The 144,179-nt window shown below is 32.9% G+C and overlaps 3 protein-coding genes and 1 long non-coding RNA gene across 7 annotated transcripts; 2 read left to right on the top strand and 2 right to left on the bottom strand.

Moving 5' to 3' along the window:
• Positions 1-2,937: 2,937 nt before the first annotated feature.
• On the top strand, positions 2,938-5,827 carry LOC140054373 (uncharacterized). 2 transcript variants are annotated; one of them, XM_072099346.1, is made up of 6 exons: positions 2,938-3,287; positions 3,621-3,780; positions 3,941-4,112; positions 4,243-4,311; positions 4,427-4,623; positions 4,868-5,827. In XM_072099346.1, the coding sequence occupies exons 1-4, from the start codon at positions 3,164-3,166 to the stop codon at positions 4,282-4,284; spliced, it is 498 nt and encodes a 165-aa protein (XP_071955447.1). In that variant the 5' UTR covers positions 2,938-3,163; the 3' UTR covers positions 4,285-4,311; positions 4,427-4,623; positions 4,868-5,827. The 2 variants fall into 2 exon arrangements, with proteins under 2 accessions (XP_071955447.1, XP_071955446.1); XM_072099345.1 differs by having other exon boundaries at positions 2,950-3,287; positions 3,580-3,780; positions 4,868-5,823.
• A 31,853-nt stretch (positions 5,828-37,680) lies between these two features.
• On the bottom strand, positions 37,681-41,148 carry LOC140054631 (uncharacterized). The gene is made up of 4 exons (XR_011846542.1): positions 41,109-41,148; positions 39,387-39,473; positions 39,031-39,154; positions 37,681-38,042 (listed from the first exon to the last, which is right to left on the bottom strand). It is a non-coding gene; the product is annotated as an uncharacterized lncRNA (long non-coding RNA).
• Positions 41,149-44,177: 3,029 nt separating this feature from the next.
• LOC140055767 (uncharacterized) lies at positions 44,178-97,130 on the bottom strand. Of its 2 annotated transcripts, XR_011846699.1 has the most exons (4): positions 96,994-97,130; positions 96,211-96,336; positions 49,053-49,122; positions 44,178-44,312 (listed from the first exon to the last, which is right to left on the bottom strand). XR_011846699.1 is itself a non-coding variant. In XM_072101168.1 (3 exons), the coding sequence occupies exon 3, from the start codon at positions 48,962-48,964 to the stop codon at positions 48,149-48,151; it is 816 nt and encodes a 271-aa protein (XP_071957269.1). In that variant the 5' UTR covers positions 48,965-49,122; positions 96,211-96,336; positions 96,994-97,130; the 3' UTR covers positions 44,651-48,148. The 2 variants fall into 2 exon arrangements, 1 of the variants encoding a protein (XP_071957269.1); XM_072101168.1 differs by lacking the exon at positions 44,178-44,312 and having other exon boundaries at positions 44,651-49,122.
• On the top strand, positions 57,054-141,276 carry LOC140055766 (amine oxidase [flavin-containing]-like). 2 transcript variants are annotated; one of them, XM_072101167.1, is made up of 15 exons: positions 57,054-57,188; positions 73,773-73,867; positions 87,822-87,962; positions 104,334-104,447; positions 104,595-104,686; positions 105,213-105,354; positions 114,207-114,359; positions 114,918-115,077; positions 115,389-115,485; positions 118,563-118,616; positions 120,432-120,489; positions 120,589-120,686; positions 121,128-121,239; positions 130,366-130,388; positions 140,856-141,276. In XM_072101167.1, the coding sequence occupies exons 1-15, from the start codon at positions 57,143-57,145 to the stop codon at positions 140,884-140,886; spliced, it is 1,416 nt and encodes a 471-aa protein (XP_071957268.1). In that variant the 5' UTR covers positions 57,054-57,142; the 3' UTR covers positions 140,887-141,276. The 2 variants fall into 2 exon arrangements, with proteins under 2 accessions (XP_071957268.1, XP_071957267.1); XM_072101166.1 differs by lacking the exon at positions 140,856-141,276 and adding an exon at positions 140,668-140,836 and having other exon boundaries at positions 130,366-130,428.
• The last annotated feature ends 2,903 nt before the right edge of the window (positions 141,277-144,179 follow it).

Raw genomic sequence — 144,179 nt, 5'->3', positions numbered from 1 at the left:
GTGCAACTCGACTAAAAGCTCGACTTCATTAATAGGCCTTACGGTGAAGATGAAAACATTTTTTCTTGTTCCTCATTAAGCATAATAAGTGAACTCTCTTGATTCATATACATAAAAATAAATTAATCACGTATTAAAAAGTTCCACGAAAATTTTCCTGACATTTTAAAGAAATCTTGATTTTAAAAGTATAAAAGAATATATTTTCGCAGTTGCCATTTTGTATCACATGACATCAGTTAAACCAATCATACGCGACGTTTAGGCAGCAGACGTCAAAATCAGCACGATGTAAACACGAAATGGCGTCCGACGAGGAAAGATCTTCTCGCTCAGACCATGGAGGTCTTTTTTATACCTCCATGCTCAGACAAAGTAAAGTTGAAATGTTTTTTCCAAATTTACAAGCATTCAATTAATTCAAATGAAATTATCAGTCCAATTACTGAGATTCGATGGAATAAAGTGTTGCTCTGTTCAAAGAGTTGGATAAAATTAGATGGAGACGGCAAGGAAATCGCCATACATTTGACGGAGCTTGGTATGTCTGATGAAGGTAAATCGTTTGACGATGTCGTACGCGAGCATCCAGGCTTAGGTTTTCATGCTACCTGTTACAGGCGATATACTGATACATCTCGACTAAAAAAGGTAATATTTGGTTTATTATTATCAGAATACTCTAAGAGTTAACTATATAGTTAAATGATACAGTATATAGGGTGCTACTGCACTTACTTATAGATCTATATTGTGCCCTTAGTTTCTGTGCTTGGTTGTTGATTGGGCTTTCTACTAGTACCAGTACTACTACGTAGGCCTAGGCCCTAGGCCTAGGGGATTACGGTCGAAGCGGCCGCCAACCAAAGCGGCCGCTAGTTCAATAACGGTAATTTGTATGGAACGCCGTGTGCGCTTTGATTGTCGTTGTTTTGTAATCTTTGATTGTCATTGTTTCGACAGGTTTTCTTTACCTCGGACGTAAATAACAATCTAAATTATTATGTAATTTATTCTCTTTTTTTACAGATTGAATGTGATACGTTCTTTTAAACGAAATGGCGAATCGATGATTACTTACTTTAACTGTTCTAAATGATATGTTTAATAAAGTCAATAAAATACATTGTGGTGTTTGTATTGTATATTAATATAATATATAATAAGCCAATTATTAAGAATAATGTATATATATTTTCAATAAATTATATCAAAATATATATATTTGTTATTGTATATTAATTAATTAGTAAAGTAACTACTGTAGTAGTGTTCGCAATCATAATAATTACAATAACATGATGACATCAATTCATTTATTTAATATCCTAAATTATTTTATACCTTCAGATATCTAAATATTGATCAATTTAAAATGAGTTTTAAATACTAAAATAAGATGCAAGTGTCTGTACGGTACGGTAATTAATTACGCGAATTTCTGCTAATAACTACACGGCCGGCTGTAGAAGGTCGCGTTTTCGTCCCCATGTTGCTTTATTGAAAACACAAACAATGTATTACAATGGAATAACACTTAATGTATAACACACCCTATTACTAATCAATAAAAAAACAAGATTCGATAGTACACATTGTAAATGAGATATAAAGATTCGGCAATACCGTACGTTAATTATTATTGCAATACTGTATGAAGATTCGATAGTATGTAGGCCTAAATGAGATATAAAGATTTGGCAATACCGTACGTAAATTGGTATTGCAATACTGTATAAAGATTCGATAGTAAAGTAAACGAGATATAAAGATTCGGCAATACCGTACGTAAATTTTTATTGCAATACTGTATGAAGATTCGATAGTAAAGTAAACGAGATATAAAGATTCGGCAATACCGTACGTAAATTAGTATTGCAATACTGTATAAAGATTCGATAGTAAAGTAAACGAGATTTAAAGATTCGGCAATACCGTACGTAAATTATTATTGCAATACTGTATGAAGATTCGATAGTAAAGTGAACGAGATATAAATATTCGGCAATACCGTACGTAAATTATTGCAATACTGTATGAAGATTCGATAGTAAAGTAAACGAGATATAAAGATTCGGCAATACCGTACGTAAATCATTATTGCAATACTGTATGAAGATTCGATAGTAAAGTAAACGAGATATAAAGATTCGGCAATACCGTACGTAAATTATTATTGCAATACTGTATGAAGATTCGATAGTATGTAAATGAGATATAAAGATTCGGCAATACCGTACGTAAATTATTGCAATACTGTATGAAGATTCGATAGTAAAGTAAACGAGATATAAAGATTCGGCAATACCGTACGTAAATTATTGCAATACTGTATGAAGATTCGATAGTATGTAAACGAGATATAAAGATTCGGCAATACCGTACGTAAATTATTGCAATACTGTACAGTATAAAGTTTCGATAGTATGTAAATGAGATATAAAGATTCGGCAATACCGTACGTAAATTATTAATGCAATACGTATGTATAAAGATTCGATAGGAGAGTGCCCGAGAAACGTCGGGTTAGTTCAACGTTATTTTTTCCCTTCACTGCCAATATTAAAAAAAAGAGATATAAATAAATAAATAGTAAATGAGATATAAAGGTTCAATAGTACGTAGATTATGATACAAACGTAAATTATTAATGATTCGATGGTATATGTAAATATATTTAGTTAGTTAACAGTATTAAAATACAAATAAAATATACATTAATTTTTATAGAAATATAAAGATTCGATAGTTCATGATTTGGCTTATATTTATTGGTTTGACCATACATACAGCTGCCATAGGCCATGGTGTTGACAACGACAATCAAAGATTAAAGCGCACATGGCGTTCCATATAAATGACGATATTAAACTGGCGGCCGCTTTGCTTGGCGGCCGCTTCGACCATACTCCGGCCTAGGCCATATTATATTATACAGTATATATTATTCAGTAGGCTACAAAATTAATTTTAGTTAAATACCAATATAGGCTCTATATAAGACAAAATAAAATGCTGTATAAATTAATTATACGTTGAAATTGATGTTTAGGCTGAAACAAGAGTTGCCAAAAAGAGATCCCAAGCAGGAGACAGTGAGAGCCCATATGAGCCACCAGTTAAGAGGGCCAAGCATTTTTTGAGAAGTAGTTCAGCCACAGCAATGGTTCAAAAAGCCACAATTTTGCCAAAGAAATGTATCATTTGTAAATTGCAAGACAAATTAGTGACGATCCAAGGCAAAAGAGGTCATGATAAATTAAGAAAGGCTTTAACAGATGATGCAGGTAATTATTTGAAGAAAAAAAATTCACTTGTTATTGTTGTTTCTCCTATCCTTGAAATTTGTAAACATATGGTTAATTAATCAATCTGCTTTCTAATCCCCATCCTATAATGAGTTTTGCAGGCTCAACTGATGTAATCCAATTAGAAAACCTTCCTACTGTACAGCATAATGAGGTGTTCCAGGACATTTCTTCCATGTGAACCTTTGCTATATAGTGTAATCATGGAGCTATACATTTTATATCTCCATGCTGTAGTTATGCATAACAAAATATCATTTCAATCATTTAGGAATTACACACTATTGCTTTTGTTGATTTGATTTATGACAGGAATGTTGCGAAAAGCTGCAGAAATGAGAGAGGACGAAAGTATTTTAAAAGACATTCGAGGCAAAAGCTGTGCTTGTATTGAAGTGCGATATCATGACCAATGTTACAAAAACTACACCAAAATAGTTGTTAATTCACGTAAACGACATGATTCTGGAAAGTGAGTAAAACGTAACTTTCTAAAACTCTGTTGGTTTTTTAAATTTACATTTTAAATTTTTTTTTTATTTGCTTCAGTCTAAATGTTGAATTTTTAAACACCAAAATCTATAAAATATTAAAATATATTTTAATAATACAGTATTTATTATTATTTACAGGGAATTGGAAAGTGTTTTTTTAACATATAAGCAAAGCTATAAGGTATTTTGCAGAGATGTAATTGATAAACGGTTACAGTATGGACAGGAGATACTAAGACTCGCAAAACTCCAAAAGCTTTTCATGAAATCAATTGAAAAAAACAGAAAAAGTTTACTTGTCAACTATAAGGTAGGCTGTCAATCCCTTCTTAAAAACGATGAAATAATTTTGTAATATTTTTGAGATCCAGTTACTGTAATAATTTCTTCATTTTATCTGTGTTACAATTAATTATAATCAATTAATGTGTTATTTATAGATCAGACGTGTTGAAGAAGAAGCTCAGGATGGATTATCCTAACCTAATTTTTCATTCACCCACAAGAAGGTTAGTTGCTTAGTGTGTTTATATTAAATGATTATTTCACCAGGGATAATTTAAAAAAAAAAATCTTTTTGTGGATTGGTCAAACTAAATATTTTATTTATTTTTTCTTAATTAGAAATGAATCAGTTCTGGTGTACTTTAGCAATGTATCCCCAGGATTTGTGGCTGATCCATTTTTGTCATCAGGAAAAAGTACAACGGAGACAGATGAATCATCAAAGTATGACATAGATATTCCAACTACTTCTACAACACACGAAATCTCCACTGATGGTGACAATAGAGACAAACTAAGGACTCTATATTTTGCAGGTACGGTTAAAATACAATAACTTGTATATATTGGTTTATTTTTAAATAACAACAATAAATGTTATTGCATAATTAAGGAAATGCTGTGGATCAAAGAGGTGAAAGCTGTATGCACTCAAAAAACAAAACTGTTATGATAGTAAGTGGTGTCGATCATAAATGCTGTACACAATACAGTATATGCTTTATATAAATTTATTATTACTATGTTTCATTCACCCAATGCTATAAAATGTACTTGCAGGTACGATAGTAAATAATGCCATCAAATCAAACAAAGGTATGCAGAGTGAATGGCCTCCAAGAGCAGCGGACATTAATGATGTTGACATATCTGAAATTGTGCCATATGAGTTGTTTAATCTAATCGCAAAGTGTGTTGGTGCTGCAGAAGATACTATACAAACCTCATTTTCAGATGTTACTGAAGAAACTCGAACGAAAATTTTATCGATATGCCAGGACATCCTGTACCTTGCTTGGAAAGGAAGAAGGCAGACTCCAAAGTCACTTGCTCTAGGATTAACTGTTCGAGTGTGAATGAGATGAGTGTGAAAACAGGACAAGAGAAGAAGAAGAAGAAAAAGAAGACACACCAGACTATGGCATTGAAGATGATGAATTAGACTATGGTGAATTAGACTATGAGGAAGATGAATATGAAATATAGTTTATACGGTTTTGAATGCAACAAAATCATCATAAAAAGTAACTGTAATGTAATAGGCCTACACTATAACCAATGTGAAACACTAACCATGGTTATGCAAACAGAAACTGTGAGCATGTGAATAAAAAAAAAGATTTAAAAAAAATGAAAACAAAATGGAAACCATGAGAATATAAATAAATAATATAACCATGAGAATATAATAATAAAAACTGTAACCATGAGAATGTAAATAAATAATGTAACCACGAGAATATAATAATAAAAACTGTAACCATGAGAATATAAATAAATAATTTAACCATGAGAATATAATAATAAAAACTGTAACCATGAGAATATAAAGAAAAATAGTAACTATGAGAATATAAAGAAATTGTGTAACCATTAAAAGAAATTGTGTAACCATGAGAATATAAAGAAAAATATTAACCATGAGAATAAATACAATTACATTGAAACAAAACAAATATTTGATGTTTGTATTTTATTTAATAATTTAAATTTACTATTGCATTGGTGTTTATTACTAGGAATATGTGTTCTATATGTTTCACAGTTAAATCATATCAGTCACTCTGTACAACCTACGGTATAAACTTCGCATAATATTGCTGCTGTATTTCTACTGCTATTACGGTAATAGCCTACCTGTCGGGAGAAACCATTATACGAACAGTTGAAGCCATTTGTAATTATAAATGTTTTAATGTCGGGGGATAATTATTAACTCTAAATTTTAATTTTAGAGTTAATATAAATTTGTATTCACCAAATTTATTTAAAAAAATAAAGAATAAATCTATTTTGATAATAAATAACTTGCCTATATATTTCTTATAAACCGTGATAATAATAGTACAGTCTAGTTATAGTGCGCCACCAGTTGTTTCAGCCTCGCTATTTCGTAAGAAATCGTTGGCATATTTACCAATTTTAACGGTAATTTTCCACCAAACGCCAGGTATTTTTTTGTGGAACTTTTACTTTTTGTACTATTAGTATTTATTTAGAACAGTATATGTGGTAAAAAAGTATTATGCTTGATGAGGAACGGGATTGCTTTTCCAGGCATCATTTCAGCTTCGCCGTAAGGCCTATAATAGTCCAGATCCCTATGTCAAAAAAAGTGCCTTCGTGTGCAGATCATGGGGAAAGTGTAAACATTGTGTTTTATGAATATTTGAATCATGCTGGTTATAAAAACCCATGTTGTCAAATTTCTAAAATTCATCTTTGACCTCTGACCTCAATTTGAATGTTTTGACCCATTGAAAACAAAATGATCATATCTTTGCAACGCTTAGATTAAATGAAATAATTTTAGTGTCAAATTATTTGGGAGATGCATATTAATATTCGTTTTAATGGAAAAGTTTGTCCAAAAATGGCTGGAAGTATGATTTTTGGCATATTTGACCTTTGACCTACATATCATATAACTCCGTAACTAATAGTTGGACAAACTTTAAATAGGGCTCAAATTAATCTAAAGGTATATGTTTCTATTCAGTCTAATAAGAACTTTTACAAGAAAATGACCCGAAATATTTTTATTGACCTTTGACCTGTACTGGTAGTACATATTTCTATAATCTCAAAAACTATTGGCCGTAAAATGGTTGTTTTTGTGAAATGGTTCGAACAATTTACATTATGTTGTATAATAACAATATTTTATAGAAATGTAAAAGAATTCTATTTATGATCACTAACTTTATAATTTATTAACATCACTCGCATTTGTTACAATATTAAAATGTGTTATATTTGCTGATTTTAAGCACTTCACATGAATTTATCAGAATTATGTGTATTTAATATAAAGTTTATTTTTTTTTATATAAAGAAAATTTAATTGTCTATCAAATAAGACTATTTTCAAATTATTATGGTTAAAACTTATTTAGATACAGGCAAAAAAGTGTATTTTTACTTGTGTGAACAGCGCCCTCAATCTTCATTTTTTCCCAAAAAATACCACATTTTTATGTGTTTTCCTGAACTAAACAGGTTATAACTTTGTTTTAAAGACTTTTTACAGTAACCTGTAATGTACATACCTCTTTTATAACGTACTAGGTCAGTTTCTGAAAAAATTGAGAAAAATATTCGATAGCTTGATATTTTTGTTGAGGTTATTACATGATACACACACAATTTTTTTTTTTATTTTGAGCTAAAAGTCCATCTTTTTGGTTTAATAAAAGCTATCTAGCAGATATTAATACACAAAATTCATATTTTATTGGATAGATATTGTGATTATCTTTCCAATAAAATATGCTGTTTGTGTAAGAATGGCTGTACAAGATTGTTTGTACTGGACCAAAAAGATGGATTTTTAGCACAAAATCAAAATATTTTTAGCATGCACCATGTGTAATAACCTCAGGAAAAATATCAAGCTATAAAAATATTGTTTTCATTTTATCTCAGAAACTTACTTAATATATGGTAGAAGGTGTATGTAAGTTACACGTCACTGACAACAAATCTTTTAAAAAGTTACAACCAGCTAAGTTTATGAAACCACATAAAAATGTGGTATTTTTTGAGAAAAAATGAAGATTGAGGGCGCTGTTCACATAAGTAAAAATACACTTTTTTGCCTGTATCTAATTAAGTTTTAGCCATAATAATTTGAAAATAGTCTTATTTGATAGATAATTAAATTTTCTTTATATAAAAAAAAAACAACTTTATATTAAATACACATATTTTCTGATAAATTCATGTGAAGTGCTTAAAATCAGCAAATATGACACATTTTAATATTATAACAAATGCTAGTGATGTTAATAAATTACAAAGTTAGTGATCATAAATAAAATTCTTTTACATTTCTATAAAATGTTGTTATTATAAAACATATAAATGTAAATTTTTCGAACCATTTCACAAAAACAACCATTTTACGGCCAATAGTTTTTGAGATTATAGAAATGTGTACTACCAGTACAGGTCAAAGGTCAATAAAAATATTTCGGGTCATTTTCTTGTAAAAGTTCTTATTAGACTGAATAGAAACATATACCTTCAGATTAATTTGAGCCCTATTTGAAGTTTGTCCAACTATTAGTTATGGAGTTATATGATATGTAGGTCAAAGGTCAAATATGCCAAAAATCATACTTCCAGCCATTTTTGGACAAACTTTTTCATTAGAACGAATATTAATATGCATCTCCCAAATAATTTGACAATAAAATTATTTCATTTAATGTAAGCGTTGCAAAGATATGATCATTTTGTTTTCAATGGGTCAAAACATTCAAATTGAGGTCAGAGGTCAAAGAAAAATTTTAGAAATTTGACAACATGGGTTTTTATAACCAACATGATTCAAATATTCATAAAACACAATGTTTACACTTTCCCCATGATCTGCACACGAAAATACATAGGGATCTGGACTATAAGTCGAACTGCAAACTTCGACTACTTCGTTTTTTAATCGAATTTGAAGTAATAGCTCGAACTACGACTTTTCCAAGTCGAACTTCGAACTACGACTAAAGTCCGGTTTAAGAATACGGGCGTACGTGTCCGGTCGTCTTTATTATTAAGGTGTGCCTTTTGCCTTACTGGTGTAGGCCTGTTAGTATTAGGCCTATGCGTTTTAGCCTAGCTAGGCCTAGGATTGTTTGGTCGTTTTTTGACAATTAACACTACAGTAGGTGTGTTTATAAAATCCATATGAATATAATATTTAATATTATTATTAAAAATCAAATGTTACTGTTTTAATAAATGTGAATGAAATTTAAGAGCCATTGTCTGTAAAAATCAAAGATTTGGTGGCAGATGTAAAAAAAATGGATTTCTCTCAAATTTTTACCATGAATAGACATTTCAATAAAAAGCATATCTACAACATTCACTTTAATTTTTAGCCTCCGTTGCCATGACAACGGTCAATTATCAAAATGTTGATGTTTTTGCCATTTTTCACAGATTTTCTATAGTGAAAAAGTACAAACTTGTATACTTATTTTAACCAAAATTACTTACAGTATACAGTTTTTTTTTATAGCAGTATAAACAACATGTATTGAGTTCCATTTAATGTAGAAAAAAAAAATTTACAAAATGGAGTTTGGTTGATACCATTATTTTAAAAAGGGGTGTTTTTAAAAAATATTTTTTTTTAAAAAGTATACCTCATAAACGTACCTATAACTTCCAAAGTGGTGTTTTTATATCAATGAGGTTTTATAATTTGATAGTCAATAGGTTTTTCAACAATAATCACGAAAAAAATACTGGGGCAAATTTCATACATAGGTTTTGTGTTGCCAGGAAAATACGAAAAATACAAAAAAATACACACAAAAAATCAACAAACAAAACACATGAAACACAATTTAAATATGGCTAATCCAATAATAAAATGTATATGTGGCTTGTCATAATGCTACTAGAGTCATAGGAATAGTTTAGATAAAACAGGAGAATGTGTTGCCAGGTTTATTTCAATTAATTGCCAGAAAAACAGTATTTGCATTGAAATATTTAGTTGATGGAAAATAATGTTAAACTTGAAATAATTGCGTCAATGGTTTTTATACATTTTTACATCTATTTTGAGATACAGAGGGACCTCCCAAAAAATCTGACCTTGTAAGTAGGTCATTTGAGGTCAAAAGGGGTCAGAATGCAAAACAGGACAGGTCCCCACTTTACTACAACTATTAATGTTTGATCAACATTTACAAGATAGTTCATAATAATTCTCAACAATTTTTATTTTTTACCTATAGTGTTACCTTAGCAACCATTTCTATGTGTAACTAAGGAAAGTATTTTTTTTTTAAAAACATTCTAATAATCTTAAAGTGATGAAAACTTGACCTTGTAAATTCATTCATTCTTAGGTCAAATGAGGTCAACATTTTACCATAGTAACTGTTTCTATGCGAAAATATTTAAAAAATAAGGGGTTTTTCATAAATACAAAACATTTTTTCTACATAGTTTTACATTTCTACTTTTTGTCAAATTTACTTTAAATACTGAATCCTAATAATCTCAGAAAGAAAGTCTTGACAAATCTGAATAAACGTAAAAAATTGACCTTTAGTGTTATCTTAAACCTGTTTATGTAACTAAGGATAATTTTTTTTAAATAAAATATGCAGTTTTCATGAAAAAAAAAATTATATTTTACACATTTTACCTATAGTGTATTGTAGCAACTGTTTCTATACGTAACTAAGTATATATAATATTTTTAATATTGGGTTTCATGACTATAAACAATTGATTACATAGCTTCACGACTTTTTCCCAAATTTACTTATCTAATGAATCCCAGAAAATGTCTGACCTTGTGAAAGGGTCATTTGTTGGGTCAAATTATGTCAAAATGTATTATTTATGTTATCTTAGAACCTGTTTCTATGCGTAACTAAGGATAATTGTTTTCTTAAATACAGTTGAACCTCCCGTAAGCGGCCACCCTCAGGACCTGGAAAAGTGGCCGCTTACGGGCGGTGACCACTTACGGGAGGTTCTGCCGATAAAGGGCCAAAATCACGTATTGTGGCTATACACGATATTCTTAACGAAACGAGCCTCTCAATTTTCCAGCTAATTGTATTATTATTTTTAATCAGGTGGTTTAGTATTTTTTAGCATTTTCAGACACATTTTAAAAGCTTTTATCATATGAAAAATGGTCGGTCAAAATCTGTGTAGTTTTCTCATCTCTTCACAGTAATGTTTTTAAAACCACTTCGAAATAAAGCTAATATATAAAGAAACATGGACCTCTAATTCATAGGTCCATGCAATAAGTATCATATTTTTCGGGTGGCCGCTTACGGGAGGTCATTTATCATACAAAAAATCTCATTTTTAGTATAAAGAGGTGCCCGAAGCTGCTTACGGGAGGTGGCCGCTTACGGTAGGTACCAAATGCACTAATAGGAAGAACAAACAGGCTTTTCAAAGTGCGTCCGTTAATTGAGGTGGCCGCTTACTGTAAATAAAATATGGGGTTTTCATGAATAAAAATAATCACAGAAGAGAGTCCTTATGAATATGACCTTGTAAAACTAAAATTTGTATAAGGTAAGTATGAAAAATCTAAAGAATATCTCAATTTTAGTTACCATAGTAACTGTTGCTATGCATAACTAAGGAAAATTAAATAATTATCAGATAATTATTAATTAATAAATAATACTGAATCCAACCATCACATGGTGGGTGGGTGTGGGTGGTAGTCGAAAGTGGTGGTGGATGGGCATGTGGGATCTGCTTAGGTTAGCAAATAAAAGAAGTAAAAAAATGAAAGAGGAGCTTCAAAATAAGAGAGGAGTAATCTGTTGCAAAGATTAAAATTCACAACGATCTGATAATTTATTCAAATTTCCAGAGGATATAACCTATAAAATGACATTAAAACTGGAAATTACAGAATCTATAATTAAAAATATTATTATTTTTTTCTCACAACACAACTAGAACTATATAAAACATTAAGAATTTTTCTGACCAATGAGTTTCAAATCAGATAATCAAAGAAAATAAAATGTTTTTACTAATATACCATTTTTTAAAAATAAAAATGCCTATGTTTCTGGCAACACTGCTTGTAGATTTTTAAATTACCCCAGTATTTTATTTTAGAAATCAATTATTAAACAATAGAACTACCTGTTTGTAATAAATCAGCTGAAAAATACACCTCTTTGGGCGTTATGGTGAAGTAAAGTTTAGTTGCATTTAACAATTTAAAAAAAGTGAAAAACACCCTTTTCTAAATAAATGGTATCTCCCAAAGTATGAAATAAAAAAAAAAAAAAAAATATGAAACAGGTACACAATACATTGTTATTATGCATACACTAATTATTTTTTATAATTAAATGAACAAAACAAAAATATCATTCATCAAAGTAGTACCAATATCCATTTTAAAAAACCTTAAAAAAGGACAAAATTTGTCAAAAACACAAATTTGGCCGTTGCCATGGAAATATATGTGTGAAATAAAAAATACTTCATATTTGATTTCTCTCAAGACATATATAGCCATGTGCAAAATTTGAAAGAAATCCATTTTTTTGAGTCTGCCACTCTTTTTGATATTTCTTTGATTCTTACAGACAATGGCTCTTAAGGGGTATTCACAAATGAGTTAAGGGATTCACTTACCTAAGGAAAACACTTAATGTAAGGGTAAGGGTCATTGCGTTCTTAACTTGAATTTTCATATAAGTAGTTGAACAAAAGGAAAACATGTAACAAGAATCATGAAAAAATTATTTTTTATGTAACAAATTTAATGACAAATACATTTTATAACAAATTTAATGATAAAATTAAATTTATGTAAAAAAGATTCTTGATAAATTATTTTTTATGTAACGAATTTCATGACAATTTTTGTTTCTTGTGTAACATGTTTCTGAATCTGAAATTAATCGACATACTAAATGAAGAAGAAATCTAAAATCACCATTAAATTTATAAACAAATAATAATATTTAAAATTAGTATAATTATTTCAATACAAAAAGTATAAATAAATTCAATTATTTACACCAAAAAAATGCATAAATGATATTTACAAAATAATTACAATTAAAATTACGGTTAAAAATAAATTCTTTTATTTACAAGAATATTACACAAACAAGACTTAACAACTTAAACAAACTACTGAGCAAATGGACTGAATTACAAAATATTTTTTATCAACAACATAATTTTTTATGTTACATACGTTTGATAAAATCAATTGATGCAACTAATTCTTTGCAAAATAATTTTCTGTTACAAACTTCTTGTAAAAAATAAATTTATGTAACGAATTTCTTTACAAAATTATTTTCATGTAACAAATTTATCTACACAAATATGTTTATGAAACAAGCTTCTTAACAAATTTATCTTATGTAACAAATTTCTTTACAAATTTATTTTTATGTAAAAAATGTCCTTGAAAATATATCTAACATGATATAAATTAAATTTAGAATATGTTTTATTAACATAATGACAGGTAAACAAAATTAAAACACTGAATCATTATTATTTTTTTTTTTATATATAGCTGTTTTATTCGTATGTATTTTTTTTTCACAATCATAAATGAACAACAAACCTAATTACGGCCTAAATTAAATAAATGTACAAAGTAAATTCAGTATAATATAATATATTTATTTTTGACAACTATCTCGACAAAATTTAATTATGTTATACGGTATTTACTCTATTCTGTGTCATCCTTTGTAAATGTCATTAGCTTCTGTCGAAACAATGGGTTTCTTTTCTTTGATCATGTGGATTTCTAATTTCAATCCATTTCTATATGTCTAATATGCAATCATTAATTTCCGTTCGCTCTTTTTTTGTTTATAAAATCTCTCACTATACTAAGGATTAAAAATTACAATCGGCTCCGTATATTCACATTTTTTGACCAAATTAAATGTTAATGTTGTAACTTTCTAAACACAAATAAATCACATAAATGATAAAAACACATTTCCTGACAAAATTAGTTTCTATGTTACAACTTCTTTTAAGTTGTAACTTTCTTGACCATTACATCCATTATCATTTGTTTGTCGAGCGTTATGGTTGATTTAGAGGAAGTGGTTTTAGCATACATTGAATATAAATTGACGGGGTTAGTTGTTTTGGATTCACCCATCCTCCAGAGTACTATTTGTGCTTGTAAAGAGTTGGAAAACAATTTTAATGTGTTAGAATTGTGTAAAGATATTTCTTCGGAAGCGCTGTATTATGTATTAGAACAAATGATGAGCGATAGAAAAATAAATGTCGGCATACTTGTGACAGGACTCGTTGTATGTACATGTGTTGCGACACAATTTGACACTGAATTGCAGTTAGAAAATGTAAAACGTGTCTCCTGTGGATTTTTTAAGGAAAAGTTTTCGTTATTTGAACTTCGTACTGACGACGAATCGGTTAGTATGTTTCGTTTTTTGTTCGTGGGTAGTTTAACAAATATTCTTAAATTATTCATTTTATTTATAATGCGCGTGTTTCGTTTACTAATTTTTTTTATTTTTTTATCTTTTATTTTCGTTCAGAATTTGTTTCTGTGTAGGAAGGGAGATGTTTTTTTCAGAGTAGTAGCATTCTTAGTGACTGGTATCTGGTGTTAACGCTTGTTTTTCGTTGAATGTCTTCAGATGTTTCCTCTAGTCATCAAAACAAATTATTATGAACACCATATTGTATTGATCTCTCTAATTAATTTTAGATGTGTTATCATTTATCTAAAATGTATATTTCTCAATAATAACCATTTACTTTATAAATTTGGTAAAAATACATTTATAATATGCCTTCTTATTGAAAGTGTCGTTATACATACCGTGCGTCTCAAATTTGTCTTCTTTTTTGTGCGTTTTTTTAGCAGTACGTATTGTGTCTTTCTTAAAAGATTTAAAATTGAAAACACGTAGAAAATGAAATTCATTTTGAAATAAAGAAATTGTATTTAAATTTAATAAGTCTATGCTTTATACATTTTGTATGTTTATTTTTGTAATATCACTTATTATATATAAAATATAACTACTGTTAAAAATACTACTGTTTAAAATAAAAAAAAAAGGAAACAGAATATTTTTTAATCACAATCATTTATTATGTGTTTTTGCAATTACATTTAACAAATTCAAAAACTTGTTTTCTTTTTGTATAAATAAATTAGAAAAAAATCATACAGGAGTTAAATAACACGCAAAGATCAAATTTCATTTTTATTGTTGCTGTTAAAAACAAAATTTATTTCAATACACATTCTATTGCACTACACTTTACAAAACATAATAAAAATACTTCAACAGAACAGAAAACAAATTGAATTAAGTCAAGAAATAAATTTACCATGAATTAAAATAGGAAAACTACTTTTACAAATTTACACTGCCATAAATTAAGTCAAAACATAATTAACTTATTTCATTAAACAAATCTATTGCAATACACTTCACAAACATAATAATAATAATTCAACAGAAAAGAAGAATTAAATTAAATTAGTTGTTGTTATTTTTTTCCGGGCCCATTCCTTGTACCATGTTACTAATTATTTCAAAATTGACTTCCTTTGAATTTTTGAAATTTAAAGTCAAACCTTTGACTTTGCAAACAGTTTTACCTGAATCTAATAATAATCACGTAATTTTTCGGCTCACCCGAGACGAAGCAAGAAATATATTATTTACTGTCTTTGGGATCTATTTCGTTTGTTAGTTAACCCAAATAATCACCAAACGATGGTTGCCACTCGTCAGGGTTAGTTTTATTAGTAATGAAATTTGTTCTAATAGTTCATACGTCAACCTAGCTGTAGCCGTGGTGAAGGCAGCAATTGCTACCTTTACTTTTTTTTTTGTTAACAGTATTTTCATTGTTTAAGACTGTCATTAATTAGGTTTATTTCGTTTACAACTACATCTGGGTTAGAGAGAAGATCGATACATCAATATGATTATTAGTATTAGTGTTTTTGTTTGATTTTCTGTTTGTCCGAAAAGTTAAAAACATAAAATTAAATCAAACACAACAATAAATTATTTACAATAAATAAAAAAGGAAGATACAAGAAACGAATTGTTAAAAATAGTTTTTGACAGCCGCCAATAATAATGTATGCTAGGTAACCATTACATTTTGATAAACATGGATACATGTAACTATTACATTTAGAACAATTGTTCATGAATTGTTGCTAATAAGATTTGCGTTCTAAAGTAATCCTGACCTTTTCTCATCTTTTAATATCTCTAAATGTCAGATTTATTCTTCGTAGTTTGATGGATGGTTTTTTAGGCAGTGAATGGTACCAATACTCGTTAGTTGGATAATCCATCAATAGTAAGCTACCGTGTTTAAGATCAACATTTACTGGTTCAATACTTCTTTTGTGTCTCTTTCCACGTGTAGCACCATGGCGAAATCTAAACAATCGTGTTTGACCTAATGAAATGGACGCGATTGAACTAAATTTGTTGATATCTTTCTCATCGTCTTTATGTTCTCCAATAGAATCATTACCGTCTGCATATCTAGTAAAGAAACAAAAATTAAAATAAAAAAATTGTACTGTAATTTAAGCTAGAAAATAAATATCCTTTTTGCACTTAACTTTTTAGCATAAAAACAATAAACCGTACAACATAATTAAACACAGTTTTGTGCGGTTAAAAAAAGTGAGAGATTCTAATAGTTGACGAAAAGACTGATTACTGATATTGTTCAATTATACAATCTTGAGAGTAAAATGGAGAATAAATCATTATCAATGTTAAACAATGTAACCATAAGGAAGCTTTGCATTATTCATTACAATTTGTTTTATGTACCCAAAAATCCGGGCGATTTCCGCTAAACGGCACGAAATCACCGAAAAACAGCTATTTTTTTAGGTTTTTTCAATGTAACTTTGTTATTAATTGACTGTCCGATTTTTGGGCTGTTTCGACATTATAATGCCTAATTAAGTACCTACGATGTCATGTTATTTTTAATTTAAAAAAAACTTAAAACGTCGTCGGCATTGATTTTTAAAGTTAGACGATTTGAAAATTGCCCTGTGTTAAAGAATAGGCTTGTTTTGCCAATTTGTTGAGATCTTTACAAAAACGTTCATAACGTTTGACCTAGTTATCCAATGATATTGGCTGTTTCACCATGCAAAAGCTAATCAATCAAGCTTTCTAATGACCTAAAGTAAAATGTGGTTGGTTCAGATACTTCGTTGGTACAGCCCCTTTTTTGAAGCAGTGTTTTGGTTGTCAGTATAAAATGCAATTTTTTTGAAGACATGCAGCTCTAGTTTTAAACATTTTCTTAGCTCAGCCCCAACAATAAAGCTGGTCATATTTCGAAGAACAAGAAGTACTATTTCCGGGACCTAACATCTCTATTTTTCAAACATTTCTTAGCTCAGTCACAACCATGATAGGGACTTATATATTTTGTTTCATGTTTTGAAGTATAATAAGTCCAATTTCCGGGACCTCCAACTCTATTTTTCTAAATTTTCTTTGAACTTTTATTTTTTAAATTGAAAAATATGGATTGAAACAGTCATCGCGCATCGTTTTTTTGCACGCAGTATTTTATTTATGCATTATAAAAAATGGAAAAAATGGCTACCCTAAATCTGATTAAAAAGACCTCAAATGACGCTAGAACGCGTTGCTTCCGGGGGCTTCTCCCCCTGGACCCCCACCGGGGGGCCCTTGGCGGCCCGCAGTCCCCCAGCCTAGTGATGCTCGCTTCGCTCGCATAGCCCCCTCGTCGGGGAATGTAGCACCCGCGTCGGGAAGATCCTGGCGCCACCCCTGAGATTGAGATCAACTGATAAGAGCCCAACGCACTAAAATTAAATAGGCCAAAAAAACAAAACAAATTGTAATGTAATTATAACAAATATAAACATATATAGATATATAATAAATATGTACCTGTTAACCAAAACAAAATTGAAGTAGAACCCTGTGACTTCTTTCAAATAATCTCGAAGATCGTTCAGGAACGGTGGCCATAGCAAGGCTGGCACTATATTGCCTAAATATTTGTATGTTAAACCCGTATCACCATAAGAAACCTGTCAGAGTTGAAACATACTATTAAAAATGTTTCTCTTATGTATATACAATTATAATCAGTTGGATTCTGGTTAACTGTTAATATTCTGTTGCATAAAACGAAAACAGTGCGGTAGGCCTGGTTAACTGTTATTCTGTTGCATAAAACGAAAACAGTGCGGTAGGCCGGTAATTAAAATGTAAAAATGCATCTTTTTAAACGTAATAGTATGTAGCCTACATTAACGTCATGAAACCATGAAGAAAAATAAAGATAAACTAACCTGTTTTCTAGGTATATTAAACCATCTACCAAACACTTTCACCTTTGCAAGATCATCTGTAAAATAATCAATCTCTTCTTCACATTGTTTATACAAAGTATCAGCTGAGCTTTTATCAAGAAGTTGAATGTAATCACAATCTAAATTTTCGTCACTTCCTCGAACACCCTCACCGGGCTGCGATTTTTTTTTTCGTACATAAGTTGGGGACCCCCTTATGAAACGTCACAAAATAAACATGAATAATTCATCAGTTAAATTTTCTTGTTCCGTGTGCACCCAAGCGTATGGCAACAAGAAGTGATTACACAAGTGCGGTACGATTCTAGGCCTATCTCCGCTGTTGTTGCGGCGTGCGATTTCATAGAAGAATAGCGGCGTTTTGTGTGGATTGTCGAAATAATCAGCCTTTAGTTTATGGTGTTTTTAATATAATTTATTACGTGTTAAAATTATAGTTTATTTTGTGACGTTTCATAAGGGGGTCCCCAACTTATGTACGAAAAAAAAAAATCGCCACCGGGCTAGACCGCGAAACTTTAAAAAAAACCGTCACTGTAAATTATACTAACACACCTTTTTTGTAAATCATTTGAAATTACCGCTACTGTAACTTATAGAATACACCTTTTGTTTATATTGCCGATGTTCCTATTTGTTAACATTTCTCGGAACAAATGCATATGTACTACAATAAGCATACTTACCCTCATTTAAATTACCTCCACTAATTCAAATATACATTGTCTAACTTCCTTACCATCGTTAACTATTGTATTTTTCAAATTAAATAACAACTGCATTGTCCGTTAAGTACATGTCGGTAAAGAATAATAAGAACACCTTCATTAGTTAATTTTACATATTTAAATAACCTTTATTTTAAAATCCTAAATATCCGGACCAAATTGACTTATGCCTTAGGTATATGTCGGCATAGATTAAACAAAAACACCATAACAACTTTATTAACTAGTTTTAATCAACCAGGTGCATCTTTATTTGTATCCATGACTAATTCAGTTCCCACAAAAACTATATTGTCTTACTTTCTCACCCAATGTCAACCATTGTATTATAATCCGAAACATAACACCTATTATCTTATACTTACCCATTGGGAACCATTTGTTCTCCTTACAGCGACTAAATCACCAAATACATTTTATTTATTATTTAATAATTTTATATTATATGTGTATTAATATATAACATCTCCATTGTCTTACATCCTTACTATTGTTTACCATTATAATAATTATAATAGGATTAACTAATGTCATCCCCTCAAATGCCCTCTACGGGGGCTAGGCCAGGATATTTTTACTAGGCCTACTCATGTTCACCTTGCAACTTCCTGGTTTCAACAACTAAGTTGGCCGTGGCCGGCTATAGCCATTTTATTTTTTTTTATTCGGATCGGACCGCGCGTGTGAAGGTACGGTAGTTAACAAATAAAAATTGTACTGCAAATTAATAAAGATCAAATTAAACATACGCCATAAAGCATCGGAATAGTATTATAAAATTACATAGGGAGATCTGATATGATATGTCCTTTTGCAGTCGGTGGACTGTGTCGTGGTACTTGCTCCACTCTTGATATATTTGGTCTCTGTGGGGGTTTTTTTCGGTTGAATTTGATGATGATCTAATGAACGATTTTCTTCCGTTTGTCGGCGATACAGGTTTTTACGAAAAAAAATCGACGACTGTGGCTTGTATATGTCGGGCACAGGTACAGGCAGAGGTTCGTCGTACGAATTACCATTTATGTGATTTATAACATTTCTGACAAAGTACCCTTTCTACATAGAAGTAAAATTTAGGCTGATGAATCGTCATAAAAGATGGAATTCATAGTTGTTTCAGGCTGTTTTTTTCCTATACAATTTTATACAACATTCACTTCTTGGTGGTTTATGGCACATGTTAATGTATTTGTTGTATTGCCCCTTGATATATTAATCCGCCGATATAGTCAATATTAAACCATTGGTAATCTAGACCACTCCTCTTCCCAACAACACAATGATTAAATATACTGTAGTTGATACTGAAATCTGAATGATGAGTTCAGATTCTTACTTAGGCCTACTTGTTTATTATATTCTTTGGCAATTCAATTTTCAACACGAACTATCAATACAATACGTACAATAATTACCTCAAATAAGTCACATAAATCTACTCTACTAATCGTTACTAAAAGAATTAACTATGATTCAAAATTCATAAATAAACATTGTTAAAAGATCCATTTTCAATTTCTATTGTTATCAACATAACATAAGTGGAGTCGGGCCGCGAAATTTGAGTTTGAATATAAAAAAGTGAGACCAAAATTGTGTTTGTAAATACATATGCATAAAACATTTATTCGTTATTTTTGTGAGTTAAACTAATATAGAATTTTTTCATACTAGGTCTACTGATAAGTACGAAATCTATATCAGGCCTACTGATCCATCGCATTGAAATTCTTATCTTCCAACTCCTGTTGCTGGTCCGGTACATTTCTTGCAAGGATCTGATCTCTCTACTAAATGATGCACACACTTGTCTTTGTCAAAAATATCAGCACAGTGGTCTGGGTAACTGGTGTATCTCATTCTGTGATGAAACAAATAATTCTTTATTCGGCCAGCTATATAATAATTATTAATTGAAGTAAATAATAAGTCTTTCAAAATTCGGGGGATTTCATGAAATACCCCGAAATTGTATTTTAATGTCACTATTTTCCACTGAATAAAAAAAAAATGTGCCAAAATATATTGTTATAAACAATTAAGTAAAATGGCTATCGCCAACAACGGCCAACTTAGTTGAAACCAGAAAGTTGAAAGGTGATGACTCTCACCGTGAACCCGGAAATTACTTCCGACTACGATTGAAAGTCTACCGATGAAATCAGAAATTTTGTTTTAAAACCCTTTATCTTCCTAAGATTTAAATATGGAACAATATCGTAATAGTGAGAACTAATGTTATCAAATCTACGTTTCACGGTACATCTGAGATATATGAGGTATGTGTCCAAGGCGGAGATTGTATCCGAGGTTTTTCCAATGTACTCGCCTATGTCAAAATTAAGCATAATTTATATATAGATGTGACGACACACTTTAACGGTGACGTCATTTTACGTTACCGTTTTTTAGTGTGATGGTATAAAATAAATAATTTCAAGGGATGAAAGATGAAATATGACCTTTCATCTTTCACCGAATGGCATTTGTACCATAGCAGAAAAATAAAATTATTTGTTTGATATAACATCTAAGTAGATTCTTGTGATTTAATTCAGATAGAATGAAAGGAAGGTAAGCCTTGTCTAGGCTACATTTTGATTCAGATTGAAACGTAGGCTAGCCTGGGCATAGTAGGATCAGCTACAGTAGAATACATTTAAACAAAAAAGTAGGTACTGTATTTACTTCTATAGCATTAACGACCGTATATTTAATTTGTTTTTGGTAGTTTTTAGTCTGCATCATTATCATTATATAATTGAGTAATTTCATCGTGTCACTCGCGACATAGCAAAATTGCAATCGGAGATCGGTTGTTATGAGAGTTCGCGCGTTGTTTGTTATTCCAGTTGGAATTATTTTTGTTCCTATTAGGTTAAGGTAGAAGCTATAGATGTCCTGAATCCATACATGAATATCCATGTAAAACCTTGGAAATAGTTTTCACACGGTAATCGAAAATGACCTCTAGTCGCGCTACTAGTGTAGCTGCTGCAAAACGCAAGAGTGTAAATGAAATTTGCAAAACGCAAGAGTGTAAATGAAATTGATTAATAATTTGACACTAAAATGACATACATTCATGCTTAGGCTCACATTGTACTTTCACAACATGAATTATTCCTATATGGGAAAACATTTGGAACTGCTAATGCAAAAACAAAAATAAACTAGAGGGTACTTCGAGAGTACAAACCTCCGCCTACTGTAAAATTCCCCTACATAAAATTCCCCGGAAAATAGGCCTATATATATTTTTTTATTTTTTTTTATTAGTTCTAAGTGTAAATAGGCCAACAGCTTAGAATCAATTGTGATTATAGATTTAATTATATCATATAGCTAGGCCTACATATTAACGGATTCTGCCGAAAAGGGAACAATTCAGCAAGGCGACAATGTCAGGCTAGGCCTATAGCTAGCGTACGATGTTCGTACGCTACCGCTCTTTACCAGCTAGGCTTACAAAACTAAGCCAAACTAAGATAGGCCTAGAAACGTCTCCGAGAGAACTTTCGACGCGAGTGCATTGTTTTTCTCTTTTTAGTCGCGTGCAAAACGCGACTCTATAGCTCACTATGTCGGGCGGTCGGTTGATAAACACTAACTCAAATTTGCGCACGCGACTGGGCCAGCCATAATCAACCTTAATATAACGAACATGTAAAACAAGAAATGACTTGGTTTAATGTTTTAAAGTTATATACTGCATATGCATTATTTTTACAAAACGACAAAAATTGCAGGTCTATCAAAAACATCGAGAGAAAAAGAATAGGCCTACAGTACTCCAATCTGCACTGCGATAGTGCGAACGTGCGCGATGCATCAGCAGGAAGTGTGTTTTGACGTATGACGTCATGAGCTCAGGCATGCATCTTGAATATTCATGATAAATGCACATCCTCTATAGTTTCTGCCTTAACCAAATAGGAAAACAAATAATGCAACCGGTTGATAGTAATTCAACGCGCTCTTAACGGAGCATGCGCAAAGCCGCTGGAGCATGCGCAAAGCATTGTTGTTACGCTGTCCAGGCTTCTTCCGGTTAAATTCTGGATTCACCGCGCTATGTGGAACGATTTATAGTTCACTTACTCTTTATCGTGTGACCCACAATCGTCCAATCAAATGACAGGAATCTATTTAGGTGTTAATAATACATTTTAAAGTTTGATTCGATTGATTTTGAAACGAAATTTTGTAGTAACTCATCCCATAACTACGTCTTAATGTATGCTTTGAGTAAACTAAAGAAATAATAAATGGTATGAATAATACTAACAAGAAAATTAAACAAGTTATTTTATACATGATACTGTCCATACTTATCTATGTATGGAGGATGTTAAACAGGTCTTCACTTTTCGTAAGACATGTTACTTTATACTAATATACCGTATTGATTTACTGTACAGTTATTTATTGCATAGCAATACAAGGAATATGAAGAAACCAACAAGCAATCATCAACCAGGATTAAACTTACGTTGAACAGCAAACAGCAACTTCGCCGTAACAAGTGCACGTTATGCAGTGATCATCATTTCTAGTTGTCCATTGCTCACCAGATTTATACAGATTTCCTTCGTTGTCTTTACATCCTGCTATAATGTACATACAAAAATAATACCATGACAGTTCATCTATTATGGTGATACTACCAGCATAATTTAACTTTGTATTACTACTACATGTAATTTCGTAAACTTTGAAGAAAGTAAAGTCTAGTCTGTTGTGATCCGAAGATAATGCTTTTTCAATAAAGATAATTGTATTACTGTACTGTAAAATGAAAACACAAGTGAACCCCCTGGAATTTTCCAAATGACACATGTCAAACGCGTTTTCACGTTATTTCTTTATTCATCAAAGTGTACAAAGTTTCACAGCATCTTTGAATTTAGTAATTTATTAGTAATATTATTAATATATTATAGCTATGTCATCTATAATCATCTAAGTTTCTATAAATTGATACATATATTTATAGGCCACGTAACCTTTTTTATTTTTTACCCTTATATTTTATCTCTAATTTTTAGTTTTATAATTAAATTATACAAAATTATTACTGTTTCTTTCATCGCTGATTGTGAATCTATGTTATTTTTACTCTTTACGACTCTACAGCTCACTATGTCGGTCGGTCGGTCGGTAAACACTAATTTTATATGGCCTTGTCTTGATATCAGTTTCATCTAGCTAAGTCAATTTTTTACAGTATATTCCTTATGGCCATGAATCGATGTGGTCATGTTTTCACGGTGCGCAATCAAAAATTACGCGGTCTACGCACGATTTAACGAAATCGCGTTTGTAATCATATCTTCAGAAGCATGAATCACAATTAAATAAAATTTGGTACTCATAAATTTCAGGTCATATTTCATCATATGGCAATACAATTACGTGCGCAGTGCATATAACGCATGCGTACGCGCGCTTAAAATTTTCAAATTTTATTTTCGATGAAATTAGAGTATGTTTCAGGAAATTTTAAGCGTTTAAAAAATTGCCTTGAATGCACAGATTTTCGCACGCGCACTGCTCGTTAAACCTTAATATGCACTTTTTTTGCCCGATTTCTGTTTTACAACATTTCTAATATCATCAAGAATCTCCATGTATGGCTTTCTCTTTCCAGCCCTTGGTTTTCTCCTCTTGCCACCTGATAATCTATAAGAGTTCCTTTTTCATCTAACACCTTCTCCTTTAATGCAAATTGCAGCATCCACTGTAGTATTTTTACTCTACTCAACAGCTCACTATGTCGGTCGGTTGGTCGGATGGTTGGTCGGTCGGTTGGTCGGTCGGTAAACACTAACTCAAATTAGATCACGCGACTGCAGCCATTTATATGGCCTTGTTTCGATAGATACCGGATTCTAGCTGGGACAAGCTAAATTTTATCTCTAATATTTAGTTCTAAATTAAATTATACAAAAGTATTACTGTTTCTTTCATCGCTGATTGTGAAGCAGTCATGCAGTAGGCCAGTCAGCCACTTCGTCTCAACCGGTCCTGCTCTTATAAGGTTTTATATTCATGGATAAATTAGGTTAACCATTAACATTCAATAGAAGCTTTAAGGTCAATTTACACAGACAAGTGACAACGGTAATCTATGAGGGTAAGCGGAATTAAAAAACATAGAATCTATGTTATTTTTTATGACTTTACACAAAACGCGGACGGGCGATTGAGCGGAAACTCCGTCTCGATAGGTACCGCTCGCCTGTGTAAATTGGCCTTTAGGCATACTCACGTTGTTGAATACACGCTGCATCAACCTTGAACATAACAACATATAGCACAGCTACAACAAGAAGTACATTCAACCGTTTCATCTTGGTATCAAATCTATCGAAAACATATCATGATGCAACCTTTTTGTAGAAACGTTCACCACATAATTGCAAACATGTTTATGACTAAAGAAAGATGACCACTACAGGGTTTAACATGACTGATTGTATTACAGAAGATAATAAATTAATAATTTTGATATTAACGTTTGATCATTAATAAGTGAGTGTTAATTGCAACAACACACACTAATTAATGAAAATCACAGAGTGATGATGAGAAGCCCTAAAAAGCACATTTTGTATTTAAGAAAAAGGTAACACAAAATGGTAACACAAATAGATAGAAAATGCAGAAAACCAATTTCAATTACAAAAATCAGAAGCTAGAGATATGATAGATTGGTTAAATAAATGAAAATTGATGATGATGATTTGGATAATTTAGAAATTGGTATAGGTTTTTAAGCCAGGAATATGCTGTTAATATGGATAATACTTTACTTATAGAAACAAACCACTGAGTAGGCCTATAACAATTAGATGCTGAAGATGATTTCAAAATATTGAAGACGGCTACAGTATAGTAATAAACAGTCAATTGTATGATATAGAAGGAGGTGAAGGAGACAATGATTGTTACAATGATGATATTAATTGACTGGTGTAAAACGAAATAATGAAAACGAGACGAAGAAAGAAAAAGATGGCCATGGATCAAAAAGATGATTATTAACACGTACATACTTACAATATGTTTTCTCAGAGGCAATCATATACAAACTGAGAAGATGTATGTAAGGAGCTCACCTTTATAGTTGCCATCGACTTGTATTCTTGCCATTATATTAATCTTTTATACATACAAAATATAGAAACACAGCTGGTAATTTCTCAACCTACATCCTTTACACGAAACCTTTTGCAAAGTATAAGATAATATCTTATATTGTTTATTTAATTTGGGTCTACGTTATGAAACCAGAGTGACCAGTGATATTTATTTATTTATTCAAGATACAGTGTATCAAAACACCAATAAAAGATTGCCATATAATATAACATTTTATTTACATAAAATTAATTATATTGAACATAAGAAACCAAACATATTTATATATTATTTAAATGATATTAAAGGCTAAAGTATTACAACTAAAAATGTCGATGTAAAGAAATATTTGAACCACATCGTTATAAGATTAGGCAACCCGACAAAATTACTGTTTTTACACACATTAACACGATAATAATGTAGACATTATTCCATTATAACAAATGTTGAAATATAATTAGTTGAACCGTTTTTAAGTGTACTGCCACTGATTCAAAAGCGTTATTAAAATGTATTTGTCTCCCTTAAATTTGTAACTATTAATGGATATGGCAAGGTATACTATTATTAACTATAAGTATTATTATAAGTATTAGTTCGAAATCGTGAGTAGGCTATTTATGTTACAGAATGTATCGTTTTAGTTTTTAATTAGAATTCTGTGAACTTTTTTTGTGATTTAAACCTGTTGGAGTGGTGCAATTTGACAGCCACAGGTGTCTAATGGTGTGGTGTTGTAAACAAATTTGAACTTTGAATTTTTAAACTGTATTTATTGTTGTTGTTGTTATTATTATTGTTATTGTTATTTATTTATTTAAAAATTGTTCCTCTTTGCACCCATCCTCTTCCCCATCCCCTAATTCTAATGTTACATACAAAACACGAATTTGGTTTATTTAAATTTGACTAAAAAATTTGGGGATTTTTTCGGAAGTAATTCCCAGGGTGCTAAATTTAGTTGACTACAAACGAATCACCGTGTCTATTTATTCGTTCCTGTGGTACGTACATTTGAAATCGCCATTGTTTTAACACATAAATTACTGTGTATTCGAGAACCATCTGTGGGTACGACCTATGGTACGCTTGCTTCGCTCGCGTACCATCTAGTTAACAAAATACACATTATTTGCCGGGCTGTGCTTGCAATATTTTACCAGTTCAGAAAACACTTTATTATTAATATTAATTATAATAAATAATTTTAATATTTTGACATAATGGTAATCGAAATTCATTACTGTTTCTAAAATTGTAAGATTTATGATTATGTACTCGTTTTGTTTAAGTCGAATTATATACTCTCATATTTCTTTCATACTGTATGTATTTTTAGGGTTAAATGACTTATTACTATCATATTTACAATATATTTTTTTTTTCCATAAATGACTTTAATATTTGTTTGATTATTAGATCAGTTTAAATATATATTGTTTTTAGTAATTTGAAAGATTCTATTCTAATTACATTATTATGCTACTATTTGTTTATCATTTTATTTATTTTCAGAAGAGTTTGTTTGTTTATATAATGGCATACCAAACTGAGGAACGTGTTAGTAATATGAACAGTTACGCACGATTTCCACTGATGTACATAATGAGATTAAAACTGAAGAACGTATTCAATTGTTAATAGCAAGTCCAATAATTCATATAGGCCTAATAGAATTGTTGTTTGATACACGATAGAAAATTAACACAGAAACAGCAAGCGGAACAATTAACAGTAACAAAAAAGTTTCATTGTTGCCATTATTTTCATAAATATGTTATTTTATTCATTCTAATAATAATTCATCAGGTAATTGACACCTCGCTGTTGGATATATGCTTAAGTAAAATACCAAGAGAGAAACGTTATTGATAACCAATCACAATCGTTTTATTATTGTTTACCTCCGCCAAGGAGGTATATGTAATCGATCGCGCGAGTCTGTTTGTCTGTTAGCAGGATTACTCAGTTAGTAAGTTATTGTTATACGTAAACAAAAATAGCATTTCCTCGAGAACTACTTGTCCAAACAACTTGGCTGGTTGCCCATTCTACAGTCCACAGAACGTCTCAGGACTGTTTTTCCGGAACCACCCATTATTGCATTTCGTAGACCTCCCAACCTTCGTGATATATTAGTCCGATCCAAATTTAAGAGTGAAATTAACTCTCATGACAGCAAAAAAAAATCAATGAATTATGTGTCTAAATATGGCATTATTAGGCTAATTTGCTTTGAGAAAAACATTAATGCCATTGGCCTATACAAAAATCCAATGCAATTAGACAAAATAGTTACATAAACAATTAATACTAATATTGGTAGGCATAAAATAATAGTGTATAATAAACTTTCCTTAAATATAAACAGTATAGGGCCTTAACAATTTATTTAATACATAATATATGAACTATATTACCACAAAATAAATAAAAATGAATTTATAAGGACATGATGATTATCAAAAATAGTCAATATAATTTAATATTATGTTCATATTTATATTATAATTATTATATCATAAAGATTTTCGAAAACATAGTTTGATAACATTTAGTTTATGTTAGATATCAGACCTTTAATATTTGGAAATAACCTATAACAACTATAAAACATTCTTCTTTTCAACGCAGTATGCATATGTAGATACAGTACACATATATTGTAAGAACACAATTTCAATAATTTCTTTGTTAGTTATCAACCTAGGGGTTAAGTTATCAGGAAAACATTGGTTTATTTTTTATATAAATTATATGTACAGAAATTCGTTCTTCTAGCCTTAGATCATTCCTGAAGTTAGACATAAATCACCCAAATTAGTATTAAGTAATGGATATTAGATGAAGTACAGTACAAACATGTTTCAGGAGGATACTTTATGTTAAAAGGTGATAATTAGTTTAAATTTTACCCCGATGAAATTTATTCAATTACCAGGTTGAAGTATGGTGGAAACACTACTATATGCCAGAATAAATGTACTCATGTAGAACACAGTCAGTTCTACCAAGGTTAGAGGTGTGCCACAATTTGAGATAAGTGGAAACATGACTTTTTCAATAGTAAACTCATTACCAGCATTATAAATACAATTTTAAAAAGATGAGAATGCAAGTAAATATTAGATTCATAGTCTTCATTATGCACAATGATTATCTACTATCACATATTAAAATATAAAGCAATCATATAGCCTTTAATGAATTTACATGGAGGTCTATCCAAAAAAAAAAATCTCTGTAATAATGTACTTTAATTACTGTAATAATCTAGGCGTAGATTATGTTTACCGGGCCAGTGACAGGACGATCGACTGTACTACCATAAGTCCTCTAGGTGGATACAATTTATTTCTTGTCTACAAAGTGTACAGTAGTATGCTAATTAGGTAGTTGGAGTAATTTGGAGAGATACATCTATTTATAAGAGAGTACTGTATATATCAAACTATCTGTGTTGGCCGCCTTTGTATTTTTATATAGGTACCATGTATTGGGATGCAATTTAACAGTTATGAATAAAAAATCTCTATATGATGCTTTAGTGCATTTTTCAGCTGTGAAATATAAAATTGTTAATTGAAAAAGAAAATTTAGGGTGATCATCCCAGTACTTACAGTCTAAATTTGATACTTTATGCAACAATAGGCATAAACGATTTTTAAATTAACAAGTATAAAAGCAAATTGAAAGCCCTACGTACTCTGTATTTGGAGGAAATAAGCATAAAAGCAAATAAAGCCTTGACCACAGGGTGTAATTCACTATTTTGAATCAGTAGTACGACTACTGTACTTATGTGTTGGACCATACTGTAATGTGGTCCAGGTTGACGGGCCAGGAATGATGGTAGTGCGCGCCAGTATATCGTTTAATGTAGTTTAGCCTCAAGGCAATACCATGTAGCTGGAGTACCTTGGAGAAATACAGTAGAGATTTATGAGACTTGGTGTGTGATGATTCAGTATGATAATTTCTCCTGTGAAAGAAAAAATTGTTGAACTATGAAGAAAATATTGTAAAATATAACAAGAAAATTATACTATAGTATAATTAAGGGGTAACCGTATAGTATATAATTATAATAAATGCAATGGCAATTACTAATATTATGTATACAATATTACATTTAAATTCATATATTATTTTATTATGATAAGAAAATCTGTTTTAGAATGAGAAAAAGCCGCCCCAACCCAGCTATCAATAAAGCTACAGTATAAACAGAATGAATAGACCATTATTGTAACCGGTCTGGGTATAACATAGACCTACTCTACTCTACTCTAGGCCTAGTAAGATTAGCTAGAAGGATACAGGTCAACACGTACCCATGCCAACAACGTACCCAAATTTTGGTTTACTCATACCCAAAATGTTGGCCCACTCCTGCACATCATGGGCTGGCTCGTACTCATCATGGGCTGGCGCGCCTGTACCCATGTTTAATGCTATTAAAAGTATATTTATATTACATATACGGGTTGGTTTGGGCTTTACTCCATGGTTTGGGTACGGGTTGACCAGGACACCCTAGCTAGAATACGGGTCAACTCGTACCAATGGCTGCCAACTCGTACCCATCAGGCATCATGGATGGGCTAGAATACTACTTATTTACAGGTTAGGTTAGCCTAGCTGGGCTAACCTACCTCACCTCTCACATGTCCTGAAAAGTAGGCCGAAAATGCGACCGAAATTACTGAAGCCCAGGCCTAACTAGAGCAACCAACCAACCAGGCCTACTTAATTTAAAATGAACTCTATATAGGCCTAGGCTAGCTAGCCCTAGATAGATTAATTAGTGATCCGTAGTAGTGGGCTAACACCTTTGGCTCTACTACGAGGCCTTTTTATGCTCATAGGATAGCTTTTTTGCGGCGTACCTAATCTAGGCCTATGCCTATCTAGGCCAGATTTCCCATTCTCGCAGGACTATAGCCTGTGCTCTAGTAGTAGGGCTAGTGGGTGGGATTACGGTCGAAGCGGCCGCCAACCAAAGCGGCCGCTAGTTCAATAACGGTAATTTGTATGGAACGCCGTGTGCGCTTTGATTGTCGTTGTTTTGTCATTTTTGATTGTCATTGTTTCGATCGTCAGGTTTTCTTTTCCTCGGACGTAAATAACAACTTACATTATTAATATTATGTAATATATTCTCTTTTTTGACAGATTGAATGTGATACCTTCTTTTAAACGAAATGGCGAATCGATGATTACTTACTTTAACTGTTCTAAATGATATATATGTTTAATAAAGTCAATAAAAAACATTGTGGTGTTTTTATTGTATAATATATAATATGCCAATTATTAAGAATAATATATATATTTTTTCAATAAAATATATCAAATCAAAATATATATATTTGTTATTGTATATTAATATATTAGTAAAGTAACTACTGTAAGTAGTACGTGTTCGCAAACATAATTTAATTACAATAACATGATGACATCAATTTATTTATTTAATATCCTAAATTGTTTTATACCTTCAGATATATAAATATTGATCAATTTAAAATTAGTTTTAAATACTAAAATAAGACGCAAGTGCCTGTACGGTATACGTAATTAATTACGTGAATTTCTGCTAATAACTCGACTGGCGGCCGGCCAGGAATAGTGCTGTAGAAGGTCGCGTTTTCGTCTTCACGTTGCTTCATTGAAAACACAAACAATGTATTACAATGGAATAACACTTAAATGTATAACACACCCTATTACTAATAATAAAAACCAAGATTCGATAGTACAGTGTAAACGAGATATAAAAATTCGGCAATACCGTACGTAACTTATTATTGCAATACTGTATAAAGATTCGATGTAAATGAGATATAAAGATTCGGCAATACCGTACGTAAATTATTAATGCAATACTGTAAAGATTCGATGTAAATTAATGAGATATAAATATTCGGCAATATACCGTACGTAACTTATTATTGCAATACTGTATAAAGATTCGATGTAAATGAGATATAAAGATTCGGCAATACCGTACGTAAATTATTAATGCAATACTGTAAAGATTCGATGTAAATTAATGAGATATAAATATTCGGCAATACCGTACGTACTTATTATTGCAATACTGTATAAAGATTCGATGTAAATGAGATATAAATATTCGGCAATACCGTACGTAAATTATTATTGCAATACTGTATAAAGATTCGATGTAAATGAGATATAAAGATTCGGCAATACCGTACATGAATTATTAATGCAATACTGTATAAAGATTTGATGTAAATGAGATATAAATATTCGGCAATACCGTACGTAAATTATTATTGCAATACAGTACTGTATAAAGATTTGATGTAAATGAGATATAAAGATTCGGCAATACCGTACGTAAATTATTAATGCAGTACTGTATAAAGATTCGATAGTATGTAAATGAGATATAAATATTCGGCAATACCGTACGTAAATTATTAATGCAATACTGTATAAAGACTCGATAGTATGTAAATGAGATATAAAGATTCGGCAATACCTTAATAGTACGTAAATTATTATTGCAATACTGTAAAAAGATTCTATGAGATACAAGGATTCAGCAATACCGTACGTAAATTATTAATGCAATACTGTATAAGGATTCGATAGTATGTAAATGAGATATAAATATTCGCCAATACCGTACGTAAATTATTATATTGCAATACTGTAAAAAGATTCGATAGTATGTAAATGAGATATAAAGATTCGGCAATACCGTACGTAAATTATTATTGCAATACTGTATGAAGATTCGATAGTATGTAAATGAGATATAAATATTCGCCAATACCGTACGTAAATTATTAATGCAATCTGTATAAAGATTCGATAGGAGAGTGCTCAAGAAACGTCGGGTCAAGAAGATAAAATAAACAAATAAATAAATAGTACGTAATAAATGAGACATAGAGGTTCAATAGTATGTAGATTATGATGCAAACGTAAATTATTAATGATTCGATAATATATAATGTAAATATATTTTTAGTTAGTTATTAATATTAAAATACAAATAAAATATACATTGATTTATCCGCAGGCAAACTTAATTATTATAGAAATATAAAGATTTGATAGTATAATTCAACCCAAAAGTTGCAATAAAAGTATTTTTATCAGTTATCAGTTTTATCAGTTACATGATTTGGCTTATATTTATTGGTTTGACCATACACACAGCTGTAACTCAACTCGCCATAGGCCATGGCGTTGACAACGACAATCAAAGATTAAAGCGCACATGGCGTTCCATACAAATGACGATATTAAACTGGCGGCCGCTTTGGTTGGCGGCCGCTTCGACCATACTCCAGTGGGTGTACCCTGGTCGACTCGTACCCATGCCAACTCGTACTTAACTTCCTACCCACCCCCTCATACCACCCAAATAATTGGTTGATTTCACGCTAGTAGGCCTAGCCTAGCTACGATATTCATTATGCCCTGCTAAAAAGGTAGATGAGCTACTAAACTAATTACGTAATTTGTACAATAATTGACTAGGCCTTCTTGCTACTATTCTGGTTGCCGAGTGGATTTTATATTGAATATAGCCTATAAGTATAACGTTACAAATTGTCTCCAGATAGGAACCTAATGACAGCGATATCGTGTATTAAAAGTACTTAATACAGTCAGATAGGTCTCTGGTAGACTGTCGACAGTCTTCCACGTTGAGTGTACTAACAGCTACAGAATTCACAAGATTCAATACATAGATCTTTTCTCTGCTTTATATCTATTTTAAGAAACAAAGATACCAACACCTCCTGCTTTATCCGATTCTGCTAATGCGAGGAAGTCACAGCTCTGTAAATATGGTCTGAACGATGTATTGTTTCCGATATACAGTACCTATTATTGTAAAGGAGTAGTTGATTAGGTTTAGGTATGTAGTTAGTTCATCAATGTGTTTATTGATACTTCGAATATTATAGTTAAGGAAAGAATAGCCAATATGTTTTAATTTCTGTAGGCCTACAGATTCATTCAAGTCATATGGACTCATATAAGATCTCAACAGCATTTAGCTTATTTCGTCATGGTAATTATAATTACCGTCGTTAGCAATATATTGGATTAAATAGTATATCCATTGGATTAGATATTTCGTTTTCATCATCGTTAGCTGTATTGTTATCCATGCTTTGATTCTGTATGTTTCTTGATTTTATTAGTATATTAAGAACTATCTATTTTATAAAATAATATAATATGTTTGCTTATGTCTACTGCTTAACTTCAGTTACAATAAGTTTCTGAATTTCAGTTACTTTGCAACAAGGTACACACTCGGATAGGTAAAGCTTCATTTTGCCATCGTTTGCTTAAGAATTGAAATAGTTTATATGATTTTTATTTAGAAAATTCATGGTAACACATTTAGGTCTAATGGCAACAGTAATTGTACAGTAGAATATTTTGCTTATAAATAAAATGTAGTACTGTACACCTACCAATAAAATGTATTTAAGCATAATTTTTCGTTAAAGTAGTTTCATTCAGTGTTACTACACAATAGCATGTTAAATCTTACCTTGATTCTACAAAACGTGTTACTTAAATAATGTGAACATTTACTTTGGCCGAGTAGCTCATGGAAAGTAGGCTGTCAATTACTCAAACAAATAATAATAATATTCATAATAATCATAATGATAATAATGTCATGGATCAGTTGTTGTTCGTATGCGTTCTGCGTATTTGCATATAAGTGTCTTGCTGCTAGTTGTTTCGCGAGCATTGTGTTTGGCGCATTTGCATATAGGTGATGTTTTGTTTAACTACCTGGTTTTTCTGTCTGCGCGTCAGAAAATCTTTTGTTGCAAACAGAGGAAGATGTGATTTTCGTTACTGTGTTGTATATATATTATTAAGCCGTTGTTGAAGTTACCATTGTAAGTAGTAAAACGAATTATATTACACGATAGACGGATCATTGCCTGTTAATTGATTATACGAAATTGCATGCATACAACTTAAATAAAGCAAATAATGTTCTCAAATCTTTACTTCAATTTATAGAGAAATGGTTGATTGCTGTACGATCTTTCGTTCTTAGTTAGTAAATACATCATTCAAGTTGATTCAGGTATTAATCGTTTGTAATGACGTTTATATTGTTATTAGATTGTATTGTTCTTAATGATAACCAGTTTGTACACAGTGAGGTTGTGTTTAATTATAGTGGTAATACAGTGGTAAAGTGAAGTTATAAACTGATTGTTATTGAAATTATGTAACTCTTGTTTGTATATTTTCAGGGTTTTCCTTCGTTCTCTTTATTTTCTGAGTAACGTTGATTCGTGCACAATAAATGGTATGGTAACGGCAATCAACAACTTGTTGTCTTTCTGTTGGTCTTGATATTGTATTCATTTGAGCCAAGCCTCGCACGCTTGATACCCGGGGAGCAAACTTCCAAATTAATCCGGGCATTGTCTCGCCTACCACGACAAATATCATAATAATCATGATGATAATCATGATGACGACGACGATGACGACGACGACAACAACAACAACAATGGTGTTGCAGCAACTTGGCTTTCACTTAACTTCTTTAGGATTGTGACGTACAATATCAGAACCACACACAAAACGAGCAAAGTATACATTTTCCTCTACAACAAACATATTCATCTACTCATTGGTTGTAGATTAAATTAAACGTTAATAGTGTAATTTTGGCTTATCCTTTTAGAGCCAATATCATAATTATCACAACTTTAGTTTAGTACTCAAGTACACAAATTGAATTAATTAGCTTTGCCGATGATACAACAGGATTCAAGTGTGGAAATAACCTGAACGCATTGTCAAACACTATGAATGTGGAACTAGATAGAATTAATATGTGGTTCAAAGCTAATAAACTTTTATTAAACACCAGCAAAACAAATTACGTATTCTTTAAAACTGCCCAAAGGCGTATTATTACAACCAACATTGAATTGAAAATGAATAACATTACTTTAAAACAACAAAAAAATGTAACATTTCTTGGGGTTGTAATAAATGAGAACCTTTGCTGGAAAAATCATATAAGGCTTATTAGTAAAAAAAACCGCTAGGTCTATTGGAATATTGATAAAAACTAGACATTTTTTTCCTAATTATATTTTAACAAATTTGTATAATACATTAATTCTACCGCACCTTCAGTATGGAAACATTATTTGGGGCAGTACATATGATAGTACACTAGAATCCCTTCTTAAACTCCAGAAAAAGGCTGCTAGAATAATTTTATTTAAAAAGCCATGGCAACATTCTGAGCTACTGTTTAAGCAATTAAATATACTTAACATACAAGATATCAACAGAGTTACCGTCCTAGGTTTCATGGCCCAGATTAAAAGCAATGTTTTACCCAGACGAATCCAAATGATATTCAAAAGAAACGAAAATACTACCCATAATCTTCGAAATATTTGTAGCGTAAAACAACCATACTCTAGGTTAACGTCTGGTCAACATTTTATCAGTATTCACGGACCGAAACTATGGAACGAGCTCTGTAGAAATCACTTAGATATTGTTAACAAAAATTATAAAATACTAAAAAAATATGTAAAAAGAGACATTTTATCGAATTACAGAACTTAAAATGCTTCACTCATAGAATATAGATGCATATATTATGCATTTGTGTTGGTGTGTGCGAGTATACACACATAGCCTGTTTTATATTATATGTATTCATACTTTTGCTATAATATATATAGAAAGAATCCACATGTACTGGAAGTAATAAACTGAATATCTTCTTTTTTAAGACAAAATGTATACAAAATCATGTTAGAAAAACAGTATCGCTTTTTGATGATGAACAACTCTAAAATGTATATAGGAAATGTTTTTTTTTTTATTTTGTATCTAATATGTTGTGTTTATTGTTTTATGTTTTTTATGTAAAAGGGTCCTGCGAAAACAGAAGTGTAAACTTCTCTATGCAGGATCCTTGCCATCATTTATGCTATGAAACTGTATTTATAAACGATGAGTAAATAAATGTGAATTGAATCCACATGAGACTTTGGTGCCTTGAGGATTTCAATTTCAAACATCGTACAACTATTGCTATTGATTTTAAGAGGTTGAAACACAAATTGCTCCCTTATTTGCACAAACTCGGAAGTGTTAAGCCGGAACTTCCCATCGCGTATTTCCTTAAGAACTACTTTAGTTTATCGGATTTCTTGGAAAAAAAATCATAATTTGGGTTTCGTTTTTTTTTAAATATGTACAGATATGTCCAATGTCAATTGTAGTAGTTCACGTCAACTTTTAATATAGTTTATTATAACATGTGGCTAAACATTCTCTATCCAATATAATAATGTTACAATCCTAATACTTACGGTATTTTCTAAATTTGTGAATTTTCTGGTTCAAGTAATTTATAACATTTTATGTTTATTATTAAGTAAACTTTTTTTTTTAAATGATTCAAAGAAACAAAATACTAATGTAATGTATAGATCGCAAGACAAGGTAATAACGACCTTTGTTGTGTTAGTTTTGAAAATTGGCTGATTGAGTCATATTTGTACATTGAATATTGCTAATTGATGAGAAACCACAGTAATAATAATAATCATTATAATTTTATTTCAATTTTTCCAATTACATTTTTATAACTGTTTTTACTTGCCTCAGATTAAAGGATAAATAATTAATTTGAAAATTGACATTTAGTTCCTTGATTTAAGCTCTTGAATAGCACATACAGTACATTTTGAATATTAAACATTTTTAATAACAATAACAGTTTAAAAAAAGAAGCTGGAGTTTCTTGAAATTTACAAGATTAGGCCTACTTATTTTCCAACAGCAGCTATTGGTCCAGAACATGGTTTGCATGGGTCTGACTTTTCGACGACGTGATGAACGCAATTCTGGTTATCAAATATGTCAACACAGTGCTCTGGGTAACTAGAAATATAACCTCTAAAAAGAACAATTTCAATATATCATTATAAACGTGTTATGACTACAAGGAAAAGAAATTGGCTTATAAGTAATTAAACTAATTAAACATTTTTCCAGTTTTTTAAAACGGAAAAATGATATTCATTTCCATCTTCCGTTGGTTACCAATTTACACTAGTAGTTATACATAATTTAATACAATTAACTATCATAATACACGCCCTATAACAATTATTTCCATTTATGTATTTCAATTTAATGACTGTTTTGATAATTGATTTAATAAACTCTAGGTGGAATTCGTCAATATATAGCCAGTTCATCAAACTATGGTGTCAGTGATGGCGCCATTCGTGTTGATGATCATCATGTCTGTTATAAATAATTCCGATAACATGAATTAATTATTAATTCACTAATGAAATTATAGAAAATAATGAATATTTGTGAGACTGTTTTTTCTGTAAATTGAAACTACTGAATGTATGACCTTAAATATATTGTATGAATTCCTAATCCTAATTGTGTAATAATCTATAACTTTACTTTTACAACAAACTGATAATTATTTTGATTGTTATGTGAAATTTTTGTGACATTACGTAATTTATTACGTGACGGCAATTTGTTTGTATACACATTAATATGGAACGAACCCACAGAAGACAGAAAAGTTCAATAATAACGTCTCCATTATATTGAAATGTATCATTAGACCTATGTTTTTTTTTTATGTTAGTGAATACAGTTACAGAAACTTCATATTCCCTTTACCAGGCTGTTGTAGTGATATATCTTTAGAAAAGGACAAAACAAACCTAAATAATATTTTACTTGGAACCCTACTCCACACTGAAATGTTTAGAGTAAGAAGTAGGCCTACGTACAGTTGTACTTTGTCTTTTAGACAAATATCACAAATGTACTAATAACCCGGATAACATTGTATATTTGGAGAGTTACAGATTTGTTAGTTCCAAAACAATGAGTTAAACTCAATACGTACGTGCTGCAGCATGATGCTCCCGCGCCAGATTTGGAACAATAACATTCTCTGCAATACTTCTCATACCTTTCAGTCCATCGTCTGCCCGGTTTGTAACGTTTGCCAAGGTTATCCACACATTTTGCTTTAAATGAATTGTAGTAGGTCTGAATTTGTTTATTATGACAACAATAATTATGTTCTTATTTTAATGACTTCAACCTCTTAGAAACGCCATATGTAACTAAATAAAAATACTAAAACAACTTATAATGTAATCGCTCCCATAAAAAGCAGTCATGTGACCAGTTATATTTAAAAGTTAATCCTTCAACTGACAGGTAGTTGTTATCTAGTTCCCCTGAAGAAACACTTACTTTGATAGCTGCAACTGGCATCGATGGCGTAAATCAATGCAAAGAACACAATCACGGCCAGCTTCATGTTTGTCTTCTCCGTTTAACCTACGTATTGAAATAGTGTTTTAAATAATCATAGGGGGTTCCAGAAAGTAGACATACCATAGATTTATACAAATAACATTTATTTATAGAACATCGTTATTAATGGAAATATGTTGAAGCTGAAAATGTTATCCTTTATTTATAAAATCTGTTTTTATTTATTTAATTTATTCGTCCAATAAAAAGAAAAATGCTAAAAATACAGATTTAAAAACATTCAAATGATAAATAAGACAATAGTAAAAGGCCTGTACAAGGTTAATGATGATGAGCAAAAACTTAATACAGAGTATATAGGCCTACAGTTCAATTTCATACATATTTTTAAAGAAGGTGGTTCGGCAGAAAATGAAACCATTGGAATTCAAGTTCTGTAATTAGGATTAATACAACTTATAAATGTTTTAATATTATAGAAATGGAATAAACATTTTTAATATAGTTATCCAAATTGTTTCAGACACAAGAAAATGGAAAAAGCAAAACTACCGTAGTCTGTGAAAAGTAGTAGTATTATATTTATTACTATATATTACCATCGGTAAACATTTTTAGTCGCGTGGAAGCGACTCTATAGTTCACTATGTCGGTCGGTCGGTCTGTCTGTCGGTCTGTCTGTCTGTCGGTCCGGAATCACTATGCGTTTTATCGCTTTATGACCTTATCTTGATATCAGTTTAATCTAGCTAAGTCAATTTTTCACAGAATATTCCTTATGGCCAGGAATCGATGTGGTTATGTTTTCACGGTGCGCAATAAAAAATTACGCGGTCTACGCACGATTTAACGAAATCACGTTTGTAATCATATCTTAACAACCATGAATCACAATTAAATAAAATTTGGTACTCATAAATTTCAGGGCATAAATCATCATATGGGAATACAATTACGTGCGTAGCGCATGTAACGCATGCGTACGCGCGCTTAAAATTTTCAAAATTTATTTTCGATGAAATAAGAGTAGGGGCCTACGTTTCAGGCAATTTTAAGCGTTTACAAAATTGCCATGCGTGCGCTGATTTTTGCGCGCGCACTGCGCGTTAAATGTTGTTGCGCACTCTTTTTGCCCGATTTCTGTTTTCTTGACTTACTTTTCAACTTGAAATTACGTTATACGAGCACGTCAAAAGTGACAGGCTACGCACGTGTAAATTAAAAAAATATAAATGTTTTTAAACATTTCAACATTTTTAAACATTACAGTAATTTCGGTCACTATAGTTCACTATGTCGGTCGGTCCGTCTGTCTGTCGGTCTGTCTGTCTGTCGGTCTGTTTGTCTGTCGGTCCGGTATCACTATGCATTGTAGCACGCGACTTAATGGCTGTTGGCCTTGTTTAAAGAGGGGATAAGTTTTTGCAATTAATTTATTCTATTTTGAATAGAAACCGAAACATGTTTACTAATAAAACTGTCTGTAGTTTTTAAACTATTCTTTGTGGACTCTCTGCCTTTGGTTCAATTATTAAAGCATTTAGTTCCAGGTTATATTTTTATATTTAATTTTATTACGTTCATTAAAAGCAGGATTAGACTTTATTTTCCACATAATAGAGACACCCGATGTTTGCCTGAAGTATATTAGTTTAAACATCGAAGACACAAAATACACAATAACAAATTCAAACTTACCTTTGTCCTCTGCGATACTGATCTCAAACTGGATATTACGCTCATCGAGTAGGCCATATATATGGAGAAGTAGGCTGTCGAGACATGTCTGTATCTAACAATGGCCGTTACCACTTGACAAACCATTAAGATTTGCTTAAGCAATTTAAGGTGGCGACAAGGGACATAATCACAAAAATACCACACCTCAATATTATGTGAATGATGCTACTTGTCATTGTTGGGTATTTGTCATCAATTTGTTAATTCGCTATACAGCTGTTTGGTGTAATTTAAATAAATGAAATAGAATAAATATTAAAATAAAAACCGAATGCGAAACCCGGAAAAAAAAAAACCAAACACAAGCAAAATGTAATTAATTATACATATTATTGTAGTATCTCAACTGTTCTTAATTTTTTCCAAATGAGATCAAATAGCGTCAATATATAGCTCATTCGTTTAACTGTCTGCTAGCTGAAACATGCTGTAATTTGTTTTTGAATTTTGTAACGTTTTAACAGTATTTTACAGGGCCTATGGCGTTTTTGCAATCTGCATTTTTAATAGTATTTTAAACATTATTTTAACATAGGCCTCTAAATAGTATTTTAGAATTGCCTTACAATGTGATGTATTTTATTATTTTATTAAATTGTGCAAAATTAATTTGCATTTTAAAGTGGACCAATAACATTTCTTGAATCTTGAAGCCTATTTTTCACTAGTCGAATTATGTTGGCGCGTATCCAAAGCGTTAACTTATGCGCATGCGCATTCATCACGAAAAATCGCAACACTCAGAGCTCAGTAATTAGCTGTGTTCATGAGAACTCAGCTCCTCAACAGACACGCGATGAACACGACAATCGCAGCTATTTGCTCTTTGTAGTGTAAAGGGTAGCACGATTTTTTAATCTGCAATAACGTCATAGTATAAGACCTGCCTGGGTGGACAGGAATAAAAGAAATACAACAAAAGGTGACAGGGTGGAGTCTGAATAAGAGTAGAAAACAAAGAAGGTAGCTTGGTAGAGATATAAACAATTTTGGAATGAAACTAAAAAAAAAACAGGTTAAATGGTGGTTAATATTGAAACTTAAAACTGTTGGGTCAATTTTACCGATCTGGGAGTGATTTATGTTGATGCATATATATTTTTTTTATTACAACTTAAAACCACAAAACCTTTTGGACTTAACATTAGGAACAATGTTAAGTCCAAAAGGTTTTGTGGTTTTAAGTTGTGTAGAATATCTGGGCTTGATGTAGTTTACGAATAATGAGGGCACCAACACAACAACGCAAACTATGTAAAATTCAGTACTTTTATTCTCTGACTCTGAAAATAGTCGGGTGACTAGAAAAATACAAATAATAATCACTTAATATCGTTTAACAAGTCTCAAATAAACGAACAATTTGAATAACTAACCAGAACGTGGTTCTATGAACAATGTTATACAGTATGTCTAACAAATGATCAAATAGATGGTTTTAATTAAATACTACATATGAGTTAATCCAATAATGTTCAAACCTTACATGAATTATGGCGCAAACTCATAAACCACAAGCCTTCAATTCAGTAATCGTTAAGTTACAAGTTGACTGTAAAACAAATATCAATAACATATAATAGGTACCTGCAACTTATGGTGACACGCCCTTTTTTGATGTCACCAAAAAAGTGTGACCTGATATTCAGTTCGCGCTGAAGGTTCTTTTTTAAAAAAATCTTTAAAATTACTTCTGGTTGGCTAATGATGACATTATTGGTACCAAAATGTCAACAGGAAGTTGTTCTACTGCTGGGAATTTTTTTCTTTTCTTTTCTGATGTTTATTTTATGAGTTACAACGATTCGAAAATATGCCTCATCAAAATACGTCTTTTTTTCATAAAAAGTGAGTTAGTCCATTATTTTCATGTTTCAGTCCATATACTACATGCTATTATGATTATTTTGACATAAGTTTTGTGTATATTGATAGATGTTACAATGGAATTTTTAGATGTTGAAATTTTGTATTTTTTCGACATGTTTACCTAGCATAGCATAGGATGTAGTGTTAACGGAGGGATGTATCTCCCTGGTTAAAGAATAGGCCTTTGGCGGTCTATGTCGACTCCTTTGTATACATAATATATTTCACTCTAAATCACTCTAAATATGTTTTAAAAAGTAGGAAATAAAATAAAACAATGTTTGATTTATAATCTTCAATTATGTTTTGGTACTAAAGTTGTTAGAATACAGCGATTTTAAAAGATTGCAAATAAATATTTTTCAATAATAACAATAACCCGTATGAATATTAGTACGCTAGGTTGTCAGTTTACAATGCGGCCAATCAGAGTGCGTGTTTTTACCCAAGCTGGTGTAGATTATGATTTTTATTGTCTATTGTCCATTTAAACTTTGACCCTTAATTTTTTGTTTTTTTCATCTGGTTGAATTCCTTGTATTTCGTTATCTTTCACTTATTTATAACAACACATTCTTTAACTAAAAAAAATAAATTTATTTGTTTAAAAAAAAATATATAGTTAAATATGCTAAATATATATTATTTTAATGTACAGTTGTTGTGACGATCCATAGTATGGAGGAACCACTGGGATTGACTCTGCTGCAATTTATCAGACCGCAGTATCTTGAGATACCAAGCGATGCAGGTTCGATTCGATACAAAACGGACACATTAGATATATATATTTTACCTAAGTAAAAAAAAGTCATATAAGAAGATATCTAAAATATTTTTTATTATACAATATTTCTGTAAATCCAAAATCTACTGTATTTAATTTGGTAAAGAATTCTGCTAAAAAGAAAGTAGCTAAATTTGATGTTTTTAAAGTCAAGAATTTCTCAAAGTTTGTCAAACTGGATCCACCATCTCAGAAACCTTTACAGACCAAATATATTTTAAAATTTGGTAAATTGTGATGGGATATGCAGGGATTAGGTATATTGATGTAATGAGGTACTTTGTAATAATGTATATTGACAATGTATAGAAAATAAATTTAAAGAAAACTATTTTGTAAAAATGCTTTATTTCATCATCGTTTTAAATTGTTGCAACTTTTTTTATGTCTGTTTTTTATTGTTGTTTTAATCTACCAAGCAAAGTGAATTTCCATTTTTATGGACAAATACAATTTCTTGAATCTTGAATCATACTATCAGTGACCACACATCACCATTAACAGGGCTGAAAGACAATATAATATAATAGATAATAAATTAGACAAACTTGGACATTATACAAAACCTTTTGACGGAAAAATGCAAGCAAATCAAGTAAAATATCAACAGAACCTTCGACTTTACACAGTGAGTGGTATTACACCAGTGAATGAGTCTGTCAACATCATTTTGTAACAACAACATATTATTTGATTGATTTGATTGATTGATTGATTGATTCTTTTATTTTTCACACAACATTCTTAAAAATATAAATAAAAGATTAAGTACAATAAAGTGTGAAAAACAGGATAACCACAAGCAAGCAAAGCTTTTAATCTGTGGCACCCTAACTTAAAATATAAATTTACAAATATATTACAAAAAATGTTTTCATGTAGTAAATAAATGAAGGAAAATACAACGTACTATAATATAACATATATATATACATCAGTCTCAGAATATATACAAAAATGTAATTAATTAAGTTAAAGTTAGACATATTTTACAAATGTTGTTTTCGCATAGATATATTGTTTCTTTATAACTATTAATGCACTTATTTAGTAATAGTTTTTTAAATATTGATATATTTTCACTCTCTCTTATATTTCTTATAAGTTGATTCCATAGCTTAGGTCCTCTATATGCTATACTTTGCTGACCCATATTAGTTGATTTTAATTTTATACAATAATTGTCTTTATTTCGAGTGTTATATGTATGATAATTATCAAATAAACTGAATAAAGAATTAAAACATTTTGGAAGTTGTCCTTTTTGGTATTTAAACATAAAATTTAAAACACTGTTTTTATACAAATCAAATATATTAAATGTGCCCGTTTTCACAAAGAGCTGAGAAGAGGGATGATGAAAGTCTACCTTACAAATGATCCTAAGAGCTTTTTTTTGAAGCAATAGAAGGCGATCCAAATTGTCTTTGTTCCCCGCACCCCATACAATAATACCATATGTCAACACTGGTAATATAAGTGTCTTGTATATGGTAAGTAACACTTCAGTAGATACTAATTTTTTTATATGACACATGGCACCAATTATTGAGGATGCTTTACAAGAAACTGCATTTGTATGGTGTCTAAAGTTCAGTTTCTCATCAATGACGACACCGAGAAATTTAGTATATGGTACTCTGTCTATTGAAACTCTATTTATTGAAAGTACAAATTGGGATGTGTCAATGTTGGTATTCTTTCCACTAAATAACATATACGTAGTCTTGGTTGTATTAATAGTTAATCTATTAGTTTTACACCATTTCTCAATTTTATTTAGTTCATTTGTCATTATTGTAAAGGCAGTGACGATATCATTGTGTTGTAAAAACATATTCGTATCATCTGCAAACATTATTAAATCAACGACATTACTTACAGAAAACATGTCATTTATGAAAATCAAAAACAGCAGGGGTCCAAGGATTGACCCTTGTGGAACGCCTTGTTTTATTATTTTGGTTACAGACTGACACTTCCCAATTTGTACGAGTTGTTGTCTTTCTCTAAGGTAGCTTCGGTACCAATCAAGAACCACGCCTCTTATTCCATAATGGGGCAATTTTGTGAGCAATAATTCATGATCTATCGAATCGAACGCCTTGGATAAATCCAAAAATACGCCAATCATAAATTGCTTGTTGTCAACGGCTGTTGTTATTTTATCAAGGACTTGTAGGAGGGCGTGGTTAGTTGAATGACCTGCCCTGAATCCATATTGAGATTCATGTAACATATCATATTTACACAAAAAAAGCGATTGTTTGGTCATATACGACCCTTTCAAATACCTTAGATATACATGGTAATATCGATATTGGTCTATAATTTTCTATGTTCTCCCTTGCTCCTTTTTTATACACAGGAATTGTTTTAGCAATTTTTAGTTGACAAGGAAATACACCCGATTGAAGGGATACATTGATTATATGAGATAACGGTTTAGCCAGTATATCTGAGTTATTTTTTATATAAATGGTACCTATGTCATCACAACCACTTGACTTATTTACATTTAAGTCATTAATGTATTTAATGATATCGGACTCGGATACAGCTCTAAAAAACATTGAATTCAAAATGTCATGTTGTATTTTATATTCGGTGTTACTATTACGGTTATCATCACCTGTCATTTGGTCACCTATATTTATAAAGTATGTGTTAAACGCATTCGCTATGGATGTTGGGTCATTAAGTTGATGGGAGTTGATTTTCATTTTTTGAGGCATGTCTTGATGTTTCATCCTACCTAATAATGAGTTTATGACACCCCATGTTTTCTTTATATTACTCTTGTGCTTTTCAAATTCATTTTGTAATAAGTAGTTTTCCTTTCTCTTATTATTGATGTTAACTTATTCTTATATTTCTTATATTTAGATTTATTTATATCTGTTGGTTTCTGTTTATATTTGATGTATAATTTATTTTTGGTACAAAGAGATTTTTGAATTCCATATGTTATCCACGGGGATTTAATTGTATCTACTTTTAACCTAACTCTTTTTAGTGGGAAATGCTTATCTATCATTGTTTTTAAAGAATCTGAGAAACATTTATATGATTCATTCGAATTTTCAATGCTAGTTACATATTGCCAATCATAGCCCTGTAATTCAAGTCTAAATTGCCGTTTTTGTTGATCAGTATAGCTTCTTTTTATTATAAATTTTTCTGATCGTGGTAATGAATAATTTTCTGAATCATCCATGCAGAAAACTGCAAAGTGGTCAGATATGTCGTTAACTAATATCCCTGTGTTAATATTTTGGAATTCCTGATAATTTGTATAAATATTGTCAATTACTGTTGCGGTATCTTTTGTGATTCGGGTGGGTTTATTAACTAGTGGAATGAAAGATTCTGTTAGCATGTTGTCTACGTGAGTTTGAACATTATTGTCACAGTTATATTTTTGTAGATCTAGGTTAAAGTCACCCATAAGGTATGCCTTTTTATTTTCATTGTTTATCATGTGCATTAATTCACTAAGTTGATTATTAAATGTTGGAATATGGGCTTTAGGGGGCCTGTAGATTATTCCACATATAATTGATTTATCATTATTTTTTAATTCAATTATAATGCACTCTCCCTCGTTTATCATAGCAGACAAGTCATTTCTTATTTGATATGATATATTTGAGTGTATGTACAATGCTACACATCCCCCTGTCTGGGTTTCTCTGTTTTTAAAGATAGGTGTATAGTTTGGAAGTGTATATAAACCAAGGTGATGTTTGCTTGAAAGCCAAGTTTCAGTAAGTCCTATTACATTAAATTCAAAATCGAGAGAGGATACATAATTTTTAAATTCTTCAAATTTGTTAACAATACTTCTACAGTTTAATGCAAACATAGAAAAACTATTAGTTGACGTTTGACTGAACGTGGATTTAAATGTATCAATACTAAAGTAATAGTTTTCCTTATAGTTAAATGCGGTTGTATTTTCGTCTTCATAATTAAAATTATCAATATTTAGAATTGAAAACATATAATTTCGTTAATATAAATAAATATCAGTTAATTATAGGGCCTAATGACAAAAGAAATATTTGATAATAAATATAACCTTATTTGCTATATCTGTACATTAGCTCCCCGTCATATTTTTTTTTTATTTTACCGTGACCCCTTATTAATGAATGTAGTAATACAAATTTATATACAATTTTATAAACAACCCCAACTTATATGAATGCACTGTATGCAACAGTTCACAGCAATGTGGGGCTGTGTATAATAACAAGACATGGATAGTATTTTGTCCAAATTACATAAATACCATCTCATGTTAAATAAGTGTGTTGCTTACTAACAGAGTGTGGTCTGGTCACTTTGTAGGTTCACGGTATAGTCTCCCATCTATATATAATGATCCATTTCTAAATACAGGATGTCTTCCTTCATTGTATGCTTTCAACATTATGTCTCGGTACTCACGTTTCTTCTTGGCATCTGATGCTGTAAGGTCCTCCATTGCATAAAAATCTTTATTTTTCAGTGACTTCACCTTCTTAAGAACCTCGTTTCGTTCTGGCCTATAGATAAATTTAGCAATTATTTGCCTAGGTTTTTGGTCTCCTCTGGTCTGTTTACCGGTTCTATGGGCGTTTTCAATGTTAATATCCTTCAGGTGTAGTTTATCGCTTATAAGTTTATTTAGTTTATCTAGTGTATTTTCGTTCTCATCTTCATTTATTCCTCCAAATCGTAAATTAAATCCTCTTGAATATCTTTCCATTCTATGAATATTCACTTCTAGGTTACTAATTTGCTTATTTTTCTCCTTCAGTTCTGTTTCAATGTTGTCAATACGTGTATTTAATCTACTTACACTCGCTTGGGTTTCCGTAGTGGATGTTGTGTAATATTCCAATGACTGGTCCATAATACGTTGTGTTTCTTCCACTTTTGTTATTCTTTCTATTAGTACTTGTTGATTGGATTTGATCGACGATATTCCATCTTCGATTCTTTTATTAATATCAACAAACATCTCTTTTAGATCTTTTCTCAGGGCCTTTATTTCAGAAGATGACGTGTCAGTCCTCAAGTCAGTAGTCGCGGGAACTTTAAGCTGACGTGGCATAGGCGTTGCCTCAGTAGTTTCAGATATTTGTTTAGATTTCGCTCTAGTAGCACTCATTTTTTACAATAGACTTCTTATTTTACTTTTATTTGATTGTAGAAGCTGTTTAAAACTTACGTTCAGTTTATTTCATCCTTTAACTTACTTTTGGGAGTTCGATAAGTTTTAGCTTTGACGGAGCTCAGTAACTGTACGTCTTCATTACATAGCGCCCTCTGTTGTAAAAAAAATTTAAGGTTTGTATAGACTTAAATAATTTAATATCTTCAGCAAACATAAGAACAAACATTACAAAACATTAGAATAATGAGGAACAATGGAAAAATCGTTGATAAACATAACAAAAAAAGAGGCCCCAAAATTGGTCCCCTTGCCATTTGAGTTGTCGGGAGCTTCACATTTAACTATTTATTAGCCTTTTTATCTCAGGTAGATTAAATTCTTCTAAAAGCATATGGTTGGTGTTGTCAGAGGGTAGGGAAAAAGTTGTTATAACGTAAATGGGTTTGGTTGTAGTTGAGAAGAGGTAGATTCATGTTTGGAAAAATAATAATTTTAAAACAATTTTTAAGAATATTGCACTTCATTGCCACACTTTTTTTTCTTATGCATTGAAATGCCTATACTGATTTTTTATGAAAAAAAAAACATTAAAAAAATTATAAAAAATTACCATGTTGACGAATTTTAATTATTTTTGTGTTATTAAATTTCTATTTTTTTCCTTCATTTTTTGATGCATGACTCGATCTGTTTCAATAAGTTTGAATTTTTATGTTAGGTACCTACATATAACAATCAATTAATGACTTTCTTTCAATAAATCAATAGTTATTAAATCGAAATAATGAAGGTTTATAATCAATTATCAATATCACAAGCAATAATATAAAAAATGTATTAGCTCCGATGGGCGCAGCCATCTTGGAATCTACTGTTTTGACACGTGACCGTAAAGTGATCCATCTTCGTCACTTGACCTTAAGATGCTCGAACATGCTCGAAGCATGAGAACACACACATCGTGTTAGATGAATGTCTAACTTTCCAACTAAGAAAACTACGTTAAATTAGCATCAAACATGCTGTAGTCTGGCAATTAATGATCTCAAACAATTACTTAAACTAATATTAACAAATTAAAGATAAAACATACCCAAAAACAAGCTTTTTTGATGCATAAGATTGAGTAGCAGCGACGAAGGATGCATCTCATTCGTACCTCTTATGCTACTGACGCGCCAAACCAAATAATCTGGGTTCCAGATGGAGTTTTGTCTTAATATTAGTAAAAAGATAAATATTTTGGCACATATGGCGTTTCATACGTATACTAATTGATTTGTATTTTCAGACAAAAATCGCGGTCGAAATAAAAACAAATAAATAAAAAAAAAAGATAATACAGACTTGGGGCAAGTCTAAACCAAATACTGTATAGCACCGCTACAGTTACAAAATGGCATTTATCTTAAAAGTTATTTACAAGTTGTAATAAAAAAATATATATACATCAACATAAATGTCATATCATCTACAAATATTAGTGTTATTTCACTTTTAAAAGTCGATTTATATCAATTTCTCATCAATATAATGTACGTGTCCACGTCATATTCATCTACAAATTTTAGTGTTATTTAAATTTTAAAAGTCGATGTATATCAATATACACATCAACATAATGTATACGTGTCCACTTCATATTCATCTACAAATATTAGTGTTATTTCATTTTTAAAAGCCGATTTATATCAATATCTCATCAACACATCGACATGTATATGTGTCCCGGTCCCGTCCCGGTGGAATCGTCAAATCCCACCGGGATGGCCCCATCCCGGTGGGATTCCACCGCATCCCGATCGGGATCTCGATCTCATTTTTTATGGGGTACTAGCATTAAACATAAAATGTATATAGAAAGAAACTAAATATTGTTATTCAAACATTAATTATACGGATAATTGATTATTTGAAATAAATAAATTAATATTGTAAATATTGTTATTAACTATAACAAACATCAATAATAATTGATTATTTGAAATAAATAAATTAATATTGTAAATATTGTTATTAACTATAACAAACATCAATAATAATTGATTATTTGAAATTAATTAATTAATACATATTGTTATTAACTATAATTAGTAAGTATGGGTATGGCAAGATAAAGTGTTATAAAAATAAGGTTTTTAACTAATTTTTAATGTTAATAAATGTAAAGCTATAAAATGTACATAGAAAGAAATTAAATATTATTATTCAAGCATTAATTAGACGGGTATTTGATTATTTGAAAGGAAAAAGTTAAGTTAAGTTTAGTTTGAAAGAAAAAGCAGTTCCAACTTCTTTGAATGTTATTGTTAATGAAAAAAGTAAAGTTGTTGCTAATAAATATTCAACTACCCTGTAGTTCCATTTAAATTCACCAAGAACAGTATAGAAAACGTAGATATGGGCGCTCCATACCAACGGTCCCTTTGCACAGGAAGTCGAATTGAATAGCGGCCGGAGTGCATAACATCGCGCTAAACTGATACGGCGGCCGGAGTGAAGCGCGGCCGGAGTGATCGGCTACCTTTTATAAAGATTCCAATAAAACAAATAAAATTATTAAACAGGATCATAATTATAAAATGACACGAAACTTTAAAAAATGTAATGAAGACAGTTTTTTAAACGATTTATTAATGGTAAATTGGAATGGTATTACCGCCAGTGGCGACGTAAGTCAGAGTGCCAAACTTCTCGAAACTACACTAACCAACATTTTAGATAAACATGCTCCTTGGAAAAAACACAGGGTACGTAAAAAAACAGCTTCTTGGCTCTCTGATGATGTAATTGAAAATATGAGAGAAAGAGATAAACTCAAAAGAGAATGTAAACATTCTAAAAATGAATCACTCTGGAAAAGGTACAGAAAGTATAGAAATATGTGCAATAAATTAATACGTAAAAGTAAAGCTAATTTTATTAAAGAAAGTGTAAAAGAAAATAAAAAGGATGTAAAAAAAACATGGGATACCATAAAATATATTATATCGTCAAAAAAGAAAACTCAAACTATTCAAACAATTTGCAATGATAATGGCGATGTCCTCTATAAAGCTAAGGACATCGCAAATGAAATTAATACATTTTTCTCAAATATAGGTTCAAATCTTGCATCACAAATACATGAGCCGATAAATGATATAAATTATGATGAAATCGATGCTTTCACCGAAAATAATTTTGAATTCGAACACATCACATGTGAATTTGTATATAAATACTTAAGTAATCTTTCAAAAAACAAAGCCACTGGTCATGATAACTTACCACCGGGCATTCTAAAACTGTCTGCCCCGATTATATCCCCAACAATTACAAGAATCATAAATCACTCTTTCACAACATGTAAATTCCCAAATACGTGGAAAATAGCAAAGGTCACGCCAATTTTTAAGAATGGTGAAAAAACTAACCCTAATAATTATCGTCCCATTTCCGTCCTACCTATACTTTCAAAAATAATTGAACGAGTCGTTTTTAATCAACTTTATGGTTTTTTGAATAATAATAATCTGTTATGTATAAATCAATCAGGTTTTCGACCATTATACTCAACATCTACTGCACTTACAAAAGTGACGGAAGACTGGTATAGTGCAATAGACGAGGGTAAGCTGGTCGGAATCTGTTTACTAGATTTTAAAAAGGCCTTTGATACGGTAAACCATAACATACTACAGTATTAAGCAAATTGAGACTTTATGGTTTAAGTAAATATGTTTTAAAATGGTTCGAGAGCTATCTGTCTGAGCGAAAGCAATTCACAAATGTAAATAATACATTGTCTGACTATACACACATCCAATGTGGAGTGCCTCAGGGGTCAATCGTGGGCCCACTTGCTTTCCTCTTATATATAAATGACCTATCGAAAGTTGCAAACAAATGTAAAATAAGTATGTATGCTGACGATACTATAACAGGGAATAATTTCGCCAGTGTAGCATAGCAAAAAGCTATACAAAACAACCTTCTTGCTACACATTTCTACAATTGTGTAGCAAAAAATACGATAGAAAACTATGATTCTCGACTAAAAAATCAGTTTGATTCGCAATATTGCTAAACAAAATTTTAAAATGAAATTTTTCCCTGTATAATTTATTATTCTTCAAAAAATGAAAATGAAATATACCAAAGTATAAATGAAGAACTTATACAAATCGACGATTGGCTAAAAAATAATAAATTGAGTCTAAATGTCTCTAAATCCGAGTTCATGTTGATCGGATCGACAAACCGATTGGCAACCACCAAAGAAAAAAATAGATCAGTTAATATAGATAACGATGTTGTACCACGCGTTCGATATTGCAAACATCTCGGTATCATAATAGACGAACATTTATCATGGAAAAATCAGATTGAATACATTCAAGGTAAAGCTCTAAATGAATTGGGTATGCTCAGACGATGTAGCTATTATTTTCCACAAAACATATTAAAACATATTGCAAACTCTATTGTAATACCTTACTTGAGCTATTGTAACATAATTTGGGGAAATAGTAGTCAAACTCTAATGAAAAGAGTTCAAACTATCCAAAACAGAACAGCTTGAATCGTATGTGGTCTAACATGGGACAAACCTAGTAGTGAGGCACTAAGACAAATTAATTGGTCACCTTTATTTTATCAAGATAGATATGAATGTTGTATGGTTATATATAAGGTTTTGACAGATAATGCCCCACCTTACCTAAATAATGTATTTACATACAATGATATAAATTATAATCTAAGGCACAGTGATACACATCTATTCATCCCGAAGCCAAAAACTGATTTAAAAAAACGAAGTCTGTCTTATCGTGGAGCAATTATATGGAATAGTCTCAATGTTGATACCCTTCCAAATTCAGTTAAGTTGTTTAAAAAGTATCTGAAAAATGCATTGTAAAACATAAGGGTATCTACGATGGTGTACATACAAATCAAAAAGATTTATTATGTATTACAGTAGAATTCCCATAAATTATACACTTCGATAAGGGTTTCCGTTTACACGGGAAGTACCGGTATGGTGTACCATAAATAGAGGTGTCAGATGAAGGAGATTCTGCTGTAATTTTGTTTCTTTTCAATTTCAATTTTTTTTGTTTCTGTCGCATTTATATGGTGTTGATTTTTTTTTTTTTGTAATACAGTATCACGAACTTGTGTAAAAACAATCAATATTGATTGAACGAATTGTACTGCACATCAGTTTCGTGTCTAAATAAGGTTTATATATATATATATATTCCTGGGAGTATGCGATTCTCGAGACGATTTGCGAGAAACACGTCTGTAAATTCATCAGTTTAAAGGATTTATTTTTTTTTTATTGAACACTTTTATATTTTAATTTAAAAAATAGCTTAAAATAATAACACTTTCTTATTAATAGTAATACACAATATGCATTTCTCTTAAGAACAAAATATAAATAATTTCATAATGTAATAAATATAAGTCTACTTTTTCTTTTCTCTTAAAAACAAAGTCTATAAATAATTTGTTGTCATTTTTTTTTTTTTTAGCATATTTCCACAAAAAAATTATTTAATTAAACATAAAACTTTCTTATTCAAATAAATAGTTATTACTTACTAAATAAACAGATGATAAAAGTTCTATAAATAATTCAAGATTAAAAAAACATTATATAAAAAACAGTACTAAGTCCTTTTTTATTTTTAATGCAAAGTTACCAGTCAATAAGTTCATGTTTTTCCAAGAAAGGACTCCATTTGTTTAAATAAGTATGATGCTCCCCTTTAGTTTTCAAAATAAATTCTTCTTGTTTAGGCCTAACGTGTAACTTAATCTCATTCACGAATCAAGCAATATTAGGCTTAATTTTTCTCATTTTACAGCTATATATGTAGTGTCTACAAATTAGTAAAATAGTATTTAGGGCTTTAAATGTTTTTTTTCTAACTCCAAAAAGGCATAATTCTGGGTTGATAATTACATTTATATTAAAATATGATTTCAACCATTGTTTAATCTTTCTCCAAAATATTTTAATTTTACAGCATTGTGCAAAAATATGTATTAAGGTTTCTGTTTCTGCTTTACATAAAGCACATAAAGGTGAGTCAATTTCCCAATTTTATACAAAAAGGAGTTATTACCTAAAATTCTATGCACAATTTTATATTGAAACCAGATTTGTGGTGTGGACATAGTAAGTGAGAAAAACATGGTATTAATAATTTCCCACTCTTTATCAACATATAAAGTATCCAATGCCTTCTCCCACTTAATTTTAGCTTTCGATTGTTTTTTTCTAGAGTTGATTATAAATTAGCTTTGATCCTTTTTTATTTTTTATTACTACGCTAAGGTTAAAAGGTAGTAGTGGGCTATTTATTTTTCCTTTTGGAGAAATTTGATATAAAGACGTATGTTGTCTGACCGCATGTATTAGGCCTTCATATTGAAGAAAGTTGATGATTATGATGTTTACTAAGTTGTTTTAATTGAGTTATTCCATGTCTATCAACTAAATCATTTATAAAATTCACCCCATGATTGCTCCAGTTTTTATAATACTGTAGATACTTTCTCCGCCGACTTTAATATTGTCATTCATCCAGACTGTTTGTCTACATATCGATTCGGTGCTCATAGGAGTGTTGTGTTTCACAAATACGCACCACGCCTTTATTACATTCAGCCAAAATGCATTGTAAGGCTTAACCTTCGCTAGTTTGATTAATTTCGATGATCCGCCTTCTATGAGCCAAGTTTTATGAATATTCAACACGAGTGGAACTAAAAGAGCCCATCCCGTCTCATTGGACGTTACTTACCGTCTAACCCACGTGATTTTTACCGATTGAATATATGCGTTTATATCGACCATTCGTAAGCCTCCAAATTTATTTTCTTGTATAAGTTGATCTCTGGATATTCTATTCACCCCTTTCCATATGAAACGATATAGTTCTGACTTAAGTGATTTTGTTACATTTTCAGGGGGATCGGGTAATGTCGAAAGGATATAGGTAAGTTTGGACAGTAATAAAGACTTAACTACCGTGATTCTTCCCAACAAAACAGTTAAGTTTCTTTTTGACCAATGTCTCATTGTATTTTTTATTGATTTATATACGTCTTCATAGTTCAAATCTATCATTTTATTTAAATTTGTACTGAAGCGAATACCCAATGATTCAAAAGGTTCTCCATGTTTGATCCATTTTATATTATAGTTTTCGCATCATTGAGTCACCTCGGTCTTTAAACGAGCCAACCCAGACAGCATTTGTTTTGTTCACATTCACTTTTAGCCCGGACATTTTGTAAAATACGTCGAGAGTCTTAAATGCTTCGTGCATTGACTTTTCTTTACCGTCAAGAAACAATACAGTGTCGTCCGCATACTGAGATAATCGATACTCATGATTTGCAATTGATATTCCTTTAATTTGTTTATTTTCAGATATCATTGAGGATAAAATTTCTGCGCAAAGAAGAAACAGGTAGGGACTGAACCTATCCCCTTGTCTACATCCTCTTTCGATTAAGAATGATTCGGAGAACTGAGGATTTTGCATCTTTATATAGTACGTTCACCCATTTTTTAATGGATTGTCCGAAGTTAAAATGTTTAAGAACGCAGTTAACAAATGTGTGAGAAATGCAGTCGAACGCTTTTTCAAAGTCTATCAGTAAAAGCAGACCAGGAATTTTCTTCTTTTTACAAATTTGAATAATATCATACATAAGTCTTGTATTTTCGCCTATATATCTCCCATTAATAAATCCTTTCTGTTGTTCACTAATTAATATATCAAGGACCGATTTTATTCGTTCTCTGCAATGCATGACGAAACAAGTTTATAAGTGACACTTAATGGTACTCACGAAAAAGTTACTTCACAAATGTTGAGTCAAAATAAATGACAGGTGCGAAACGGAACTAGTGCCAGAAGTTATAAGTTCTTTGGTTTTTATTTATTTAGCAAAGGTACTTTTTAGCCATGTCATACGCCAGTGCGCCCTCATGGACTGGCGTTGTTCGTTGTTGCTTTGATTTCCATGTTGTTGTATTGAGTTATTGACAGTTATTAAAAAATACATTCGCTTTGCATCGCTCTATGTGTGATCTGTAGAGTTGTGGAATATAAACAACCCTATTATATTGGCGATAAGTTGACCGATTAAGTTTGATTACTGATGGCTCATCACAAAGACATTGTAGTGGTCGGAGGAGGAATAAGCGGTAAGTATATTTGGGAAAATTTGATATTTTGCGGCAAACATACTACGCCGTGGTTAGGAATCCGGCACCGGAACTCAACTGCCCACCGTTAGGGAATCCGACACGCTATTGCGCATGCCCAGAGCTCTGGGAAGTGAATTATAGCTTGCGCTAATAGTGCCACACACACCACACCACCGCCGAGAGTCGGAGTGTTATAGGGATTTACTGTAGCCTAGATAGTCGTTGCGCGAGCGAGAGAGCGATGGATGAAACTTGGCCTATGCCATACATGAATGAATTAATAATTAAAATAATACTACGCCACGCGTTAAAATAATCATAATGATATTAATAAGTATCAGTATCTATCTAAGAATCGTAATGCTGTTTTTAGCGTTGCGACCCTGACTTCCCGAACAGTTTTTTCACATCCACGCGGTTGTTGCCGTCAACAAATCAACTTGTGATTGCATGTTGTTATGTACCGTACAGTATAATGCAGGCCCGTAGCCAGGGGGGTTTTTATGGTTCGGGCGAACCCCCCTTTACAGCGACACCCCCCCCCCCCCCTTAACCGACTGCGAACCCCTATCCCCGACATCCACAATACCTCACCACACCCTCATCTCTGAAAATCCTCCAAATACGTGCCCCACAATACAAAAGGTTGTTTGTAAATTGAAAAATTTGTAAACTCGTTCGTGAATAACTCATTGGTTGCCGATTTTCACCTGAAAAATAATACGAATTTTTGGTCCCAGGATGTAACATGATATTGACGCGAGCTTGGGCACGAACTAATCGTACAAAGAACACCGCTAGACAACCGCGTACCTATTAATTGTTTCGATCACTGGCAGTCAGCATGCATAAAGTATATAGCCTTCCGACGTACATCAAAAAATGGAACGCTGCGGTTACCTACAATATTTATGTGTGGCTATGAAGTATAGTGTATCATCATCATAGAGGATTATAGTGAATTTAATATATTACACTATAATATCTATGGTATCATGTACTGTAGTTTACATTAGGCCTATGGCATTCGATTATTTTTTTCTAGACCACCAGCCGATACGTAGGCCTACTCAACTGTATCAATACCACCTATTTACATTGATATATTTAGTTTCCTCAACAAATTGCTGTAAATAAATATAGATAGAGCTATCAGGGGCGGTCGCAGGACTATTTTAAGAGGGTTGCCCAAAGACTCCAGGGCTGTAGACACTGAGTATTTGAGCAAGCAAATTGTTAAATGACACCCCTAGATGGCCGCAAATAGTACTCTCGCACGTAAATTTATGATAAATTTTTTTTCGTTCAATGCAAACGTCGCGGGGAAGTCTCCGATTAAGGTACTTTTGGTACGGTAATACATTCTAATAACTGTACTCAATTAATGTAAATTAATTATCAATTAATAATTTTAAAAAGTTGTACAAAAAATATGAAGCAGTTGCTATAAATATATTGAGCAAAAGGTTAAATTGTATAATTTGGAATTTTAATTCATTTAAAAATGCTAAATAAAGTCAGATGTTAAAACCACATTTTCCAAAAATTCATTTTCATTTATCCACTATAAACTTTACAAAAGTATTGTTTTAAACCACACTCCAAATAAAACAAAGAAAATAATGGGGTAGGAAATTTGCAGAAAGAAGCAAACTTTGCTCTGTCACCGGTATAACACGGTTCAAATTTTGGAACGTCTATAAATTACTACGGAAACTCGGCCTATTTACGACGAACGTACGGAAATGAAGATAAATAGGGTACTACACGCATCGGAAATACAACACTATACGCACAATTATGATTTGGCCTAAAAATTGGCCTTAGATTATGGAAAACCCCCGGCAAAACGCAATAATTATGGACAAATCGATTATTAGCCTTGGCAATATGCCTAATATTTAAAAGGAATGAATATAGGCTATATTTCGTTTGTCGATGAATTTTTTAAATCATGTGTGAATGATTGATCCATTAGAGGTAATCTGTGATGGTTCTAGTAACACTGCTATGCGTGCGTAATTTGTGAATAATAGTATGCTACATACACGAGCCTAGATAGGGAGGATCTGTACTGTCGTTCATTGCGAGAGGAGGGGGAAGTCCGGTAATGTGTCATGAAAAATGTAACAAGCCAGAGATGAAATAAAATTACTAACATTTAGCTGATTGTCGTTGTTTTAGTCGTCGTCAGAAGTTTATCGACCGACATCTATTTCTCATGTGTAGTAGAGCGTTTCTTTGATTGAATAATTTTTTTTGTATTATAACACAAGTTCATTTTGGATTTTCAGTAAATTACCAATTGTTTACCAAAGTCAAACTGTAACTAATCCCTCACTATTCAATCAAAATGTTGTTATACTACTGTATTGTTGAAAAATGGATTGCGTGATATGAAAATAGATTGATAGTAAAGTGTAATAAAGACATGTTCTTGTCTGGTTATTAGGTATGCATGCTCTGATAAAGCAGTGGATTATTTTTGTAGCGTTCCATTTAAAATAGATTTTATTACAAAGAAATATTTTGGTTGTGAAGGTCGTTTTAACAATTAGGCTAATATCAAAACATTCAACAATGATAAAAGGCCCTGCAACTCTGTAACTACTTTATGACTAAGCCTATCAAGTTCCGTGTCCGGATGGTATACGATGAAATGGAACTCAATTTCAATTTAGTGGCAGAAACAACATTTAGTATGAAATTAAGGCTGTTGCCCGGGCCACAAGGGAAACACAGTGACAGTGGGACAGTGACCCAAATACTTAGTGTCCGAACCCCCCCTTGACAGATCCTGGCTACGGCCCTGTAATGCGTTATGAAAAATCATAAACTAGTCATGTAATTATATAATTCATAATGATATGAAGTTTATATATGAATGAAGCAACCACTTTTTAATTACAAAATAAATAGGCCCCACTGGTCACGTCTAACTGGTAGCCCTAGCCTAGATTAGTGAATCCCGTATTATAGGCATCTAGGCTAGTAGCTATGAAATGATCCATCGCTGTTGAAGTATAGAGTCGCCGATTACCTCGATCTGGGCATGCGCAATAGCGTGTCGGATTCCTTAACGCTGGGCAGTTGAGTTCCGGTGCCGGAATCCTAACCACGGCGAACATACGGCCTAGGCCTATAGACTATAGAAAGTGGAGCTCCACCCACCGGCGCACATGGGCCAGAATCAATTCAAAGTGTGCCAAAAGTCCAAAATGGTAAATGTGACAATCCAAACTTTTTAATATTGAATTAGGAGAAGACATCTTAAATTATACAAATCCACTAATAATTTTATATTTTTTAAATTTTAATAGTGTCTTGTAACCATGGAAACTTGAATAAACCATGACATAATTTCACTTAAAAAATGAGCAAAAACAACAGTTTTGATAAATTCGCTGTTATTTTTTCTAGAAAAAAGCAACGGATTTGATACTGCATGAAATTGTTGTCTGTTATTAATCATATTAGGCAGTAAATTTAAAATTTCCATTATTGCTTTATTTTGGGGTTAAAAGGCACCAAATATAGCCCAAAAATACCAAAAAATCGTATATTTTAAGTAAAACTACTAAAATAGTTTGGATTCGCGTCGATTCATGCGCTAATTTTGACATTAATATTTCGAGCAAAGCTTGAGCTTTACGTTAATACCAAATTTGGCTGCGACAATTTGCGACATTGCATATAGGAAGCGATTTAAATGTCCGTATACGTGCCGTTTTAAAATAAATGCATTCATTGACACATTAATGTACCGCAATCGCGCAAACTTGACGAAGAGAAAACCTTTCCATGACGCGTCTGTATTGGAAAAGGGAATGTTACCAGTGTGAGAATAAGTATTCATAAGTGTAGGTACACGTAACATGGACTCCATATCAAAATACAACTTTTGAAGCTGTTTATTCGGCTGGTTTAATTACCTACATTGAACTAGTCTGCGATGTATGTTAAGTTAAGTTATGTTAAGTGAAGAAGCCTACAGCTATAGGACTCTTGCCACTACACAAATGGAGTAGGTGCTTCGAAATGCTAATTCATATTGGGTACAGAATAAAAAAGTTGTGTATTTTGTCTGATAGTGAAAAAGCTATTGTTGCCGATATGGAGAAAAAAAAACCGATCGATTTAAAGAAGAAATATGACTGAAAGTAAATGAACCTAAATAGGGTTCAGGAAAACGATGGTAACACAGCTTGCATATCTTTCCAGGAAAAGGAGACTTTCGCTGAAATTTGCGGGTTGGATGTAAACCTAGTACACAGGATCCATATGATTTTAGTAGCAATATCATACAAATCGTGTTTAGACCCTTTACAATTTTGGGGGTATTGCTAAACTGCGCAAACTGCGCAAACACTGCGCAAACACTGCGCAAACACCAAAAAAAGCTGCGCAAACCTCCTTCAAAACAATTATTATTGATTAGAACACAACTAGAACTATATACCTGTAGGGAGACAATTTATGAGAAAAAAAATTTGAAATTCCTTTAAGTTTGCCTTTTTTTGGGTGAAAAACTTCAATTTTTGGGACAATTACTGATTTAACAGCGCAAAGAACAAAGAAAGCTGTGCAAACCTCCTTCAAAACAATTAATATTGATAGAACACAACTAGAACTATATAGGGAGACAATTTATGAGAAAAAAAATTTGAAATTCCTTTAAGTTTGCTCTTTTTTGGGTGAAAAACTTCAATTTTTGGGAAAATTACTGATTTCACAGCGCAAACAACAAAAAAAGCTGCGCAAACCTCCTTTAAATCAATTAATATTGATTAGATAACAAACTAGAACTATATAGGGAGACAATTTATGGGAAAACAAATTTGAAATTCCTTTAAGTTTGCCTTTTTTTGGGTGAAAAACTTCAATTTTTGGGGAAATTACTGATTTCACAGCGCAAACCCCCCAAAAAAGCTGCGCAAACCTCCTTTAAATCAATTAATATTGAACAACTAGAACTACAGTATATAGGGAGACAATTTATGGGAAAACAAATTTGAAATTCCTTTAAGTTTGCTTTTTTTTGGGTGAAAAACTTCAATTTTTGGAGAAATTACTGATTTCACAGCGCAAACCCCCCAAAAAAGCTGCGCAAACCTCTTTTAAATCTATTAATATTGATTAGATAACAACTAGAACTATATAAGGAAACAATTTATGGGAAAACAAATTTGAAATTCCTTTAAGTTTGCCTTTTTTTGGGTGAAAAACTTCAATTTTTGGGACAATTACTGATTTAACAGCGCAAAGAACAAAAAAAGCTGTGCAAACCTCCTTCAAAACAATTAATATTGATAGAACACAACTAGAACAATTGAGGGAGACAATTTATGGGGAAAAAATTTGAAATTCTTTTAAGTTTGCCTTTTTTTTTGGTTAAAAACTATTAATGTCCATTGCTATTATTCTAGGAAATGTGCCACCAATTACGAACGGAAAATTACTTACATTGATGACACAATAAATGGAAAATATGTAGCTGTTCACGAGTACAGAGGAGTGTTAAACGTAACTGCACCACATAGGAACTCTAAATACAATCAATCATATGTAAGGACAGACCCTGAAATTCTTAATAAAGTAAGGAATCAATGCCACGCAAACCTTGAAATCTGTGAAATCTGTAATTTAAATTTTTTAATTTAAAAAAAAAAGACAAACTTACAGCAATTTCAATCTTTTTTCCTCATAAATTGTCTCCCTATATAGTTCTAGTTGTTATCTAATCAATATTAATTGATTTGAAGGAGGTTTGCGCAGCTTTTTGGGGGGTATGCGCAAACCTTTAAATCTGTGAAATCTGTAATTTTTCAAAAAAAATTGAAGTGTTTAACCCAAAAAAAAAAAGAAACTTACAGCAATTTCAAATTTTTTTCCTCATAAATTGTCTCCCTATATAGGTCTAGTTGTGTTTTAATCAATATTAATTGTTTTGAAGGAGGTTTGCGCATCTTTTTTCGTTGTTTGCGCTGTGAAATCAGTAATTTTCCCAAAAATTGAAGTTTTTCACCCAAAAAAAGGCAAACTTAAAGGAATTTCAAATTCTTTTTCCCATAAATTGTCTCCCTATATAGTTCTAGTTGTTATCTAATCAATATTAATTGATTTAAAGGAGGTTTGCGCAGCTTTTTTTGTTGTTTGCGCTGTGAAATCAGTAATTTTCCCAAAAATTGAAGTTTTTCACCCAAAAAAAGGCAAACTTAAAGGAATTTCAAATTAGTTTTTCCATAAATTGCCTCCTTATATAGTTCTAATTGTTATCTAATCACTATTAATTGATTTAAAGGAGGTTTGCGCAGCTTTTTTGGGGGGTTTGCGCTATGAAATCAGTAATTTCCCCAAAAATTGAAGTTTTTCACCCAAAAAAAGGCAAACTTAAAGGAATTTCAAATTTGTTTTCCCATAAATTGCCTCCTTATATAGTTCTAGTTGTTATCTAATCACTATTAATTGATTTAAAGGAGGTTTGCGCAGCTTTTTTGGGGGGTTTGCGCTGTGAAATCAGTAATTTCCCCAAAAATTGAAGTTTTTCACCCAAAAAAAGGCAAACTTAAAGGAATTTTAAATTTTTTCCCCATAAATTGTCTCCCTATATAGGTCTAGTTGTGTTTTAATCAATATTAATTGATTTAAAGGAGGTTTGCGCAGCTTTTTTTGTTGTTTGCGCTGTGAAATCAGTAATTTTCCCAAAAATTGAAGTTTTTAACCCAAAAAAAGGCAAACTTAAAGGAATTTCAAATTTTTTTTCTCATAAATTGTCTCCCTATATAGTTCTAGTTGTGTTCTAATCAATAATAATTGTTTTGAAGGAGGTTTGCGCAGCTTTTTTTTGTTGTTTGCGCAGTGTTTGCGCAGTGTTTGCGCAGTTTAGCAATACCCCAATTTTGGGACTACTGCCGAGAAACAGCAGAGTTATATTTTATATTTACAACTCTATCCATGGTATAAAATGCCAGTGAGTGTACATGTTCTTCTAGTTGATGGTTCATCAATCATTTTGAGTCCTGTATTACCGATAGGTATGATGAGAGAAGAGGCTCAAGAAGCAAGGAACAAAGACAATAAAGTCTATAGACGAAAACATGCAAGGAAAACGTGTCGACAACATAAGTAATGTATTTCAGTCATTTAAACCCTAACTTGTAACATGCAATAAAAACCTATTTTCAATATTAATATTATTCACACAATCAGAAAACAGTATTTGTAATGACATAATACTGTACATTAAAAAGATGTTTTCATTGAACTTTAAGTGGACCTTAAAAAATTTAAGTACGTTTCAATCATGGATGCAAATTAATCACACATGATATTGCAATGAGAATTAAAGCCATCGTATCAAAGTTAGTATTTTATGACGTCTAATATATTAAGAAAATGTTCCAGTTGGATTTATTGGGTGTAGCAAGGAAGAGGGAAATGTTCATTCCACGCTTCTCTGGGTAATAGAAACCCTTACACTTCCAATAGTGAATGTAATATTAATCGACTTAAGAATTACAAGGACATTCGTCTCAACCTATCAGAAAACACCATTTGTATTACGTCATACCTATTTAAAAATACTTCCATTAAATTCTACGGGTCTGAAAACCCCTTAGATCCTTTAAAAATTAACGTAATCAGTATTTATTCATGCGTATAGACTTTTGGCACACTTTGAACCAATTCTGGCCCACTGTGCGGCGTGATGTTGGTTACTTATTCCTTATTCGATATTCAATTTTTTGTGTGAAGTTGGATCCTTATTCGACATTCACATTCACATGTATGGGGCGCAATATGTGTAATATATTAATTAAATGATTTTATACTTACGGCTTAGACTAACTAGGGCTATGATTTATAGGGCTATAACTTCGTTATAAACGGCATGGACCGGGATGACGATACATGGGTTGGGGCGAGTAGGGTCCAGTCATTTCATAAAAATACAACTTGTCCCGGTCAATGCCGTCTAACTGTAATTTTACGCCATTTTAAAACGTTACTACAATTTAACGTTTTTTAAAATAAGAAATGCAATATAACAGGATGATATATAGGGCTATAATTACGTTATAAACGGCATGGACCGGGATGACGATACGTGAGTTGAGGCGAGTAGGGTCTAGTCATTTCAGAAAAATACCACTTGTCCCGGTCCATGCCGTCTAGCTGTCATTTTACGCCATTTTAAAACGTTACTACAATTTAAGGTTTTTTTAAAAAAAAAAATGCAATATAACCGAATGATTTATAGGGCTATAATTACATTATAAACGGCATGGACCGGGATGACGATACATGGGTTGGGGCTAGTATGGTTCAATCGTTTCAGAAAAATACCACTTGCCCCGGTCCATGCCGTCTAGCTGTCATTTTACGCCATTTTAAAACGTTACTATAATTTACCGTTTTTTAAAATAAAAAATGCAATATAAACGCATGATATAATAGGGCTATAATTACGTTATAAACGGCATGGACCGGGATGACGATACATGGGTTGGGGCGAGTGGAAAAAAAAACACGCGTCCAGGCCAGGGTTCAGGCCGGGGTCCAGGGCAAGCCCTGAAATGAAAGGTCGCATTCAACTAAACTACTGTATTAATATTATACCAATATATTATGAAAGAAATCAGTAATTTTACACCACATGGTAATTTAGGTAATTTTACTCAGATCTGGTCAATTGCCTATAAATACGTATGAATTTGATAGGAGACTAAAAAAATAAGATTAAAAAGTAGGTTAGGCCTATTTTATTCTATTTTTTTGCTGCGGTCTGCTTGCGTGGTAATGAATAGGTAGTCCCACGTAAACATCTTAGATAGGGCCCTAACGATAATAATATAAGGTAAACAAATTATTCTGTTAAAAATGCAAATACAATCACAAATCAGATGCAAAATATAATTTATAGTAGCGTAACTGATATACAAACATCATTTTAACTTTTGTATTAAATAAAGCAAAAAATGTAATGGTTCATTTAATTAAATTTAATTATTAATGTATACATTATTTGATCTCTACATAAGGCAAGGCTATGTTAGATAGTTAGAATAAATATTTAATTCAATATTCCCTTGAAAAATAATTTAGACAGTCCATTGTACATACAGTATACAGCTTTTTCAGCATATTAGTAAATTAGGCCTATACAATCATTTAGCCATTCATGGCCAATAGTATTTATTAGATAACATTAAATGTGTTATCTGCCTTTTGTAATACAGTATCCGTATTAAAAGCCTAATTTAAATTATTTACTAATAATTTAATGTGACATTGTAACAATGTGGTTTTATTGTAGGGCATATCAGAGAATAATGTGCAGACTACCCTATATAGTATACGATATCATAGTCTTTAGTATAGCCATGCCCCCAAAGATATTTAGTGACGCTCTTAGACCGGATGCCCAGAAAGTTTATTTATGTGAAAAGCCACAAAAGGTTTGATGGGCTGATTATGTAGATATATAGCTAAGATTCAATAATCAATATTGCTGCAAGGTCATATCCTGTAAATTTTCCCTGGAGACACCAAATAGGAGGGGTAAATAATGGATTTATTCATGTGAAAGTCCACGTTGTTGGACATCGTCCCCATATTTGTATACAATGTTGAAACAATGACAGCAACTTTATCCTGCAAGTTGGCCGAGACAGTAGCCCAAAGTGACCACTCATAAATAGGGTTATTCATGTCAAGGGCCACATAACTAATTCCTTTTGCATTGTAACTGTCACACATTGGGGTGCACAAAATACTATTGACAGCAACGTTATCCTGTGAGTTGCCCCAGACAGTAGCCCAAAAATGCCCGTTGGGCCATACACAATTTAATCATGCAAAGAGCCACACGGCTAATTTATTTTGCATTGTAACTGTTAGTGTTACACATTGGGATGCACAAAAATACCATTGACAGCAACTTTATCCTGTAAGTTGCCCCAGACTGTAGCCCAAAAATGCCCATTGGGCCATACACAATTTAATCATGCAAAGAACCACACGGCTAATTTATTTTGCATTGTAACTGCTACACATTGGGATGCACAAAAATAACATTTGACAGCAACTTTATCTTGTAAGTTACTCCAGACAGTAGCCCAAAAATGCCCATTGGGCCATACACAATTTAATCATGTAAAGAACCACACGGCTAATTTATTTTGCATTGTAACTGTTACACATTGGGATGCACAAAAATACCATTGACATGACAGCAACTTTTTCTTGTAAGTTGCTCCAGACAGTAGCCCAAAAATGCTGTTGAAGTATAATGTACTGTATGGCGTTACAATGCTCCACATTATTATTATTATGTGCAATGTATTGTAAATAAACATTTGAACAGACGAAGAAATAAAAGTGGGTGAAACTTATAACACAAGAAAACAAAAAACATAGGATCTTCACCGAGACTCTGAACTTGTTTAATATATAATATATTGATATAAAATGTATGGTTACCTTTCTATTTTATCATCGAGATACCTACTGTACGTGTAGGCCTACACCAAAATATGGTCTCTGCTACTAGGCCTATAATTTTCACATTTTCTGTAAATTGATTCTTTGGCCGGAATCATTTGGTTTCTCATTATTGATCGATAGATTCCATTTCGCTTGAAAACGAATTGTTTTGTTAAATCATTTTCCTTCTTTTTGGTCTGTTATGGTATTTAGTTTGTTTGTTTCGGAATAAGCGAAAGCTGATTATTTTGGTCTTGTTTAACATTTTCAACAATATTGGTTGGTTGGTCGGTAAACACTAAATGTCGGTAAACACTAAATGTCGGTACACACTAACTCAAATTTATATTTATTCATCTTTGGGATATACGAACATACTCACGACAGCAACTTTATCTTGTAAGTTGCTCTAGACAGTAGCCCAAAAATGCCCGTTGGGCCCTACAAGATTCAAAATCATGCGAAAAACCACATGACATAATTCTTTTTTACATTGTAACTATTACCCTTTGGGAGTATACTGAAATTCCATTGACCGCAACTTTTTCATGATAGTATCTCCAAAATTTCCGATTCGCCCCCTACATGATTTAAAAACTTGAAGAGTCACACGGCTAGCTCCCTTTTGCATTTTTGCAACTATATACGAAAATACCATTGACAGCAATGCCACAAACTTCCGATTCCGGTCTCCTACAAGATTGAATAAATCGAAGACATCGGCTAATTCGTTTTTCATTACACATTGAGCTATACGAAATTATTATAATTACAGTAACTAGATGGCACGCTCGCTTCGCTCGCGTACCATCTAGGTCGTGCCCACAGATGGTTCTCGAATACACAGTATTTCCAGCGAGAAAAAAATGGAGATTTCAAATGTACGTACCGCAGGACTATAATACATTGTCGTTTACAGAAACGAATAAATATACACAATGATTTATGTAGTCAACCAAAATTAGCACCCTGGGAATTACTTCCGAGAGAGAAACAAAATGAGTCAAATTTTTTTATTTGGACTCATTTAAACAAACCCAATTTGTGTTTTGTATGTAACATTAAGGGTTGAGGGATGGGGGAAGAAGATAGGTACAAAGAGGAAACATTTTAAAATATATTCTTATCCACTCAGTAACGAAATATTGTTTTTAATGTTTTATAGGCCTATAAATAATATACCACTAAATACAGTAAAACATTTACGATTTAATACGGTACTTTGTTAAAACTCTCACTGTCATAGTCGATTGAAATAGTAAAGTACATGTAACGATACACCACTACGACGTTTATATATTTTTAAATTATTAATTAATACAAACGTTGAGAAGCAACTGTCAGTAATAACGTTTATTTATTTGTATATTATATGTTTATAATCTAACAGTAGGGCCTACCCACACTCACAGTAATAAAGTTTATTTGTATATATTTTTATATTACATCTAACAGTACCAACACTCACAGTAAGAAATTTGCGATTAAAATTGGGATCAAAAGTGGTTAATACCTTAACAGTATTGTACAGCATTGCAATACTATTTATGTTTATTCTCCAAGGGGGCCCATAAATCTAAATCTATACCTCTATGGTTAAACCAAATAATGTGGAATGTTTATTTGTATATTATATGTTTATAATCTAACAGTAGGGCCTACCCACACTCACAGTAATAAAGTTTATTGGTTATCCGCAACGAAGTTGCAGGATAACCTCTTGTGATTGTACGAAATCATCATCATCATCAACTTTTTATTCTTCTTCTTTCTTTCTGTATGATTTTTGTGTAACGCTTTTCTCTGAAACTTGCAAACATAACATTTTGTTAACTATGTTAACATTTTGACATTTATGTAACGTCGTCAAGCGAAGCTTTTCATGATGTTTACAATTGCGCAAAGTGACGTACGCGCGATTTAACGATTTTCTCGTATTGAACATATGTCGAAAACCAAATAACATTTCAACTTGAAACTTTGCAAAAGTTTAATTTATATCATGCGCTAACTTTCTGTTGAAAAAAAATTGCGTGTTTTACACAAAGTTACGCGCGCACGCGCATTTAAAATTTCAAAATGCGCGAAACTAATTTATAATCAACTTTCTACGCGTTTCATGTCGTTTTAAGCATGTAAAAAATTCCCACGCGTGCGCACATTTTTACGTGTGCGGTGCGCACGTAGCATTGAAAACGTATTTTTTTCGCGTGATTTATGTTTTTCCAGCCTTTTCATGTAATTTTACCAAATTTTTAACAATTTCGACTTAAAGATACGTCATACGAGCACGTCGAATTGGACAATTTGCGCGCGTTTTTTATGAAAAGGTTAAAAAATTCGTTTAAAATATGCCTTTTTTTAAACAGTCGTAATTTCTAAACTAAACGGTCAACTTTTTGTGGATGGCATATTCTGGAAGTAGATGAGTTGTAGATATCGGATCAGGTATTAATATGGCTAACCGGACATTGTGACGTCATCGTATGGCCACGCGAATATAAAATTTAGGATTTTTGTATCTTTCGTCATAGCTCATCACATTGAATAGAGCGCATCTCCACTTATCCGTTTTCCATTTTCACCCCGATTTTGATATTGTCTAGGTCAATCAACTATCTTTCGCATGAGTGAAAAATATTTTAATTTTTATGACGTCATCATGCCTAAAAATTGAAATCACGTGTGGCATCAATTTCATCTTTACAGTAAATTTTAATCTGTTATAGCTCGTAAGAATAAAATGTGATAATCACGATTAAAACTTTTTCTGGAAGCTATTGGATTGTAGATACGAAATTATGTTAAAATGTTGCCAATCGGATGTTGTGACGTCATCATATGGCCAGTTAAATAAAAAAGGTCGTATTTTCATCTTTTGCGTCATAATTCATTACATTTAAAAGAGCGCGCATCAATATTTCACGTATTCAAATTTCTTCTACACGCTAATACGTTGTTGCTGAGATAATTTACTTTCGGAATTGCTACCTTCGCGTTTCATTTTAAAACCGTCAACATGTTAAAAATTGCAATAAATAGCGGGTCCCGTAATTTCACCTATTCTACACTGTATGTGATATGGATACAGATTAGACTGTGTATACTATATATGAATTTAAATAATAAAATTCAGCAATAACAACATATCATATTCTTCAGTTCAGGTCATAATGCCAACGTGAACACTTCCTTTTGTCCTCAACCTATCCCCTTAATGTTAATGTTGCACCACTTGCGCGGCGGATAACCAAACTCGTCAAAGTGACGAGTTACATGTCTAGTTTGTATATATTTTTATAGTACATCTAACAGTACCAACACTCACAGTAAGAAATTTGCGATTCAAATTGCGATCAAAAGTGGTTAATACCTTAACAGTATTGTACAGCATTGCAATACTATTTATGTTCATTCTCCAAGGGGGCCCATAAATCTAAATCTATACCTGTATGGTTAAACCAAATAATTTGGAATGTTCCATTCATCACAAATCAATACATTTGTAAAAACGTATATTAAATGTATCAAAATAGTATTTTTTAAAGAAAATCGGCCTGTCTTCAACATTATGATGGTGTACTCTAGCTGTTCAACCGGTTTTCAGCCATTAAAAACAATTATCGTAGGAGGAGATAGGAAAATGCGAAGCCTCCTCGCATTTTTGTGGCGGGTATTTTTCAAGACGGACATCCATTATACAGTGTATACCACGGTCGGAAAACACCCCTATTTGGGGCAAATCTTGGAACCTAAATTCGTTTTAACCGTCAATAACTTATTATCTAACTTAATTTAATTAGTAAACAGGGTTACATCAGGTGGTTAAAATCAGTACCGAAAGTACGAACCAACTTTATATACCATCGAGTAAAAATTATAGAAGTAAGGCGCGATTTACCGATAACAGTATTGTACAGCATTGCAATACTATTTATGTTTATTCTCCAAGGGGGCCCATAAATCTAAATCTATACCTCTATGGTTAAACCAAATAATGTGGAATGTTTATTTGTATATTATATGTTTATAATCTAACAGTAGGGCCTACCCACACTCACAGTAATAAAGTTTATTTGTATATATTTTTATATTACATCTAACAGTACCAACACTCACAGTAAGAAATTTGCGATTCAAATTGCGATCAAAAGTGGTTAATACCTTAACAGTATTGTACAGCATTGCAATACTATTTATGTTCATTCTCCAAGGGGGCCCATAAATCTAAATCTATACCTGTATGGTTAAACCAAATAATTTGGAATGTTCCATTCATCACAAATCAATACATTTGTAAAAACGTATATTAAATGTATCAAAATAGTATTTTTTAAAGAAAATCGGCCTGTCTTCAACATTATGATGGTGTACTCTAGCTGTTCAACCGGTTTTCAGCCATTAAAAACAATTATCGTAGGAGGAGATAGGAAAATGCGAAGCCTCCTCGCATTTTTGTGGCGGGTATTTTTCAAGACGGACATCCATTATACAGTGTATACCACGGTCGGAAAACACCCCTATTTGGGGCAAATCTTGGAACCTAAATTCGTTTTAACCGTCAATAACTTATTATCTAACTTAATTTAATTAGTAAACAGGGTTACATCAGGTGGTTAAAATCAGTACCGAAAGTACGAACCAACTTTATATACCATCGAGTAAAAATTATAGAAGTAAGGCGCGATTTACCGAATTTTGCCCTTACGTAAATTTATATATAGATAATAATTACATAATAGATATATGGTAATTATGTGAAAAACATACGGCATTAGATCTGACCCTACGGGATATCTTGTATTATAACTGTTAGAGATTAACCCTAAAAATGGCCGTCCTCTCCCAAGATAAATTATTTAAAAACATAGATGCCTAAATAATTTAATGTGTTTAATAACTAAATTATCATCGTCTTTCTTTGTCCCATCATCTTACATAGTCTATGATTGTAACATGGTGGGACCAAACCCTATTAGTCACACAGGCTATATTCACCCCTTATTCTCCCCGATGTCTACTTAACTTGGAACACTACATTCCTGAGGTGGGTCTTCCAAGGAAAGTCAATCAGGATGTGGTACCATTTAATTAGTCATCCTTCCTGTACCCTTAATATAAATATATGTTTTGTAGTTAAGGAAGTTAGTTCGGGTATTGATTCTTGAGACTATAACATCAGTCAGAATCACTACATTTTCACATTGTTTTATAATATTACTTTTGATTGAATAAATATTATATTTTGTACATTGAATAATTTTGTGCCATCATTACTGTCTTGGCCCTCGACACGACTACCGTTACAATGATATACTTCATAACTATCTGTATCAGAACCAAAATTCGAAGACTAAGGCCACATTGTTCGCATTTGCTTCATAAGTTATAAGCATCACATCAAATATTTCAAAATAATTTAGGACTATAACATTGTTGTAGGCCTAATCGTTAGCATACCGTTTCGTGTATTGTCAGTGCCATAATTTAATTTAATGTTCTTGCTAGTGCTCGAGTGAACGTACAAAAGAACAAACATCGAAACAATGCATTAAATTTCCTGAAATGTATTTATATAATTAGCTTACTAAATAATTTATCAAATCAGTTTTTACTGGGTAAAATACTGTTCAATATTCTATAATCTATACTCAATTTAACTTCGCGGGACTGAAAATTGGCTAGCAAATAATGGAATGTTCCAGATATGCAATAAACCAATCAGATCACATATGAGTGACGAATTGCATATTCGCCGTATTGAGGCGCATAAACAGTATGCATGATGCACGTTTTACTCATGATATTCGGCACTTCATGTGACGAATGATTATATATCATAATTAATATATTCACCAAATTATACTTAAAATAATTAATTAATGAAATAAGATACGCAGTTGATATTTGCATCAATTGTTCTTTAGAATACAGTAAATACTTTCGAAATATACAAAAAATGACGATTTGCCGGTTCGTGTGACGAGTGACGATATTATTACATTTCTATTATGGTATATACTGTAGGAGGAGATATATCATTTACAGTACCATAGTAAATCTAGTGTACTGTATTTTATATTGTCTATTCTATAGGTTTATGTACAGCTAATCTTTTGGAAGAGAACGGATTTAATGTTGTAGTATTGGAAGCAACCAGATGTGTTGGTGGTCGAACTTACACAATACAAGTAAATGCAGATTTGTTATTATTATTGATTGATTTATTAACATAGAGAACATACATGATTACAGTGAGGAACATAATGATTGAATGCCTAGATAACTAATTTCTAGTCATAAACAATACATTTTTTTTTGTGGGACAATAAAGTTTTCCTTCTTGCTCCATGTTTTTCTGGCTGAAAATTGTAGTAAAACTTGTTATGAGACCTACTGTACTACTGTATTATACCAATATATTATGAAAGAAATCAGACATAATACATCGCATGATTTAATGTAAAACCGATTTTACTAGGCAAATTTATTGGCGCGAACCAAAAAGGCCAGCTTATACACATGCATATTTATGCTTCCATCTTCCAAATCCCTCTACGCATGTGTAAAACTATAAGGCTTTAGGGATCTTTGTTCATTGTTCATTGTGAGTATGTGGAGATATTGGGACGTGTTTCCTCTCACAGGTTTTGATGATTAAGGTGCAGTGCAGGTGAAAACCAACGACACCTTGCTTGACCATACAAAGGTTTATCGTCGGTCTTCACAAATTCGAATGCTCATTGTTTATGGATTTGAGACTAGAAAGCTCTTACCTATATGAGATATTAGGTTAAATCTTATAACCAATATCAAATCATTATTAAATTTTCAATGTTTTTACCACTATATTTGACAGTTACTTTTAATAATTGTTTCAAAAAATAACATTTGCATACAGCAATACTTTTCAGTTAATCGACGAAGATTTGTCATTTATGAAAATAAATAATAGCGACCCTCCCGTCACACCATATTTCACCTTAAAAGCGGTTCGATGAGAGCATTCGCCACATATACGGCCTTATAAGATCTATCTCAGATGTATGACCTGAACCATTCAATGCAGTAGATCCCATTCAGCCAAGCTTTAAATCAGTCATAGTCGACTGTGTCGTTTGAAGGCAAATAAATCAGGATCATAAAAAGTATGAAGGCCATTTGTGATGTTAGCTTAGTTTCAGGTTAACTGTACTGTATCTCAGAAATAAATTGAAAGAGAGAATTGAATCTGGAGAGGACGAGTTAACAATCAGGAACGATAGGATTGTTAAGCCCAGTTTTTGTCTCAACTAAAATGCAGAATTTGAATGCACCCAGACATGTTAGCACTGCGGAAGAAATTGCACCAGAATAATTGGGGAAGCACAAATGTATTTAATTTATGTATATTGGTACCAATTGTGATTCTTTAATAAAAGAGCCGAGTTTAATACAGTCAAGAATATTGAGCTGTAAACCAGCAGTTACTAGAAATATATCCTAAATGAAAGCCGAATAGGCTAAATATTTCTATTTCATGGCAAAAGCATTTTGATAAAGGTAGATATCAGAGGTGGCGCCAGGATCTTTTTGACGCGGGGGCTAAATTTGCCGACGAAGGGGCTATACGAGCGAAGCGAGCCTCGCTGGGCTGGGGGCCAGGAGGCAACGCGTTACAGCGTAATTTGAGGCCGTTTTAATCAGATTTAGGGTAGCCAACTTTTTCCATTTTCTTTTTTTCATTTATTTGGCATCTCAATACATAACATTAAAAATACATCAATAATATATATAATCACCTTAAATATTAAAATACATCAAAGAAGTAAATAAAAATGGCGGGATTAATGAAGTCTGACGATGCACGGGAAAACACATAAAGTCGTTTAAAGTAAAACAACTTAATTCCAATGTGGTCCCTAAAAAGACAGTAATTATAATTTTAACAAAACAAACATTATAAGACGGGGTTCATAAATATATAAGCATATAAGCAAAACATCTGATATAATGGCACAATAATAATTTATCTATGTTTAATTTTGTAATATTGTTTCAATTCAGTTTTAAATTTAGATGTGTTGGAAATTTGTTTAATATAGTCATGAAGGTTATTCCATTCTCTGATTGCATTAAAATAGAATGCATTGCATTCTATGCCTTGGACTTTAGGTACAACGAAATTGAGTTTACTACCACGAGTGAAGTGACCATGTAAGTTATTAACTCTACGAAAGTTTTCGTTTAGGTATGAGGCACTTCTGCCCATAAATATCTTATGAACTTGGCAAATTTGCAAGAACTTTACTCGATATTTTACATTTAACAATCCATAATCGTCTAATTGATCAGCACCTATATGTCTTCTGGGTTCAACTCCATTTATGAGTCTAACCATTTTGTTTTGAGCAATTTGTAGTTTTCTTTGGATAGCTTTACTGGTTCCACAGAACCAAGAAGATGCAGCATATACCATTTTGTATGGTATATAGATAAAATACTGTGCGAAAAACACATTGCACGAGATCCGATGCGATGACTGTGTAAATCCACTCTTTCAATTTTAAAAATGAAGTTCAATATGCCTATATCACAGAAAATATACACGAAGGTATTAAACTTCCCACGGGCCAAGAGGTACTGTATATCGTTATAATCGCAGAGGCGTAGGCAGGTTGCTGTCTGGTGGGGATGCGAAAATTGTAAATGCGTGAGACTAACACCCATGGGCTGATCTGTAAGAACATTTTGAAAAATAGAGCTGCTAGGTCCCCGGAAATTGCAATTATACATTGATATATGAAAAGAAATTACAAGTCTACCAGAGAACCAGCCCACCGAGGTTAAGATAGAGCTAAGAACATTTCAATTCAATTCAACTTTTATTTCAGACAATTGTCCATATGATATACGGTAATACATTACACAAAAAAAGATGAAGGAGAGAGGACCAAAACTTTTATCTACTGGTATATTATGCCTCTCTTCATTTGTACAGTAGTACATGTTTGAATCAATCAACAAATATTTATACAAATTAACATTCTGTTTTCGCTTTAAAAATGATTAGACCATAAATGAGAACAGTACATGTTATTGTTAATACAATATGATCTAAACAAAAAACATTCGGATTGATTTGGAGCAGTATGAAAATTTCCTACATAAAACATTACCTCTAATACATAGAGATCTATATTGGCGTTTTATATCTGCCTCATCTCTTAGATTCGAAGTTAAAATATGGCCTAAGTACGTAAAATTATCAACATACTCCAGCGCCTTATCACCCAATACTGTTTTAGGAGCCCCATAGATTCTACGAATAGTGGGACAAAACAGCATACAGTTAGACTTTTTATTATTATAAATAATATCGTGCTCAGATGCAAAACCCACACACGTGTTAACCAGTTTTTGAAGGCCTGAGGCAGAGGGAGCTAACACAACAAAATCATCAGCATACAGTAGCATAAATGATTAAAACATACATTGTTAAAATAACATCGATATCTACTTTAAGTTTTACCAAGAGACGTACTGAGAGTGTCAACTTATATATTGTATAATAGAGGAGACATTACACCCCCTTGCCTTTACATCATTTGTAACTGGGAAACTATCCGATAAACAGTTACCCCATCTGACTAGAAAACATTGTTGTTGATACCAGGACACAAGGAACCTAATCACAACAAGAGGCACATTTCTCTCAATAAGCCTTCTGAACAATGTCCAGTGGTTAACTCGATCAAAGGCTTTGCTTGAGTCGAGAAAACAGGCATATACCGGGCTACCATTGCAGTTATAAAAATCGATTATTTGTTTGAGAACAAAAATACATGTACAGTATCAGTTGAATGCTGGGATTTAAAGTCAAATTGATGGTCATTAGTACTGTGAATTATTACAAAAATTGATAAGAAGCATCTCAAAAACTTTTGATAATGTAGAAGCTAAGGCAATAGGCCTATAGTTATCTTTAGACGTGATGTCTCCATTCTTTAACTTTTAACAATATGCACAAGAATGACATTCACTAAGTCTTCCACGGCAAATCTGTGTGTAAGCATAGAATTATAACATATACTTAAGAGAACAAACAATCGTTTGTTAGCAAATTTAAGGTGTTTCGGCTACCAAACCATCAAGCCCATCGGCTTTTCCCTGAGAAAGCTTATTTTCACTATCAGATATATCATTTACTGTAATACAATTAACCATTACCATCAATACATTGATTTAGAGATTACTGACAAATTCTTTATGACCATCATTATTATATTAACACAGTTAAAAAGTGTTTCATAGTGATGAGCCCAGAGATTACAAATATTAGAATCTCCTCTAACATCATCAATAACATCAGAGTGTTTGGCGGAGCATTTATTAAGTCGTCTCACTTGATCCCAAAATTGATCATAATTATTATTATATTGCTAATGGAATTAGCCATAGAATTAGTCCTGAATTGCTGTTCGTTAGTCCTACAAACTTTCAAAGCTAATTTGAATCTTGATCGAGAAACCTGCATAGACTCATATAGGGGGCCGACTCTGGGTTGCCCATTGGACTTCCACATTAAAAAAGCTTCTCTAGCGATGTGATGTACATCAGCTACATGCTCATTCCAACCTAGAATAACATTGTAATTTTTACCCTTATCTTTGGCTAAGCAAGTACAGAAAAGTATTTCAGACACCCAGTGATATCATTATACAGACAAGTAATTGCATTTCTATGATTACAATTATCACAATTAAAATCGGTACACGATAGAAGTGAAGGACAAATTTTAATTCTACTCAACATGTTTTCTGTAAGAGAGTGGTAATAATCAATAAAAGATTGTTTTACATTAGACCAATTGACTGTCCTGTTGGAATTTAAATTATAGTGCCTCTTCTCCTGAACAGTAACACTTTCTCTATTAAGAATAATATCATAATTAAAAGTCAATGGAAAATGATCAGAAGTAATATAATCATATAAAATATTAATATCTCTAATACATTCATGAGCACTGTCTGACGATAGAATATGATCCAGCCAGCTCGTAAAACAATGCACATCACTGACACTTAAACAAGTAGAGTTGTTAGGTCCCCGGAAATTGGATTATAGTATCTCGAAAAAAAGAGAAACAAAATACGTCTCCAGGACCAGCTACCATTAGGGTTGAGCTGCTTAAAAAATTGTGAAAAATAGAACTGCTAGGTACCTAGAAATTGCACTTATAAGGCCCATATTGATAAATGAAACGAAATTACAGCCCCCCCCCCCCCCCCTCCCGCTGGCGCCAACACTGGCAGATATTATATATTTACATTTGGAAAATGGTCTATCAGGGTTTTTAGTTGAGAACAATGATGATTTCGAGGACCCGGTTTGGATTTACTTCGCTCTTGTAGGTTATGTACAGAAGCCTATCTATTTCAATGTCATGTCATGCCAATCAATGAATTCTAATACAAATCAAATTGTGTTGTAATATTATGTACTGTATATGAATGTGGCGGGGTGTTTATTCAATAAATACGGTACTATAGGCCTACTAATTACAACATTAGGAAGATTATTTTTCCTTCGCTCCATTATAATGTTTTGCAGGTAGTCATTAGTATTTATTGATTCAACTAACCTCTTTTCAGAGTTTATACTTTATGTCATTAATTCATGATAACACTCTATTAATCCGGGAGCCCATGAAGATTTGTTTAGCATTGCGAGTACAAAAGGTCTGAGGCATAGAATATGTCAAGTGGGGTTCTGGGACCATCAAACGGCCGTTCTTATTTTCCCGCCCCAGCTGTACCAACTAGGGAGGGGCGCTCAAAATACCCCAAAATTTGATTTAATTAGCATAATCGAGTACATAAATAAAACTAATGTTAAAATGTTTATTTTTAGGGTCTAATTTAAGATCCGTAATTCCTAAGTGTCAACTCCTGTACCTTGTCCACTTAAGAAAGCCATTTATTATAGCGCTAATTAACATTTTAATTAGCATAATCGAGTACATCAATATAACCTTCGGCAATACAATAAGTACGTTTAGCCAACCGAGAAAACGTAATTCTTAAGTGCCAAATCCTGTACCATGACCCCTTAAGAAAGGGTCAAAGGTCAATGTATGTCCCACCCGGACTTAATTAAAACATGTGAAACCAATGCTAAAATGTTTATTTTTAGAGTTTAATTGAAGATCTATCATTCTCAAGTATCAACTCCCCTGTACCTAATCTGCTTAAGAAAGTAATTAATTAGTGGTCATTAAAAGTAGCATGATCAAGTACATCGATGAAACCTTGGAAAGTACAATAAGTAAGTTTAACCAACTGAGAAAACGTAGTGCCAAATCCTGTACCATGACCCCTTTAAAAAGGGTCATAGGTCAATGTAGGTCCCACCTGAACTTTAATTAGCATAGTGAGTAGTACATAGGTTCCGGCCGGTTGCCATCTGGCCTTTTGCCAGCCGGCCTTTTGCCATCCGGCCTTTTGCCACCCGGCCTTTTGCCTCCTGATCTGAGAGTGTTATTTGCCCATAGCCTGCAATTAAATTAAAATAAACGCAAGATTAAAATGTGTAAATCATTTTAATTAATAAATTGCTTTTCTATGGTATAGACCCAGATGTTTAAAGTTTTCCGATAATTGTTAAAGTAGACCACCTTGTTTACCACTTAATTTGTATTTTATCCAAATAAATGTACACAATTTCATTACTGATTTTGTGAAGACAAAAGCCTATGATATACAGAATCTTCAATTGACTGTCACAAAACAATTCGTAAAAACAACTGTTTAATTAACATTGATCAGTAGCATATCCACTGCATGAGAATATAGGGCCTAATTATCTCTATATATCGTGATATTAGATTTTTTTTTAAATCCCACGATCTTGTATACCATCATTGGTCATGTAAAAGATGGATCTCAGATGGTTTAATGAATTGGCTCCCCCAGTCACAAATAATTGTACTGAGAGTGGGGAAAAGTATAGACCTATTATATATTTGCCCAGACGCTACGCGCCTTTGTAGCAAGCACGCCAGTATACAGCAAGCCGTGTGGCAACAGGCCAGTTGGAAACTAAGCGATGGCAACAGGCCTGGTGTCAAATGGCCGGGTGGCAGTTCCCATGTGTCAAAAGGCCTAAGGTGGCAATATGTCACATGCGGCCGGGTAGCAAAGGACTGGGTGGCTAATGGCCAAGTAGTAAAAGGCTGGGCGGCAAAGGGCCGGGTGGCAATGTGCCGGGTGGCAAAATGGCTAGACTGTGAGAACACAATGTAAAAATTAATTCTAAAATGTTTATATTTAGAGACAACTGACGATCCATCACATTTATGCCTACCCATTCCGCTTATTGAGAAAACCACTAATAATAATAATAAACATAATGTGTAAAATATTAATGGACGAAGACGGAATCCCAAAAAGGTGAAGATCTTGTGGCAGGATTGAATGGTGTTATTAGTAGCAAAAAGATACACCTTGTCCTTGCTGGTAAAAGAATTAATGTCCGTGATCATTTGAGTTTAAGAAGTAAAGGAAGGAAAAATAAATGGGAGTAATGCGAAAGTGGATGGGCGCCAGATATATAATTCGAAGCATTTTTGCAGAATATGAAATTACGGATGTTTGTTGGGTTGGCCAAGACAATATTACGATAGCTCGAATAAGGAAGGATGATTTAAGGAGAATAGGTTTTGAGAATACTAGAGGGGAGGAAGGAAGATAACTTAGATAGGATTCCAAGACACACTTTTTTCTTATTTTCTTAGAGAGTTTCCATCATGAGAGGCTGATTAATGATAACCCAATGAAATTTAATAGATTTAACTGATGGGATTTCATGGTTTTCAATAAAGGTTTAAGTATGGACACATCATTATTATAACTCCAAATAAGATGTTATGATTCGGTTGAGGGAGAATTTGTTAGGAGAAAAGTAGTGGGACAAGGAGATAACATTATTAAAGTATAATTAGTATTAAAGGTGTAAAAAGAGTTTGAATGTTTTCATACAGTGGTATGCATCCGCGTAACGAAAAATTAATTTTGAGGATCAAGCGCGTTGAACATCTCAGCGATGTGAAACGAGGCATCAGGTACTGATATTGCAGTCATCCTGATGTATCAGCGTGGTTAGATGTTGGAAGAAAAACCGTAGATACATCAGCAACACCAATATACGAGTTACTTTGACATCAGGGGTGGATTGCTATAAAACAATCTTAACTGATGGTCTTAACTCCCCGATTAAAGCCGGCTTTATCAGATAGACGGTCTTACTAAAGCCACCCCTGTTAGACCATTGCTATAAAACAGTCTTAGATAAGACCGCATAAAGCAACAAATTGAGGGCGTACTTTGCGCGTAGAATACCAAATAAGGTAATGTTCGTCACGCTTGTTCAATTCACAATCATAACAGTGCGTACATTTCTATTCTAGGCCTATATAAGAATAAAATCACCGTTATTATTTGATTTAACACTTAAAACTCGTTCAATAGAGAGAAATGGCGAACCGACGTCTAAAATCCGAGTAGGTATAAAATCATAACAAACCGTTGAGGGCGACACATTTCCTATGTTTACACGTGAATCATGGCGTCGTCTAACCAATGTTGTTGCTGTAACGCTCATAATTCTTGTTGTATTTGTGTATTTACACAATAAAACAATGAAATATGTATAAAAGTCATCCATCATTTACAATCATATTCCTAAAAATATCTCATATCTGTAGGTCTACATTAGACTATGCCTATATAGTATTATAGTAGAATGGTGTTATCTACTGGCGGTACCCCCCCCCCCCCCTGCAGGAAGCATCACTAGCCACATAACAAAATGGCAGTTGTCAAGCTGAAACTAATGCTAGGCCTACATCTACTAGAGATGCTCTATTTAGTTTTACAACCTAGCTAGGAGAGGCCAGCAGCACCTTAGCTAAAGTAGTAGTAGTAGTACAGTATGCAATAACGAATTTCCAATATTATTATTATTATAATAACCGATAATCCGTGCTAGACTCGAGGTACTACAGCATACAGGCCAACTATCTAGGGCCTAGAGCTGGGTACAGTATATAACAAAAACGCATCTTAATTCAATCCAAATTAAAATAAAATATGTTAAGATTTGCCCATATAACATCAAAATTGTTAAGGGTGTTGCAAAAAAAAAAGATACTGCTATTATGTTTGTTTTAAACGTTCTTTTCTACCTTCCTTTTTAACTCAACCCATCGGAATTTCCCATACAAAAACATGTGGCGAAATGGTTTGTTTACAATCTATACCCACTCGGTGAAATTTGAGTGACGTCATCGCGGTTCGCCATTTCTCTCTATTGGTTATCTTTGACGATAAATAATACGAAAAGCAACAAAAAGAGAAGTTTAAGACTGTTTTAAGACTCCTTCGAGTAGGCTTTAATTTTAAAGACCGTTTACAGGTTAGACCGCGGTATAGCAATAGTCTATAATATAAGACTACTTGCTACGTCACGAATTATAGCCGGCAAGCGCTAAGACCGGTTATAGACCGCTTATAGCAATCCGCCCCAGATGTGTGTGTGTGTCGCGCTACCATGATTTTACGGGTGTGACTATCCCAGTTCATTACTTCGTAAAGCGTGGTTTACTACTAGCGACGCAACACAAGGACATAACGCAACGCAAGTGAATTGACCAATCACAAGCGATGGCTTATTCGCTTGTGATTGCTAACTGTCTATAACTTCGCTTGTCATTGGTTTAAACGCTTGCGTTTACGTCTTTGCGTTACGTCCTAGTGGGAACCAAGCTTAAAGGAAAGGCCAGACCCAACAAGTTTTTGAAGAACTAACTAAAAATGTGTACAAAGTCAAAATAATCAGAAGATTCATAAAATATCGCTATCACTATAAATAAAAGATCCAAGAAGTAAAACACCAAGTTGACACTAAACAAACATAGATAGAAGATCTTTAAAAAATCTTACAGACCAAAATCATCATCAAACAATCCATTGGAAAAGCTGAAAACAATAAATAGCAGTTCCATTCCACTGTGTGAGGCAGAATCGAGCTGTTTTTGTTACACAAATCTGTGGAAATGCTGATGTTTGTGAACACCCATATCAAACGGCTGGGATCTGGAAAGTGGATATGACATGAAGGAACCCAGATGCCAGACCAGGAGAAAATGTGATGAATGATAACGACGTTGACAATGCAGTCTCTTCTGATTAGTTTGCATGTGATTTGTAGTATTAAAATTTTACTACAATTCATAATTTGAAACTATTTGGACATAATTATCATATTGTCATTTCTTTTGCCAGAATTGATACCGTACGTACTGGAATTTAATATTTTTTTTTATTTTATGTTTACTTAAATCTTAACAAAATACTACTACTAATTTTTAATAAACGTTTTCAAAATGCAAAGGTCTCTATCTACGTCTTTTAAAAGCATAACTTAGAATCTTTATCTTTATGGGGCGTTAATGCTAAATAAGTCTGTAAGTACCGGTATATATAAGTTTATAGCATATAGTCATGCTAATTAAAATGCTAATTAGCGGCTTTCTTAAGTGGACTAGGTAAAAGAGTTGACACTTACGAATTACGGATCTTCAATGAGACACTAAAAATAAACATTTTAACATTGGTTTCATTTATGTACTCGATTATGCTAATTAAATCAAATTTTGGGGTATTTTGAGCGCCCCTCCCGAGTTGGTACAGGTGCGGGAACTTAAGAACGGCCGTTTGATGGTCCCTGGACCCTACTTGACATATTCTATGCCTCAGACCTTTTGTACTCGCAATGCTAAACAAATCTTCATGGGCTCCCGGACTAATATTCCAGTGGCAGGAGGGGGGAATCACCACCCGAAAGGGGACAAATTGCCATCCAACTTTTCTAAACCAGAATTTTCTGTAGATTACGAATATGGAAGGTAATCGATCAGGATACGAAGCGTTTTCGAGATATAAGGGGTCAAAGTTCAAAATTGACCAATTACAACAATGTATTATGTACTGTATGTGTATAATAACAAATTTATTGAAGCACAATTTGGTCTTTTATTACATTTTTATGATTATAGGTGTCTATTCAATCACCTTATGAAAAAAAATCCTTTGTGATTAAGGGTCAAATTTCAATATTGACCAATCATAGAACGTACCTATAAAACCAAATAAACACTAATATTTAAAAAAATTGGATGTTTTCTCATCCTGTTAATCAATCATACGCAATGTAAAATAGCGAATACATCATTTCATCAGTTGACATACGGTCAATTTCATCAGTTGACATAAGGTCAAAGGTCAACATTTTAATACGCGTATTAAATAAATGCAAAGTTGTCCAAACTATGATATTGATGGTTTTACAAGTAATCAAATTATTTGATCAGTAAAGTTATGTTATTTTATTACAATTTTGATTAATATAATTATAATACTGTATTTAATCAAATTAGACCTTGATCAGGATAGGAAGCGAAAAGGAAGAGATAAGGGGTCAAAGTTCAAAATTGACCAATTATAACAACGTATACATATGTATTATAACCAATTTATTGAAATTCAATTTGGTCTTTTGATACATTTGTATGGTTAAGGTATCTATTCAGTCGCCTTATGAAACAAATACTTTTCAATTAAAGGTCAAATTTCAATATTGACCAATCACAAAATTTGCATATAAAACCAAATAAAAAATAACATTTACAACAAAATGTTATGTTTTATCATTCTGTTAAGACATCTATCACTCGTACACAATCAAAAGAGCACATTCATCATTACACCAGTTGACATAGGTCAAAGGTCAACATTTGAACAAGTGATATACTAAATAATGCAAAGTTATTTAAACTATGAGATCGATGTTCATAAATGTAATCACATTATTTGATCAGTGAAATTATGGTATTATGGTATCTAGTGCGCATTATTTTAAATGTAATACTGTAAAATAAATAATAAAATTATTATGACGATTAAAATGTTACTCTGACCTAGGGCTACAATATTCGTTTTTGGAAAATAAACTACTATTCATCAGAACCAGAGAATACCAATTCGTCCACAGGAGGGCATAGGCAGTTACAGGTGGCCAAACTCAATCCACAGCTCACTACAGAGACAGACCACAATTTTTATATAGCCACAGATAGTTTGGCCCATACAGGAAAGAATTGGCTGTACACAAAGGATTCTAAACCCATATGGATTTGCCCGAATGAATCTTCTAAAACCCTTTTGGGATCTCTATGTGGTGTGCTACATAAGGCCCTGTATTAGAAATTAATATGGGGCAAATACTTCATAGATGAAATATGGAATAAAACTAAATGTGCACCCTCAATCTTTAAATAACATTTATGGATTTGCCTAAATGAACCAAGGGCCGATCCTTCATGGACCTTTGGGGTTCTTTATGTGGGGTGAAAATGTGGGTTAATAGCGATAAATATCCCTGTGCACCATCGATCATCCATAAGGAACATTTATGGATTTGCCCAAATTAACCCCAGGGCCCGTCGTCCTCCATGGATGGACATTAAGCCCCAAATGGAAATATAAGGGGTGACACTGTGAGTTCATATAGACAGGCAGGGCCCATGGAATAATGCTGCCTGTGCACTCTCGATCCTTAAGGAACACTTATGGATTTGCCCAAATTAACCCAAGGGCCGGTCCTCCATGGACATTAAACCCCATAACGGAAATATAAGGGGTGACAATGTTGGTTTTTATAGACAGGCACATGGAATAAAGCTGCCTGTGCACTTTCGATCCTTAAGAAACTTATATGGGTTTTTCCTAAATGAAACAACGGCAGGTCATCTATTTAGATCCTTCTGTGGTTCTCTACTGTATGTTCAGTTCTACATTTGACCCCTGTATCGAATCAATGCATTTCGCTACATAAGTTACTGTGTTAGAAATATATCGGGTATATAGTAGTAGCAAGTATTCCTCCTCTTTGAATTAAATTCGCCCCGATAGGCTCGTATGTAAAGCAAATTAGATTGAATCAAAATATCTATTATAAACAATTTGCCGTCAGAAATCTCTATGCCATGTAGTTATTTAGATGAGAAAAACAGGTCAAAGTTTAAAATTACAGAAAAATAGGTGTCTAAGTCACTTTTTGAAAAGAACGTTGCATTATGGCAAGTATAAACATATATATTGTGAACAATTTGACACCAAAATTGGCTCCTTACGACAACTATTTATTAATTTATGTTTTTATAACCTTATTCAATTATGTCAAAGGTTAATAACCACACTTCCGGTCCTTTTCCAGCAATATCATCTGTTACACTGAATATAAATGTATATCTTGGAAACAATTTGCTCATATTTTTAATTCTCTCCGACCTGCCATTACTTACTGTAGATATAGCGAAAAGAGGTCAAAGTCAAAATTGCTAAAAATGGGGTTTCTGGTCAATTTTACAAAGAAAGTTCTGTTAGAGCTAATATAAATATATACATTGTGAACAATTTGACACCAAAATTATCTCACTACATCCAGTATTTCCAGAGATATACCATGTTTTATAAAAAAAATAGCGGTCATTTTGTTTGTTAATTATGCAAATGACAGCCGTCCTGTAAAAAAAAATCTTCATTCTTATGGTATCGAGAATCAAAATCCTTCAAAAAACATATACCTATAGAAAACATTGCAAGGTTAAACCCATTGCTACCGGACTATAGGTACGTTCTATGATTGGTCAATATTGACATTTGACCCTTAATCACAAAGGGATTTTTTTTCATAAGGTGATTGAATAGATACCTATAATCATAAAAATGTAATAAAAGACCAAATTGTGCTTCAATAAATTTGTTATAATACATATACATAATACATTGTTGTAATTGGTCAATTTTGAACTTTGACCCTTATATCTCGAAAACGTTTCCTATCCTGATTGTTTATCTTCCATATTCGTAATCTACGGAAAATTCTGGTCTAGAAAAGTTGGATGGCAATTTGTCCCCTTTCGGGTGGTGATATCCCCCTTGATCCAAATCCAAATTTGGGAATATTGTGTTTTAAGTGATCTTTGCTACTTAATTCATAGCCATTTCATTAATTTAAATTTTCAATTTATTATTAATTTGATAGGATAGTAACTGTGGTGACTATGTTGACCTTGGTGGATCGTATGTAGGGCCTACACAAGACCGAATACTTCGAGTTGCAAGACAATTTGGTATCAAGAATTATAAAATCATAGAAGATGCCAAGTTGGTTTGGGTTCAAAAGGTATAAATACATCATCTATTATTTATTTTATTGTATTGCTTGTGTGACATGAACCAACTTTATCTGCTTAAATTAAAGGTCAAATGTCCATTGTATGTATGTATGTTTGTCAAATGGATAATAATAAATAAGAGGCTCAGCTCTGATAAGAAAAATCTAGGTCGTCTCAGATAAGAGAGAATCTTTGTTTATACATGTCTGCATCAGATAAACAAGGTATATTATAATAGGCCCCGTTTCTGCTGCCCAAAATATACCGTATACGGTATATTGTATATATATTTTTTGGCAGCATAAACGGTCTCATAAAAAATATATTGTATATATATGCGGTATATATACCGCATTATCCCCATCGTTTGTCCCATATATGGTATATTTTGAGTGCAGCAGAAACGGGGTACGAAATATACGGTATATTTTGGAATATACCGTATATATACGGTATATTTTTGGCAGCAGAAACGGGGCTTCTGCTGCACTCAAAATATACCGTATATGTGACCCGGCCCATGACACGAGGTCAAAAACTAACAGAGCGTGACGCGTTTGTTTGGTTTTTCTGCTGCATTGACACACACGTGTGTATAAGCAAGCAACAGATCAAAATGTCACTGTAGACTGAAGAAATAACTATTTTTGCAATTCAATTGTGGGGAGAAGCGAAGGTTGGGGGGAGTGCATGGCAACAGAAGAGATACAAAAAAAATTAAAAGCAGAATTTGTGGTAGACTTAACGCCAAAGCAAGTTATTAACAGAAAACTTGGCAAAAGACAACAAGGTCAATCCATACTTCCGTCTCACGAAATGCATTTTGGGTAACGAAAGCCAACTTTTTTACAGCCCACCCACAAGTATGTGCAGCGGAAACGGTGCACGAATTTCATATACGGTATACGGTATATTTATACGGAATATTTATACGGTATATTTGTATGGTAGGCCTATATTTGGGATTAGCAGCAGAAGCGGGGGCCATAGATAAATAAACTAAAGGGCACTCCAAAGACCTGTTTCTGCTGAGCAGAAATAATCGATTATTAACCGATTATTTTTTTGATCGATTATTTTTAAGCAGCAGAAAATCGCAAAATGAAATAACCGATTAAAAAATAACCGATTAAAAAAACTCAATCCATTGCGTGTTTTAACCGATTATTTCTTGTTTTAACCGATTATTGCGGAGCAGTTTTGAGCTGCAACACAAATAGTGATTATTGACCACACTTTGACCTCTAGAGTATGGCAACCCTCACTCACAAAGCATGCTGTTTATTTGCGCGATCGACGACTATCAGCAAAACAACGATGTGGACCGATAATTATTATTATTGTGGGGGAGAATTATACTGAGAGACTCCTGCGTTACAAGTACACCGTTACATCCCTGCCAGTCCAGGCTAACAATTACGCGGACCAGGCTACTTTAGCGTTACGTTTGGCATCCACTGAGTCAGTGGATGACCTATCCCCTCAACATGTCAATTGTGGTATAAGTTGACAGGAATAATACTCTGTGGTGTAATAAAAATGCCAGCGTGTTTATTTAAGACTGCAAGTGTTAAGAATAACTTGCTGTCCATTTTCAACTTCCTCTTACCAATGACAACAGGCACTGCTTGTCAATCAGGTCCTCACTGACTGGGTATTAACCAATCAATTTACTATTAGATAGGTCACTGATTTTATACAATAGTTTGCGGGAAATTTGATTTCTGACCTTATACACGAATAAATACTTTACATATAATCTAAATATTTCTCAATGCTGCTTTATGCAAAGCAAAGTAATTTAACTAGAACTACAGACACATTAATTTAAATAAATACTTTTAAACATGAACAATAGTTTTGCTAGGGAATTGGGATGGCCGTGTGATATTCAATTTATTAAATTTAATGGGAAAGTATACATCTTTCACAAAATGACTTAAAATATCTTCGTATGTCATCAGGCAGCGTTTTAAAGGCTGGAAGCCCTTTGATTGATTTTGGGAACAAAATGGATTGATAGTCAATCATGAGTACTTCCGAACAGTGCTATAAATGTATCACGAAAGCATATTAGTGCTTCATGTTTTATTCACCTGTTGTTGGGTGGTGGACATCTTGTAGACAATATGTACAGCAGCAACAAACATGCATAATTGATACAAATGAACACAATTTAAATTTGATAACTCTACGCAATTTTATACGAGATAAATGCGTAGACTCGGTCATCAATGACCGTCTACTTGATAATAATTATAAACGACGAGCCCGTGGTTGAAATTAAAAGACCTGGAAGAAAATGTACAACAGAACTATTAGAAAGAATTAATCGCAAAAGGGTTAGGCCTAAGCCAGATATACCATGGAGTTCAAATATCCCCAGCCATTCCTCTTGATGGATTGAGGCGGCAGGCCTCAAAGCGATTTTAAAATTGAATGGAAGCGCATCGAAAATCAATAAAAGATCTTTCTCGGAAGATTCATTGTGGAGGAAAATCTGACTTGCTGCATGCGTTTGCATGGTAGGTAGAAATCAACAGTGCCGATAAAAATAAAATAATTAACAAATTCTTATCAGATAGATCTACGTAAACGTGTGAAGTAGGACTAAAGAGGTCTTATTTACAGTATATCAGTAGGCCTAATATATATTCGTATAAAATATCCTAATTTCCACAACTCAGGATTATGTCCATAATGATATCAATAGTAAGAATCTGTTATAGGCCTATGCGTAATTTTTTTTAATTAAGCCACTAATTTTTCATTATCATACATCTATATTTGAAATCGCCAGTTTTGTTACGCTGAAATTACTGTGTATTCGAGAACCATCTGTGGGCACGACCTAGATGGTACGCGAGCGAAGCGAGCGTACCATCTAGTTAAATTCAATTATACCATACACAATCAGTGATTATTTTACAGTTATTTTCTCATTTTCCCAATTGTCTTTTCTCTTACAGGTAATAACATGGTACGTGCTTCATGATTGATGGTAAAATTAATTTATACCTGTAACAATAGATTATGGAAAGGCGTTTCGGACCGGACGGAGTACTCCTTTAAAGTTGTCATCGGAGGAGAAGATTAGGTGGAAGAAATGCTTTCCATGGACTGCACCAGAAGTAATTTCTGGTGTCGAAGCACCATCTGAGCACAGCGATATTTACGCGTTTGGATACATGTGCAGCCGCATATTTACCAAAACGAACAACATAAGAATACGGGAAACTGGCGAGATATGCATGCGGCGGCCGTCACCCGCAGAGCTAGCTTGGCCACCACCTTTATGTAATAACGTTAGATCATGAATAATTAAAAGTCATCCGTTTTTCAGAATGGATTTAAAAAAAAGGAGAGCAATAAATTATAGCTTTGTTTTCTTTCATTTATTATTAGTTTATGTATTTATATTTTCTTATTTTTCGTATTCGTATTTAATGTTATATTTCGGGGTGGGTCAAACTTACTGACTGACTTATTATGACTCTCTCCCCACATGATTACTTCATTGCATTTATTATCCTGTATGTATGTTATTATATTGTGGAAATAAAATTAAATTTAAATTGAAATCATATTTATTTGCAATTATCACGTATTTTTTTCTATTTTACATTGTATAAAATTGTTATAAAACGATGACAACATACAATGACAGGAAAAACAGTGGCAGGATACAAAAACGGTGGCAGGGTACAAAAACGGTTGCAGGCTATAAAAACAGCAGGGTACAAAACATTTGTCAAAAAAAAATTGTTTTGTACAAAAACATTGACTGGGTACAAAAACGGTGGCAGGGTATAAAAACAGTGGCAGGGTACAAAAACAGTGGCAGAGTACACAAACAGTGACAGGGTACAAAAACGGTAGCAGGGTGGTACAAAAACAGTGGCAGGGTACAAAATCGGTGGCAGAGTACAAAATCGATGGCAGCTGGGTACAAAAACAGTAGCAGGGTACAAAAATAGTAGCAGGGTACAAAAACAGTGGCAGGGTACAAAAACGGTGACAGGGTACAAAATAGATGGCAGCTGGGTACAAAAACAGTAGCAGGGTACAAAAACAGTGGCAGGGTACAAAAACGGTGGCAGGGTACAAAAACGGTGGCAGGGTACAAAAACGATGGCAGATGGGTACAAAATCAGTGGCAGGGTACAAAAACGATGGCAGTTGGGTACAAAAAAATGAGCAGGCCACAAAAACAGTGGAGGGTACAAAAACGGTGGCAGGGTACAAAAACGATAGCAGCTGGGTACAAAAGCAGTGGCAGGGTACAAAAACGGTAGCAGGATACAAAAACTGTGGCAGGCTACAAAAACAGTGGCAGGGTACAAAAACGGTGGCAGGCTACAAAAACGGTGGCAGGGTACAAAGACGATGGCAGCTGGGTACAAAAACGGTGGCAGGGTACAAAAACGGTGGCAGTGTACAAAAACAGCGTTACTGATTTTATACAATAGTTCGCGGGAAATCTGATTGCTGACCTTATACAGGAATAAATACTTAGTGGTTGTGATATTCCATTCATTAAATTTAATGGGAAAGTATATCTTTCACAAAATGACTGGCGGAAGGGTACAAAAACGATGGCAGCTGGGTAAAAAAACAGTGGCAGGGTACAAAAACGGTGGCAGGGTACAAAAACGATGGCAGGGTACAAAAACGATGGCAGCTGGGTACAAAAATAGTCACAGGGTACATAAACAGTGGCAAGGTACACAAACAGTGGCAGGGTACAAAAACAGTGGCAGGGTACAAAAACAGTGGCAGGGTACAAAAACGGTGGCAGGGTACAAAAACGATGGCAGATGGGTACAAAAACAGTGGCAAGGTACAAAAATAGTGGCAGGGTACAAAAACGGTGACATGGTACAAAAACGGTATCAGGGTACAAAAACAGAGACAGGGTATGACAAGCAGTGGTCTAGGGTATGACAAGCAGTGGTCTAGGGTATAAAAACTTTTGTTGTATACAAAGTGTCTGGGAAAAAAGACGATGACTGGTACAAAAACGGTGGCAGGGATACAAAAACGGTGGCAGGGTACAAAAACGGTTGCAGGCTATAAAAACAGCAGGGTACAAAACAGTGGCAGGGTACAAAAACAGTGGCAGGGTACAAACACGATGGCAGCTCTGGGTGGTACAAAAACTGGGGCATGGTACGAAAACAGTAGCAGGGTACAAAAACGGTGACAGGGTACAAAAACGGTGTCAGGGTACAAAAACAGAGACAGGGTACAAAAACAGTGGCAGGGTACAAACACGATGGCAGCTGGGTACAAAAACTGGGGCATGGTACAAAAACAGTAGCAGGGTACAAAAACGGTGGCAGGGTACAAAAACAGAGACGGTACGACCAAGCAGTGGTCTAGGATACAAAAACTTGTGTTGTATACAAAGTTTCTGGGAAAAAAGAAGATTGCAGGGATACAAAAACGGTGGCAGGGTACAAAACAGTGGCAGGGTACACAAAATTGTGTTGTACTAAAACAGTGGCAGGGGAAAAAACATACACATTTATTTGTAGCATTTTACCAAAAAAGTATCGGTCCGGAGTATTCATCAACAGAGCTAAACAAATGAAGGAAAGGGTCAGAACATGTGACTCTGGCAGATAACAGATAACATTATTTTTCAAGAGTGATAAGAAAAAAGGAAACATATTATATTCAATTTGTTAACCTAAATATATCTTTCATTTTTAATTTAAGATAATTATTTACATGATGATCACACTTTTTAATGTGTATTAATTTAAATTGGTTATTTAAATTAATAACATATTGTTATGTTTACTTTAGGGTTCTTTCATAAGTCAATCATTTTTTTCCGTTAAAACTTAAAAATTGGCTATTTGTAGTTTATTGTATTAATCTTTATGGTTTATTTTACATCATTTATATCTCAATGTATATTGCATTATTGTTCTTATCTTTGATTAAATATTAATATTATGTACTGTAGTAGGCCTATACACATTTCGAAAAATGCTTAACAAAGTCTCAAACCACATAAAATCTAAAAGTTGAAACTGAATATTTAATGGCCCTTGAGAATTCTAGGTAGCCTGCACAAAGGTCATCAAGGCCAAACTTAAGAGGATGACTCAAGCTCTTCCATGTGAATCATCTCAGGTTAGACCAACCTCCAGTGGGCAGGACTTGTAGTTAGAACAACGTCGCCTGGTCCGCGTAATGTTTGCATGTCCTTAGGCCTGTTGTTTTTGGTAGAAATTATAGCCCAGCTAGGCCCTAGCTAGTGTAGAAGAACCAACGACGGCGAAACGAACTTTCTCGCCGACGTGCCCTTACAATACATAATTACTCTGTTGTATGTGGCACGGAGGCCTAGATGTTTATTTTACAATTAATAATATAGCTTTACGTTCAATTTTTAATCCTACATGTGAGAGTTTTAGGCAGCAATAGGATGTAAACAAACCAACTCTCATCGGCCTTCCATAACTTGAAATTCATTGTGGATATGGATGTCGTGATTTTTTTTAAACGATTACCATATAAACGATTAACGTCCGAGAAAATGTTCAATTGCATTGCGGTCAGTTCTGTGGTTTGTGGTACTGATCTTATCATTATTTGATATTTTACTAGCATTATAGTACCCGTCTTCGACGGGTATGAGCCCCGCGGATTAACAGATTTTTCAACAGCGCCGAGGAAACTTGTCAAACGTATGCAAACTTATGATATATGCAAGAGTTACAATTGAAGTCTCACGCCCGTATTTTTAAACCGGAATTTAGTCGTAGTTCGAGCTAAAACTAAAAAAATGACGTCATTTTAATTCATAAACCGAACTTCAACTAAATCACCGACTAAATCAGGCCAACCTCGACTAAATCGAGACGGATTTTGATCGATTTTTTTAGTCCTGGAGGGGGCAGGCTAAATGGTCGATTAAATGGTTTTTAAGCGATGTTTATAAAAAACGTAACAGTCATTGAGTTGTTATTGGCCAGATATTAAAGAATGAAATATCTATATTTATATTAGCTTAATTAAATATACATTGGTATAAGTTATAATAATGAAAATCATCTTTATTTACAACTGTATACAAATTACATTATTTTCTTCGCGCAAGTCCGACTTGAGCTACAGTACGTCACGCCATAGCGACAATGGGAGATGCGGCAATTCACCACGCGATGGAATGTTTAGGGGGCCTAGCGCTTTCTTGTCACGCTATGAAGTGCGTGGTTCGTGGCGATCATACTTTGTTGGGGGCCTAGAAAATATAAAAGTTACCGTACCGCCATGGTTCCTAAATATATTTTGAAGATTTTATTTGTTGTTAATCAAATATACTTCACTGTTAAATTAATACTGATCTTGTTCTAATAATTAACGATTAAAATTATTTTTCATGTATATATAGTCCTGATGCGTCAAAAGTGTTGTAAGAAATGGAAAGTGATATCAATGCGCAAAATTTTGTCTGCTCCTCAAATACTCTCTTGTCATTGGTCAATGTTTAGCCTTTGTTACCCAGACGTGTGCAACTCGACTAAAAGCTCGACTTCATTAAGTCGAACTGCAAACTTCGACTACTGTACTTCGTTTTTGAATCGAATTTGAAGTAATAGCTCGAACTACGACTTTTTCAAGTCGAACTTCGAACTACGACTAAAGTCCGGTTTAAGAATACGGGCGTTAGTCTCATGCAGGGAGTTAATTGAAATTAAGTTTAACATTACATTATGTATGCAGTCAGTAACATTCATTGCAACACAAATAAATACAGAATATTTTACACTATATTTTAAATTCTTGCAAGTTTGTATACCATCCGTAATCTGAAGTTCAAAAGGCAAGTCCACTGTTATTAATTTACGAATTTGAAAGTATTGCTAGAACATTTTGAATTTTGAAAACGGTGGTACGTCTGTAATATGCAAATAATTAAATATTAATATTATTTCAATTAATTACTTCACAGTAAAAAAATGTTTCCTTTTACAGTAGTAGCGTTTTTTTTACTGAAATACAATGCAAATACACAAAACAAATAAGATATAAAATGTGACGCTTTTACGTACCTAGACTGTGTACATACATGAAATAAGGAAGCTTATGGAAGAATTATAAATTACTTCTTGGGCTTTACATTAACACGTATTTAATTGTAGGATTTTTATTAAAACATACCGTAAACAAAAATCAAAAACTAATATAAAGCTATACGGGGACAAACGTTTAAGGCTTGTAACATTTTATAACAATTACTTTACTACTATACTGATCAATAAACTGGAAATAGACTCATGTGGTCCAACGTTGACAATCCCGAATACGATGATAAAATGTGACTTGTACAAGGTACAGTATCCTTCATGTACACTGATGTAAGCACTGCAAAGTAAAATTAAAATGCATAACATACTTTTTGATTACAAATTAGGAAATCCATATTAAACAAAATCAAATCAAGTCAAACAGTAGCCGTAATTATAATTAAGATTCTGTACCAACGATAAGCTGGTAATTATTCGGCGGATTAGTATATTACATTCAAACCTACAACATGGGATTGTGTAGGGACTTCAGTCGTAGTTCGACCTAAATTTTTAAAAATGACGTCATTTTAATTCATAAACCGAACTTCAACATATCGCCAACTAAATCAGGCCAACCTCGACTAAATCGAGACGGATTTTGATCGATTTTTTTAGTCCTCGAGGAAGCAGACTAATGGTCGACTAAATGGTATTTAAACGAGGTTTATAAAAAATGTAACAGTCATTGAGTTGTTATATTGGTCAGATATTGAAGAATGGAATTTCTATTTTTATATTAGCTTAATTAAATATACATTGGTATATGTTATAATAATGAAAATCATCTTTATTTACAACCGTATACAATACAATAGTGACAATCGGAGATGCGAAAATTTACCACGCGATGGTATGTTTAGGGGGCCTAGCGCTTTCTTGTCACGCTATGAAGTGCGTGGTTCGTTGCGATCATACTTTGTTGGAGGCCTAGAAAAAATGAAAGTTAACGTACCTCCATGGTTCCTAAATATATTTTAAAGATTTAGTTTTTTGTTAATCAAACGTACTTCACTGTTAATTAATACTGATCTTGTTCTAATAATTAACAATTACAATTAGGCCCTGTTCAGACCCATGGCGTTAGACCGTTTTAGCGTACAACGTTAGGAGTATGGTCGAAGCGGCCGCCAACCAAAGCGGCCGCCAGTTTAATATCGTCATTTGTATGGAACGCCATGTGCGCTTTAATCTTTGATTGTCGTTGTCAACGCCATGGCCTATGGCGAGTTGAGTTACAGCTGTGTGTATGGTCAAACCAATAAATATAAGCCAAATCATGTAACTGATAAAACTGATAACTGATAAAAATACTTTTATTGCAACTTTTGGGTTGAATTATACTATCAAATCTTTATATTTCTATAATAATTAAGTTTGCCTGCGGATAAATCAATGTATATTTTATTTGTATTTTAATATTAATAACTAACTAAAAATATATTTACATTATATATTATCGAATCATTAATAATTTACGTTTGCATCATAATCTACATACTATTGAACCTCTATGTCTCATTTATTACGTACTATTTATTTATTTGTTTATTTTATCTTCTTGACCCGACGTTTCTTGAGCACTCTCCTATCGAATCTTTATACAGATTGCATTAATAATTTACGTACGGTATTGGCGAATATTTATATCTCATTTACATACTATCGAATCTTCATACAGTATTGCAATAATAATTTACGTACGGTATTGCCGAATCTTTATATCTCATTTACATACTATCGAATCTTTTTACAGTATTGCAATATAATAATTTACGTACGGTATTGGCGAAGAAGGTATCACATTCAATCTGTCAAAAAAGAGAATATATTACATAATATTAATAATGTAAGTTGTTATTTACGTCCAAAGAAAAGAAAACCTGACGATCGAAACAATGACAATCAAAAATGACAAAACAACGACAATCAAAGCGCACACGGCGCTCCATACAAATTACCGTTATTGAACTAGCGGCCGCTTTGGTTGGCGGCCGCTTCGACCGTAATCCCAACGTTACTAGCAAGGTCACGTTACAAACCGCAGAGAAAAAAACGAGGTGTTCAGACCCATAGCGTACGATTATCGTTACAACGGAAGTACGTCATTCAGGTTGTTTCTAGTTGCATATTCATGTGCTCTTACCGTACCCACGTGTTTTCATCATTATTTCCACTGTATATAGGCCTAGATCTCAGCCCTACAATTATGACAAAATTTGCCGTAAATAAAACATACCTCAGCATTTATTTAAGAAAAATATAGTAAAGCCAAATTTCTGTTTCTATTGTTTTTATTTTGTATTAAAAAACATTTTCCCCAGGTTCTTGAGTTACGAAAATAAAGCAGGCCTTCTAATGATGAAGAAAAAATTGATTGTGATTAGTCTATTCAGTCCAGTCAAAGATAAATATTCTTTGTTCCAGTCGGTTGAAAATAACCCTTAACTTGCTAATAAAAGGGACACAGCTCCCCTTGTTTGTTTACTGAATTTTTTAGGAGTTAGGGGGTTTTCAGCATTAAACTTGTCCAGTCTAGTCTGCCTTGTATGAATGAGTGACTTGATGTCCCACGCTAGTTTTTAGCTTGAATGAAATGCGTGAAAGACTCTAGGCCTAGCTAGGCATCGTAGTCAAATACAAGGTGCATGTATTTATGTCATTTGTTAGAAAATATAATAGTAATCAGTTGATAATAGTTTAGCCTTTGTAACAGTTGTATTTGTAGTGTAGTTAGGCCTTATTTATTCTGGCCTTTTTGTTATTGAAATCCATCTCACACATTAACGATACAAGATGTCAGCCTAGGTCAAACCTTATATCGCGTCATAACAGCAAACGTTCTGATTGGATACAACGTTGACTTACAGTAGCGTCGTACGCTAAAACGGTACTATCAACAGTTTTCCACTACAACGCTACAACCGTTGTACGACGCGTTGTACGCTAATCCCCAACTGTTCAGACACACATTCTTTTAGCGTCGTACGCTAAAACGGTCTAACGCCATGGGTCTGAACAGGGCCTTAGTTTTCATGTATATAGTCCTGATGCGTAAAAAGGTTTGTAAGAAAATGGAAAGTGATATCAATGCGCAAAATTTTGTCTGCTCCTCAAATACTCTCTTCTCATTGGTCAATGTATAGTCTTTGTTACAGTACCCAGACGTGTGCAAGTTGACTACATTAAGTCGAACTGAAAACTTCGACTACTTTGTTTATGAATCGAATTTGAAGTAATAGCTCGAACTACGACTTTTTTAAGTCGAACTTCGAACTACGACTAAAGTCCGGTTTAAGAATATAGGCGTTAATGACACCCTCTGCAAATTCCACATTTCATAGCCTTTTGATACAGTGGTAATTTTTAAAATATTTAATAAGTCATAATTTAATAAATATTTGGATTACAAACTTTTTATATAAACCATGACCATCTCCGTTGCAAGATTGATGTTGAGAGTAAAATTCACAGCATGCATAGAGGACAAACATTTTGTGTTTGCATTTTATATATCTATTATTTATTGTACAGTTTATAGTGGAAATTGTGGTTTTAATTAATCTGGCCAAGTTAAAAAAATAGATTTTCTTTAAAATTTGCACAATAAAACAGGTCGAAACATGCACAGATAAAATTATTTTGGATATCTGTATCTTGTTGCCATAGTAATAGCCATTTTTAAAATTACAGCATTTTCTTGTAATTTTTCCTATTATTTCACTGTCAAATATGGGAAACGTTGATTTGAAAGACAATTTGCAGAAAGAAGCAAACTTTGCTCTGCTACAGGTATAACATGGTTCAAAGTTTAGAAATTCTATAAATTACTACGAAAATTCGTAGAAGGTTTCTTTGATTGAATACTTTTGTTTGTATTATAACAGTTCATTTTGGATTTTCAGTAAATTGAAAAAATGGTTTATTCAAATTCAACACTTATCCCTTACTATTCATTAGCTTAGTATACAGCTTAACCTCATTCACAACTTCAATTAATTTTGTATGTACTTTGTATTAATCTGAGATTGTGAATTGTAAAAGAGTTTTCGACCTTTAGGTGGCCAAGTCAAAAAAAAAAATTTTGGTTGAATTTAACCATTTTTTTTTTCATTTTTATTTCTACGCATGTGATTAACTTGATTAAAACTACAAAATAACCTATTCAAAAATCTGAGTAATTAATCTTCATTTTTCATGTTTTTGGGACGTCATTAATCTAATCTAATATCTAATTACAATCAACTTACATTAAAATAAAGAGACATTGCTTTATACAATTATCAGCAAGGAAAACTGCACTTACAGATATTTGTGTTCCCTATCCCAAAATCATCCAAAACTGATTGGTATAATTAGAAATGTGTTAGGGATGAGAATATTTAATTAATTCATCGATTTTTGTGTTTACTGGATATAAGTAGGGATATATAAAGATACCATAAAATGTTGTAAGTGTAGACCTCTCATATCCCATGTACTGTATTTTGTTGCATACCTGTAACCTGTTTTCCTTTCACTACTTCAATCCTTAAACTTGTGGCCATGTCAATGTTGTATTGAGGTGTCTCCTGATTTTGTTAATCTTCTTCTGGCCAACAAATTAGACCACTTTATAGTCTAGTGTGCAAGGCTTGCAAACAGTTTGATAGCCTTGATCTGTGACAAGGTGACATTTTCCTTGAAGTTGTCTTTTCTATAAAGATATTGGGTTGATGAAACAACTCGGTCACCATGAATGGAGTGAAAAAAACTATAAAGAATATTACGTTTATAATTTACAGTCGTCTTTTTTATGCAAAAAATAAAGAAAACTAAAATCAAATATTGAAAAGGTTATTTAAAAATAATGATTTAGCTTATAAAAAATAAAAAACAGTAAATCAAATACAAACCCATTATATAACTACTATTTTTTAAAATTATGATTTTATTAGGTTAAATAATTTTTTGTTTCCATAGAATAACTATTGTGACATTAAAATGGCTTATTAATAATTTAAAAAAAGTGTGGGGGTCATAAATCTTTAATTTTTAACCTTGTGTCTCTAGAAGAAAGCACAGATTAAATGTTACTTTATATTTGTACCTTCACATTCTTATTAAAAATAATCAAGTTTATATTAAATCTATAAGTGAGAGAGTGTGTACGTTTGTTTGTGTTTGATTGTTTGTTTGTTACACAAATTTTTGTTACTGCACGTAACAATACATATGGGGTATCAAAATGACCGCAATTGTACCGGGAAGGTTTTAAACTACATTTGAACATCATCCGCCATCTAGGATCTAAGTTAGGGGCCAATATGGTCCACTTTTCACCACTTTCGATGTTTGTTCGGTAATAAAAATTTCTGTTTCTGAACGTAACAATACATATGGGGTATCAAAATTACCCCAAATGTACCGGGAAGGTTTTAAACTACATTTGAACATCATCCGCCATCTAGGATCCAAGTTAGGGGCCAATATGGCCCACTTTTCACCACTTTCGATGTATGTTCGGTAACACAAATTTCTGTTTCTGCACGTAACAATACATATGGGGTATCAAAATGACCGCAATTGTACCGAGAAGGTTTTAAACTACATTTGAACATCATCCGCCATCTAGGATCCAAGTTAGGGGCCAATATGGCCCACTTTTCACCACTTTCGATGTATGTTCGGTAATACAAATTTCTGTTTCTGCACGTAACAATACATATGGGGTATCAAAATGACCGCAATTGTAACTGGAAGGTTATAAACTACATTTTAAAAAGTCTGGGGATTTGGTGGAAGAGGGGGTTGGGAGATAGGGTTTGGGAGTTGGGGTTCAAGGGATAGTGGGGATTTTGCTTAGGCTAAAGGTAGGCTATCAAATTGACCAGAATTGTGGTAAGAAATTGTAAAATATTTAAATTATCCCTGGGAAAGGGCTGGGAGTTCGGGGTGGGGATGTAGGCCTATCACCATGACCGAAACTATATTTGAAAACTGCCACTGAGGGATTATGGGTTGGGAGTGATGGCTAACATAATTTGTACATGAACCGTCTTAAAGTGGAGCTCCACCCAGAAAATTACTATATTTCATACATTTCAACTATTATTTAAAAATATCATCCCTTATACTTCATATTTTTTTGAAATTTTTTTCAATGAGTACGATTTTCTTGAAAATCACGCCTTTTTGCGTTTTGGGGGGATACCTTGTAATTTCCTATTCTTTTACATGCAAAAGGGGGTATATTTGAATAATCCTAAAAAATTCATTTCTTCACCAAAAAAAAAATGTAAAATGTATATTTATGTAATTTTTCCAGATCTTTCTATTTCTGGTATTTTTATCACGTATACATTGCGCAATTTTGCGTAAATAGACACTTTCCCCCGTTCGGGTCCAATTGGGTTTTTTATTTTGCTAGGGAGTACGATCACGTGACATTTTTCACAATCACGCTACTGCAGCTGGCGATCTGTTATTTTGTCGCGATGTTATTTTTGACGGGCGAAAAGTATATTAAAACATTCTGAATGTGACCCTATTATGTTTCACAGTGTAATAATGTGATTATGAGACTATTACTAAAATGTCAAATTTAACGAGATTTGAGAAAGATGTGGCTATATATTCAATAAAGCTAGGCCTAGGCCTACTAGAGTGTAGGTATGTACCGATGCTGCTTAGAGTGGCTTGGCCTCAGGCTCTAGCTAGGCTAGGCTGACAGCAGTGAAGTTTGTTTTGCTGTTACCCGACCTTGGCCTACCCATGGGTCATGATAGGGTGCCTGAATAGTTGCTTTTCAGTCAGGTCTAAGCTTGCACATCGCTTTACTATTCTTTACTACTCTTGTTCTGTATAGGATTTTGTGTTTCACAATTCTTAATATACGAGAAAACCCAGGAACGATAAATGGGGCGAAACGACCATGCCTATGAATACATAGGCCTCTAGACAAAAATTCAAGGCTAGCTAGGCTGAGCAGACGGTTTAGCTAGGCCTAGACCTAGCTTAAAGTTAAAAGCAATCTGATATTATAATGCTGTTGTTGTACAGTGAAAATCATGAGGTTACATGTAAATTATACTGACATTCTTATCGGAAATATTACTTAGGCCTAAACAAATCGTATTAATTGTGTGTATAAAATTTATTCCCCATTTTTCGACACATAATTTACCAAAGGGAAGAAATTTCCACAATGCGTTGACCAGCGACTAAAACGCGTCAGTCGCTAAGTGTAACGCGTTTCGCGACGTATTGTAAACTAATAACCCCTAAGTTACTGAAAAACTGTAATTTGTTAAAAAACACTATTTTCTGACCGATTTTTTAGAAATGAGTTTTTGGAAAATATTTCCGTATTTTTCCTGTTTTTTTTTATGTAATCACTTTCAATTAAACATACTTAAACATAATATAAGCTGAGAAAGTCTGAGTGTAGCTCCACTTTAAACACCTATCCAGTATCTGGAGTACAGTATGTTGGGAGGGAGGAGGAGGAGCAAAAATACTGGCATAATGAGGTAGCCTATATGATTGGAATTGTACTAGGAAAAGTTAATACATTTGAACTGTCCAGGGAAGGAGTTAAGGTTTGTTGATTGTGGCTGGGATGGTGAGAGGAGAAAGAAGGCTGGGGGACCACAGTATCAAAATTAGATATTTCAATTATCAGCCAATATAACACCTTTACACAGTTTACAACGTACTTAAACCATAGGCCTGTCATAGCTATGTATACCTCTCTCAGTTGAATTGAATTTTTCCATCACTCTGGGAAGAATATGTTTTTAAAAAAAAAGAGTGTGGGATGGAGGTTGGTGAATATAGGTTGTTAAAAATTATGGTAGCTGAGCTGATATATTTTCGAACAGATAGGTACCAACACAAAAGCTCCGTAAAGTTGATTTTTGAGTGTACAAAAATACAATTTCCTAATGATTTTCAATGAAAACAATTTAAATAATTGCAAAATACACATACTTAAATTTTTTTATGAACAAGAGTTTGTTAAAGATAAGTGTTTATAGTATCGTTTTTTATTAACATTTTAAAATGGATAGGTTAGGCCGTTTTCACATTCTGAACTTCAAGGCTAAATATCTCAACTCTGTGCCACTTTTATGATTAAAATAACAAATTCTGTACCAAAATATAAAGAGGACTCACATTTGAGAGCCATATTCTAAAAATGTTGGAATAAAACTTGTTTTGATTTTCAAATATTTTAGAGTTTTACATATAGAAATCATTTACCATAAGGCAACACAAATCTCCATTTAAATTGTGTACCCATGGCACTTTCAGGGCAAATTCTATCCATATATACCTGCTGAAGGATACTATCCAAGATTCTGGAATCCGTTTGTATGGTTAGACATCAATAATATTGGAAGACAATGGGATTTCATTGGGTCAACAGTAAGTATCATAGTTTAGTAGTTCCGAATACCATTATTTTCATAATTAGTGTGCTACTAAAATATGTTTGTGATTCAATATTTATGGCTAAAATTGTTTAAACTGCAGTTTGAATGAAATAATTGAATATCTAATTATTTCAATCAGATTCCGTCCTCTGCACCATGGGAATGTCCAAATGCTGAAGAACTAGATAAAATGACAATGCAACAGTGGATAGATGAGAATACATGGACTAAGTAAGATAATGAATGCTTTAATTTTACTTTATGAAGTGTACAGGTATGTCTTCATCTACTGTCCAGTTGTGCATGCCTATAAATTAATAAACAATATCAGTGATAAACAAGATTTGTAGGGAGAATGCATGGACTAAGTAAGATAATGAATGCCTTAATGTTACTTTATGAAGTTTACAGGTATGTCTTCATCAGTTGTGCATGCCTATAAATCAATAAACAATATCAGTAATAAACAAGATTTGTTAGGTACTTAAGACAGTTTCTTTTTGTATAACAATGTTTAAACGCACAGTTAGCCTTCTGTACCAACAATCTGGTAAATCATGATAGATTCTATACTAGTGATTTATTCATGTATAAATTCATAATGTATATTTACTGGATTCATGTTGGGCTATAGGCCTAGTATAATAATGAGTGCCTGATTTGTCACAATGATACAATGCTACATGACATACTGTTTTTCAGGAAAGCAGTATCAAGACAAGATTTATATGGTTTTATGTAATCTATTCTTTTACAGGACTGGTAATCGTTTCTGTACACACATGATTAGTCAAATTTTAACAGCTGAGCCTCATGAGATGTCTGTTCTATTTTTTATGTGGTATATCAAGCAATGCGATGGGTTTCTACGAACATTTTCAGCAGAAAATGGAGGTCAGGTGAGTTTCTGTTTCATCTAGATGCTGGTTTATGTAATTACTCTGTCCTGGCAAAATAGTGCACAAATTAATTATTTTAATTTATTTATTTTCAGAAACAAAAGTATGAATCAATATAAATATACAATTATTATCCTTTTTGAAAATTTTGCAATTTTTTATATCAGATACTGCTTTTACGGACTTACATTTATAAAAGCAGCAGCTGATATAAACTACTTAAACAATTATCAATATTAATTAAGCATAATACCGTGGCTCATTACATTATTACCTTACCTATCCTCTTCAGGCCAAGTGTCCCATAAGGCTACAAGATGCTCTCTCCAGTCAGTTTCTAGCTTTAACTCTAGCTTCATTCCATGATCTTTAGCCTAATTTATCTCTTTCCTTCTCCACTGTGCGCCTCCAGGTTGTTTTGGGGCGACCCACACGATGTTTCCCTTCTGGCATCGATGTTAATGCAGTTATACAATGGCATTCAGGATTCATCCTCAGAACATTTCTTCTTTTTTTAACGTTAGTTTTGGTAAATTTATTTCTGCGTTAGACATAACATATGGCCATCTGATTTTTGAGATTCGTCTTTAGCATTTAAATTGAAAGATATCCAATTTCTTCTTGCCTCCCTCATTGATTTTCCATGTTTCATAGCCACAAACAGGTAGTACAGACTTTACTAGTGAATTAAATATTTTTTTTTTTGGTTTTCAGTAAGTATTTGTTGGACTTCCATATCTGAGCTAGTTTCATAAATGACGTCATTGCTTTCCGTATTCTACTATTGATGTCTTCACCACCGCCCCCTTGACTACTAATAATGGCACCTAGTTTATTGACCTTATGGTCATCGATTTCAATTCTATTCTTGCTGTTTTCTTTTTATTTATTTTAAGCCCTGTTTTTGCAGCAAATATTAAGTTTTGTTGCCTTTGACTGCATATTCTGAACATTAGATAAAAGGAGCACAGCGTTATCCGCAAAGTCTAAGTCCTCAAGTTTGGTAAATTTCCATCGTATCCTGGTGTTACTTCCATCAGTTGTTTTCCTTATAATCCAGTCAACTATAATCAAGAATAAACATCCAAACATCACATCAATCCATGAAAGTGATATAAAAGGCAGAGTGCTATTTTACAGCTTGTTCAACAATATTTTGTATGACAAATATTTGGTTCACCGTGCTTCTGCCTTTTAAACCTGCTTTCTCATCTCTTAGCATGTTGTTCAGCCCATTGCTTATTCTGTTAATTAACACTCTACCAAACACTTTGCTAGGAACAGAGATACAGTAACTGTTATCCCTTTCCAATTTCCAATTCGGTAAAGTCACCCTTCTTTGGTAATTTTATGATGAACCCCTGTTTCCATGTTTTTGGATTACTTTTTTTCCCCATATTTTCTTAAATAAATGTTCAAGACATTCAATTGTTATGTTAATGTCAGCTTTTAGCAATTCAGCTGTAATTTCATCTAAGCTACCAGGTTTACCATTTTCAATTTTCTGAACTGCAGTTCTGATCTCTGTTTTAGAAATATATTCAGTTGAGATTTCATCTATGGTTGAATAGATAATATATTCTGTATCATCTGCAACTGTGTGTTCTGGAGTAGGCCTGTTAAGAATCTCTTCAAAGTGCTCTTGCCACCTCTCTCTCTCTCTTCTCTGCTTCAGTTATCAAATTTCCAGACCTGTCCTTTACTACATTGGTTGCTTTCCTTTTGTCATTGCTTAATGTCTTTGTAATTTCGTACAATTCTCTCATTCTTTCATTACCGGCTGCTTTCTCTGCTTTCGTTGCCAGGTCATCTGCCTATTTCCTCTTATCTTTTCTCATGCTTTTCTTAACTTTCTTATCTGTATCTCTGTATCTTTCCATGATATTTTGTTTAATTCTCTGTGACTTTGCTTGTTCAATATTGCTCTTTAATTATCTTCTTTGGCTGTTGTCTTTTTTCTTGTAGCCAAGTACTTCTTTTGCAGTTTCCTTGTGATACAGTTATAATGCTACTCTATTTTTTCTCCACATCTTCTCTTTCGCCGACATCTTTCAACACTTCAAATCTGTTATTTAGTTTGATTGAAAATTGCTTTCTCGCATCTGGATGTTCAAGTTTAGTGTCAAACTTAATCCTGCTACTTCTGTGATGGTGTTTTCTATTCAGTTTCAGTTTGATTTTTGTGCGAATTTGGTGATGGTCACTTGTGCAGGCACCTCTCATAACACGAGTGTTCCTTTTGGATGATCTGTCTTGCCTTCTAACTAGTATATTGTCTATTTGGTTGTGTGTCGTTCCTCCTGGAGATGTCCAGATGTATGTGTGTATATTTCGGTGTTGAAAGATTGTACCGAATTGTTTAGACCGCAATAGTCAGGTCAGACATCTGGACTGCTATTGGTTAAGCTGTATTTCGATACAACCTGTATCAGCTACAATATTACCAAAGGTCTAGTTGTCATCAAGTCTGAAAGCTATCCTGGCAGGGACACTTGTCCCTAGTAGGTTTAATCAAGTCAGGCAGGTTTCAGGCTCTTCAGGCCTATGGTAGTATAAGTTAGTCGGTTCCTCGGCGACTAATCTGAGTCCCCACACTGGAATTTTTAGTGTGAGGATGGGGGTTGGACCTCCTGTCAGAATAAGATCAAGATGACTTAAAGGACTTCTTTAGATCGGGCTGGAGCCCAAGAAATCTATTTCAACCTCCACTAACATATGCCTTGCCAGCGTGGTGCGAGTAGACAAATTACCTTAACCAATTATGAAGGGAAGTAACACACGAGCCCTTCTCTACGCATGGAGTTAGGAAACAGAGCATGAGGGATTCTTTTGGCAACATACCAAGCAAATGACGGGCTGGTTTCAAATCCGCAGGGAAGTTCCAGTTCTGATCAGGGAATTCAAAATACTCACAGCACCGAACTGCATATTTGCACTTACAACGTTAGAACTTTACATACTGATGAGGATTTAGAAGCTCTATTAAATGAGCTTGATGAAATTAAATGGGATGTGATAGGCCCTGCAGAAGCTAGAAGACCAGAAAATACCATCAAACTAAACTGTGGTCACACTTTATACACATCAGCAGCATGCAGCAGCAAAACGCTTGAACTGGGCTTCCTTGTTGAGAAGACAATCACAAACAATGTGCTCAAATTTAAAGCATATTCCGACAGAATTGCTGTACTGAAGCTAAATCAACAAAAGACACACACTAAGACTAGTGCAAGTCTACGCTCCAACCACTAGCCACGATGACGAAACCATAAAATCATCTATATATAAATTTACCTAGGGGCAAAATTCGGTAAATCGCGCGTTATTTCTAGAATGTTTACTCGATGGTATATAAAGTTGGTTCGTACTTTCGGTACTGATTTTAACCGCCTGATGTAACCCTGTTTACTAATTAAATTGAGTTCGATAATTAGTTATTGACGATTAAAACGAATTTAGGTTCAACGATTTGCCCCAAATAGGGGTGTTTTTCGATCGTGGTATACACTGTCTAATGGATGTCCGTCTTGAAAAATACCCGCAGGCGATAATACGAGGATGCTTCGCATTTTCCTATCTCCTCCTACAATAATTGTTTTTAATGGCTGAAAACCGGTTGAACAGCTCGAGTACAGCATCATAATGTTGAAAACAGGCCGATTTTCTTTAAAAAATACTATTTTGATAGATTTAATATACGTTTATACAAATGTATTGATTTGCGATGAATGGAACATTCCAATCTCTGTTCCACAAGTGTCTATTCCCTCAGGCGTCGTAAAGGCAAGTACTGTATACTCATAACAGAAATTCGATCCATTTTTTTTTCAATCTGTGCTGCAGAGGTTGGATATAATTTTTTTTTAAACGGATAAAGAGCTAGCGTTTTCACTCGCCGTATATTATGTATAAATCTTTATTATTGCAGTTAAACCACCCACATCATCACCCTTCCCTCACTGGCATGAGTAGCGTTGTAAAACCAGTAGAGGATAGGCCTACGGTACATCACATGCCCTAAACGCAGAACAACTTTGGTGGGTAGGGTAGGAACCAACTTAAGTATGAATTTGCTCTAGGAAACAATTGAAAACCATTAGGCCTATTAATTAAGTTGAGTTAGATAATTTAATATTTATTGACGATTAATGAATTTATGATTTTCCCCGAATAGAGGTGGTTTTCACAAATTGTTTTACATTATATAAACATATACACGTCGTAGTGATGTATCGTTACATGTAGGGGCTACTGTACTATTTCAATCGACTAGGACGGTGATAGTTTCAACAAAGTATTACATCGCAATGTTTTACTGTGTTTAGTGGTATATTATTTGTAAAACATTAAAACAATAATAATAATAATAATAATAATAACTGGTACTTGTGATAGCGCATTATGCTGAAAGCCTCAATGTGCTTTACAAAGACAGAACAATTTAGAAATTTACAAATTAAAAAATGGGTTTTGAGGAGAGATTTGAAGACACTGGTGGAAGTAGCCTGACGGATTTCAATAGGCAACGTATTCCATAGAGAAACGGATGCCGAAGAAAATGAACGATTTCCAGAAAACTTAGTGGAAGGATGAAATATATGGGCAAGAAGAGACTCAGATCTAGATCTCAGAGACTGCTTAGGAACATAAGGTTGAATAAGTTCAATTAATATTTCGTTACTAAATGGATAAAGAATAATATTTAAAAATTGTTCCTCTTTGCACCCATCCTCTTCCCCATCCCTCAACCCTAATGTTACATACAAAACACAAATCAAGTTTGTTTAAATTTGACTTAAACAATTGGTCTCAAGTTTCTCTTTCGGAAGTAATTCCCATGGTGCTAATTTTAGTTGAGTACATAAATTATAGTGTCTATTTATTCGTTCCTGTAGGCTGTAAACGACATGTATTATTGTCCTGCGGTACGTACATTTGAAATCGCCAGTTTTTTAACGCTGAAATTATTATGTATTCGAGAACCATCTGTGGGCACAACCTAGATGGTACGCGAGCGAAGCGAGCGTACCATCTAGTTTTACAAAGAACTAGACTAGGCACTAGGGGAGGATAAAACAACATACACACTTATTATGGGCGACTTCAACGCTAAAGTTGGACTAAGAAAGACCAGGAAAGAAAAAGGCATATAGGTCCTTTTGGCATTGGTGAAAGAAATGAGAGAAATGAGAGACTGCTGGAATATGTTGCCAGCAGAAACCTTGTTATTGGAAATACATTATTCCAAAAATCTATCGACAGGTATTGGACATGGGAGAGCCCAATGCCTCTACACATAACCTCATTGACTATATTGTAACTTAAAAGATATACTGATGGATGTATTTCTACAGTCCCTAAAGTTGATATTGGAAGCGACCACCGACTTGTGAGATCAAAAGTTAAGATGGATACGAGATTGGAGGGCCTTAGAATGTTGAAAAGACTTAGGAGAGATCAACATCAATAAACTACCAGAACAAAGCATGAAATTCATATTAGCATTGAAAAACAGATTTGCATCATTACGCCGCGATCAGATGGATTACCAAACAGTAACCAAAAGTTACAACCAAATCGTCCAGACTACACTTGCAGCTGCTGAGAAACTAGCAAAAGAAGAAGCAACACATGTTAAAATAGATAATAATAGATAGATGGCAGAAATCAAACAAATGAATCAGAAAAGGAAAGCACTGAAACCAAAGAGGTTCTTGAAAAGCACAAAGGCCCAAAGTTTATCAACAGAAAAATGCCAGCTGGAAACAAAAATTATAACTTGTTTGAAGGACTCAGATGGAATTGAAACAAAAGACAAACAGCAACTCAATAAGGTGTTAAGGGACTTCTATAAGACCCTTTATAATAGCAACCAATCGGACTGGAGAGAGAATGAAAATTGGTCTAACAGAGCTGATGTGGTTCCCCCTATCCAACCGGGTAAAATACGCCATGCCCTTATAGAAAATGAAAAATGGAAAGGCACCAGGTGAAGACCAGCTAACATCTGACATAATCAGCCTGGGGAATGAAGAGGCAATTTAATTACAATAATCACGGATCTATTCAACAAGATCAGACTAGAAGAGGAAATCCTTCACCAGTGGTATGAAACCAAAGTCATTCTTATATTCAAGAAAGGAGACAAAAATGTTAAAATTACAGACCACAGCTTGCTTCCGCACCTGTATAAAATCTTTACTAGGGTGATACTTGCTCGTATGGAGTCACAGCTGGATGATAGCCAACCAAGAGAGAAGGCGGGTTTTAGAGCAGGGTTTGGTACATCAGACCACCTACACACACTCAGCCTAGTTATTGAGAAATCAATGGAATATAATTTCAACTTGTTCTTGGGTTCCATGGACTACGAAAAGGCTTTTGATATCCTTGAACATCAGTCACTTCCGAGAGCTTTGAAGGACCAAAACATTGACGAGAAATAAATCAAACTTATCAAAGCTATCTATAAGAACCCCACTTTCAGGATTCACCTTGATGATACCATCACAGAGTCATTCGAAATTCTCAGAAGAGTTAGGCAAGGGGATCCAATATCTCCTAAATTGTTCACAGCTGCTCTAGAGGAGGTCTTTAAGAACACAGACTGGAGCGACAAAGGTATCCTAGTAGATAGTGAACTATTAACACATCTTCGCTTTGCAAACGATATTCTTATCCTAAGCCACACATGTCAAGAACTTCAAGAAATGATGCAGGACCTTGACAAAGAAAGTAGGAAGGCAGGTCTTAAAATGAACGTAAAGAAAACCAAAGTCATGTAAAATACCAAACACAAAACTTCAAAGTAACTGTACTTGGAAGTAGTTGACCACTACATATATCTTGGAACGAAAATAACTTTCATAAATAGCTCAGGAGAGGAGATCAAAAGAAGAATTCAGCTAGGTTGGGCAAAGTTTGGTTCCTTGGGGGATACATATTCCACGACACATCATTACCTATCTCTTTGAAAAGACAGGTCTTCAACCAATGCATCATACCAACCTTTATCTACAGTTCGGAAATATGGACCATTACTAAACGTCTCGAAAAAGGCTTAGAGTAACATAAAGGGCAATGGAAAGAGTACTAATAGGTGTCACAAAGAAAGATAAAAACAAATCTTAATTTAGGACTTAATAAGCTGCATAAAATTAAAGAAATAGAGGTGGGCAGGACATCTGGGAAGGACTCCTGGCCAGGAGATATGACAACAGATGGACAGTCAGACTGACAAATTGGACTCCAAGAACCTACAAAATAGGCAGAGGGAGACAAAAAAATGAGACGGAGGTATGAACTAACAACACATGGTGGCATTGCATGGCAAAGAGTAGCTAGAGACAGAAGTGAATTGTCAATTGGTGAAGAGGCCTTCATCCTGCAGTGGAAAGAAATAGGTTAAGAAGAAGAAGAGTCATCGAGTCTTTCTCCGTTATTGTTTTTTTCCAATGTCGTGTTTCCCCATTATACTTCTGTATCCTTCATTTCCTTTCCCACTTTTGAATAAAAATCTCCCATCGCAATAAGTAGATTGTGTTTGTGCATGCTGTCCGTGACTGATTATAACTGCTCGTAAAAGTTGTCTTTCTCATTTGTTGGTGCATACGTTTGAATGATTGACAATGTCATGAATTTTTAGAAAAATCTTGCATATATAATTCTGCTATTTATTGGTTTCCATTCGAGTAGTGATTACTCTGCTTTTATTGACATCATCAGTGCCACACCGTGATGATGTAGGTTGTCTTCTGTCTCTGGAAATATTATGCTCTTTCCTGTGTTAAGTCTGACTTTTTTAAATCCTAGCCATCTGCATTCACTGACTCCCAGTATATCGATTTTGATTCCAACATTTGTAATTTCTTGTGGCTTGGTTATCAATGTCTTCAACCGCTGAACGTCCTTTCGCCTTTGGTCCAACAGTCTTATACTGTCCACAAACGTGATGTTGTCATCAGCTGGTATTTGGACCGTCACATCGCCAAAGCCTTCCTCAGTAATAATAACTGGTATCTGAGTTTCTCTTGTACAGTAGTTTCCGTAACAAAAATTTTAACTTACCGCAGTAGGTTTATTTTCGGGATTTTCCTTCCCCTAGCCATCGCATCGTTAGCCTGACACAGGATGGTGTCAGTTTCCAGGGAGCACCACAGGGTGGTGATGTTGAATTGAGTGTTCTACGATTCACCGATAGACTACTAATTTTCGCTTTTCACCCAAGGCTTAAGCTAATTGGTCCTGACACGTGATGTTACAAATGTCAGGCGTCAGAACACCCCATGCTCGACCCATTACATTATTAACAACATTAAATTGTTGAAATTTACTCACCTTCAAAGAAATCTTTAATATCTCTGGTTGGTAGGAATACAGTTATACTTTGCTACCAGTTTTGTATACAAGAAAAAAAAAGTTCAATTCCAAATACTTATAATTGATAATCATATTTAAAGTAAAACTATTCTGTATGGTAATAATTATAACATGTTAGTGACAAAAATATGAGTAAAGTTATTTCGGTTTGCCATCAAATCCAATCTACATAATTGGTCAGATTAATATGGAGATGATTTCACACTATAGTTTGCGCCTTATGTACATTGGGACTATGTATGTTTAGGAATTCCAATGGTTATGAAAACTACATAGTGCCAGTGTAGGCCTAATGGATTATTTTATATACTGTACGCATATGTATATATATATTTTATTATTTTTTGGGACCTGTACAGTTCGACGGAAACTCAGTGAAAAAGAATGTGAACAACCTACCTTTATGTAATACTACTTTACAGTAAGATAATGATGAATTATTATAACTTTAGCAACATATTATTGATCTTCAGGAAAGAAAATTCATTGGTGGGTCACAACAGATTAGTCTTCGTCTCCAAGACAAATTAGGAAAAGATAAAGTGATCTTGAATAGTGTTGTGATTACTATCGAGCAGAACGATGATGAGGCTGTTGTTAAAACGCTTGGAGGAGAAATATACAAGGTATAGAATAAGATGTAGTCTACAAAATTTCATTAAAACAATGAATTTAGGTTATTTTGTTGTATTGTCATCTGACAAGTAACCATGAGTGAGAGCAAGTCAAGCTTCTGCACTCACTACTGTTATTCTAAAGATGATTTCTTTTCTTGAGAACTCTATATTAGATGGCTTTTATGAGGGGTGTTGTATTTTATTGGACAAATAATAAATATGTTAAACACCACTTTTGTGTATCGTTTACAGTATACACAAAGGCTAGTCTAAGTTTGGTATTTAGTTACAGAAATGACTGTAAAATAGCATTATTATTTATTTTTTTATTCTGTCTTTAAATTCTTTGTTTATTATTCTTAAAGTTATTTACCTGATAAAATATTAAATATTTAAAGAAAAAAATAGTCATCAGCCAGAAGGACATTTTCTGGAAGAAATCACATTTTTTGTTCCATTTGTTTTGTTTTCTATAAGCGTTTTTGTTTTGACAAAAGTGGATAACTTTATTAAACCTACAAAATGCCTATTCATAGTTTAGTATTTTAAAATTCTATTCTAATTCAGTCTAGATATGTAGTGATGGCCATTCCTCCTGGCATGATACAAAGGATTAACTTTATGCCACCATTACCTCCATTAAGAAACCAACTCATCGCCCGTGCCCCAATGGGATCTGTTCTAAAATGTATTGTGTACTATAAAACACAATTTTGGAGGAAAAAAGGTAACCTTTAGAAGTGTTTACGTCTATAAGATGAATTCATTAAAGAGATAATGTCAATACAAATGATGGGTGATGCGTTGAGACGAGGTAATAAACTGCCAAGTGACTTGCAACACTAGTTTATATGTTCTTAATAAATTAGTAAGATGATAAAATGATGGACATTGAATTGAATAAGCAATATCTGCAGTGACTATTAGTATTAAATGATGTTGCTCTAAGAATAATTTTTTTTAATCACATGTGTTATATCTTTGCTTTACTGACATTAATGTGGTTTACTAAATTCTCTCATTTCTAATAATCATAAGGTTTTTGTGGCTCAACTTGGAGTATTGATCCAGAGTTTCCAATTAAATGGTCGTTTGATGATACAAAACCAGACGGAACTGCACCAGCCCTAATCACGTAAGTCTTGTTTTCTTTAAATTCAATTTCAATCACTTTCTTTATTATTATTAAGACACTCAATCAAATTAGACACGATTAAGGGGTGAAACCATAGATATAGATTTATTGGTCCATTATAAAATATGCACATATATACATACAAATATGTCATATACAAGGCTGCAGTCGCGTGCTCAAATTTGAGTTAGTGTTACCGACCAACCGACTGACCAACCGACCGACAAAGTGAGCTGTAGAGTTGCGTTGCACGTGACTAAAAATGTTTAATAAATATAAAATAATGACAATTAGGCATGGCTACAGTAGGTTATTATACCATTTTTATTTCATCTTAGTCTATATTGTTCCGTGGCAGCCTCAACGCTGTGAAAGTCATTGATACTGTTGAGTTCCTTGACATTTCGATCAATATACTTTGATTGTGAGAATACAGGAAGTCCAGGAAACTGGGAATATAAGTAAAATTAGGTGGGACTGGTGTGAAAGCTAAAACATAGCAAGGTTCACAGGAATTGAATCTAGCGCATTGTTTCTCATGAACAATGATGAATTTAGAAACTAGTTATAAAAGAGCCTAGTTTCAGGTATAAACAACAAAGCTAAATAGCATTGTCTCGAAGTGGGGTGTAGACTAGCCAAACAAAAACCATTAGAAAGGGTTGTGAAATGTAAACTGGCCAAATACTATGACTTTTTGGTGCGTCTGGAATGCCAAGAAGGAACAGTAGCAATTATTTTAGCATCTTATGACTATGAATGCTTTGTCTCGCTCTCCTCTTCTGAACTTCTTTAAGCATGATTGGAAGGTCACATCCAGTCTCTCCAATGTATACCTTTCCACATTCGCATGGGATACACACCAGGTTGGCGATGATGGTTTGTCCTTGTGTGTTTGAAGAGACAATTTGTTGAGTGTACTATCAAATATTTTTATGTCGCTGGGTACGATGAGAAAGCTGTCCTACATATGGTAAAAATACAGAGACTTTACTTTCAGACATTCTAAACTCTGCAGGATCCGCTGCTGGTTGATGATATAATTATGTTGTAACCATTCGAGTTCCAACGCTTTGGTGACATTGTTGTATTTTTTATCTTTTTGTTGCTGACGATGTGCGATAATTTAATGAGAGTCCTACTAACCGATTTTTTCGTCGATGGATGGTGGAAAGATCGATTATGTAAATATCTGTCCATGTGACTATATTTGCGATAAACTTTGTAAAACAGAGTTCCCTCCGGTTGTTTTTTTTGTAACAAACACGTCAAGAAATAGTAAAATATGGTTGTTTTTCTCTTCCACAGTGAATGTTATAATTTTGATGTTGAGAGTAAAGGTATTTAGAAAACAATCTAGGTCCACTTTGTTGTACTGCCAGATGATGAATGTATCATCGCCATATTGAAGCCAGCGTTTTTGTTGCTTGTTGAAGTTCTAAAAAGATATTAGCAATGACTGGGATAAATGAGATCTCATAACCATGCCTTCGGTTTGTTTAAAGTAGTGATCTCGCCATTTGAAGTTATATAGTAGATAATATACATAGTAGAAGTAAGTCATAGATTTCTTCTGCAGTAAGTGCGGTCCTCTGTTGGAGTTTAGGGTCAGCATGCAGTCGATGTTTGACTATAGTGCAGGCTTCTCTGACTGGAACATTTGTGTATAAAGACTTGATGTCGAAGCTAATCAGCTTGTCCTGTAAACGTCCTTGATGATGATTTCCACAAAATGCTGAGAATTCTAGTTAGTCTAAGTTAGAGTCCTACCAGTGGGTATACTATTTTGGCTAGATATTTTGCCAGGTTGTAAGTTGGTAAGCTTCTGTAAGAGACGTGTTTTAGGTTGCCTAAAGAGTCTGGGAAGTTTTGATAAAAGTTGGTGGTAGACAGACTTGGATAAAGCATTTAGCGATGCAGTTCTAGAAGTTTAGGAATTTTCCAACAAGCTTTTTTTTTATGTTATGTACCGTACCACCGTTTATTTCTCAATACGTTAGCATGACGTTAGGAGAGTGTTTATTCACAGGTAATTTATAGACTATGTACAGTACCATGCACCATTTCTGGTTTGTATAGTCTATTCTGTGCCTAGCTTACCTGATTAAACCAAAATTAGCCAGTGTAACAACGGACCATGTACTACTAGTCAGCGGTGATATTGGTGCCATATTAGTGAAAATGGTAGTGTGTTGTATGGACTGTTATCCTAGGCAAGGATGTCATCAAACAACGCCCATGAAGTACATTAGCGACCATACACACAGGTTGTGATATTTAAAGATGTCTTGTAATAATTTACAATGTCACCACCTTTTCCTGATTCAAATTTTGTATCTTTTATAATTGTATGATACTTTTTAATTGTTATTTCGCCATCAGTAATTTTTTTATTCTACCAGGTTTCAACAATTGCAATTATGACATGAGGTTTTTTTTTTTTTTTATTTCTGGGAGCAATTCATTTCTTTTATTGGTTAGATAAATTTCAAACCACAGTCTAAACTTATCATTTTTTGCAGTGTTAGTCTGACACATCTGTGTTTCACAATGTCAAATTAACATATCATGAATTTCTATAGTTGGAATATAAAATAAATAAAAATCAAAAATGTATTTCTTCTTCTTTGTTCTTTAGATGTATTTTTAATTAATCTTGAGATCTATTACGGAGGGTGGCAAAAATTGGATTTAACAATTTGGTCATTGTTACTAAATCCGTTTCTCCCTAAGTATCCCCTCTTTTAACTTCTTGCCAAGTTCTCTATGTTCAAAATGCATTCATATTAATACATTTAAACTTCCAATATACAGTAAGTCGCAGACTTTGCTATCTGCACTAAGTTAAAAGAAGACTGGTTTATATTTACGATGACCTTTTTTTTTACACAATTATTAATGGCTATGCTGTTTTTATTAATACTAACTGTTCTCGTAAGAATACACCCAGATGTTTGGAGTATCACAAATTATGTTTCTATTATCCCTCTTGAAATATATCTCAGTGTAATATATATAACATCCATAATTGTTATCTACTGTACTTGGAAAATATTAATTTAATTTTTTTCTGGTAGGTTCATAACTGCTAACAAAGCTAGAGAATTCTGTGCACTAACTAAGGATCAAAGGTAAGCTTAGTTATACCTCATCTTTGCTTACATACATAAATCAAATAGATATTGGACCATTTGATCCATCACACAGCTTGCTAACTAGTTTTCGCGCTGCGGCTTTATTCAGCTATATTCCCAGAGGACTACTCATCGAGCGGAAGCTATAATTCTAGAGGCTGACAGTTTTGGAATTTTGTAAACTTGGACGGGTCATGCTCAAATTACAAACCCCAAAGTACGTCTGGGAGAAGAGAGTCTATGAAAACATTTGCTGATATACAGTATAGATGCAAGTAGACCGTAATCTGTAAAATCTTTTTTTCAATAAATAATGACTTCGTTCTTGCTGTCAACCTAGGCCGCTTATTATAATAATTCACTGTCAAATAATCAAAACTTTATTTTGGCTGTCAACCTACTGTATAGGCCGGTATTTTTACAATTCCCTTTGCAAAAAAGCATTATACGATCCGTATTCGTTTAAAGATTATACTAAGAATACAGATCATATACGATTTCACTGTTTACATTATTTCCACTCTGTTGCTTCACAAAGAGTTGGCGTCGTATATGTTTATCATACGGACGTATACTTTGTTTATTCATGATAAAAATACTGTATACGGAAAGTATACGAATCATATATAAACTATATCCCATTTATAAATTATTTAAAAATTGGCACTGATGCTTCCCAAATGTTTACAGACAGTTATATCTCATATAAACCAATAATTATAGCTTACATAAAATAAAATCATATTATTTGTGGAATAAAAGTAAAGTCCATAAACTGAATTATTTAGTTAACACAGCAAAATGTCCATGCCAAGTTTACTCATTGCAGCTCATGTTACACACCACTCGTGCAAGCTTTGGACGGTCATATAACATCGTTTATGTTAAGTGATATTATTCCGCGAAGTGTGAGTATGTTGGATCGTTACCGAAGTGGGGTTTTTGGGGTTTTACTCCTGCTATTAAAATGTTAACGTGTGCTCTAACCAAGAAATACAGTGTGAGTGGTGTAAAAAGTGTATGGTGGTTGTTAAAACCGGTTCACATTATAAACAATGAGAAATGTTCCTACAGCTCAGTTTCCGCTCAGTCTTGAAAATTAACAGCGTTGTTTTACTTCAAAGAGATCCTGCAAATGTCTAATAGAGTATAATAATCTATTTGATCACAGAGGTGATTGTAGGCCTTAGAAGACTACAGTCTTGCACTACAATACATACAAGCAAGCATTACATATACAGTATTCAGATTACCAATTAGTAACTTTACTTTTAAAAAAAGAAGAAAAGTTTCAGCAGAGCTTTCGGCCAACACTAGCCCTTCATCAGTAAAAAATATATATAGTATATTTAAAACTGTTAGTCAACAAGCGAGCTGCGTTTTTTTGTTAAACAAAGTTTGATGGTATTTTTTTGGTTTTGTTATTTTAATCCTTCCAATTCCAAACCTGCTACCTGCTACCTGATTAATGTTTTACTTTATATTTCATTGCAGGTTGCTATTATTTGATGCCATTATTTTTTTTAATATTGCGTATGCAAAATAATAATTACAAAGATCTCGATATCTCACAAAGATACCTGCAATATCTTACAAAGATCTCCTTAAAAAAATCTCCATATCTTACAAAGATCTTAAGATTTAACAAAGATCTCAAAATCTAAAAAAGATCTTTATTTTATAAATAAATAAATAAATAATAAACTTTCAATAAAAGTTTTTGACTTGATACAATTAGTAGGGCCTAATATTTGCTTTGTAGTTTTAAGTATTTTTTTGTAAATGAAATATTAAAATACTTTTATTTTACAGAATAAACAAAATCTGCCAGTATTTTGCAAAGGCATTTGACTCTAGCGAGGCCCTATATGTAAGTGTACAATTGACAATGAAACATGAAGAAAATATAAGCATTTTATGTTCTAATAATTAGAAGATTCTAAATATATTTTTCCCCATTTCTTCAAAGCCTGTATACTATGTTGAAAAGAATTGGATGGAAGAGCCTTATGTTGGCGGTTGCTACACAACTGTGTTCCACCCGGGAACTTTGTACAGATATGGACGGTGGGATTAAAAAAAGAATTTAAATTTATTTTTGTTGATTATTAAATATATAACTTAACTAGATTTAAAAAAAACTATTGGTGTAGACATACATTATTAGAGCCATAAAATTCATAAAAGTTGTGATACCATATTTGAAACATCTTAAAATACATCTACATGCAGGTTAATGAACCATCATGACTAGGACTTGAAAGCCTTTGTCGCTTTCTAAAATCTATTTTAGTATTTTGCAATGATGTGTTCAAATAAGGTTGTCTGTGTGATAAACAGAAACAAAGGTCATCACCTGGACATAGAATTGACAAAAAAAAAAACACTAAACAATAATTGCAAAACTAAACTCAGTGTATGTGAATGTAGTTTTTGCAGATGGCATCATACTGTATAGTTATCTGCCAGTGTATTTATAATATATGCATGATTCGAAAATCTCAACAGGGAGCTTCGTAAACCAGTTGGTTGCATTCATTTTGGGGGAACAGAAACTGCTAGTAAGTGGGCAGGTTATATGGATGGTGCTGTGGAGTCTGGTGAGAGAGCAGCTAGAGAAGTAAGTTAATTGTTAATACAAATAAATCATTTCATCTAATTGAAAGTAATAAAACAAATAAAAAATGGTAATAGTAAGCCAGCATTTGTATTTTTCTTTATGAAATTTCGACAAGTTTGATTTTTCACTTTCATGTGGTCAATGACATCATAAGAAACTAATTTCAACTTGGTGCCCAACGTTTAGATGCGTTTTTTACTGAATGGAGGCGCTTTTTCAAAATGGCTGCCTATATCAAATATCTCGACAATCACTTACTCTAGAAACTCAAATATGCTCTCAAATTGATCATAATATACATATTTATATTTACTCAAATGACAAGTTTCATCAAACGAGAAGTACCAATTTTGACCTTTTAACCATGACCGTGATCATAATATCTTGATAACTACTCGTCATAGAATTTTCATTTTGGTCTCAAATTGTTCATAATATGCATTTTTATATGTCTTAATAGAGAATTTTCTTCTAAAATGACTAATATATTTCTGACACTGCATTGTGGTTGTTTGGCATTTAAAGACTTTATTTTATACATTTCAACAAATTCGAACATACAATCTAAATTTTTAAATTGTATACTGTTTCAATATTTTTAATTATCAATAATAATAATAATTTTTTATATTCAGTGTTTGGTTTAGGAACTTCAAGAATGTCAGTACACCTAGTATTGTAATTTATATTTCGTTCTTTGAATAAGTTTCTTAAATAAGCTGTGGCATTTGTGAATTCATAATTTTATACATGGATAGAGCTTCATTTTGATATAATTTATAGTATTGAGATTGATCCAGTTTAGTGTATATATTATATATCATATTACATTTCAATAATGGGGAGCAATTTTTGATTTATACATGTATGCTTTGTGGTAAAAAATAATTGCTTTTCTTCAGGTAAAAGAGACCATGAGCAAGAACTCTGTTTATTACAATCAATTTTTGTTTATTCTAAGTTTGGGTTTTGTCTATGACTACACCCAAGTGTTTACAGTGATCAACACAGTTTATTTGTGTGCTATTTGTTGACATTTAATTTAGAACGATTTATTTTAGCTAATTTTGTGTGCGTTCCTATATAACCATATATTCTGTTTTGTTAACGTTCATTTAACTTTAAAGTTAATTTATTTGTTATGAGCCAGTTTTGAACATTTATTAGGTCAGAATTTAGGTTATCTTTTACATCAGTAATAATGTAGAATGTTATTTGCTGAGCAATGGATAGCTGTGTCATCAGCATTGTTTTACAAAGATTGACACAGTTTGGGTGGTTATTAATGTAGAGTATGAAAAGTAGCGGTCCAAGAATTGATTCTTGTCACCACAAATACTAGTAATCACGTCTATTAATCATAGTCACATACTAAAATTTGAACGAAAATCAGGCACAAATAACAGAGATGCGTTTTATTGAATGTGATAAAATATGACGAAAGAGAAAAAAACCTAATTTTAAATTCAAGTGGCCATTTGATGACCTCACGACATTTTGTACGTAAAATGTGTACATGAATTCATAATTCATGAAATTGTGGGTAATCGTGCACTGCTTTTTAACTTCAACTGGCCATATGTTAACGTCACAACATCCGATATAGGCTTGATTTTTATATGAATTTATATCTACATTTCATCAGCTTTCATAATAAATTAAAATCATCAAGATAACCTTCAATTCTGAAGAGTTGTAATTATATTCAAAACGGCGAAGGTAAAATTACACGACCTACGTTACTTACAAAATAAAAATAGTGACAGTCATGAGAAAGTCAATTAATAGAGCAATCACATACTAAAATTTGAGCGAAAATCGGGCACAAAATAACAGAGATGCGTTCTATTGAATGTGATAAAATATGACAAAAGAAAAAAAAACCTAATTTTAAATTCAAGTGGCCATTTGATGACCTCACAACATTTTGTACGTAAAATGTGTATATGAATTCATATCTACAACTCAATGGCTTCCAGAATACGTTAAAAAGAATTGTGGGTCATCGTGCATTCTGAAGAATTATTTTCATTTTAAAAATGCCTTATTTTTCACCATTTTCAGCACTTTAATGCAATTAATTTGCGCATTTTGTCATTTTTAACCTGCTCGTATAGCATTATTTTAAGTCGGAACTGACTCAAATGTAGTGAATGTACTAAGAGTGAGTAGAATGCGATTTTAAAAAACAAATCGTATTTTTTTACGCTTTTTAAGTATCGCACGCGCAAAATTTTTTTATTTTTTGAAATACGCAAATGGCCTAATTCATGCTCTAAATTGATTAAAACTTAATTTTGAGCTTTTAAAATTTTTAACATACAATTTCACGCACACGTACGTTTTTACTTGCTAATATTTTTACCCTTGACCTAAAGTTTACGTGTAGTGAATTTCAATAATATGTGATAATGAATTATGGAGATATGATTGATAATGTGATTTCACAAAATGGCGTATAAATGACGTCACGGTTGAGTGATCATGCTGAAAAGCTTATTAGGATTAAGTTAGAGTATTTGAAAGATATTGTGAAATTTTTGTGATCATTGACATTTAACTTTTTGAGATAATTGTTACACAAGATAGTGTACAGAAAAAAGAAGAAGAACTAGACATGTAACTCGTCACTTTGACGAGTTTGGTTATCCGCCGCGCAAGTGGTGCAACATTAACATTAAGGGGATAGGTTGAGGACAAAAGGAAGTGTTCACGTTGGCATTATGACCTGAACTGAAGAATATGATATGTTGTTATTGCTGAATTTTATTATTTAAATTCATATATAGTATACACAGTATAATCTGTATCCATATCACATACAGTGTAGAATAGGTGAAATTACGGGACCCGCTATTTATTGCAATTTTTTAACATGTTGACGGTTTTAAAATGAAACGCGAAGGTAGCAATTCCGAAAGGAAATTATCTCAGCAACAACGTATTAGCGTGTAGAAGAAATTTGAATACGTGAAATATTGATGCGCGCTCTTTTAAATGTAATGAATTATGACGCAAAAGATGAAAATACGACCTTTTTTATTTAACTGGCCATATGATGACGTCACAACATCCGATTGGCAAAATTTTTACATAATTTCGTATCTACAATCCAATAGCTTCCAGACAAAGTTTTAATCGTGATTATCACATTTTATTCTTACGAGCTATAACAGATTAAAATTTACTGTAAAGATGAAATTAATGGCACACGTGATTTAAATTTTTAGGCACGATGACGTCAAATAAAATATTTTTAACTCATGCGAAAGATACTTGATTGACCTAGACAATATCAAAATCGGGGTGAAAATGGAAAACGGATAAGTGGAGATGCGCTCTATTCAATGTGATGAGCTATGACGAAAGATACAAAAATCCTAAATTTTATGTTCGCGTGGCCATACGATGACGTCATAATGTCCGGTTACCCATATTAATACCTGATCCGATATCTGCAACTCATCTACTTCCAGAATATGTCATCCACAAAAATTTGACCGTCTAGTTTAGAAATTACGACTGTTTAAAAAAAGGCATATTTTAAACGAATTTTTTAACCTTTTCATAAAAAACGCGCGCAAATTGTCCAATTCGACGTGCTCGTATGACGTATCTTTAAGTCGAAATTATTTAAAATTTGGTAAAATTACTAGAAAAGGCTGAAAAAACATAAATCACGCGAAAAAAATACGTTTTCAATGCTACGTGCGCACCGTACACGTAAAAATGTGCGCACGCGTGGGAATTTTTGACATTCTCAAAACGACATGAAACGCGTAGAAAGTTGATTAGAAATTAATTTTGCGCATTTTGAAATTTTAAATGCGCGTACGCGCGTAACTTTGTGTAAAACACGCAATTTTTTTTCAACAGACAGTTAGCGCATGATATAAATTAAACTTTTGCAAAGTTTCATTTTAAAATGTTGTTTGGTTTTCGACATATGTTAAATACGAGAAAATCGTTAAATCGCGCGTACGTCGCGTTGCGCAATTGTAAACATCATGAAAAGCTTCGCTTGACGACGTTACGTGAATGTCAAAATGTTAACATAGTTAACAAAATGTTATGTTTGCAAGTTTTAGAGAAAAGCGTTACACAAAAATCATACAGAAAGAAAGAAGATGAAAAAAAAGATGATTTCGTACAATCACAAGAGGTTATCCTGCAACTTCGTTGCGGATAACCAATAAAGATTTCATACAATAACAATAGGTGATCATTTTATTTTAAATGATCACCTAATTATCATGTCATGTCATGATCAACTGTGTCAAAAGCTTTTTTGAGATATACATATCTAAACATACTAATCCTACAAAATTACCACTGTCAATTTCATCAATCCAGTCCTCAGTAATGTTTAATAAAGCTGATGTAGAGAAAATAGGCTGGAAACCAGATTGTTGTTCATAGAATAAAGGCTCAATAAATGGGTAAAGCTGATCAAAAACAGCACGTTCAAGAAGTTTAGATATAATGGGCAAAATTAAAATTGGTCGATAATTACATTATTCTTTTCTTTTACCATTTTAAAAAATTGAACATTATATACTTTCATTTTTTAAATGATTAGGCAATTCTCCAGAAATTAAAGACATATTTATTATAAAAGTTATTGGAGATATAATTGAATTTATTGCAAGTTTTAATAATTTAGCAGAAATTTATTTGATTTGGTTACTGCATATGAAATACTAGTTTCTAGTTGGTTTTTTACTTTTTGGGACTTCAAAACTCAAAGAAATGTGTTTGTTTGTTTTATCTTTATACGAGGTGACCTCTTCAGTCAAAGACTGATCTCCCAGAGGGCCCAGTTGGTGATCAGTGGCTGTGATGTACTAATACACCGGGGTAACCCCCTACTCGTCTCGAAAGATGTACTAGGTTCTTTAAAGTGCACACGAGCAAGTTGTGTAAACCCCCTACTCGTCTCGAAAGATGTACTAGGTTCTTTAAAGTGCACACGAGCAAGTTGTGTACACTGGACCTACGGTTTATAGGCCTAGTCCTTATCCGAGAAGACTCGTTCTACCACCAGAACCATGGAGTGAGTGAGCCTCGAACCCCTGCCGATGTTATGGCTACGTGATTACGGTTCCACTGTCTTAACCGCTCGGCCACTCACTCAACTAACTAACTAACTACCATTTTTTAAGACACTTCTTTCTTTTCTAGTCTGTTTTATTTTCATAAAATATTTGTAAATTAAAAGAAATGTTCTTTTTTATTGTTGTTTTGAAAGAAATAAGTGTTAACTTGAATTGATTATATATACTGGTAATCTACTTCTTAAAATTAAATGTATTGTTTATATTTGAACCTGGAATATTACTGTCATTAGGATTTTCAATATTTTTAAATTCTTTAGCTAAATTTCGTCCTACATTTGCAAAATAATTGTTCATTTCGTTAGCAGTAGTTTTGAGGTCTGATTAAAGACCATTTTTAGTATTAAGTGCAGGTATTTGATTGTTTTTACTTTTAGATGGGACAATATACCTAATGTTTCCCAAATGTTTTTAGAGTCCTTGGTTTTTAATTGATTTGAGAAATACTCTGTCTTACACTTTTTATTTTGATTTACGTTGTTTCTTAGTTTTTTAAACACATTCCATAAATTATGGGTATTTTCCTAATATTAGCTTTTTTCTTATCACGCTTTTTCATTAGTAGATATGAGGTCATCAGTTATCCATGGGCTAGTTTTTTCTTCATAGGGGCATGTTTGTTAGCAATATCTAAAAATGTTTTTTTCAAAGAAATTAAGTGCAGTATCAGCATTTGAATATCTATGTCAGCTCAATTGACATTTTGCATATCAATTTTGATAGCATTTTCATTAAAATGTTTATAGTTTCTGTTGTTAACATATTTATGTTTACTCATAGGTTTCTTATCTTTACACATAAATTGCTTAGTGATCACACATTCCTGTATGTAAAACACCTGGTTTTGATACTTTATCAGGATCTGATGTGTAAAAATGATCTATATAAAGTTGCTTTCTTGTAGGATTCTTGTTGGTGTTGTTATTAGTTGGGTTAAAAAATTATTATTTTTAGTTTATTCCAATTAATTTTTAGTATAGCAAGTAGGATTATTTGTAAGTATAGATCACAATTTAAATCATCTATTAGCATAAATTCTTTGTTATTTAAGTCATAATTGTTTTCAAGAAGGATTAAGGATATGCATCAGTTTGAGATCAAAGCTTCCATGACTCTAACCGACAGAGCGCGGACCACCCTCAATGTTAAAAAATAAACACAGTTTAATTAACCGTCGTTAACAAAGAAATGGTCGCGTGCCTAATATATTGTTTACTCCACATTCTCAACAACCTTTAAACTTGTTGGCTATGCTTTCGCGTGCTCTTATCTTGGTGGGATGATTAATATTTTATATTTTAGCGCTAGCTGCTATGGCAACGAACACAACTTTATGCGACGAATTTAATATAACTTTTCTGAATTCAAATTAAACGATCTCCCAGAAATATTACAATATTATTAATAAATGTAATAACAAAATTAAATACAAATTGTTTGTAGTAATCTTTGGGTTTAAAAAAACATTAATTTTGCCATGTTGGAAATCTTCCGTGATTGATCTATGCTAATGTTTTTATGACCTGTAGTATAGCCATACATCTGAGGCAACAACTAGTTGTTATTCAGCCTACATGTAAATTTTAAAAAAAATCAGCAAGGATACTAGGACCAGGCCTTCTAGGCTTACTAGTAAACCCTATGATTTGCCGACATTGATATAGGCCTGCAGGTATAGGCCTATTCATTAAGTGTAGTAGCTATACTTTTATGCTTCTTTTGTTTATGGTTGAGTTCGCCTTGCGTCTTCTTTTTTAAAACGAAACGAGAGCTAGAGAGTAGTAGAGTCAGTGGTGACGTATTGCAACTATACATAGCCAGCCAAACCCTGAGTCAAGGATCACAGTTTTCATTCAATTAGGCCCGGTGATTGGATGTGATGTGGATGACATAACCACTAACCAATCACCAGGCACTACAATTTAAATATGAAGAAATATGAAGAAAACACTGCTTAGTCATATATTAAAAACATGTTTGTTGTACTAACACCCCAACAACATACATGGTCAAATGCATAATTTAATATTCTATAGATTAACACGATTTTTAATGGCAGGAGGTGGCAAGCCAATATGATAATTCAAATATAAAAATTGCATATTTTATTAATATTACCAACTACTTAAAATTATCGGTCGTAAGAAAGTAAAGTTTTTATAGTCCGATTGTGATGAAATTAAAACAGAATTGTTCAGCAATATATTGTTGTTGTCAATTAATCAATTGTTATTGCAATTTAAAACTAATCCTAATTAGACCATGGTTTGGGGATACTTTTTTATCAATTTTTCTCTCAACTAAAGACCACATTAAAATAAACTTTTAAAATTAATGCATTTTTAGGGTAGAACAGCCTCTGAAAGTTAGAAGAAAATCAAACAATATACAACATACACACAATGAAAAAAAGATTGACAAACCAACCTGATTACATTTTACCCTCTACCATTAGGGAGCAAAATTACCATTATGGTTTAATTGACCATTTCTAGCGCCGATCTTTAGTTGGAGGAATCAAATCGGAGACGGAAGCTACAACCACTAAAATACGGGTTCGAAAAGTGGTCGGTAATTGGATTGAGACCTGCTGTATATCCTAAATATTATACAATTGAATGTAAAACTAATAAATAATAATAAAAATTGTTTTCTTCTATTATTTGCTTATTTTCTAGCTTAAATCTTAAGGTACATTTACCTAGGCCTATGTAATTAAAATATTATCCCTCTTAAAAATAATTTTAAAACAATTTTTTTATTGAATATGCCATTTAATGTCACATAATAATATTGTCCATCAAAAGTTTGATGAAAAACTGTAGTTAAAGAAGAAAAGAGCCCATTGTCTGCCGGACAAGAGGTTTTTGTTTAAACTTTTAATTGCTTATTTGGAAAAGTAGAATATGCATGTTATTTCTATTTGTTTTTTCTTCTATAAGCATAGTAAACTTTAGCGAACCAGAAAGCTACATTTTATGTAGAGACCATGATGGTAAATACCTTTCTTGACGGTTTCATTGTTCCTTTCACTAACAACTTTTTTAGAAGAATGACTACTGCAATTAGACTGACTGACCTCTAGAGGGCCAGGTCTGTCTAATTACAGGGTCATACTGTATATGTAACTCAGTTGGTGTGCGCCTTCTTTTCGGTTGATGGTGTTTTGTTTTCTTCGTATCCAAATTGCCTCTTTTATGAGTCTGCTGTAGGTGTCTGATTCTCTGTTAATAATTTTATGTGAAGTCCAATTTATTACGTTAGTTTAATGACATTTACTGCAAAATGATCCATTAGGACAAATAGAAATATACATGTTACGAACAATTTGGCACTATTTTGAAAGATGAATGGGCATTCGTAATTAAGATATGATAATACAAGGTCAAGGGTCAAAATTACCTATTTATATAAATAAAAATACATTTTTTTCATCAAATCACAAATAAAATAATAGTGTACCAAGTATGTATTGTGATTTGTTAATACTTGAGCAAAATAGAAAAACAGACCTTATAAAAACAATTTAAGATCAATTTTGCTGTATGACCAGCAGTTATTGAGATATAACATTAAGAGGTCAGAGGTCAAAAACCCAGAAATAACCTTTCCCGCCATTCTTCAACAAACTTGTTTATTAGAGCAAATATAAACATTATTGTGAGTTTGAAACTAAAATGAAATGTATAAGTTATAGCGGTTACCAAGATATAAGGTGGGTGGGTCACAACATATGTGGTCATTTTTCAAATGGGTGACAAATCTGTTAAAATTTGGACACCAAGTTGACAAATTTCCTTATCAATAAACACATAAAAGCAAAAATTTGAACTTGGTCAAAATAAGTAGAGGAAAAAAAGGTGTCAAATGCTGCGAAAAACACAGATTGGTAAGCTTTTTTTATTAGGCATATAACTATTGGTAAGTTGGCAGTTACTTGAGAGAAAGTTGGTTGATTAAATAGTAATAACGTATATATATGCATACTTCTATGATCATTTTATGTATTCAGATACTGTATAAGGAAGGCAAAATCAGAAAAGAAGAAATATGGCAAGATGAACCAGAATCCAAGGTGAATGTTTGTTTGTTTGTTTGTTTTATCTTTATACTGGGTGACCTCTTCAGTCAAAGACTGATCTCCCAGAGGGCCCAGTTGGTGATCAGTGGCTGTGATGTACTAATACACCGGGGTAACCCCCTACTCATCTCGAAAGATGTACTAGGTTCTTTAAAGTGCACACGATCAAGTTGTGTACACTGGACCTACGGTTTATAGTCCTTATCCGAGAAGACTCGTTCTACCACCAGAGCCATGGAGTGAGTGAACCTCAAACCCCTGCCGATGTTATGGCTACGTGATTACGGTTCCACTGTCTTAACCGCTCGGCCACTCACTCACTAAATGATGCACACACTTAAATATGCCACCTTCAGTTCATAGTCCGGTGGCAGACAGGAGAGGGGGTATTACCACCTAATAGGGGACAAATGGCCATACAACTTTTCTGGACCAGAATTTTCCGATTACGAATCTGGATATTTTTATGATTATATGTATCTATTCAACAACCTTTGCGCTACCATGGTGGGTGCTGAGCTAAGAAAATTGTGTAAATAGAGCTGAGTACCTGGAAATTGCATTTTACATTGAAATACGAAACAAAATTATAAGTCTACAGAACCAGCCCACCATGGTTGGAGAGGAGCTAAAAACATTTTGAAAAATAGAGTTGCTAGCTAGAGGTCCCGGAAATTTATAAGTATCCATGACCAGCTCTATGGTTGGGGCTGGGCTAAGAAAAAAAAGTGGACTCGTTTGCAGGAACAAATAAATAGACATGGTGATTTATGTAGTCAACTAAAATTAGCACCCTGGGAATTACTTGAGTCAAACTTAAACAATAGTTTGTTAAAACTGTCAGTCATAGTCGATTGAAATAGAACATGTAACTGTACACCTTGTGACGTTTATATTTGTTGTCATAATTATTAATTATACAATTAACGTTGAGAAGCAACTGTGAGTAATAAAGTTTATTTGTATAATTGTGTTTAAACAGTACACTCACAGTAAGAATTTTGCACTTCAAATGTCGTAGAAGGAGATAGGCCTGTAAATGCAAAGCATCCTCGTATTATTGTGTGCAGGTATTTTTCAGCATCAACATCCATTAGACAGTGTATACCACGATCAGGAAATCGTTGAACCTCAATTCGTTTTAATCGTCAATAATATCTCGGTATATTTATTCAAAAATTCTCATTTAAAAGTACATACATGGCGGCACATGGCTGAATTGCATATGTATAACACAATAAAAAAAATTTAAACTATAGACAACTCTATCAACTATATATAAAAATATGAATAAGAATAAGTTAGACTGCAGTTACCTCAAATAATACAAGCAAAAAAATAAATAAATTAAAGTTTCTTCAAAAGTTCAACCATAATAGGAACTGGACTAGTCTGGAAACGTTTGGTTTTATAACTATAATTTTCCATTTTACTGAGGACATGGAACCAGGTGGAGAATTGGCCAGAGGCATGTGCTTTAGATGCAAAAACCTTGCAAGTGTGCCATCTTCTAGTGTGGAGAGGTTCAAGATTTAAAATGGCACAGGAATCCGAGTATGTTGTATACTCTCTGCCCAACACAATCTTGCAGACACGCTTCTGAATCTTATTCACCTGTCCCTGCGTAAAGCCTGGTTTCCATAAAATCGCTACACCGTCGCTACAGCGTTTCCATTAAAATCGCTACACGCGCAGATGTCGCCGACGCAATCGGGAAGGCTCCCCGATTCATCGCAGTCAAATCGGCAAAGTTCAACCATGTTCAACTTTGCCGATTTTGTCGGCGATGAATCGTATACAAGTACCAAAGAATACTTAGCACTCGCATACTAAATCCCCGATAAATCCAAATCCATAGAATCGCTACGCTCTGTCGTGTACCAATTTTATGGAAACCAGGCTTTAGACCCGCATGCCACAAAAGGGCTGCATACTTAAGCACCGGTCTCAAATAACCCTTTTAATCAGAAACAAGTTCATTACTATTAAGACCTGCTCTGTTTAACTTGCGTATCATAAATATTTTCTTGTTAGCTTTAATACAAATTTTATCTACCTGGCTTTGCCACTTTAAATTGTTTTGAATGATTACACCTACAGTAACAATTTAACTTCCTGTACTACAGCCAAAGAGTTATTAGATATATGCAAATCAGGAGAGGGGGGATATATGTTTACTAAAATTGCATTTATTTAGTTTATTATTAAAGCTCCATTCAAACTTGCGCCGTATTCTTAAACCAGACTTTTTCAAGTCCGGTTTAAGAATACGGGCGAGTGTCTAAACTAGTTTGAATCGATGCATCACCACTAGTCCTATTTTCAGCAAGTGTGAGGTTGTCTAAATATTACCACACTTTCATTTTGTTATTATTGATGTTAACTAAAGCGTCATTGATCATAGGTAAAATTGCTATGGGACCAATGATAGTACCCTGGGGCACTCCACCCATCAACTCAATCCAATATCCAAGACTTTTTATTTTCTTTCCGTCAGGAAGTCCACCACCCACTGTACGAGTGGGGGAGGTGCCCCAAGTTTGAGTAGTGACTGAGATTTGATGGTCAACTAACTCAAACGCCTTGGAAAAATGTGTGCTAATGTTTTTAGGCTTCTCTGCACCTGAAACTAGATAGTGGTAAATATCAGACAGTGGGTGGTGGACAATCCTTTGCAGTTACCGAATTGTCTATAATCAATCCGGGGATAAATAATGATCTAACTCAACTTAATTAGTAAACAGGGTTATATTAGGTGGTTTTTTTCTTACATTCCCGGTGCCTTGCGTTCGCGGACAACCTCAAGATCTACAAGATTATCAAAACCCCAGATGACTCGCGTGCGCTTCAGGGAGACATAGATTGTCTATTTGAATGGACCACCGTCTGGAAACTGTCTCTGAAGCCTGAGAAATGTAAAGTTTTAACATGTTCTTTAAAAAGGAAATAAAATCTTGTCGCTTACGAATACAAAATTAACTGTGATTCACTGGAAAGGGTTGAAGTGCACGTGGATGAAAAATTAACTTTTTCTACTCACGTGGTTACCGGCTGCTCGGGCTGATGTGGAAACATTGCATATATTTTATACCTCCAGCTAAATTTGCCCTTTATACCTCATTAATTACTCCGTCCTTGGACTTCTGTTCTGTTATCTACAACTCAATATCCCAAATTCATGCCACAAGAATCGATTGGATTCATACTAAATTCATAAAGTTCCTCGGCCCAGCAGCTGGTTCTCTCAACACCAGTAAATTCTTGCCAAGTACTGACGCACACGAACCGACATGATTTTTCTTTTTAAATGCTTAAATTCAAAGTTTGATTGTAAATTTGTCTCTCAATTTCATTTTCGTGTCCCTGTGCGTAAACTTCGTATTAATAATCTTTTAAAAGTGCAGTTTTCTCGTGTTAATGTACGTAACGGTATTTTTTGTCGGGTTGCTCATTCTTATAATAGTTTAGTTCAAACGTTTCCTTACGTCGATATTTTTAGTTGTAATACTTCTGCTTTTAATGTCATTTTTAATAATATATAAATCTGTTCGTTCCTTGTTCTTTTTTATGTAAATCAAATGTATATTTTATGGCGATCCTGTTTTGGTGTTTTTTATCTTGAATAAATAAATAAATAAATAAATAAAATTGGTGCCAAACGTATGAGCCACCTTTATTTACCATTGAGTAAAAATTCTAGAAGTAACGCGCGATTTACCGAATTTTGCCCGTATGTAAATTTATAGATACATATATAACACATTGTAATAATTGGTCAACTTTGACTTTATATCTCGAAAACGCTTTGCTATTCTGATCGATTACCTTTTAGTCCATGGGCCAGACATTTTTTCGGTATCAAATTGGTGGCAAATGCTACCATACATTTTTGGAAAGCTTAATATGTCTACTTTTCAAAAATCCATGATAGCAATGCCAATTGTACAGTTTAATAGTCATTTTTGAGGATTATATAACACCGCCTACAGAAAATATGCAACACAAAATTTTGGGGTAGGAGGTAACACTTTTGCTAATAACTCGGGATTTAATGAACAGATTTGCATTTTCTTGGTATCAAAATATGTAGTGTATAGACTGCTTAAGTGTAATATATTTTTCTAAGTAAATCCAACAATTATTGATGCCATTAGAGGTCAGAAGGTCATTGAACTTTAATAAAAAATGATTTTTTGTCTAATATTAACTTATAACTTTCAGTTTTTAACAAAAAAAATACAATAGATGTTATGCAAACTGATGTTTTCATGAACATATAGACCCAATAAACAAGAAAATAAAAGTTAAAGATTAACAAAATATGAATATGCTGTGTATTATAAAGAAATTTGTTGTTTTTAGTAATTTGTAATCGTTTACAATTATGGGATAGGGGGTAACATTTTTGCGAATAACTTACAATTTAGTTAACAGATTTGCATTTTCTTGCTATCAATATGTAGTGTATAGATTGCCTAATTGTAATATACTTTTTAAAAATGAATCCCGCATTTGTTGACATCTTTAGAGGTCAAAAGGTCACTGACCTTTAATAAAAAATGCAATTTCTTCTAAATTAGCTTATAAATTTCAATTTTAAACACAAAAATACAGGAAATCTTATGCAAACTAATGTTTTCTTAAACCTATAGACACAATAAATAAGAAAATTGAATTTAACATTTTTTCAAAATTGAATATGCTGTGCATTATAAAGAAACTTGTTCGTCATTAGTAATTTGTGACAATTATGGGGTAGGGGGTAACGTTTTTGCAAATAACTTAAGATTTAGTGAACAGATTTACATTTTCATGTTATCATTATGTAGTGTATGGATTTCATTATTGTAGTATACTTTTTAAAAATGAATCCAGCATCTATTGACGTCTTTAGAGGTCAAAGGTCAATGACCTTCAATCAAAAATGCAATTTCTTCTAAATTAACTTATACATTTCAATTTTAAACACAAACTTACAAAAGATCTTATGTTGATGTTTTCCTAAACATATAGACACAATGAATAAGAAAATTGAAATTAAACAAACAAATATTCTATGAATTTATGAAGACATTTTGTCCGTTAATAATAATTTGTTATTAACAATTATAGGGTAAGGGGTAACATTTTTTCTAATAAAAAAGTAATAACTTTGTATTTAGTGATCAAATTTGCATTTTTTTGTATTAATATGTACTGTGTAGGTTGCCTAATTGTTATATTCATGTTGAAAAAATAAAACGTAACATATTGACATCATTGTAGGTCAAAGGATCATTGAACATTACCAAAAATTACAATTTCTTCCAAATTTAACATTAATAAAGTTTCAATTTTAAACACAAAAATACAACAAATCTATTACAAACTGGTATTTTTTTTTCAATCCTATAAAGACAATGTACAAATACAAATTAAAGTTAAAGATTAAACACAAATAAACATGTATAGGCACTAACAATATGAAGAATTTTGACCGTATTAGTAATTTGTAATCCTTAAAAATTATGGGGTAAGGGGTAACATTTTTGCTAATAACTTTGAATTTATTGAACATATTTTGCATTTCTTGGTAACAATAAGTAGGGTACTGTATAAACTGTTTAATTAAAAATTGTTATATCAAAAAATTATGCAACATTTTGATCTCAAATAATATTACCAATAGTGGTTGTGTAGTTTTAATTAAAGCCTGTAGACAAAATTTTAGTACAGTATTTAGTGTTGTTGTGGGGTACAAAATAACATTATGCATGACTTGTTGGAGGGTATACATTATTGAAAAAAAAATTAATGATTTTGTTTTAATATGAGGATAGGAGCTTTATAAAAACATTTATTTCATCGTGAAATTACAGGGTGGATAAACTATTTATAATTTATCGTGATTATAAACTAAGTCTCACTTAAGGCTTAAGGAGTGGAGTTGAAAGAGTCGTGAGTTACAAGCCTGGCACTAGGTCAGGATTGAACCCCGGACCTTGGGATTGGAAGGCAAGCACGTTAACCACCAAGCTACAGCTCCACTACTTTAGATAGAGTATTTGGTTATTTTTTAAATACATATCCTCCGGCTACTGTTTTTAGGCTATACTGTATAAATTGTTATTATTTTACAGATTGTACTTTAAATCAATTAATCGACTTATATAGTAATTTTAAAAATGACACTAGGGCCTACCAATTAAATTTGTATTTAAAAGATATTCTTTTTCTATAAATGTTCATCTGACATTTTCCTGTATCTTGGTTTACAAAAATGAACTCCGTAACAATATGTAAATGTTTCAGATCTGCATATCAGCTGCAGTTTAGCAATTCACACTTTCTAGAAAAATTAATTCTATTAAATTACATCGTCAAATTCCAGTAAAGCCTACATCATTTAAAACAACTGGGTACGGTATATATAGAAATCTTTAAGAGACATGATTTTGTTATCGCAAACTGAAGTATGATTTTGTGCAATGTTCCTTGACATTTTGGAATGTGATACTTTGCAAGTTTCCCGATTTTGATCAACGTTACCGTTAATATCTTTTATAATGTTATGAAAAAGCTGTCGAAAATACTAGAACCAAGTACACTGGTACAGCACGTTATAGTCTTCAGTCTGTATTCTCTAGAGATGTGAAGGGCATCCAACAATGGATAGAAACACTATTTGGCTCAGTGGCGTCTGTGAGCAATGATGAAAATGTAAAGTATGCATGACAGTCTCTTCTGAAGATGTACCAGATATGATTTTTCCTTCCTGTGTAAATTATATTGACTGGACCTTCTCACCTAACTGTAGGTGATTGTGTCAGAGTTATCCTCCAATATAATTGTTAATTTCCATGTCAATGTCTCTATCGACACAATATTTTGGGTCCTTTCCAGGAGTCCAGAAAATACAAAGAGACTCTGATGACCGTAACATGCTGCACCAGTGTTCTTGGTTAAAACATTGGTTAATAGATATTAATGGTAACCTTGATCAAAATGGGGAAAACTTACAACCACCTTCGACCATGCCAAGATACATGGCACATACTTCAAACTGCGATATGAAAACATAGAGATACCCAGTTCTTTCAAACGTATGTGGAAGATGTGGAACTGCAGCTAATATGAAAATCTAAAAAATTGACATATTAATGAGTTTGAATAAACTAACTGTTTTCTTTAAATCAAGATAAAGTAAAATGTAATTGTCCTGTAATCTTACAATACCATAACAGTTTTGTTTAGAAAACTATCTCATTTGCATTTGCAAACCAGATGAACATTTATAACCTTAGAATATCTTATCAGTTACAAATAAAAGATATAATTGGTAATCTAAACAATTTCTATGATTACTATAGACAATTGAATGTTAGAATATGTAAATTAGAAAAAAACAATTTACAACACAGAAGCTGGATATGTTTATTATTATCAATATGTAATAACAATGAAACATCAAAGATATATTTATTATCCTCATATTTAAAATTCATTTATTTTCCAAAAAGTCATGCATTTTGTTATTTAGTAGTACCCCATAACAATACTAACGGTGAATTTTTTTCTATAGGTTTAATAAGTTAAAAACCACATAAATCTATTGGTAATAACATTTTGATAATTTTTAATATATAGCAATTAAACAGTTTATATACTACTTATTGGTTCCTAGAAATGCAAAATATGTTGACTAAATTCAAAGTTATTAGCAAAAATGTTACCTCTTATCCCATAATTTTTAATAATTACAAATTACTATTACAGTCACAATTCTTAATATTATTACACATATTTATTTGTTTTTAATCTTTAACTTCAATTTCTTGTCCATTTTCTTTATAGGTTTAAAAAAAAGTTAGATTTGGTGTATTTTTGCGTTAAATATTGAAACTTTATTAATGTTACATTTGGACGAAATTGCATTTCTTTAAATGTTCAATGACCATTTGACCTACAAAGATGTCAATATATGTTACGTTTTATTTTTTCACAATGAATATAACAATTAGGCAACCTAATTAGGAAAAATGTAACCCCTTACCCTATAATTGTTAATAATACATTACTATTAACAGACAGAATGTCCTCATAAATTCACAGAATATTTGTTTGTTAAATTCAATTTTCTTATTTATTGTGTCTATAGGTTTAAGAAAACATTAGTTTGCATAACATATCTTGTATTTTTGTGTTTAAAATTGAAATGTATAAGCTAATTTAGAAGAAATTGCATTTTTGATTAAAGGTCATTGACCTTTGACCTCTAAAAGACATCAATAGATGTTCGATTCATTTTTTAAAAGCATATTACAACTAGAGGGTACTCCGAGAGTACAAACCTCCGCCTACTGTAAAATTCCTCTACATAAAATGCCCCCTGAATATTTTTTTTTAACATTTTTTTTTATTAGTTCTAAGTGTAAATATGTTAACTGCACACTACAAAGTTGTGGATGACAGTGTGGTGTAATGGTTATGTATCCAGCCTCTCACAGTTGAGGTCGCTGGTTCGAGCCCCACTGAGGGTTTTTTTTTTTAATTATTTTTTTTTTTTTTTTTTTTGGTGGACCTTGATCTTTGACCCTGACCCTTCAAAATGTAACCACAATTATATGATGTGTCATTGATCATTGTGGCTAAGTTTGGTGAGAATCGGATCAAAACTGTGGTCTCTAGACAGTAAAATAGTTTTTTGTTAGTTGTGACCTTGACCTATGACCTTTCCCCCTCAAATTCGAACTCGTCCGAGCTTTTTGGGCATAGATCATTGTGTCCAAATTTGGTTAGAATCGGATAAAAACTGTGGCCTCCAGGCTGTTCACAGACACACACACAAACACACAAACACACACACAAACATACAGGGGTGAAAACATAACCTCCTTGGCGGAGGTAATAATGAAATCCATACACTACATACTGATAACAAGAAAATGTAAATCTGTTCACTAAATCTTAAGTTATTTGCAAAAACGTTACCCCCTACCCCATTATTGTCAAAGATTACTAATGACGAAAACATTTCTTTACAATGCACAGCATATTCAATTTTGAAAAAATGTTAACTTCAATTTTCTTATTTATTGTGTCTATAGGTTTAGGAAAACATTAGTTTGCGTAAGATATCTTGTATTTTTGTGTTTAAAATTGAAATTTATAAGCTAATTTAGAAGAAATTGCATTTTTTATTAAAGGTCAGTGACCTTTTGACCTCTAAAGATGTCAATAAATGCGGGATTCAATTTTAAAAAGTATATTACAATTAGGCAATCTATACACTACATACTGATAGCAAGAAAATGCAAATCTGTTAACTAAATTGTAAGTTATTCGCAAAAATGTTACCCCCTACCCCATAATTGTAACTGATTACAAATTACTAAAAACAACAAATTTCTTCATAATACATAGCATATTCATATTTTGTTAATCTTTAACTTCAATTTTCTTGTTTATTGGGTCTATATGTTCATGAAAACATCAGTTTGCATAACATCTATTGTATTTCTTTTGTTAAAAACTGAAAGTTATAAGTTAATATTAGACAAAAAATCATTTTTTACTAAAGTTCAATGACCTTCTGACCTCTAATGGCGTCAATAGTTGTTGGATTTACTTAGAAAAATATATTACACTTAAGCAGTCTATACACTATATATTGATACCAAGAAAATGCAAATCTGTTCATTAAATCCCGAGTTATTAGCAAAAGTGTTACCCCCTACCCCAAAATTTTGTGTTGCATATTTTCCGTAGGCGGTGTTATATAATCCTAAAAAATGACTATTAAGCTGTACAATTGACATTGCTATCATGGATTTCTGAAAAGTAGACATATTAAGCTTTCCAAAAATGTATGGTAGCATTTGCCACCAATTTGATACTGCTTTTGCAAAAAACTGGACCTGGCCCATGGACTATTTCACATTCGTAATCTATGAAAAATTCTGGTCTAGAAGAGTTGGATGGCAATTTGTCCCCTTATAGGTGATGATTCCCGCCTCCTGCCACCGGACTAATATGATTTTATCTACACATTTACACTATATTAGTAGTAAAATTTCAATTTTATATCTTATTTATGAATAAATTTAAGAACAGAGAGCCTCTGAATGGGCAATGCATTCATTCGATCAGTAAAGGTTTCCAATGCATGTTTTTCAAACCTAACAACCCAAAACTCATTTTTAAATCTTAATTCTTTTAATAAACACATTGGTATAAATTTGTATTATTTTCTAGGAAATACCAGCTGCACCATTGAAATCAACATTTTTGGAGAGAAATGCTCCAACAGCTTCAGGTTTCTACACATTTTTAAAAAGAATGGTTCTCACTGGGGCACTGACTGCCTTAATGGTTACATTAAAGAAAAAGTCTTTATTATAGCATAAAACTGGTAAAACTTTAGCAGCTTGCATTTTAAAAATTTTCACTTTACATAATAATTGTAATGAATAGTTCTGATAAAAATTTCTTTGAAATTAAATTAAATTAGTTTCTGTAAGATTTTTCGTGGTGTACTTGTATGATGGCTTTATATATACTGTATTTAAATATTACATGACAATATGCACTTTTACAGATGGAAGAGATACAGTAGTATTAGAATGTATTTAATGAAAGTAATATTTTAACTTCAAATAAAATTTAAATTTAAGAATTTTAAGTTAATTATCTATATGGGAACTTACTGTACTGGTATCGATAAAACATTTTATTTCAAAACCAGTACTTGGATTCAGCAAATAAAATTACATTAGCTGGTTTAGTTAGCCGAAACCACAAATTTGATTTTTTTTTCTATTAGTTTGTTTAGTCAGGCAGCATTTGTCACTATATTAACTTTACTTCATAAGTTCATATATTTAGCCAAGTTTGATTTTTCACTTTTAAGTGATCAAGGACATCACAAGACACAACTTCCAACTTGTTGTCTAAATTCTAAACGCGTTTTTCATTCGCTGGGGGCGCTTTTTCAAAATGGCCACCTATGCTATCAAGTACTTATATCTCGGCAACCACTAATCGTAGAGACTTGGTTTTAGTCTTAAAATGTTCGTAAGGTACATAATTCTATTCACTATAATGGAACATTTTGCCCTAAAATGACTGTCAATACTATTTCTGACCATTTGACCTTTAACCTAATCTTATCATATCTCAATAACTATTGGTCAGAAAGAGTTGATATTTATCCCAAATTGTTCAGAAAATACATGTTTCTATTTGCTTTAATGCAAAGGTTTGTTTCAAGATGGCTGGAAAAACCTTTGACCATAACCTGTGTGATATCCACAACATGTTGGTTATAGATAACATTTTTCGACAGATTGCTCAGAACATCCATATTTGTAACACATTATTGATTTTTTAATTATTGATGCTTTAAAACATTCACTTAAGCTTGGATATTAAAGTTTTAAAATAAATAAAAGCCACTCATTATCTCCATACATAATCCTAGCCTGTGATTGGCTGAAAGTTCAAGCAGATTAGATTTCATGAGTTTAAATGGTAAGTGTTTTTTAAACCGATTTAAACAGTGTTTGCTGGGAAATCATACTTATTATTAGTACATATACATTTACTTGTATAATAATGTACCTATGCTGATATAAATATTGTACAGAGGCCTTAGTTAAATAGTTATAAACTATAGTTCAAGCCTAGGCCTTGTCGCTAACACCTAGCAAACAATGCTAGCCTGGTAAGATCCCCGTGGAACTCAGTGACAAGCCAACTCAGTGCCTGGCATGGTAACCTCCGATGATGTCAGTCAAACGATTGAAAAGCAAGACCAATTAGGAAAAGAAGCATTGGATAAATTTGTGACTTCACGAATGGTTAAAAAAACCGTAAAATTTTGGGACCCTCAAAAGAAAAACAACTTCTCTTATTTCAAGCATGTAGGAGCAGTGGTGAAAACCAAAATTAATGGTCAACTAGTTTCAATTAAGCAAGAGAGAAAGCTGCTGTCTAGATTGTTAGTTGTGGCGAAGAGCAGGCCAGAGTTCGCTCTAAAGGATGTCTTAGGCAACTATGAGTTCAATAGCACTCCACCATCAAATTTCCATCCAGATGGAAGAATGATAATGCTTTCTGGAAAATCCAAGGTATTGCAGTCAATAACAGAACTCCCTCTACCAGATAATGTCAGCAGGCCTGTACAGAAAGATGATAAAAAGCAGCATCAATCCCAATTATTGATGGCATGTGTGTCATCAATATGGTAAAAAAGGTGTCTGAATTTGTTAACCTGATTGTTGGTATGAGCAAACCATATGATGAAGTTCGTCTTTTATTTGATCAATATCTATCAGGATCTTTAAAAGAATCTACACGAGAAAGAGAACACAGAAAACAACTACCATTCACTACCATGTCAATGACAACACTGAGATTAAGAACATTAAGACATTTTTATCGCACAAAGAGACCAAAGCTGAACTTACAAAATATCTGTAAGAGAAGATACCTAATCACTTCAAGAACAACACGAAGAAGGTCCTAGTAACACATCACACGTCCATGATGGCAAACTGCAATCTCTCAGAAGTTATCATGATGCCAGAGATGAAACACGGACAACACACATTGGAAGAAGGGGACCAACTGGTCTTATTGAATGCCTTTGATTGTATGAACAAAGACCCAAGTGCCAATGTTGACATATTTTCTGTAGATACTGATGTCTTTATCCTTTTAACAGGAAGCTATCCTCTACTTCCTCCAATGACCACATTTGTAGGAAAAGAGGGGAAAAATACCTATATGGGAATGCTATTACCGACTTTGAAAACAAATATCAGCAGCACTGATTGGATGGTACGCATTTAAAGGTACAGATAACACAGGTACATTTGCTGGAAAAGGAGTGTCCGCCCATTTCAAAGCACTTTTGAAATGTGACGATGAAATACTAGATGCATTTGCTGTATATGGACTGACCTCTGAAATACCAAATTGGATTTTCAGGCAAATGGAAAGATATGTTTGCATATTATACAGTACTTCTAAGATCAAGGCAGATTATGTCACAGACTTGAGATGGATGTTATTTGCACAGAAAGGCAAGGAAGGACAACAATTACCCACAACCATGGAAACTCTTAGATCACACGTGGAAAGAGCATACTACATGTCTATTGTATGTAATTCATCATGCAAGCCAACTCCATCTATTCCACCAGCAACTGACTACTCCTGGTAACTAGAAGATGGTCACTTGAAGCCGGTATTTTTCAACAATCCACCAGCACCAGAAGCTCTTCTAGAAATTCGTCGATGTACCTGCAATGGTTCATGTTCAACAAATCGCTGTAGTTGTAAGAAAAACAACTTGCTCTGTACTGATGCATATGAGTGTGGTGATGGATGTGAGAATACAAAGGACTGGAATGTAGAGCTAGTAGACAATATCGATGAACTTTATTGACTGGAGAGGGTAATCTGACTATATTCAATATTTATGGTATGTATTTATTTATTATAACAGTTCCATTGGTGATTTGAAATATTGATTTTGGAACAAGGGATATCATCAACAAAACCACAAGTACCGGTACAAGTTATAAACAATACTAGACAAATCTATAGTCTCTCAGTTGTGGATATTACATGCATTAGGGCAAGAGGTCAGATATGGCATTTCTGTTTGCTTTAAAACAAAACATTTAATTACAGTAAATATAAAAAGGCATACTGCGAACAATTTGAAACAAATGTCAAGTCTGTGTGACCATTAGTTACCG

Source organism: Antedon mediterranea, chromosome 7, assembly GCF_964355755.1.
Source record: "Antedon mediterranea chromosome 7, ecAntMedi1.1, whole genome shotgun sequence".
NCBI lineage: Eukaryota > Metazoa > Echinodermata > Crinoidea > Comatulida > Antedonidae > Antedon > Antedon mediterranea.
This window is presented reverse-complemented; position numbering and strand designations above follow the sequence as displayed.

Excerpts from the sequence above, each read along its gene's own strand:
- LOC140054373 (XM_072099345.1), top strand. The coding sequence starts at position 4,271 with ATGGATTATCCTAACCTAATTTTTCATTCACCCACAAGAAG. Across the intron at positions 4,312-4,426 it reads TTTCATTCACCCACAAGAAG|AAATGAATCAGTTCTGGTGT; the intron begins GTTAGTTGCTTA and ends TTTCTTAATTAG. Across the intron at positions 4,624-4,867 it reads AAGGACTCTATATTTTGCAG|GTACGATAGTAAATAATGCC; the intron begins GTACGGTTAAAA and ends ATGTACTTGCAG.
- LOC140055767 (XM_072101168.1), bottom strand. The coding sequence starts at position 48,964 with ATGAGTGCTACTAGAGCGAAATCTAAACAAATATCTGAAACTACTGAG.
- LOC140055766 (XM_072101166.1), top strand. The coding sequence starts at position 57,143 with ATGGCTCATCACAAAGACATTGTAGTGGTCGGAGGAGGAATAAGCG. Across the intron at positions 73,868-87,821 it reads GTCGAACTTACACAATACAA|GATAGTAACTGTGGTGACTA; the intron begins GTAAATGCAGAT and ends TTAATTTGATAG. Across the intron at positions 105,355-114,206 it reads CAGCAGAAAATGGAGGTCAG|GAAAGAAAATTCATTGGTGG; the intron begins GTGAGTTTCTGT and ends ATTGATCTTCAG.